This window comes from Sphaerodactylus townsendi, linkage group LG01, assembly GCF_021028975.2.
Source record: "Sphaerodactylus townsendi isolate TG3544 linkage group LG01, MPM_Stown_v2.3, whole genome shotgun sequence".
Lineage (NCBI taxonomy): Eukaryota > Metazoa > Chordata > Lepidosauria > Squamata > Sphaerodactylidae > Sphaerodactylus > Sphaerodactylus townsendi.
In genome coordinates this window covers 116,740,494-116,862,389 of record NC_059425.1, presented here as the reverse complement: position 1 = coordinate 116,862,389, position 121,896 = coordinate 116,740,494, and the positions used below count along the sequence as shown (strand labels likewise).

Sequence of the window (121,896 nt, the reverse complement as noted above, 5' to 3'; positions counted from 1 at the left end):
CATTCCAAGAGTGTCATCCCTACTGGGTTGCTTACCCTTTTCTTCCTGTTCCTTTTCAGAGGGTGAAGTGCTAGATTCAGAACCTCTCATACCCTGTCGTCAACCCAAGGCCCCGAACCATGTCAACTCCCATTAAATTATCTCAGGCAGCAGATGCTGGGAAATACATTTTACTGTTCAGCAACAAAACAACTGCTACTGAAGCCAATATGAGCTATATGTAACAATGGTCCAACTTCATATATTCACAATGATCTTGATAAGAAAAGAAACAGCCAAAATAAAGAGATATATTAAAAAGCTTTATTCACAATAGAGATATTTTTAAACAAATATAGTTCTTAAAAATTAAGCATTTTGATCTCCCATAACTCCAGAGATTTCTATAAAGGTGGAAAATACGAAGTGTGATATGCACAAATTTTAAAAAAAGCATAAAATGACTGCATGAAAAGGTTACCATATCAACCAAGTGTAATTGGGGGTGGTAGAGCTGTTATACAACACACACTGTATTTAAATTATTTTCAGGATGTATTATCTATTTAAAACAACTGAATTCTGTTATATGCTTGACAGCAATAAGAATTTAGACACTGTCTAAATCAGAACCAATACTTTAAAAAAACTATACTTCTAAGTTATACATACAGTGGCCAACAATAGCTCAGTCACCCCCTGCTTATCTCCTATTGAGCTGATAGGGAAACAGAATTATTTCCAGCTTAGTTTTGAGGATATTCTTAATAAAAAGGTCATCCTTATGAACCACTGTAAATAATGTCAGGATTGTAGACTTAAATTTGAAATGGTAATCATTCTGAAGTTATACTTTGGTGTTTTTGTGTTGGACACACAACATGAATGTTTCTGAGCATATAAAATATGTTTCTCTTATATTTTGCAGTCTACAGATTATACAATCTTCTTGTCTACTTACATCACTTTACAAAAAGGTACATTATAGTGCAGCTTGTACATACAACCTGATTACCATAGCATTTGGAGAACCATAATTTTTTGTGCTCTATCAAACTATAACACCCATGAAAAAATTACCAGGATCACAATATTCTATAAACAGAAATATGAGGACTATCCTGTTGAAATATGTGGATTATCCTGTTGAAGTAGGAATTCACAAAAACCTGCAAGTGCAATCCCTATTTATTTCTAAACTTATTTTTTCATTGATATATAAGACAAGAGCACAGTAAACATTTTTCACACTGGGCCAATTTTCTCCATAATGTCAAAAGTGAGTGTTGATGGAGCACACATTGAGGCATGGCAAAATAAAGAAGAGGTGAGAGCCATGTATCAGGCAGTACTAAATGCCAAGCATATCTCAACTATTTCACTTTGTTTTTAGGGTCAGCTCATTTTTGGGAACAAGTTTCTTTTAGGCATAGAATATCCCTGTTTGAGATTGGAAAAAAATGCATTTTGAAGTGACAGTCACCAAATATAGTAATTTCTAGTGACAGTGCTAAGTTTAAAAATAATGGACGTGATACACATCTTCATCCAGCTTGCAGTACTAGACTATTTTAAAATGTGTGGCCTTGCCCCTCAAATGGCCTTCTGCTCATAATTTGAAATAGAGAATGTTCTGATCTGATTTCACACCAGTATACTCTGCATTCCTCAAGGCAAAAGAATGCATGGTGCTGTGCTCACATTAGTTCACTGACCGCTGAAACTGACTTGAATTATTAAAATGTTTATTTTACAGAATTGTTCTTGGTATCTGCCAATTATTATTCAAGTAATCAACATGTCCAGGAATTTCACGTGCCCCCCAAACACAAGAAATGCAAAGTTCATGTAACTGTGACCTTAAAAAATTAGTAGTCAATTTGCAAAAAAGGTCTTTCCTCCTGAACAAACCAATCAATTTAACAACTGGTCTTCCATTCAAAGCAATCACCTTCCTAACCTCCTGCAGCACAAATCATAACAGCAGTGAAAAAAATGTCTCTCTGTGTGTGCGTGTGTATACACACACACACACAAGCCAGTTTACACATATATTAAAAGCCCTATAAATATTAACAGACATACCTGGCAAGCCATTTGCAACTTGAGCTGAGGATGTTTAACTGTCACAAATAATATACATACATATATTTGACAGTACTGTACACATGAACGTTCTCTGACTTGCTGGAAGTTTGGCATTTCTGCAAAGGATATTCAAGTCCAATATGAACAGTCTTTCAAAAAGACTCAAAGCCTGTTGTGAATGCAAAAATAACCTTTGGATTGTGGATTTTATGCAAAACCAGGAACATGTAGTTCTATACACTAAACACAAGCTGAAAATGTACCCACTATAGCAGGGATACACAGAATCTGCCCCCGTCCCCCAGTCACAAAAAGAGTTAAATGCTTTGGATTTATGAATAAAAATAGTTGCAAACTTTATTCAAGATACCACATAGAGCTCAGAATACTTCATGCTAATCAGTGTAGATGATGGGCGGAAGCATAAAAAGGAAAGGTTGCTGCATGGACCCATAAGATAGTCCTGGAAGGAATGTTATCATGCTTCTGGGATGGCAAGGGCTGGGAAGAGAAAACAAAATCATGATATCATGAACTCTAGCATAAATGGCAGTTCCAAGAGAATGTAAGAGCAGTACTTCAGAAATGGACATTAAGCTGTGTGTGTTTCATTCTACTAAACCTGTTATACAGATTGCATTCCTTTCTAAAAATGTTAATGTTATGGTACTTGAGGCTTCTTAGCTAATATCACTGCACAATGGTTAACTCGTGTGTAATTTTTGCCTTATGCTTACTTTTACCAACACACATTTGAGTTTCAAAACTGCACTGTCAGTTAGGAGATGATCCATTCTTCATTCTTAGTGAAAGAATGTAGGTGTAAATAAAACATTAAACAAATGCACACAACAGCCTAACAGCTGAAGGAGCTAAGAAGCTTCCCCCACCATTTGACTAAATCTGATCAGTAATGAATATTAATAGAAGTCCAAAGTCAGATGCTGTGCGTCTAACACCAATTCTAGATATAGAAAAAGATCTGAATTTTCAAAATTCTAATAGTAATTATACTGATTTTGATAATAGTAATTATAATGATAGTAACAGTAATTATACTGATTTTTGTGATCAGTATATGTAATTTATTGTTTATCAACACCATACTCTGAATATTCCTTTATTACGCATACCACTGGAGTTCTAGCCAATGGTCCAGATATATGTGGTTGACAGCTTCCTATATACTAATTATGCTTCTTGTGCTGCTCTTCCCTGTTCTCTTGAAACTGCTTTCTAGATTTCATATTTGGGGCATATATAAAGTATATAATTTGGTTAGGAGATATGCAAAAAAGGAAATGGATGAAGCCACGAGGGAAGGGAAGTTATTGCCCACGAGCGTTGTTCCAGACTGCAAAATCATGTTTTTGGCCAACTGGCTCTATCTTGTCTAAAGAGTACCAGTATAACATCATGACTAATGACCTTCACAATTGCCTCTAAGACACTGTGACATTACTGCAGTATGAGGAGTACAATATGAAAAAAACTACTGTTTTTTAAATGTAACACACTGTGAAAATGCTCATCTGCACATAAATGGATGCAAACTGTGCATGATCAATTCGTTCAGTGATAAACAATTTTATGTATGGTTCCAACAATCTTTCAATGAAGATATTGCCTATACTGAATCAAACCTAAAGGCCTCATATTTAATATTGTAAATAAGATGGCAACAAATAAGTAGCATTAATAGCTGGACCTGTTCTACTTTCTTTATAAGAGGCAAGCAACATGAACTTATGGAGGAAGTACACATGTCTTTTAGAACTAACCAGAGCTTAATTTCAGAAGTAACTAAACCACATGTTACTTCAATACATCTCCTTCCCTCAAGGCATGATTTCCCTGATGCTTCCAATATTTCTGGAAATTTTACCCTTTCGCAACAAAATCTATTTCTATTCTCCTTTGTATCTGGGAAGTTAATGCTACAAATGACTGATCACAGTAAATCACGATATATCTAACATAATTCAAGCCGCTTTGCTCCTAGAAGGCATCTTACTGGTGAATAGGAAAAAGGATCTATGCCTTCCCTCACTTTGACCTCAATTAGCCTGTCAAACAGATTTCCTATCAAAATAGTTTTAACATTACTATGATTTTGATTAGCAAAGACACAGAAAATAGATTTTTAATGCAAAGCAAAGCATTTAAAACATCAGCATCCGTCTCTCAAAAGTAAATAAAGCTGAACATGAATGTCTGAAGCATGCTACCTTTGAAATTTTATGCTCTTCCCATTTTCACAGCATTTTCTTTCTTCTGGTATCTATCAAGTGTTTCATAGTGCTAAATGGAATGTTTGAAATGGCAACAGTCTTAAGGAACTAGCCTCCTCCATTCTCTAAACAGGATAAAGGCACAAATGCACAAGGGTTTCACACATCAACCCATATCACAATATGGAATTGAAGATATAACAGGCAAGTGATTCGTGACTTCTGGTGCAAACCCATCAGAACTCCATTTGCACTGAGGCAACAGCAGGTTCATAACATTTATAGATCAAGGGCAAATTCAGGAGTCAGCTTCTAACATTTTGGCTTAGTGATTACTAGTGAAATGAAAAGTACAGGAACTAAACAAGTGGGTATCAAATCTGTCTCTTGGTAGTATACAGTTATGATCTACATTGAAATTAGAAGTAGGTTTCAAAACTCAGGCTTTGCCAAGTTCATACAAGCTGCAGTTTAATACAACAGTGACCACAGACAAGATGAAAATATTTCTTCTGTAGTTTTCCTGAACGGTACACCTTCTTAAATATCCAAATTACCAATTAACGATAGACCCGCATAAGAAGAGGCTGTCACAGTTATGAGATTTGTCTCTAGTGATTGGACAAACCATATTAAAAAAAGAATAAAAGAAAAAAGCTCTTCATACTTAATTCTTTATGGCTTTTTGCAACACAGCAAAGTATTACAGCTTAAAGCAGACATCTCCTCATAGAGGAGGAAAGAATTTTGCAGTCAAAAATAGAACTGGGAAAAAAATAACACATTAACTTCTATATTCTATTTGGTCTGATGCATACTGCAGCCTAACAAAATACAGAGATGACAAATCACTTTACCCCCCTTCCCAATCAGAACATAAATAAGATTAATTATAATCAATGTATACTTAGGTCCCCTGATAAATAGTATAGGGTAAACATTAGACTGCAAAAAACTGGATCTAAACTCAGAAAATTACCCAGATTTTAATAAATCTATAATGTGCCATCATAATCATGGTTCTTTTATCTACTTTCTTTTTCCTTTCTCCTCCTCTTCTTTGGAAAGAACTGGTAGAGGGTGTGCCTCAGTGTTAAAGACCCAGTGTTCAAATGGAAGAAGATCATCTTCAGAGAATAACAGGTATAAGTACCTAGAAAAGCAAACAAACAAACAAAAATCTTAGCTTACCAAAAATAACACCTGAACTATAAGTTTCACACAGGGATAGCGGGAGAGTTGTTTGGAGAGAAAGAGAAAGGGGGAGAATGTCTGAGGGAGGGGGAGAGAAAGAGAGAGAAGAGAGGGGAGATTGTCTGTGGGAAATGAAAGAGAGGAGCAGATTAAAAAGGAGTGGGAGAAAGACTGACAGAAGGGGTGAGGAGAAAAAAGGATGAGGAAAAACTGAAAAGGGGTGAAGGCAGAAAGATATTGTGGAAATTTTGATGGGGGATAGGGAAGGAAACTACAGCAAGAGAATGTCCCCGCCCTGCAAATTTATTGTGGGTCCTCACTTTCACATGCTAGCAGCCAAGTCAGCCAAATCTGAGGATACAAATTTAATGGCTGGAGCTGTGAACCCGTGGGACAGATCTTTCTACAAACCTGCCCCAGACTTGAAGAAAAATGTGAAAACTAAAAAATAAACAAACATTGGTGTTTTTTTTAAAAAAACTCTAAAATGATAAAAGGGGTGCCTGAAGTGTTTTGCAACTGATTCCCTCAGTGGCTACTGCTAGGCATCCATAGCATTCCAGGCTTGGTTGCCCTTTCCAGGGCCATTTTGGCCTTGAGGGAGAGCACCTTGAAGCCAGGCCTACACCTGACATCAATGGCTGGGTCACTTGATTCTACCCAACTTTCAGGACTGATCTAAGCCTGGCTGCTTGCCACTGTTCTACAGCAGCCACATAGGGCTGCCAATTTCCAAGTGAAGCCTAGAATTCTCCCAGAATTATAAGTCATCTTCAAACAAGAGACATTACTTCCCCTGGAGAAAATGACACCTTCAGGGGCCAAATTATATAGTACACCTCTAACTCTAGGCAAAATCCCTTTTAAATGCCTCCATGGGCTGACTTCAGATCTCCAGGAATTCCACGGGTTTACCAGGAGCTGGCAACCCTACAGAATGTTGTAGTGGTCAGAGATTCAGATCAGGGGTTGGAAGACAGAGATTCAAATCCTCATCTTGTTGTGGAAACTTACTTGGTGATTTGGGCCAGTCTCAGATTTTCAGCCTAACTTACCTCACAGAGGTGTTGTTAGGGTAAAAAGGGAAAAGGAGAACAATGTAAGCTGCTCTGGTCCCCACTGTGGAGAAAGTAGGGCATATACTAAATAAATAAATAAATAAAAATTATAGCTTCAGATGGGAGGCAGATGAAAGAAAAAGTTGGTAAATGACTGAGAAGGAGAGAATAAGGCAGGAAAGGGGAGAAGATATGTGCGGTTTTAGGAAAGGGAAAAAGGGGAAAGGGTGGGAGGGAGAAAAAAAGTGTCTCCCACAAGTCTTTGTTGGTTCCCACTTGTTCATCGTTAATAATGGCTATGTTAGCACAATTTTATATAGATTGCAGGTCTTAAAATTCAACTTACTTGAGTGTTTCTGAAAGGAAGAAACTCTGCTGCACATCATCATGGCTCTGATGGCTGCTGTAAACATCTCTGACACCACTATAGCCACCATCTAATCTGCAGTATTTCTCCAATGCCTGAGTTACAAAAGAAAAAAGTTTGACAAATATGCATTTCTTGTTGTTAAAACACTTAATGCATATCTTCAGTTTTGTTGAGTTTATGTATATGCTTGCCAGTCCAAAAATTAGGCCTCACTGCAGTGGATGGAACAAAAGGAATCATGACTATCTTTATCTTTATCTCTTTGAAGATGAACAGAATTTAATGTTTACAATATTCATAAATTATAAAAAGTACTAAAAAGGATACATGCGAATTCAAAATGATAGCAGTATATAGGATTAAATAAACTTTTCACAAATCATTTGAACTTCATGCAAACATCATCCAACAGTTAAATAAATTATGCCATATTTCAGCCTTCTGCTCTACAAAAAATTAAGTCAACTATAGTGATTATCATTCATTTTGCATTATTCTTTCCTTACAGGAATACTTAATTTATATTACATACATTTTGTTAAGCATACTTTTGCAGCTACAAATTAACTACAAAACATTATTCCTTTATCTTTCACATCCCTGTATTTTTATTTTGGAGGGCAAAACTACCATAAATGAAATAAATGTAGATCTACTAGATTAATCTATTCTATACATCTTGTTCAGTTTAGGTCAAGTGCTGCAGAACACAGATGGATCTTAATATATACATTTGTTCATATTTGAGCAATGTCCCTGAACAGCTTATTGCACATTAACAACTGCACATTAGTTTTACTTTTTCGGTCCATTAAGAATGCATACATTTTAGAATATTGAGCTGAGACAGGCACCTTTACTTAAGATTATACAGCCAAAAACTGTATTCATCACATAATCCAGGTAGTTTGTATCATTAGTCTCAAATATCACACTGAGCATTCATGAAGATATTATGTACACTGCCCTAATTTCAAAATAGCTTTAACATGATTGAGATGCAGAAGCTTAAAAAATCTGCCTTGAACTTCCAAGTGTAACCCATGCCATTTTCATGTTTGTATTTTAGTTCCATTGGAAGGCTTGGACTTTAGAATTTAGGAAGCAGGAGCTCACTGAGCATAGGCAGTTGGTAAGTTTGCTCAGAAGAGTGAAGGCCCAGAGCTGGACTGAAGAAACTGATTTTTTTACAGGCCCAAGCTAGAGAAAGACTAGCAGCAGCTGCAGTGGCAGCAGAAGCCACAAAAGAGCAGATGGGGAAGAAGCAGGCCTGCACTTCTAGTTTACATTTCGACGGATCCTATCTCCTTCAGTTGTGCTAAGTTCATAGCCATTATGATTTAGTTTTATGTCTACTTGTAAAGTTGTTGTGTTTATGTTAAATGTTTTTAGCTTTGAATGTTTTCCTGTTTGAAGTAATTTCACATTTGTTTACCAAGCCTCAAGGGTGGTGTTATTTTATTGATTTTGAATCCTATCCCTTAAAATTCCAATAACGATCTAAGTAGCCACAGGTCTGCTGGGATAAACAGGTAGAACAATTTTGCAATTATTTTTGAGGCAAGCAAAGCTTATATTGAAAATCTCATTTTCTTGTTTTTAATTCTGTTAAAACTTTTGAAATATCCTAAGATTTCATTAATACCAGATACATATTAGCCAATTATGCACAGTTATGTACAAATATGAAATATCCTAAGATTTCACCCATACCAGGTACATGTTAGTCAATTATGCACAAGGCATCTGTGTGTGAGGGGGGCAAATGTGTGTTGCAAGATTTCTTGTATGGATGTATTAACTCAAGCCTTGCTTTCACTATCTATTCTCCCTGCAGCAAGTAAGACCACTTCAGTCTCTGGAAGCAGCAGAGAGGAGTAGCAGTGGAGAAGAGGAGTGGGACAGAAAGGGCTAGGTGAGATCTGGTTTTCTTTTTGTAGGGCTTTTCTCAAAGCCACATCTTTTGTGTTTTTAACAGGGGTTTTGTCCCAGCCTAACGGTCACAGACCATGAAAGGGATTTGGATTTCGGCGTCTTAGTTGATAGTTCCATGGGAATGTCAACTCAATGCATAGCAGCTGTGAAAAAGGCAAACTCTATGCTGGGGATAATTAGGAAAGGAATTGATAATAAAACTGCAAAGACTGTCATGCCCTTTTATAAAGCCATGGTGCGACCGCACTTGGAGTACTGTATTCAGTTCCGGTCACCACATCTCAAAAAGGACGTTGAAGAGAAAGAAAAAGCGCAGAGAAGGACAACGAGGATGATTGAGGGATTGGAGCACCTTCCTTGCAAGAAGAGGCTGCAGTGTTTGGGACTCTTTAGTTTGGAGAGGAGGCGGCTGAGGGGGGATATGATTGAAGTCTATAAAATTATGCATGGGGTAGAAAATGTTGACAGAGAGAAATTTTTCTCTTTTTCTCACAATACTAGAACCAGGGGGCATTCATTGAAAATGCTGGGGGGAAGAATTAGGACTAATAAAAGGAAACACGTCTTCACGCAACGTGTGATTGGTGTTTGGAATATGCTGCCACAGGAGGTGGTGATGGCCACTAACCTGGATAGCTTTGAAAGGGGCTGGACAGATTTATGGAGAAGTCGATTTATGGCTACCAATCTTGATCCTCTTTGATCTGAGATTGCAAATGCCTTAACAGTCCAGGTGCTCGGGAGCAACAGCCGCAGAAGGCCATTGCTTTCACCTCCTGCATGTGAGATCCCAAAGGCACCTGGTGGGCCACTGCGAGTAGCAGAGTGCTTGACCATGGACTCTGGTCTGATCCAGCTGGCTTTTCTTATGTTCTTATGAATTTAATTTTGCTTCATAGCCAGATCAGGTAGATTTGCCAGTGAGCACAGGTTTTGTCTCCGCCCCTGCTCCCTTGTGCTGCTTTGCATGCTTCCAGCCCAGCCCTCCTCCCAGTTGCCGGCTCCTTGCCACTTCTCTAAATGCTTGTGTCGATACGTTGGCTTTTGCAAAGTAGGCTTTTGCAAAGGGGGGCAAATTTAATGGATCTGAAAAGGAGCACATCCATCTTACCATCTGACCTGCAGCAGCAAGTAGTGAAAGGCAGCATCGCCTTGCTCCATTCATGCAGCCTAAGTGGAGAGGGCTTTCCACACATTTCTGTTTACACACAAGGAGGAAGCCCAGTGCCTGCTGAAGTCTCAAATAGCCTCTCCTTTTGATGCTTCTCTTAACTCCACCCGTCAACATCCTTAAAGGCACATATCTCACTGATATTCTCTTCTCCTCCCTTTCCCTTTACACACACTCCCACTCTCTTTCTTGTCGTTGCAAGATGGAAGCTTGTTATTAAAACAGACACTTGTCTAAAATAATGTGATGGCACAATCCCACATGAGTAGCACCGCCAACTTCTGCAGCTCCCTCTTTATGCGCACACCACCCAGGCTGCCTAAGGAAAATCTCTAAAATTTTCTAAATAAATAAAATAACTCCTTCCATTTTTCCAGTGGAGGAAGCAGCACCAGATCAGCTGGAGAGGGAATCAGGGAGGTAAACAGGACTTTCTCCTCCCTGCTCACTTGTCATTGAACAATGCAGCAATCACATTTTGAATTTACATCTGCACTGATGCGAACCATTTCTGGCTGTAATTTACATCTAATCTGTATGAAACTGTCAAAGATTGCTCATCCAAAGGATCCTTCCTGCTATATTAGACCGTGAAGAATAGGTTCCAGTTTTGCAGGCAATTAAAAGGCAACATATTTATTAACAATAGACAAAAGTTCACCCAAACTGAATGCAAAATATGGACAAAAATGTGTTATTTTTCTTTTCAATATGCAAGAACTTCCTAAAATCAAAGACAGACTGTTCAAAATGCAGTGCAATGATACATGAACAACTTCTTAATTTGTTAGACTGAAGCAGATGTATGCTTATTCTTCGGTATCGTCATACTTCCTTTTATTGAAGCAGCATGCTATTTTTTGCTACTGGCTCCGCAAGATGGAAAAAAAATTCAAGTCATAAAGACAAATTTGAAATATAGCTTTGTCAAGATTAAGACTTAAAAAACCCTCCCCCAAGCCCACGTTACCTCCACAGCTTCCCAACCCCATTGCCGATATTTTGGGTCATGGGTGAATCTCCACATATACATGTAGGTTTCTATAACTTCAGGTCGCAAAATGTAGTATTTCTCATTCTGCCGTGTAGCAATTGCCTCAACTCCGCCATCAAATCTAAAGGCTTCTGGTCCAAGCTTCATGCCTAGACACAATAATCAATATCAAATAGAATCAGTTCTGGTGTGAAAGATTTCAAAGTCTTCAGAACACAGAAGAAACATGCAAAATTATTTTTGTTAGCTTATTACTACACTATAGAAACTTTTTTTTGCAATTTCTCAACTCTGTGTTTCTACTGAACAAACATCTATGTCTTAATGGAGAAAATACTACTATTTTGAAAAACACACTAAGAGGTACCCTAAATTTACTGACATTCTTGAGAAGAATTCCAAATGAGAAAAAAAGTATTCCCATAGCAAACATTAATATGGCAAATTGTGGCCAATACACATGGCAAATGGGGAATTTTAAACACTTCCAAAGAGATATCGCTGACAATATAAAATAGTTTTAGAACCTTGCCTATGCTCTCTATGGATCTATGGACCAGGGACATAAACAGGAGTACCTTCTTTCAGGTTTTCAGGAGTAAGTACTTTCAGGAGTGAGTACTTTCAGGTTCTCAAATAACTTTTAGTGTGGGACAAAGCATTACACACAATTTCTGCTGAAGCTAGAAATCTTGCTATTAATTAAAATGTTGATGCACTAGTTACGAGAACAGATTTGAGGTGGTTATACAGGAGCTCTACTAGAGAACCAGTAATACACACTTTTTAGGATACTTTGTTAAAATTATTTTCATTATTTGTATTTTCAGCTTCCTTGTTTCTAATATGGCTTTTCCACACTATTAATGCTGCAACTGATGCAAAAAAAATGATGACAATCACATACACTTAATGGGAAAAACATAGCATAAGGAAACAAAATAACTTGAAAAACAAAGACTCATGGGTTCAGAATAGCATAAGGGACTCAAAACAGTAGGACTGTGAAATTTGATATTATTGCCAGACAGAAGTTTCAGTCTGCTTCATCAGGATGGCTTACTACTGCAAAGACATGAAAATGCTGCCTGATAGTGGCTATCACATCACCACAGTATTCCTATCACTTTCATTCAACAACACAACGCTTGCTTCTGCAGGATCCTTTTTCTCCAAAGGATTTCCAAACTCTTCCCATATAAAGTTAGGAATTACACCATCTGCTTTGAATTTGTCACAAGTTCATGATATCAGGTGCCCTCAAAAAGCACGGCACTATCCACATATAAAGAAATAGAAAGTCTGAAAGAATACTCTGCACTCAAAAGTTTATATTGCTTACTTGTGCGATCATAAGACTCATGGCATGTTCGGGCAATTTCAGCACCAAGTTCAATGTGGCGTTCAGTTTTATCAGCAGGAGCTCCATCTGCACCCAGAACAAACATCCCTCCTGCAAAACAGGTCAGGTGGCCCATTTTGTGTTCAAGCAGACCACCTTTCCACTCAGCAATGTACATCAAACCACTGCTGGATTTCCTGATCAAATGGGTCTCTATGGACTGGAAAAGTTAAACGTAAGTGTGTATTAGAATGCAGTTAGTGCAAAATAGATATGTAAAATCTTTGAAACAGATCCTATATAAAATTTCCACAGGAAAAGGTTTCCATTCATGGATTTGACCTTCCCAGCCTGTCTTTTATGCTGTAGCCTGAAATGTCACTCATTATATTCTCACTCTGATGTAGCTACAGTGTTTCCCACTGGCTGCTCAGGGAGTCAGGACTAAAACTTTCAACTTTTTGTCTCCCAGGCTCAGTTTTATTCCTGCTTCACACAGGCAGAGCAAACCAGATAGTCTTTTGCAACAGCTATTCTCCTTTCTGTTCTCCTTTGCTTCTCCCGAGCCTCAGTGAAGGAAGATTACCGCTGCAGGTTCTGGAGCAGTTCTTTGGTAACAAATACAAAAATTAATGTTCATGAGAATATTTATTTACAATTCAACAGTAGGAGGAGGCTGTTAATTATGGTACAGTTACTTTCTGAACTGAAGAGGGCATAATATTCCTAAGCCCTTTTCTCATTTCATTGCTGTACGTGTGTCCTCATAAATGAGATTCATAGTGAATAACTTGTACAGTACCCTGTAGGCACAGAGACAGGACTGTGGCTTATGTGAGCTAGTAGTAGAAGAACTTGTGGATTTCATTAAGAGTACCCTTAATTCCCCATAATTCTGGCATTGAGTCCAGTCATAGTTGATCAGTTTGATTGTAACTGCTTAAAGTAATACAATATGTAATATGTTTCTTTTTTTTAGGAATAAGAGGTGAATTAGTCCAGAATTATGTACTTTTCTTGCTTAATCATAAAGATGAAATTCCAGTAAACAAGGACAACCATAAATACATATCTTAGACAACAGCTGGAGAGGGATGGATTTAAAAGACAGAGGTTATTAATATTTAGTTGTTGCTGTGCATATAGCTATAGGGGAAATAATTTTGCAAACTTATGCATAGTATTCAGAATAAAATTATTTTAATATAGATTATGTTGAAAGAGTTGTGCCTTAAGAATGTTCTTAAGAAGAATCTAAATTGACAAAGTTACACTTCCACTTATAGAAAAACTTCTTTGGCAAAAGCAATACTGAGGAGAGAGTTACACAATTTGTGATTTTTGCATTTCTCTTAGTACAGAGATTGGATTAATGTTACAGTTTGGAGAAACTACAAATTAGGTTTCTGGACACAGGTTCATGCGAGAGGGACAGGCTAAAGAAAGCTGGGAGTAAGCCATTCTTAGTGCAGCTAATGGAGAATTAACACCTGCATATAATCCTATTTTAAAAAACATTTATAGGAGAATAAATGTAGAAGATATTCTATGACTGAGAGAATATTTTCTAGTTCTTAAATCTTCTCAGCCAATCTCAATTATAATTATTCTAGCTGTAGTTAAAAACGTTCCAAATAAATCAGTTTCTTAAAACTAATTCATTATTATGGGGGAAAAAGAATAAACACATTTTTTACCAAAGTCTCTTTTGGTGGATTCATTAGGTAGTGACAATAAACAGATTTATATCTCATTTACCTGAACAGCATCATAATACATTTGCTTGCCTTCTTCATCAGTCTTATCTGACATCAGCCATGCCTTAAGCAAATATTCATAGAAACTGTCTCCAAGCCCTCCAACTGAGACATGATCTGAAAAGCAACAGAACAGGATCAATTGGAATTTCATTTTCAGTTTAACCATACACAGCTACTTGTGATGCATGGTGGATTAATTGCAATATAATTTATTGTAATAATTCTGTAGCAGAGATTGAAGCCTAAGAAAATGTTGTTAATTGTTACTTGGTTCTATCGTAAGTCACCCACTCATCTCCTCCTGGATCCCAACCTCAGACAGAGCATGAGACACCTGTGTAAGTTTTCATTGAGACTCAAACTGCAACCTATGGAAAATCCTCCTCAATTCCACTTTTTTATTTATTTTTTAATGTCTACCTGCCCTTTCTCAGTGAAGCCAGGAAAGCTGGATCAAATAGCTGCTTTTGGGCAATGGCTTCCCTTCTTGGTGGCCTGTGACAAAGACTTGTGACATGTACTTATATATCCCTCCCTGCCTAACCTTGTGACAATAAGCCACAATGGGCTTTCCATTTTTAACCTTTTCCTTGCAACTAAACAGTGTTTACTTGAGACCAACGAGAGTACTGACAGGTTGTCAGAATCCTTCCAGCTAAAACCAGTTCTGTCTAAACCCCACAAGTCTTGAATCAATTACATTTAGGACCAAGTACTAGAAACTATCCATCCTAATCCTGAAACAGCACTTCCAAATGGTTGGAGCCATTCTGGAGCATGTTTCCAGTTTCAGCCATTTGTCAAACTAAAGCTTTTGCTTTCCCCTGCCTGGAGCAACTTAAAACAGGGTTGTTGTTTATTCAGGGCATTTTTTACCCCTTTCATAACAGCTGCAAAGTGCAAACGACACTTCTAAGTACAGTGGGCTGTGGGTAAAAAAGAAATCCCAACTGAACTATTTTCCACCCCAATTTTATTGAGTCAATTTAACTTGGATCAACCCATTTCATGAACTAAACCATAAAATCAGATGCATGGTACAGTCATCTGATGAGAATCAAACAAACCTTATCTCAGGAGCACCAGCATGATTTACCTCAGGGGTACTAGCTATACATAGAGCCAAGAACTGGCAGACCAGTAACGAAATATTTATTTTGCCTCTTTCACAGCAGTGCTAGTGGTGTGATGGAGAAGTATTGTGTGGGCAAAAACAGTCCTCAGTTAATGGCAAAATCAGTACGTGCTACCTTCCTGAGAATAGTAGTATGGGACTGACTGGTGATTTACCCACCGAAAATGTTTTGGCTCCTGCTACCACAGTTCATCAAAAAAGGTACTCTATTTCCCCAACAGACACAAGATCTAGGAATGTATGATATGGCACAAGTTTATTTCATGAACACACTGAATAGCCCGTGATGTTAGCTATATTGTTTATAAATGGAGGACCTATACAGTTAATCCCTTAGAGGGGAAAAAAACCCCTTGGATTAAAAATAAGCACTTTGATTTCTTCTGCTCTCTTTAAAATTATTTTTTAAACTTCCTTTTCCAGGTTGAAACCAAGTAAACACAGAATTCCCCCTCCCCCCATCCCCACGAAAGGGATCACTCAATATGCTTTTTCAAATGCCTGTGACCTGGTATTTAGGTCTCAAATGTTAACTTTGCTGTTCCTTTTATCAAAGAAACAAACTGATGGCAAAGTAGAATTATGAAGGTCTAATAAAATAGAAGACTCAAAAAATAAAGAAATACCTCATTAATTACATGAGTGTTTGCAATACATAAAAGAAAGAAGCTTTCTCAAAAGAATGAGAGTGCTCTGTGATGGAAGGCTGATCTCTGAATAGCAGCATTTAAATGACCTTTACAGTTTCCTAAATGAATTACCTCAGAAACTCTTGACATTTGCAGACTAAATAGCACAAGCAGAGTCTCATCAATAATAAGTCCTGCTATTATATCCATTATTGCTAGAGACAAATCTAATTGACCCACTACGTCGCAAATCACTTTCAATTTACTGCAAAAGTAACAAAGACTAAAGAAACGTACAGGAACAATAATAACAGTCCAGTAGTGACTTCCAGGAAATCTGCGACTTACTGAAGGTTACAGTCCTACACATATTTACTTGGCAGTAAATGTCACTGAAGCCATAAGGATTTACTTTTGAGTAAAAATACTTAGGATTGTACTGGAGCAGTAATAAAATATATTTGCTCACTTGAAGTTTATGTCTGTACATAACTTTTCCTTTAAAATGTTTAAAGTGGTTTACATAAAACATTCAGCATAGAATAAAGTCAATTGGAGTCAGCAGTTGTGGTCCACATTGGCACCAACGACATTGGGAAATGTAGCCGGGAGGTTCTGGAAGCTAAATTTAGGCTGCTAGGAAACAGGTTGAAGTCCAGGACCTCCAAGGTGGCATTCTCAGAAATGCTACCCGTTCCACGCGCAGGGCGAGCTAGGCAAGCGGAGATACAGGGTCTCAATGCGTGGATGAGAAGGTGGTGTAAGGCAGAGGGTTTCAGATTTGTCAGGAACTGGGGAACCTTTTGGGACAAGGTAGGCCTGTACAAACGGGACGGGCTTCATCTTAACCAAAGAGGAACCAGGCTGCTGGCGCTCAACATTAAAAAGGTGGCAGAACAGCTTTTAAACTGATCACTGGGGGAAAGCCGACAGGAGCTGAGGTGACTTCGGTTCGGAATACAGTATCTATGGGGATGCAGACAGAGAGGGAGGTTTTTCTAAATCAACCACATACAAGCGAGGAACATAGCAATGTGCATGTGACTAGGGGTAGTGTCTACAAAAGACTTGAGGGTAAAGCACATAAATCCCAGGTTAAGGACAGAGACAGGGTATACAGGTGTCTCTATGCTAATAGTAGAAGCATTCGACCTAAAATGGGGGAGCTAGAGTACAGAGTTTTGAAGGAGGACTTTGATATAGTGGGCATTACAGAGACATGGTGGAATGAGGAGAACCAGTGGGATGCTGTTATACCAGGCTACAGGCTCTATAGGAAGGATAGGACAGGGCACATTGGGGGTGGAGTTGCCCTTTACATCAAAGAGAGCATAGTATCACATAAAATAGACAATGCAAGGGGAGCTGGTTCCCTACAGAATCACTGTGGATATCAATACCAGGTGTGAAGGACAGTTTAATATTAGGAATATATTATCGTCCCCCTGACCAAAGTGCACAAGAGGATTCTGAGATGGAAAAAGAAATTAGAGAGGCCAACAAAAACAAAAATGTAGTGGTAATGGGTGATTATAACTATCCCCATATAAACTGGAAAAATGCATGTTCAGGTCATAGTAAGGAGAGAGCATTCCTGGATATGCTAAATGACTGTGGCTTGGAGCAGATGGTTGTGGAACCAACCAGGGGAGAGGTGATCCTAGATCTAATTCTATGTGGGACCCAGGACCTGGTGCAGGAAGTCAGTGTTGTTGAGCCGATAGGGAACAGCGACCACAATGCTGTCAGATTCAGTATCTCAGCATGCGAACAAGTGGCAACTACTAATGTAGTTACATTAGCCTTCAGAAAGGGAAATTTCTCAAAGATGAGGGGAATAGTGAGCAGGAAGCTGAAAGGGAAAATCAAAGAGAGTCAAAACTGTCCAGGATGCTTGGAGGTTATTTAAAAACACAGTAATAAAAGCTCAGCTGGAATGTGTTCCACAGGTTAGAAAAGGCAGCACCCAGTCCAAAAGAAAGCCACCATGGTTAACAAGAGAGGTTGAGGAAATTATCAGAAAAAAGAAAATGTCTTTTAGAAAATGGAAGTCCAGTTTGGCTGATGAAGAATATGAGAGGGAACACAAACGGTGGCAAAAGAGAAGCAAGTTAGCTGTAAGGGAGGCAAAAAAGGATTATGAGTAACACATGGCCTTGACCATCAAGACCAGCAACAAACAGTTCTTCAAGTACATCAAAAGCAGGAAGCCAGCAAGGGAAGCGGTAGGCCCGTTAGATGACAAAGGAACAAAGGGTGTGCTAAAAGATGGCAGGGAGATTGCAGAGAAGCTGAATGAATTCTTTGCATCTGTCTTCACCCAAGAGGAGGTGAGGAACATTCCTGCACCTGAACCAAGCTTCTTAGGAGGCGAATCCGAGGAACTAGCGAAGATAGTGGTAGACAAGGAAGAAGTTCTGGCAGCCATTGATAAACTAAATGTTACCAAATCCCCTGGCCCAGATTGCATTCACCCAAGAGTTCTTAAAGAGCTCAAGCATGAAATTGCTGATCTTCTCACTTTAATATGCAACTTATCCCTGAAATCAGGCTCCTTCCCTGAAGACTGGAAGATGGCCAATGTCACACCAATCTTTAAGAAAGGATCTAGCGGGGACCCAGGAAATTACAGGCCAGTCAGTTTAACATCTGTTCCTGGTAAATTAGTAGAATCTATCATTAAAGATAAAATTATAAAACATGTAGAAAAGCAAGACCTGCTGAGAAAGAGTCAGCATGGCTTTTGCAGAGGCAAATCCTGTCTTACAAACTTACTAGAGTTCTTTGAGGGTGTAAACAGGCATGTGGACAGGGGTGAACCGGTGGACATTGTCTACTTGGATTTCCAAAAGGCTTTTGACAAAGTTCCTCACCAGAGACTGTTGAGAAAACTCAGCAATGAAGGAATAAGAGGGGAAGTCCTCCTATGGATTAAAAACTGGTTGAGAAACAGGAAACAAAGAGTGGGTGTAAATGGGAAGTTCTCACAATGGAGAGATGTCGGGAGTGGTGTCCCCCAAGGATCCGTTTTGGGACCAGTGCTCTTTAACCTATTCATAAATAACCTGGAAGTAGGGGTGGGTAGCGTGGTGGCCAAGTTTGCAGATGATACCAAATTATGTAGGGTGGTGAGAACCACAAAGGATTGCGAAGAGCTCCAAGCAGACGTTGATAAATTAGATGAGTGGGCCCAGAAATGGCAAATGCAGTTCAATGTAGCAAAATGTAAAGTGATGCACATAGGGGCAAAAAATCCAAACTTCACATACACGCTACAGGGGTCAGTGCTATCAGTCACAGACCAGGAAAGGGATTTAGGCGTCTTAGTTGATAGTTCCATGGGAATGTCAACTCAATGCATGGCAGCTGTGAAAAAGGCAAACTCTATGCTGGGGATCATTAGAAAAGGAATTGATAATAAAACTGCAAAGATTGTCATGCCCTTATATAAAGCAGTGGTGCGACCGCACTTGGAGTACTGTGTCCAGTTCTGGTCGCCGCATCTCAAAAAGGATATTGAGGAGATAGAAAAAGTGCAGAGAAGGGCAACAAGGATGATTGAGGGACTGGAGCACCTTCCCTATGAGGAGAGGCTGCAGCGTTTGGGACTCTTTCGTTTGGAGAGGAGGCGGCTGAGGGGGGATATGATTGAAGTCTACAAAATTATGCATGGGGTAGAAAATGTTGACAGAGAGAAATTTTTCTCTCTTTCTCACAATACTAGAACCAGGGGACATTCATTGAAAATGCTGGGGGGAAGAATTAGGACTAATAAAAGGAAACACTTCTTCACGCAACGTGTGATTGGTGTTTGGAATATGCTGCCACAGGAGGTGGTGATGGCCACTAACCTGGATAGCTTTAAAAGGGGCTTGGACAGATTTATGGAGGAGAAGTTGATTTATGGCTACCAATCTTGATCCTCTTTGATCTGAGATTGCAAATGCCTTAACAGACCAGGTGATCGGGAGCAACAGCCGCAGAAGGCCATTGCGTTCACATCCTACATGTGAGTCCCAAAGGCACCTGGTGGGCCACTGCGAGTAGCAGAGAGCTGGACTAGATGGACTTTGGTCTGATCCAGCTGGCTTGTTCTTATGTTCTTATGTTCTTAATAGTGAAATCAAATGCTCTCCTGAAAAAAAGCCTTACACCTTTTTCTAAGTGGTAAAAAGGAGGACACAGCCACCATTTCAATGGCACGGCATGTTCCATAAAGATGAGGCTGCCACAGAAAATACTCTTGATTGAGGTACAGCTGTTCCAATCTCTTTTCAAAAAGGGAATCAAAATCAGGCCAGGGGAGGGAGGGATAGTAAAGTCTGTACAGGCTAACGCAGGAAGAGGCAGATCCCAAGTCACAAGCTAGCAGTCTGAACTGAAGCTAGAGGCAAACTGGCATCCACACTGCTGTGTCTTCTCTGCCTATGGGCAACCAAAATACCATCATGATCTACATCCACCTCCCTCCCCCCGTACTAACATACAACCACGAACAGACCCCATGAGAGAGCCCCAGTTCATCCTCCTCAACCAGCAGTAGCTCGCTTGATTTATTCCTTCCAGAACTTAACACATTTTCCACCCATTAACAATGCAAGCAAAAAACAAAGAGAGCCAGAATGTCAGAGTTCCACACTAGAGGCAAAATATTCTTTGGCATTTCTTTGGTGGCTTTTCTCACAGGAATAAGGAAGCCCAATTACAATGGATGCCTCAAAGGAGGAACCCAGAACATTCAAAGTTGGTTCTGGGCTCAAGCCCATGATTTTCAGATAGTGGCAGGTGTCAGCCCAAAGCACACACAGACTGAAAGGGATGCAACAAGTCCACAAAGGGAGGGAGAAAGATAGCACCAAAGACCTTTCTCACTATTGCACAAATTACAAAACTAATTTCGGATAGTATTTACAGTGCAATCTAAAGGAGAGTTATTCCAGTCTAAATTCATTCATTTCAGTGGGCTCAGACTGGAGTAACTCTGCATAGGATTGCACTCTTAATCTACAGAATTCTAAAATCTATTAATGGGGCCCTCATACCTACGGGACCTTATGTCCCACATAGGCCACTGCGTTCGGCAGCGGCAGAACTGCTGGTGACCCCTGGCCCCGCGATGATACGGCTGGCCTTGACCCGGGCCAGAGCCTTTATGGCTCTGGCCCCAGTCTGGTGGAATGCTCTACCTCCAGCTGTCCGGGCCCTGCAGGACCTTGGTGAGTTCTGCAGGGCCTGTAAGATGGAGCTATTCCACTGGGCTTTTGGAGGGGCCGGCCGTGGTCCTACTGCCCCCCACCGAATCTGAGGCTGCCTGTCTCCATCTTCTTTATTCTGGTTGGGCCTGATCCACTGATAACATCGCGGACCCAACCTATTTCCTTCCTTCCTTGGCCTTGGTTCGGGCGCCTGTTTAAACCGTTTTGTCTTAACATACTTCTGATGTTTTAATTTATTGCTGCATAGTTTTTAAGGGATTTAAGTTTTTACGTTGTTGATTTGCTGCTCATTAGAACAGCTATGTTGTGAGCCGCCTCGAGCCCTTCGGGGATGAGGCGGCCTATAAGTTTAATAAATAAATAAATAAATAAATAAATAAAACCTATATTTAGAAAAAACACACAAGCAGGAAGCAAACATGTCTTTAGCTTACATACACTGCAGTGAAAATCAGGAAACAACGTTCTTTTTGGTGCAAAGTACACTATGGAACACTTACCTTGGGTCTTTTAGCTGCGCGATGGAGCTGGTATGTGGTCACGTTTCTGTGATCTTGTTTCCTTACACATGATGAGGCAGCCCAGTACTCCCCTTCTGCTAAGCTCAACAAGTCTCTATTTCCTGGTTCTCTTAGCTCCGCCCCTCTCAAAGGCACAGATCTCATAACACTTAGCAGTCCCAATACTATAGAGCTGATATCCCCCCCCCCCACACTAATTCCTTCCCCTCCACTCTCTGTCTCTCCACTCTCTCTGTCTCTGCTGCTATGTTTTTAAAAAGAGGCTTGTCTGGAAAAAAGTTTTTAAAAGCCCTCCCAATCATTAGGGAAAAGAGAAGCAGAGTGGAGGAGGTGGGTGGAAGTCAGAAACAGACCCTGCTTGTATTGTTCCTTCCAAAAGCCTTTGTTATATCAATATATTGAAATGATCATTAGAGAAGCAGGAACAAGAAGGCAATATGGAATGCAGCAAGGGGGAAGGCATGGACTACACTGTGAGGAATGGGAAATGTGAAGCTAGGCAGGCTGGTCATGGGCAGAGGTCTAGGGCAGGGGTAGGGAACCTTTAACACTCAAAGAGCCATTTGGACCCGTTTTCCATGGGAAAAGAAAACACTTGGAGCTGCAAATAATTTTTGACATTTAAAATAAAGATAACACTGTGTATATATATATATATATACACACCTTTTACTCCGCTCATTCTGAGAAGCGCATGGATGCGGTAAGTATGGGGCCAGCGGCTCGGCCTTGCCGGCCACCGGGAAAGAGCCCACCCTGCTCCAACAGGACAGGCGAGAGGGGAAGCCCGTGGCGCGGCCCACCTGGCCGCGGGCAGTTGGTGCACCTGCCCTGCTGCCTGCAGAGCGGGCAAGGATGGGGCCAGCGGCTAGGCTCGTGGAGCCGCAGTGCAAGGGCAGAAGAGCCACATGCGGCTCTCGAGCCGCATGTTCCCTACCCCTGGTCTAGGGCAAAGTTGTGTTTACTGGAAAATCTCTCTGCTCTGATGGTGAAGCAAAATTAAATTCATGCTAGAAATAGTCTGGCTTGCCGCAGAGAGACTACAAAGTGAAAGCAGGGCTGGAAGAAAAATGCCCATACAAGAAATATTGCTGCGACAGACACTTGCCCCTACTGCGCAGCAGATGTTTTGTGCATAATCGGTTTATTATTTAATTTTGGTATTTACTCAAAGACAAGGGTACGAAAAGTTCACAAAATAACTGAAGTTACTTTTCTTCCCTCTCCCAGTCCATGTCTGATGGCTCCATTCCAGAGAGGGAGATCATTAGGGGTCAATTCCCTCCTGGAAGGGGTTCTTCCTACTGCTTGGAGCCTTGTTGGCTCAAGGGAATTATTATACTTCCAAAGATGCAGGCCCCTGCAAACAAGGGCAGAGTGCTTTATGACGCAGACTTGTTTAGGTGTTCGGTCTTCACATGTGCCTTTTTCAGAGGCTCTGACACCTGCCTCAGTGAATCAGCGGCAGGAGAAATGGAAGGTTCAGCGGTCCCATATGGACCTTTTCCATGAAGCCTTGTGTTGGTGTGCCGTAGCACAGAGGGTTGCTTTCAGTTTAGCTGCCCTCTCTTTTCTCACCTTTGAGGAGAAATGGTCACAGTCCTTACATGATGCAGGCAAGTGACCTTTGCCAAGGCAAACCACACACTTGGTATGGCTGTCTGTCTGGGCAAGGGAGCAGCCACAACAGCGGCATGCCTTAGCAAATGCCATTTTGCCTCATGTGAGAGGGCATGGTCCATTTTCTGGAGAACTCATGATTACTGAAGGAAAATAAAACACAAAAAAAACCAAACTACACTAACTGTAATTAACTAAGGAACAGAAAAGATTTAAAACACACTAGTTCTACCTGAAAGATCAGGAGCAAATGGCAATAAGTGGCTAGGCTTAGCTAACACGTTGAAGCACAATGACTCCACATGGTGGCAGAGAGTGTGTCCCCCCTCCCTAATCACATGCCTGGGTGGAGGGAGAAAGAATAGATAGCTTGGACTGTGACTGGGAGAGGGGAGTACTCACCCTATAGCTATGATGTCTTAAAAATGTTAACTAAAATGCTCCACAGCAGGCCTGCTTGAGCTCAGTCCCATGTGTGCCTGTTGTACAGAAAGCCACCAGATGAACAGCTACGGTAAACAGTGCTATTTTTACTTTTCATTACCAATATAACAAATGAATATCCTTCTTCTTTAAAATAATTAAGCATTTCTTAACAAGGACAAAATTAATCGATGTACTTACGTTGTCCCCACTGGCCACTATTAGGATTTAAGTAGTTTGGATAAAGGCCCTCTGGTTTATCTAGCTGATTTAAAACTCTTCGAATGTTCATCACCTATAACAAAACACATCAATTCTTTGTTGAAAATATATAATTATGAAAGCAAGGCTTTTCAAACTTACAGAAAACAGAACTATTTCAAGATACTTATAACTGGAATGTAATTGCAGACACCTCTAATAAAAGGGGGGTTATTTGGATGCTTTATTGCTTTTAAATTGTTTTTTTTTTAAAAAAAAAACACAAGCCACCTCGAGCCATGAATAAAGTTAAATCATTAGTAAAACACTTTCCCCTCCACATTCTTTCTTTTTTCACATATTCATATTATTTCTGATTCAGTAAACAGCAGAATGTAAGAAGAATGTTGTAGAAGCCTCAACGGAAATGTGGCAGGGCCACTAATTGTGAAACTACTATCAGACAGATACAAAAGTTAACTAAGTTAGAAGTTAAAAAAATGTAGAGCTCTGCATTACATTTGTCATTTGGTTGTACTATAAACAAGCTAAATTCATTTAATCTTGCTGTGGTAGTGGAGTACTTAGACTGGAGGAAGGAGTAGCTGAAGAGCCATTTCTAGGCAAAGGATTGGGTCCTCAAGGCCTGATCACTGTTTCCCCACCTCCAGACATAAGGTAAGTGGCAACTAGGGAACAGTTTTAGTGGTACTTCACCCTTTTAATTCCCTCCTGTTTAGATTTATCTGGTACCATTCTGTCTTTGAGACGACAGGCCAAAATTTTTCTTTCTTTTATCTTTTTGGCTGTTTCACAGTCTGTGGTCAGTTTTGCAAATATTTTTAGGCTGTTCAATGGTCTTTTTATACTGTTTTTACTTCAGTTGCTTGTTTTATTTTTACACTAGGCCCCTGCTGGGGAGCATAGAGGGATAAAAAATATGCTAAATACATAAAAATATATGCACATATCAGTTATTTAGCTCGATTGGAAGAGACACAGCTGCTAGCTTAGAATTTAAACTGTGTACTCACTCAGCAAAAGAAAAGTAATGGCATTCAACCAAAATTAAACACACAGCGGGCAAATGATTTACAAAGTAGTTAAGCAAAGTACAGCAACAGAAAACTCCCAAACTAAAATTGAGCTTGGCCTTGGTTCACAGAAAATCCTGTAAATCTGTTCCCTGAATCCAGCTAGAAGGACACATGCTCCTTGTATAGGGGCATAAACTGCACTGGTAGCAGCCCATTACTGTTGAGCAAGTATAACATATGTATCCAGTTTCCAACACGACAGGCTTCATAGACTGCATTTACTGGGTGAATTTTGCATATTGTATTCACAGGGAGAGCTAATCATAAAGGCTTGAATTTTACATGGGAGATTGAGGCCAGAAAAATTAGGATTAACAAACATTCCAACAAATCTTTGTTAAGTACAGGGATACTGGGCTATGGTTTACACACCAGAGAGGCTGTTCTGAGTGTCCAAGAAGATCACTTCACGAGGAAAATTGGTGCAGGTGGCCAGGAGAAAAGCAGTGATAATAATCATCATAATGAATCCATGGCATCCATGCACATGGTTCATGGCAAAGTAAATAAAGTTTCTATCATACAGCCATCATTTATGCAATTATACAAATAAACAATCAGGAATAATGATAGGAAATCATTTGCAAGTTATATTTTCAGAAGATTAAAAAAAGTTGAAATTAACAAAAACTGGCAATGTTTCAGGCACTTTGCAATCACTCATAACATTTCCAGAAGTGTCATTGTAAGTGCTTCATAAAAACTCAAGTTTTTAATCTAACCTTTTCAGCAAATACTGGATTTCCAGATAAGTAGCTTAGATGCATGAACTCCAAATGCAGAGTTCCAAATTCTGCCAAAATACTGCTTCCTCCTGAAGCCCAGGGCCAGTTTCGACCTCTGCGACTGAAAGTGAAGGAAAATAAAGTGAGATTATGATGCATAAAACCATTCCAATGCCATGAACTGTGAAACAGTTTTACAGGAAAATAATAAATCTTTTAAAAGTAATCAACTTATAGTAGGAGAAAGACCTAGTGCTGTCTCATTATACTAGTCCAGTGGTCAATGGCTTCCATTCCCTAACAATGCTGTTAAATAATCAGATATGATGGCACTAGGTTAAGAGTAGGCCTCGTTCAAAATTGCATCACCAAACTGTTTTCCAGCGATCAGTGATACAGATATTAGTGAAATACAGTAACATAAATGCTAAATTGTCACTGACAATTTTCATATTTATTGTTGAAATAAAGCAAGACAACAAGTAGAATGCAACAAAATCAAATAATGAAGTTTCAGACACACAATCGAATTTTTTTCAATTCTGCTGATGTAATGTATTAACCTGAAAATACCTAATTTTTTCTTTACATTATTTTGATCAATTGTCTACATATGTGTTTTCTGACAATATCCTCTGTAAACTATTGTTAGAGTAAATTTCAGCTGGACTGCCTTCTAGTTGTGGAAGATAACCCTGGTTCTTCAACCACAGAACCATCACACTATCTACTTCAAATTGTAAAGATCACTTTTTACAGAAATCACTTATTTGTTTATTGTTTAACCTTCACTGATTTTCACATGCTCTTTTAAGTTATCTTGTGTTTTACTCAGAAAAAAATATTGATATATACCTGAACAAAAAGACCTGGCTGCTAATTTTAGACATTTCATTAGTTAAACATTGATTGTAGCTGATCTGAGTAGAAAAAATAGCTGATTACAAAAACACAAAATTGAGATTTAGAAAGAACCTGCCATTTTATTAAAAATTATGAGCAGTATATTTTAAACACTTTGAGCTGAGAAGTGCATTCCATTTAAAATAGTATTGCTAATCTTCTGTTGGTAAATCTTATACACTCATCATCAGGGAGCGGAGGTAAACAATGAGACAATCTCTTCCTATAGTTCAATAGCATGAGCTCCAAAACTAGATGAGCAGCCCAATTGAGACCCCAATGTGTTTTCACGGGAAGGGGCATTCAGATATGATCTTCCAGCCTCTTTGATTCCCCGGTGATCTTCCATCCAAATACTAACCAGGACAATTATATCCATCATTAGTCTTGACACAGCAATGTATTTATCATTATTAAACAAGCAGCAAATCTATAGAATACAATTTCTTGACATAATTTTGTTACTAGAGTACCTTAGACAGAAATATGTTAATTTATTATAACAGATTTCTGGCTAGGTAGTGGTCAAAGCATACAATATGTTCAATCATACATTCAGTATCTACAATCATCCTAGGAAATGTTTTTCATACTCATTACCCATGTTCTCTTAACATTAGAAAAAGTGATAATATTAAAAAGCCTGAAGATGCATCCAAAGCACAAGAAAGAGTATCAGCACTGGCAAGGAAAACTTAATGTAACTGTTTGTGCTTCACTGTGAACTTTGTGCTTCACTGTGAACTTTGTGAGGGAATTCCAAGGTCAACAGTATATTACATTAGAACAGTTGCCCTGCCAACAGCATGACAGTGTACACATTTTGAAAACCTGACCAAGGATTCACTTCTGAGTTTTGAGGAACAGTCAGCTGTAAAGAAAATCCAAATATTTAAAGAATATTTAGTATAACTAGCATCTTTGTCCATTTCCAAAATAGACTTTTATTCAGTTTTACTCTCTATCAGCAGAGAAGTAAAATATTATTCATACGAAATGAAAACAAACCCCACAATATGTTATAAGCAACTGTGCAGCAATGCTGCAGTGCAATACTAAGTATTGTTATGCCCATCAGGCAGCCCAATCCAGATTGGGGTGGGGCGCAAATGGGCATTGGGAGTGGCATAGAGAGCAAAGACGCCAGTGCTTAGTTGCCCCACAGCAGGCAAACTGTGGAGTTACACTGGCTTTCAAACAGATGTTAGTGTGGGGGTAGGGGCAGGCTGGGACATACCCAGGGGTGAAGCTGACTTTAGTTGGCTTCCACCTGCGTTCCAGCCCAGGGACACTGCCAAACTTACACTACAAAAGTGCAGCTTAAGCCTGTTTTGACTATGGGGCAATTCAGGCAGCAGGAGGGTTTTTAAATTACTCTTCTTTCCACGTTGTCCGAAGCCCCTTTGAGGGCAGTCCAGTACTGCCTTTGCAGCACCGTTCATGGCTGCTGCAGTATTCCCCCCCATCTCCAGATGTGGATTGCACAGTAAGTCTACTGATGTCAAAACAGGTACTGCTGGTCCACTACACATGAATCTTGTATCTTAAAAACTAATAATTTTATTTATTTTTAGTCTTTACAATGCAGCAAGATTTGTTATATATAAGCAATATATTCTATTATCTTTTGATTTTAACCTTGGAAAACAAACATGGATGCATATTTTATGCATATAATTCTTATAAGTTGGTTTACTGCTCGCCAGGGAGGTATGCAACTGGAATAGAAAGTCAAATTCTAGAAAATCAGAATTTCAGAAATATTGACCCAACCTAGAGAATTGTTATGGCCAGTTTTTCTTATGTGCAAGTAAATTTTGAAAACAGCAGATTTGAAATGAGTGAAATTCCATCATAAAGAAAAAAAATAATTTCAGTTTGCAAAAATGTCAACAGCTGTGGTAAAAAATACATGAAAAGGGGAAAATTACTATTGCATCGCCTATTTTATACCAATAATTTATTCTAAGGAACCTAGAATATAACTGGTAAGACAACAGATCAATACACAAAGCATATTTCACTGAAACATTTCACAGTTAGCATATTTATATGCCACTTTTCTTTTAGAACACAGGACTTATTCAAGGGATAGAACATAAAAAAAATAAAAAACTAATAAATAATAATAGTTCGTTCTTACCTTTTGATATTCAACAATGCCCAAGGAATTCCTGTAGGAGTATTGAAGGCTGGAAGCAACTTCTTTCCTAATTCTACTGCTTTCTTTCGAAATACCTGTAAAAGTAAAATAAATGAAAATCATGAAGGGTCAAGCTGCTTAGGATGTCACAATGAACTATGGTACCACACACCACGAGAGGGAGAAAGTACTCTAGGTGCAAGATGGGATAATGAGAAAGAATGCATAATATTGCAGCATGTTCCTGATTCTTCAAACTGTGTGTTAGATGACTGCTATATTATGTGTGGATTGAGCCACAGCCCTTAACTTATTGTTCAATTTTTAAACAGAACAGGAAGAATTGATTTAATGCTTGAACAATGCTTATTTAAGTCACTGGCTTGGGTTCACTGAAACATTTTTGTGGGCAGAAGGAGGTGGTCTGTAGACAATAATCCTTGCGTCTCCCTTCCAGTGCAGCTCATGGCAACTATTTTGGGGCTGCTGCAGGAGGGGGAAGGTGAGAAATGCACACTCCCATTGACATAAATCCTTCCTCCCGCATAAGCCCTCTAATGGATTTAAGCTAATGATTGGTTGTTGTGGGTTTTCCAGGCTGTGTGGCCATGGTCTGGTAGATCTTGTTCCTAATGTTTCACCTGCATCTGTGACTGACATCTTCAGAGGTATATCACAGATAAAAGTCTGACAGGTTGAAAATGAGCCAGTTTACCAGGGAATGCAAGCCTCTGGCTGCAAGCACAAGCCAAGCTGTTGAGATATCTTTCAGACTGCAAGCCTAGGCTGTAGGTGGAGGAACAGGGGACATAATTATAGAGTTGGAAGAGACCACAAGAGACATTCAGTCCAACCCTCCACGATGAGGGAACACACAATCAAATCACTCCTGACAGATGGCTCCCAAGTGTAAGGCAGGGGGTTGAAGTGTGTTTCTGTTCAGGCATCCTGGCCTTGGTACATTCCAGGATCTGGGCTATGTGCCCAGAGTGGCTGAGGAAAGTAACCTTGCTTTTGCGCTTATCATGTGTGTGTGTGTGTGTGTGAAGCTTGCTTTCTTGCATCGTGGGAATAGGTTTGGGGAGGCCTGGGAGGGGCTCTATGTTCTGTAAAAGAGGCCGCCTATTCCCGGGAAGGTCAGAATCTGCATTCCGTGTAGTGTGATCGTTGAAGTTTATGAAATAAAGAGCTTTTCTAAGTTACTGTATTTCGGGTCCTTCGAGGTTCCTTACACCAAGCCTGTTTAAAAATTTCTGAGGAAGGAGATTCCATTACCCTCCGAGGCACCATATTCCACTGTCAAACAGCTCTTACTGGCAGGAAGTTCTTCCTGTTGTTTAGATGGAATCTCTTTTCTTATAGTTTAAATCAGTGGTTCTCAACCTGGGGGTCGGGACCACTTTGGGGGTCGAACGACCCTTTCACAGGGGTTGCCTAAGACTCTCTGCATCAGTGTTCTCCATCTGTAAAATGGATAAATGTTAGGGTTGGGGATCACCACAACATGAGGAACTGCATTAAAGGGTCTTGGAATTAGGAAGGTTGAGAACCACTGGTTTAAATCCATTACTCCATGTTCTAGTATCTGGAGCAGCAGAAAACAAGTTTGCTCCTTCTTTGACATGACATCCCTAAACATGGCTATTGTGTTATCCCTTAACCTTCTCCTCTCCAGACTAAACATATCCAGATCCCTAAGCCTCTCCTCACAAAGTATGGATTCTAGACCTTTTACCATAATGGTTGCTCTCCTCTGGACACACTCCAGCTTATCAATATCCTTCTTGAACTGTGATGCCCAGAACTGGACACAGTATTCCAGGTGAGGTCTGACCAACACAGAATAGAGTGGTAATGCTGCTTCCCTTGATCTGGACAGTATATTTCTATTGATGCAGTTCAGAACTACATTGGCTTTCTTGGCTGCCATATCACTGTTGTCTCATGTTCAGTTTGTAGTTTACTAACACTCCCATATCTCTTTCACCTGTTCTGTGTCAAGCCAGGTTTTACCTATCTTATACTTGTGTATTTAATTTTTTTCTCTGTAAGTGCAGTACTTTATATTTCTCCCTGTTGAAATTCATTTTGTTTGTTTTGGTCCAGCTCCCTGATCTGACAAGGTCATTTGAATTCTGACCCTCTCCTTTGGGGTGCTGGATAGCCCTCCTAATCTGGTGTTATCTACAAATTTGATCAGCATGCCCTCTATTCCATCATCCAAGTCATTTATAAAAATACTGAACAGTACAGGGTTCGGGACAGAACCCTGTGGCATCCCACTAATCACTTCTCTCCAGGTTGAAAATGAGCCATTGACACAGGAAAATAATTGGTTGTTGGATGTTATTAAGGCACTGCCACTGGCTGATAGATGCCTGAATGTGGGTATGGTTAGAAATAGCACTACAACTGGTGAACTGTAATGAAATTACTGTTAGGAATTGCATAAGTATGGCAGTCTTTGCTGTACAAGTTCTTTACCACAACAGTTGTTCTTTGATTTGCTACTAGACGAGCATGGGATCCAAAGACATTTCAGTGTAAATTCAGATTTAGCATTGACCATTTTAGGCAAGACCACTGAACTGCTCTGCATGCTATAAGAATAGCTTCTTAACTGTGTAATAAAGTAAAATGTTTAGATATGGTGGCCTGTATCCAACTTTGGAGACCCAAATAACACTTGTCTGTGAAAGAGTGAACAGCAATTCCTTTCAATTCAGCGGTCCTACTGCAGATCCCCAATGCTGTTCTAAGGGTTGGCTGATCTTCAGAAACAAAATATCAGAGTACTGCAATGAGAAGGAGAAGTAGGAGACTCCTGCTCTGCAAAGTGAGCAGATGGTTGGATATATCTCACAGGACTTGGGTAGTTCCAAGTCTGCCAGAAAGATATGGAACACAGCTCACATACGCATCATAAAATACATACTTCAGTTGCTTACTTTTATGCCTTAGAACCCACTATGTATTTATAAATTATCATTTCACATATTTGAAAAACTGGAATCCAAAAATTATTTAAAATAACTTATTTCAAAACAGGAGTTAACATTAATTGAGGTGACAAACATTGTTGAATACTTAAGTTTTATAAGTTATTTTACAACATTTGCAGCTCATGGAGTTAAGAGTTTTGAATTACAAAGGGCAAATTTCTCCTTCATGATAGTTTGCTGCTTAACCATGTATATAATATGCATACATGCATATGAAGGTAGGTAAGATTTAACACAAATTCAGAGACCTAGGTGAGAATTGCTGCAAACATAATAGGCACAATAGAAAAACATAAAGAAGCAAATAGGAATGAAACTTCTTCAGATATCTGAGGAGCAAACACAAGACAGAAGAGGCAATCAGCCCACTGTTGGGTGAAAACTGAGAAACTCAGAGAGGCAGCAGAAAGGCTTGATGCCTATTTTGCCTCAGTTTTTTTCACTGAAGGAGAGAAGAGGCTGATCCAGAGATGGTAGTAGGCAAGGCACAGCACCCAGGCTGCCACCTGACAGGGACAAAGAGGGAGTTGAGAAATACCCGATTGCATCAGATGAGCACAAATCCCCTGGGTCAGATGGCATCCACCCAAGAGGGTTCAATTAATTTTCTTTCAAAATATATTTTTCAATTTTTTAAAAAATACTACAAAACTACAAAGATAGCGAATCAGCTACCCTACGATAAGAAAGATTCAGTTTGAATACACAGATGTCAAGCTTATTCCCCCATAACTTTCCAATATCTCATGTAGTGAAAACTAGAATTTAAAAGGTCAGAAGAAAGAAAAAAAGAGAAATGAAATGGCTCTCATCTTGCCTTCTCTTCATACACGATATTACTGGAACACATTAGGTCCTTCCGCACACACAAAATAATGCGTTTTCAAACCTCTTTCGCAACTGTTTGCAAGTGGATTTTGCTATTCCGCACAGCTTCAAAGAACACTGGAAGCAGTTTGAAAGTGCATTATTCTGCATATGTGGAAGGAGCCATTGATTCTTATAACAGCTCTTCTCATTTTTCCTTCCTTTTAAAACTAATTAAATCATATCATTTATATCACTATCTAGAAAAATATAAATGCTAACAAAATCATTTCTGTATTGTCGAAGGCTTTCACGGCCGGAATCACTGGGATGCTGTGTTGTTTCCGGGCTGTATGGTCATGTCCTAGCAGGATCCTCTGAAGATGCCAGTCACAAATGCAGGTGAAACGGCAGGAGAGAATGCTGCTAGGACACGGCCATACAGCCCGGAAACCACACAGCACCCCAAAATCATTTCTGATTGACTTCAAACTGCCTCAGACTATTACTTAACCTCTTGTATACCCCAAGACTTTACCTTTTGCATACATAGCCTTTGCTTATTATTTTGTACTAATAGCATTAGTTTTACCCATCTATAAAGTGATATACCTATCATTAAAGTGATATACCTATAAAGTGATATACCTATCATTAGTTTTTACCTATCTGTCTTTTTCCTGTGTTTTCTTTCCACCCATCCTATATCTATCTCTCCATCAGCTTAAATTTAAATCCTTGCTGCTACATTCTCTCTATCTAATATAGTAAGAACAAGCAAAAAAAGTAGCACGTCTAAAAGTCCTTTTTGTTCTTATTTTCAATATGATTTTCCTCGGCAGTTCTCTCATCATAATTAAATCTTGACCTTGATACTGCATCCTCTTTTTGAAACGCTAATATCTTCTTTTAATGGTCTTAAAGTCAAATACAACACACAGCCTTGGGGAAGATTCTTGTTTTTAGATATGGTAAATTCTGTTAACCTTAGAGTTCATTTCTGCAACAGTAAAGGACATGAATGGTGCCAATTCTGAAATGAATTCTGTTCTAACATGTTCATCATTCCTTTCCAGAAGTGCCCTTATCACACAACACTCTCTATATAAAGTCCAGCCAAAGTAATTTCGCTGCCTGACAATGAATTTCTTTGGAATTTACATCAATTTTGGTTTCTAATGTTTTCATATCTTCAGATACTTTTTGAGTCCTATACCCATTCCTGTAATTTCTTTTTTCATTACGGCAATCTCCCATATAAGTTTAACAAGATGTTCCACCTTCTGTTTCATTTCAGACACATCTTTTTGCATAGAATAAGAACTTCCATTTTTTGTACAGCACCTGAACTAGATGTGCCTGATGCAACACATCCTCTGCTCTTTAATTCTGCCATTTCACATTAGATGCAATTACCAAACATCACCACTAGATGTCATTCGTAGTTCATTCAGTTCAGAGTTTACAATTCTTTTAGTACACACGTGGCCCCCTCTCACTCCAACACCAAATATCAGCCTTCACCAAGCTATTTTTAGTCTTTTAAAAAGATACATTGTAAGTCCTTTGTAGCACCTCTAAACAAAATGAGAACTCTCCATTATACTCTTCTGTTTCATCCCAAGTAGCACTTTACATTTCAAAATGGAGATCTCCACACTACTGAATGATGACGCAGTCCAAAAATTAGGAATACAGATAAAAAAAATACTCATCTTTTCAGGCAGACTCAAAATTCTTGCTGGCTGAAGTATGAAGTGCCTGGCAAGAAATACCCTTTCCTTCCTTTAACTTCATGTTTTTAAAGGAGGTATGCCATCAGTAAAGCTGCCTCTTTCCCGAGTGCCAAGTGCTGTTAAGTGAACTCAGGTGAGAAGTACAGACAGGGCTGGTGGTGTTCCCAGTGCTCCACACACCTTTTCTCACCTCTTGATGGAGGTGAGCACTTCCAGAGCTATTCTCACTCTGGAGATGCATTCCGGGTGGAAAAGCAGCAGGGTTGGCTTTTCTCTTGGGGGAACAGCAACCCTCAACGATGACCAGAAATGGAAACAAAAAAAACCACTCTCTAGAGAGCACGCAGAGTCTTTTCCCGTGATTGTTGAGACCTCTTGGAGGACAAGAGACATGGGGAAAAATGGAGGAGGGCAAATGTTATCCCGATTTTCAAAAAAAGGGAAGGGGAATGACCCAGGAAACTACAGGGCAGTCAATCTGATCAACAGACCAGTCAGAATGCAGATAACAAGATGTTTGAATGTTTGGCATGGTCAAAAAATTATAGGACAAGGAAAATCAGCATGTCAGAGATCTGTTTTAAATTGATCTTGGAAACTGTACCACACATTTTCTTAACTGTCTTTAGTGTGACTGGATTAATTATTCTATACCCACTGAATCTGTCATTGTGCTGACTTTTGATTCCTGGTGGTTTAAGTGTAGGATTTCAGATTTCTGTTTAAGCATTTCCAAGGAGATGACACATTCAGAGATATACATGAATCACAGACATCTTACTTTCAGCTCCCAGATGCTAAGTTATAGGTGACCTTTTTAGAAAGAGACATATACCAACTATAACTAATCCCAGGGGATCATATATTCCTCAGATTGGACAATATGATGTTACTAAACTATATCTTGTCACTTGAGCAGAACTTTGAACTTTCACTTGTAACTCTATAATTCAAATGACAATCCTACCTCTTCTCCAGAAAGATAGTACGCTGAAAGTAGCCCACCAACAAAACGAATGTTTACTTCAAAAACAGAGACTTCTGCATCCTGAAAATACAAATAAAATATTTTAAACCTCAAATTTAATTGCTGGCATGAAAATATAACATGATTTGAACATTATTGGATTGGTTCTAGAACCGGAGGTTCTTTAGCTTATACAAGATCCCAATATTAAGATACTAGGTTTCCCTTCTATGACTTTGTCAGCTTGGTTCAATATCGGAATAAACAAGCTAGTTGTCAAGTCTTCTTTACCCCAAGATGCCAGATCATACAATAATTATTTGGCAAAATGTAAAAATGTAAAAAAACAAAACAAAATCTGGATAATAGCTTCCAGAATTACATCACTCTATGAATCAGGCTGACAGACCAAAACCTGCTATTTACCAGATTTAAATACTTCCTTTAATAGCTATTTAAATTTCTCATTGCTCCCTTAAATGCAGGTTACAACATTTCACAAAACCACTCTTTTCTGCATTGTTTCGAAGATTTTTGAATTGTGTCTGATGACACCCCTAACCCAAAACCCTAACCCTTCTTCAGTCACCTCTTCAGTCACCTCACCTTATTTTAATATGTCTATTAAAATAAACTTTTTCTACATCAAGCATTATGAAGCTACAACATAATGGATTCTTTTTGACACATAAAAATGACTTTAATATATCAAAGTTGCGAGCCTATAAATGGAAAGGAGGTTATTAGGACCCCCCCCCCTCCACATTAGCAAAACATTACTGAGTTCCAAGACTATTTGAGCACCTTCTTTAAATTTGTTGTTGTTGTTACCTTCCTTACCCAAACTGTATGGAAGGCACATCTACCTCCTATGCAGCTGACTGGATACATTGGGAATGTGCAAATCATGTTTCATTTCAATCAATTACCCTAGTTCAGTGATGGCAAACCTTTTTGAGACCGAGTGCCTAAACTGCAACCCAAAACCCACTTATTTATCACAAAGTGCCAACACGGCATTTTAACCTGAATACTGAGATTTTAGTTTAGAAAAAATGGTTGGCTCTGAGGTGTGCGTTACTTGGGAGTAAGCTAGGTGGTAGTCAGTGGCTTTGCTTTGAAGCAACCATGCAACTTTTCCAATGGGTGAATCACGATCCTAGGTGGGTTTACTCAGAAGCAAGCCCCATTGCCAGCAACCGAACTTACTCCCAGGTAAAGGATTGCACTTTAGTTCTTCGCATGAAAATCAGTGGGGTTTAACAGCGTTTAACAGGGTTACCTACACTGCTTCCCCAAAACTAGGTCGTAGGTTTAATGCTAGTAATTGGGCCCAGTGGCCCAGGCCAGCCTAGGGGTGTGTGTGTGTGTGTGGGGGGGTGCACATGCCCACAGAGAGGGCTCTGAGTGCCGCCTCTGGCACCCATGCCATAGGTTCGCCACCACTGCCCTAGTTGGAACTGCTTAGAAGAATCATCAGTTTTTAAAGTTAATATCATCCTGGACTTGGAGAAAAGGAGGAAATAATGTAAGATCCCCAAACTTCAGTTTTTCTTACCACAATACAATAAACATCAGTGACCCAAGCAGACCTATTTCTACTGACCCAGTTTATCACCCTCTTCTTTAAACTGATTCACAACTCACCTCAACATTGCATTCAGCATCACTTCTGTACAGCAGAGCTTGTTGAGGCTACTTTGGAATATGAAAGGGCTTTATACTTTCTATCCTGTGTACTCCAAATTCTTCTAGTTATGAAACCCCTATCTTGTTACCTCTTGCTAGACAGCAACTTAAATAATTCTACGTGGAGGCATTTCAACAAAGTTGTCCTTAACTGCCCAACACTAATCTGAGCACCACTGTTACTTTATGTTTGAGCTTTTTTTAAAAAACAAGATAACTACAAGTTGCAGTGAAAAACAAACATAGGATGGGGTGATCAAGTTAATGAAAAAAGTGTTTCCTGTAACAAACAATGGAATCTCTGAATCACAGTTATGGTTTGTGCTATTCCCTACAAATGTACTGAAGAACACAAACCCTAATTTGTGATTAAAACATTATGTGTTAATATAAATAAAGTTTTTCATTAAAAAAAGACAGCTCAAGAAAACCCCAAGTTAATTCCTGAAGTAACTCAAACATGGTTTGGCCATTGTGCTTGTGGCTTGCTACTATTTATTTGTAATCAGAAATCTATCAATTTCCTGCTGACTGTATTTACAGAGAGAAAAGGTCTTTTTATTTAAGATAAACAGCTAGAAAAGATATCAGGAAGAAACAGAAAACTACACCCACAGCTTTAAGATAATATTCTGCATCCAAGGCCCTTAGAATGTAAAGTATGGAGATCAAAGAACTGAACCAAAGAACTGAACTAGTCTTAAGCAGGAACACTACCAAGTGCATTTGTTATACACAGAAATGTTTCCCGAAACATGCAGACATCAATTTCTTTTCATACTTCAGCTAAATTTTCACAAAATCTGGGACAGCTGTTCTTTGGTGTTTATCAATTTTAGGATTTAATTAAAGGGGCAATACTTCTGGAGTGGTTGGGGGAGGAGGGATGGAAAAGAAGAAGAATCAGAAAAATCAGAAGATTCCTTGAAAGAGTTGTGCTCATAGAAGTCAGTTACCAACTGGGAGATCATGTTTCATAAGTAGCTACTGCTTCTTTTTATACAACACTGGAACAAAAACACTATTTCTATCCATTTTCATTTGTAGTTTACAGAACCTTCAAGTTCCCTGGCAAGCAGTGTGCCAAAATTAACACTATTCAATTCCGCAGATGTTATATGTTAAGTAAAAAAGTAAATACTAGTTTTAAAAAAACTTGCTTCTTCAGAAGCACATATTTTGCATGAATGTATTTAAGACTCAATTACGAACACTGAATAAAAATCTCTGGAGATTAGTCTACAGATCAAATCAACTGAAATTTCAACCCCTACTACCACTGCTCAATGGTAGCAATTATCTAATAGTAGACAGCTAGGTAACAGAGAATATGACTCAACAGTTGAAAAAAATTATTTCACCATCACTTTGCAGGAAAGAAAGTGCCTGCTTTCATCATGCTGTGTCTAAAATGCAGCAGCCAGTCAATCATTTTAGAGACAGCACAATAAAATGCAGCAAGCAACATGATTTGTTAGCCTTTAGTAAGTTAGGATTAATCACATTACTGTTAAATTAATGACTGATCGATGGAGCTCAGCTTCAGGTACAAAAACAAAACCCTATATACAGTTAGTTGTCTTTGCTAGACAAAATGTAAACTCCCTGAGATTTTTTTAAAAAAACTATCAGAATTGGAAGAGGTGCAGCAAGAAGGTATAATTTCTTATACAAGTTAACTAAATTATCTTACTATTGAGCCATCTGAGGAATCTATTTTAATTTTCAACTGATAATTTCCCAGCAGATTTTAAAGATTAAAGACCTGTAAAAGCTACTGCGACAAGACTTTTTTTCCTACTGAGGAGACACACCCAACCTTCTATGATTTGGGGGATCTAGGTCCTTTTGAACTTCCCTCTCACTTTCCAGGTGTTCTACAGACAGCAAGTGTATAGGCTTTGAGTTTGCTGCTGTCATGCACAAAGATATTACTGAGGCTGGATAAATATATAAACAACCCAGAAGATTTATATATGTATAGGTTGGTTTAAAAGGAACAAACCAGAAATACAGGTCTTCAGATAAACAATGGAAATACCTGGTTGGGGCACAAAAATTTAAACTGGTTATAATTTTGAAAAATACTTTTCTACAATACTTTTATTGACTAGACACAAGTTTGGATCCATTCTCTCACACAAGATTCCACCCACAGCAACCTGCCCTTTCCCCAAAGTCAGACTAGACCGTACAAGGTCTGCTCATCACCAGAGTCAGGCCTAACTAGTTAAGAGTTATATCACCTGCCATACTACCAGGCAGAGCTACCCTCCACTCTGTCCAGTTTTTTTCCTGAGCCAGACCAGAGTTGTCACTGCTCTCTCCCTGGGGCAGAACTCAACTCCTCCTCCTGTGTCCCCTCCAACATCTCATCCCCCTCCTCAAAGGTGGACTGGATGCTAGAGCAGGACTCCTATGGACTCATATGAAAACATGATTTTCCCCCCAGGGGCAGGATAGCATAACTTTGAGGGTGGTATGTATGATGGATAGGTATGATGGAGGGTGGTATGAACGATGGTCCATCATACATACCACAGTCAAAGTTATGCTGTTATATTCAGTGAGGCCTTTGAAAGCTTTCTTTAAAGTGATAGTTATCCATGATATTATTACGACAAGCTAGCACCAACCGAATTTACTGAAGGCTATATCTGATTATTACTGAAGGCTATATCTGATTATTACTGAAGGCTATATCTGATTATCCCTCCACCCCATTTAACTTTTTCCCTCAAAGCAGAGGGAAAATGTTTTACCTCATGGCTTAAAAACCTCTGGAAGTTTTGTGTCCTTATGCAGTACTGCATTTCCTTTTATATGATGCAGTATAGTCTACTGGTAAAGCATAGAGGTTATAATGGAATAGCTCATTCAAAATTTTTGAAAGAGTTTGGAATGAGCTCTTCCATTACAAATGAGAAGTATTTCTAGCTGGTTATGTTTTGGTGACTGATAAGCAACATTCTCCAGACAGTTTATTAAACACTCCATATATATCCTAGGCACATATGGACATCTTTTTTCTACCTATTTATAGCTACCTGCTCCTTGCTATTTATTATGCAGTTACTGAAATTGTTTTTTTCAATTCACTATTAGTTTAACAATTGGCATTAATTTATTTCTTACTTGCTTTTACTTTAAGCTGAAACAAATGCTGATAATGCAACCTTATATCCAAATCAGTCCTACCTAACTCATGGGATTTATTTCTGTGCAAGTATTGTAGCTATATCCTTTTTTGGAGGGGGGTCGGTAACATCATGAAATTAAGACATTTTGCCAAACAGACTTCTGGACATTTATTACAGCCCAAATTTCAGAATAATACAAACAATATCTTGATATACATGCTTTCTCACAGGCCACTGATTAAGGAAACAAATGAAGGGTGAAACAAAATATAATTCTGTGTCAGAAAGGTATTTCCTGCTGCTTGAATGGCTACAAGTTGGAAATAATGTAGTACAGCTTCCTTAAACTTTAGAATTGAACAGACTGATTTAATTGCTGCAGTGGCCTAATAAAACACTCTGTACAACAGCTTTAAAAGTCAGATTTTTTTAAACAGAGGAATCGCATAAAAATCAGTACAGCTAAAGTATGGCATTTTGGGAATATTGCCCCAAGGACCATGATAATTCTGATGTTCGTGTGACTTGTAGGATGTCCTCTAACCAATGGAAATTAAAGTCAGTATCTGAGATGCGTTTTCATACAATCACCTATATTTTCTTCCAAATCCAATGAAAATACCTACTGACATTATAAAACAGATACTTCAACATCTCAAAATATAATTAAGGATATTATGTTTAAAGAACTGACTTATGAAAAGTGCAGGCAAAATATGAAGGCCAATAACTTACTAGAAATCTTGTTTATGTTTCCCCCCTACCCACAAGATTGGATAAATCAAAAATATTTCTCCACTCACAAGTATCTTTCTTGTCTAAATTAGCAGAATAGACTAATACTCACCACATCAAAATCTAGATTTTTCTCCACCCATTCTTTGGCTTCTTTAAATTCATCTTTCATTTCCATGATATACAGTGTATCCAAGGCATCTACAATTGTTGCTCCTTGAATATTACCTGAAAAGACACAGAAACTTAAATAGTGATGCTTTCTAGATACAGCAACCAGACATCTAATTAAACAACTGTGAATACTGATTTGTAGGTTTCTCAGACTACCATTTTTAAGTAATTATAATTATGAAGAGTTTCAGATTAAATTTTGGGGATTTTTCTTGTTTGTCAGCATGCTAGAAACATGTTCATCAAGCAGCACTGAAAATTTTGATATTCTTTTTAGATTTTCAATCAAAGGCTGATTCCGTGTAAAGGCTGATGGTGTAAAAGGGTTTAAAACAGGCTGCACGGGCCATTTACAGTGGCCCAGGGATGGCAAAAACGCCATCCTGTGCGGTCCCGAGTGGCGTGAAGGCGCCGCTTTCCACCTTCCTTCCTGAGGGAGGTTTTTGGAAAGTGCTGCCTTCCCATCGGCACGGTGCAAACCACACCGCGCCGAAGGTGCCGCTTTCCCATCCTCCCCCCTCACCTCGTCCTCCAGCGTCGGTCTGGAGGGCTGCTGAGACCTGCCCATGCTGCCCTCCGACTCCTGGAGGTCGGAGGGCAGCATGGGCGGGTCCCTGCAGCCCTCCAGACCGACACTGGAGGGGCCGAAGGTGAGTATGAAGAAGGCAGCAGAAAAGGCTCTTCTGTGCCACAGTTCAGTCTCTTCTCGGGGACCGCTTCATGCCACGCTCCCGTGCAAACAGCCCCCTCCCCTCCACCAGCATAATTTCTGCTGGTGGAGAGGTGCCCTTTCCACTGTGCAGAAAGGGCCAGTGTAAAAGGGTTTATACTGTTTTCACACCGCTGTTTTGGGCCCATGCGGAATCAGCCAAAGTTACATTCTCTAGAAACACATTCTTATTTTGTATGCAGATATATTGCATGCCATCCTAACAGGACAATCCAGATTGCTGCAGCGGGTGGAGACAGTGCAGAAAAGGCGGCAATGCACAATCTCCAATGGGCTTTCAAGAGGTTCAGGTGGGGGGGAAGCAAAAAGCCTCCCTGCCACCAGAAAGTCCTCCATGGGGCCCAATGAGTGGCAAAAGTCCAGGTCTGCAGTGCAACTGGTCACAAACCCAGGGTGGAAGCCAACTAACATCAGCTCCATCTCAGGAAATGCCCTGGTCCCCCACATCAGCATCCGCGCTAGACATTAGCACAGCTCCATGGTGGTCTGGGCTTCCAAGTTCACCTGCTGTAGAGTTGAGGGAAGGCCAGCTGTCAGCGCATTTTCTCCCTGCTTTGTGGAGCTGTCCCTTATGTGACATGGGGGGGGGCTAATACACTACATGGCCCTGCGCTGCTGTCTGTGCGTGTTCAGCCTCCCCCATCTGGATGGGGCTGTAAAGTTGGCTGTAAGTTAAAAAAATTAAAAATAAATAGACAGCATTCCATGCCTGGAGATTCTCAAAATTACAACTCACTCCAGAAGATAGAGATCAGTCTCCCTGGAGAACATGGCTCCTTTAGAGAGTGGATTCCATTGCACCTCATTCCTACTAAGCATCTTCCCCTCCCAAAATTTCCAGACATTTCCCAACCCAGGATTGGTGACCTTATCCCAGTTCTTAAAATGTCTCTCTAAGTATCCATACAGTAATTCAAATATAAATAGCCAAGCAGTGCCTGTTATTTATTCATCATTGAGTTGACCTAGACATCAACAATCCTGAATAGTACTAAAATTTACGCAAACATATGAATCTAGAAATGCATAAATAGATATAACAAAAAGAATGTTTATGCAGAATATTTCTAATTTGGTATCACTTAAATTGTTCTTATGTCTTGAAGTAAAGTCACAGTAATCAATATAATTGACCTTTTTCTTCCTTTTTTGCAGTTCTACAACAAATAATGGATGTGCTTGACATACCATGCTCAAACACACCATTCCATGTGTGTTGCATGAATAAGTGATACAGCTTGCATTATGAGAGATTTCAGCACAGCGAATTTAGGTAAGCAAAAAAATGGAAGGACCTCAAGTGCTCAGTTTTTAGCTAGGAAGCAACTAAAATATCAGTTGACATCTCTAAATCCTTGGCAACTCTTAAGTTCTTAAAATAAAGGAAAAAAGCATCACTGTAGATTAGTGCACACTGAGAATGTGTTCTCTTTTTAAAGCATGCTATTTTGCTAGAAAAAAACTGATACAGTTTGCTGTAGCAGAAATGTCAGGCTCCAGAAATGAATGTTATGCAATTGTTATGCAATACTCCATTTTCCTGACTATCACCAAAAGATACAAATCATTAAAAATATAAGCTAACAACATATTTTTATAATCTTCCAATATTAATGGATGAGCTTTGACAAACCAACTAGAGCAGCCTCATAGTAGGGGGAAAAATGTTAGACTACAGGCATAGACTTGTGCTCAAGAAATGAACACTATTACAAAAGGCAAACCAGAAATGCATGTGCAGTTTATAAAGGTAGAAAGCAGGAAATTTCTAAAGGCTAAGGTAATGAAAAGGAAGATAACCAAGCATTCCAATAGTTACTAGTGTCAGACATAAATCCAGGCAAGGATTTGTTTTGCAAAATGGCTAAGAATGGAGTTCAGGGAGACACCTTTCAGAGAACTGCAGAACATGTTTAAGGAGTTCCAAGAGCCTCAGAGGATAATTTTAGGATTTCAGCAACTAATTGTGAACTTTTCCAATGAAAGAGCCAAATCTATTTAACCTTTCTAGTGGATTGATGTCTTACACATAATACTGGCTATCAAGTATCCCCCTTTAGAGGACTAGTTAGGACAACCAAACAGAAACAGCAATGCAGCAAAGCCAACCAGGTAGTACCTGCAAATAATTATTTGATTGTTACTGACAATTCCCACTAAGGGACTGGCCAGTGGAAAACAAAGATATTATTTTAAAAAATCCGAACACTTCTATAGTAAGATCTGAATAAACAGCACCAGTCTCTCCGAATGTAAACTAGTGCACAACCAAGCTCAAAGACCTTACATTTGTGTGCAAGTGTAATCAGAGTGAAATAAGTAAGTGTGGTACAGTGGTTAACTGTGCAGGACTAGTATCTGAAAGTTACTGGGTGATCTTGGGCCAGTTGTACACTCTCAGCCTAACCTACCTCCAGGGTTTGTTGTGGAGATAAAATGGAAGAGAGGAGAATAATGTAAACTGCTTTAGGTCTCCACTGGGGAGTAAAGTGGGGTATAAATGAATTAAATAAATACATAAACTAGAAAAAACTAGATTATCAAATAGTACTATGTGCAAGTTAATGGAAACAATTAACCCCAAAGGAAGACAAGCCTGTATGTAAGATACATTTGATAAAATGGACATAACTAACTTGTAATCAAATGACAACCCCTTCTTTATGGCATAACTGGAAAAACCCTGGCCTCACTTTTGAATAAATAGTTCTTGTCCTGTAGATCTCTTGAATAATCTTATACTACACTGTTCTGCAAAACATACCCAATGACTTCCAAGGGAAACATGCAAGTTGGCATCATTTAGAGGACAAATCAAGGTAATCTAATTTTAAATGAACAGAACACTAATTGGATGAAGTTATTTCATTCAATAATAAATCTTGGAGCAGGTTAAGTTGCCAGAAGAAACTGTTATTGGATTTCAAAGAGTTTATCATATTAAATCAGTAGAAGCTATAAATACAAACTACAGTTTATGGATCTGCAAGGACAACTCCGCTATTAAAGTGGCCTATTTCCTAATATTTCTGCAACAGACAAGAGGCTGTCCTGCCCCTTAAAGGAGAAACATCCACTCAGCTGTTTCAGCTGTCAACCTATAAGAGGGCTGCTCCAGCATCCTGTCTACCTTTCAGAGTGGGGATGGAATGTTGGAGGTAGTTAAGGACTGGGTCAGGGAAACTGAATGGATAGATTTTGGGTCTCCCTCAGCAAGAAAGCAGGTTGAAGGGTACCTTCACCTGCTAGTGTGGCAGAGTCGTTTTAACCCTACCTCTGACTTGATTGTTAGGCCTGTCTCTGGTGAGGAGCCAGATTTAAACCATTTAGTTTGACTCCTGGGAAAGGAAAAACTGGTGGGTACATGAAAGATCCAACCCAGTGGCTAATCAGTGAAAGCCTGTTGGTAAACACAAGCATTAAAGAGAATTCACACCCCACTCTGATGACACAGCTAGTTTAAATTATGTGCCTAAGCCAGGCTTCTCCCTTGACTACCTGGAGACCTGCACTACTTATCTGTCCTTCAAAAATAAATAAATTTTTGTTATTTACATACTAAAAATCTGGTTACAAATAGAATAAAATAAAATAACAATTTCTGCCTCAGTGATTTCCATGTTCTTCTTGCTTACCAGAAAAGGTGCTACCCTAAGAAAAGTTTGTAATTGAGGGGAAGGTATATATCCCAAAAAAACTGGTTACCCAAAAACATAAGAGGTTGCATGGGTTCCCTTGGTTTAAAGGAGGGGACTGTCTCAATCTCCAAGAAGGATACACAAAATAGTGATGCTTAGCTCCTTCAGAACACCCAGAGCCTCTGAATCGTAAGTACATAATGCTGTCCAGAGTCCATGAACCTGTGAACTTAACTCAACCTGGCAAACAGGAATTCAACATCCATCCCTGCTACTACCGGAACTTTTGCCCACTTTCTGAAGGGGAAAATGTACAGCAGCAAGCTTCACACATTTGGCACTGACCTCCTCGGCTCGCAACCTGGGGTCCACCTGGATGCATTTCTTTCTATGGAGACCCAGGTTGCCCATGTTGCTTTTTCACATCTTCACCAGGCTCGGTGGCTGGCCCCCTACCTTTCCCAGGCTGACCTGGCCACGGTGATCCACGCAACAGTCACCTCCAGGTTAGACTATTGTAACTCGCTCTACATGAGCCTTCCCTTGATCCAGAAGCGGAAGCTGGTCCAGTATGCGATGGCTCGCTTTCTCACAGGTGGTTCTGTTAGGGACCACATCTCCCCTGGGTTGCGCTGCCTGCACTGGCTCCCAGAGGAATTCTGGATCATCTTCAAGGTGTTGCTGCTGACCTTTAAAGCTCTTTGCGGCCTGGGGCCCTCATACCTTTGAGACGTCCTTACTCCACATATCCCAGTTTGGCCTTTGCATTCTGCAGAGGCAAACTTACTGGTGGCCCCTCGCCCCGCAATGATGCGGCTAGCCTCTACTCCGGCCAGGGCTTTTTTGGCCCTGGCCCCCGCCTGGTGGGACACTCTTCCTTCAGCTGTTAGGGCCCTGTGGGACCTTGGTGAGTTCTGCAGGGCCTATAAAACTGAGTTGTTCTACCGGGCCTTTGGGAAGGCAGGCAGCGGATTGTCTGCCTCCTCTTGATGCCCCCAAGAACCATCTGTGCATATTATCCTCGGTGATCTGCTGATCTCCTCCTGGGAGTATGAGAGCAGGGAGTTGGGGTTCGGACGCCATTTAATAAAATGGGCTTTAATGCGAGTTTTAATGATGCTACTGATTTTAATAGATTTTAATACACTTTTTTGATTTATATTGTTTTATGTTATCTTCTATCACAGTTTGTTGTTGGCTTTATTGTACACTGCCCTGAGCCCTCCGGGAGCAGGGTGGTCTACTAAATCTACTAAATAAATAATAATAATTTGCCTATGTGGAAAATAAATACAGGAAAGAGATGTGTTAGGATTTACAAGTGACTGCTTCATTCAGTCAAGCAAGAGTTAACTGCTGAAGTCACAAGCCTGGAATCATATGAGCTTCTGGAAAGATCTCTCTGCTTCTTCTTCCAGTAAAAGAGAAAAGGCACAGGCACAGTGTTTGCTGTTTCTTTATTTAGTGTAACTTCATTTTGTTATCCAGTAAAGTACTACAAATCAACACACTTGGATCTTTGCTGTATTATTTACTCTGTCAATTCACTGCAATGCAACAAGTAGTAATAGTCAGCAACCAAGACACTCAGTATATAGCAAAGGGGATATTGGCAGGAATGAGGCAAATAGGCAGACCTACAGAAGCTGCAGCACTGTGGCCTATACAGCAGGGTTGAGCTAAGTACAACAAAATCCTCACATCCTAACTTCAGAGTAGCTACTTATTTGCCAGTGATAATTATGAAATCAAAACACTTAGTCATCAGTTTGTGCATACTGCCAGAATAAGAGCACGGAAAGGAAAACAGCTTTGAAACATTGTAATAGCTTAAACTAATCCAGTTCCTGTTGCCGAAGGTTAATCATGTTCAGCTGCTACTACAACCCACAGATGGCACAGTTAACCAGTGTTCACATAGCAAATCTGCGCTCACAAATAAAACAAGGAGGTGGAAAGCAGAATCTTCTAGAGACCTAAGGGGAAACTTTGAGCCAGTTGAAACATGGCATGGCACCTAATGTTCCACTCTCAGATTTCGATGATCAAATGTATGTTTAGTTTACAATTTCTGTTGCCAAAATGAGTATTTACTGACATGGGTTAAAGTCAAAGAGTGCAAGGCTAGCCTGAAAAATTGAAATTTATTTTCCAGCCTTGGCATTTCAGACTCTAGGTGTTTTGGTTTTTTTTTTAAAGCCTGAGCTGTTAATGAGAAAGTCAACAATCAAGACTTCTCTTTGAGTAGTTAAATGTAACAGTTCAACCAAAAAGCTAACCAAAGAGAGATTTGGGGGGATGAAAAGGTTCTACAAAAGTTTCATGACTTCTGTCTTCATACACAGAAAGAGAAACTGTATATTTTGATCATGCTATTCAGCACCCTGCAAGACATTCAAGTGAAGTTTTTTTCAACAGAATTTTCAGAAGGCTTTTTACGTTATCTAGCTCTGTGTCAGAGTTGTCTCATAGGCATAGCTTAAGACTGAGAACAAGCACCTTAAGAGAAATGTGACACTTTGTACATGATCATTCAAATCACCACTCATGTGCCAAAGAAATGCTGTGCAGAGCAGACAATTGCCATTTGAAGATTTGTAATTTGTGAGCTGCTTATTCACAGTCTGACCACATAAAACTTTATTTCTACCGTGTCCATCATTGCATTTTGCAGAAATTTGGTTGTTTTGCCTCCTATTGGGAACTCTACCATCTAAAGTTTATAGATTTTGTCATTTAAGGTTATCCCAGGAGAAATCTCCTGTGAATGTCAAGAATTGTATACAATTCAACACAGAGCCATTGGGAAGAAAAAACAAGTATGAATCAGTGAGACAAAAACATGGTTTAGAATTAAGAGCAATGGTCTACCTAGAACTCAATGGGAATAAAACAATGTCAAAGAAAACAGAGAACTGCCACTGACAACAGCCCCATATAATCTTTGTGCCTCTCAAGTCTACAGATGTTGAACAGCGGTATCACATTTAAGTGTTTGTGTATTTGATTAATAGATTATTAGACTACTCCCACCTCAGAGCAATTTATATCATAATTCCTGACAATAAATTAAAATAATTTGTGCAATAGCCTGCATACAATAATCAATCAGGGTGCCTTTAAATTATACAAAATCAACAAGGATTTTACATTTTTGTTGGTCCTGCCCCCTGAACCAAGGAAATGCAGCGAGGGCTGGGAAATTCAGCATGGTAACATGGATTGAGTATGCACAGTTGATATTGGGGAGTACAAGGCACAGATATTCTGTTCTTCTTCTGAAATAAGAATTCTAAACTTGGAGGTTGCCAAAATTTCACATGCATCCTCCCAACCTAAAATACACTCTCTTTTTCTTTTAAGAAATTTAACATTCTGAGTGGCTGGAAAAAAAGTAGATGGCAGAGTCTACCATAAATATGAAAAGGAAGAGCCTGAAGGAGAAGACAAGTTACTATTTCATTTATAGTCTACTTGTCTCCATGGATCCAAGGCAGATTACAAGTATGTTGAAGTCAATCAGTATGTGGATCACAAAATATGATAACGTATCTTGCCAACAAGACAAAAGAAACAGATGGGCTAAAACTCTAGACCCAAAGAAAGAAACAGGCAAAAAGACAGAATGCATGTAAACATCTTTGTTTAAGGCAGCATGACAAATGGCACAGGGAAGTATTCATCTCTCGTGGAAGTAAGCTCCCGAACTGATCCATGTAACAAGGAAAAGTTTGGGTTGCAATGATGCAAAATTGGTCTATCATTTTTTTCAATTCAAGCCTTTATTGGCATTCCATGTTACAATAAAACAGTTGTCCATAAAAAACAGATAAATACGTCAAACATATACACATAGTGATAGTCCCATGTGTAATATTTGTAGTTCAGACTCTTATCAATAGTGTAGTCCAAACGGACTCATCAAAACTGCCATTCCTACATACTTCTTTGTAGACCAGACTGAAGACTTATTGGCAGAGCCTAGATATCATAATAACATACAATATTAAATTTTTTACTGTAAGACACAGGGTTTGTTGGGGTGGCATCAGGTAAAAGGTAAAGGAAAGGGGACGGGGAGATGAATGGATAATTGGTCTGACTCTAGTAGGTTGCCACTGCATTCAATTGTTATACCATCTGGCAAACGATAGTAGAACTACGACATCTTTCTATAAGTCACACACAAGTTTGTTTGACTTTGGATGATTGTGAACCTATAGGTTACTGGCAGAGGTAGGCACTGTATCAGTAGCAAAAGGTTAGTGTAACATTATTGTTGTTATGGTCTATTATTTATGGTCCACCAGATACGAAGGACACTCCCTATCTTTCATTTGGAAACAATATGAACACTGAAAGTCAAAAATAACAGAGTTGAAGAATTTATAACAGTCAAAGCTAGAGGGCACTAGAATCTATACTTACCTTAGCTATATAGAATTAGCATGCCAATCATAATAATGCATTTTAGAGTTTATCAATTTTTCACTGAATTCTATACTCATAACAATAATATTTTTTAAAAGATGAAGTAGCATATTTACTTTATGCTGCCCTGAAGGTCTCATAGATCTATACCAGTGGGATAAAATCAATAATATAATATAATAGCACCTCTGGTATTACAGGCATGGTAGCCTCTGTAACTGGGGAACAGAACCAGAAGGTGGCAATTGTGCAGTTTTCTTTACATTCAACAATCAACAATTTAAAGATAGCACATGTAAAAGCAGCCGTTTAAGAACACACATGCGTCTAATGTGATCTCTAGTTTCAAAGCAGTAAATCAGCTCATGTCATTAAGTACAAAAGCACATACTACTTACCAAATAAATTGCTTGAATGTCCTTGTTTTGATATGGGTTTCAGTTCATTTAATCCCCATGCGTAATGTTTATAATTATCCCAGGCATGTTTCATCATCTGGAGGGAAATGAAAGCAGGATTATAATGTTGATTTAACAAGAAACTACTGTAGTAAATAGTACCAAAAATGAACTGAACGCTAAAGAATAATGTGCTTAATTCAATGGGTAATTAAATTCCTATCACATTATAGCCACAGTACTTTAACATTAAACATTATAACATCATCATATTGCTGGAATTGTCTTTTAGCTATAGTACTGAATCTGTCTTACTTGATTTCACTCCATATTGTTAATTGGGAATTTGTAATGCACATCCATTAATTCTCATTAAAAAATTTACCATACAGGGTGTTAGTCCAGTTTAAAACTTTCTTCTAAGACAACCAGATTCTGAAGCAAAGATACTGTAGCAAAGGTATTTTATTAATGTGCTATATATTTACAAAGTTCTCTGTGTGTGCGTGTGTGTGTGTGTGAACAGTTATCAAATTGCTCCAACTCATGGTGATCCTATTAATCAATGTTCTCCAAAACATCCTATTGTTAATAGCCTTGTCTAAATCTTGCAAATGGAGAGCTGAGACTTCCTTTACACAATCAATCCATCTCATATCGAATCTTCCTTTCTTCCTGCTGCTTTTCCAACTTTTCATAACATTATTGTCTTCACCAATGAATCTTATTTTCTCATAATGTAACCAAAGAACAATAGCTTCAGTTTAGTCATTTTAGCTTCTGGAGTTTAGTCTTGATTTGATCTAGAACTCACTTATTTTATCTTTTTGATGGTCCATGGTATCCATAAAAACTCTCCTCCTATACCACATTTTAAAGGAATATGCTTCCTTCCAGTCAACTTACACACCCATATGTAGTGATAGGGAATACTATGGCATGGATTAACTTGATATGGTTGACAGTATTGCAACCTTATACTAAGAGAAAGCAGCTTAAAAAATAAAACCTTATTCATTTGATAGAGGTGGTCTATGGTGCCTTAATGAAGGATCTTGCCCAGCAGTAATATTCACCTGACATAAGGAGCACAACTTTCTTTGCTGCTTCATCCAGCTCTTGAACAAAATGCCTCCAAAAACTGCACTTCATGGGGATGTGTGACACTCCCCCCCGCCCCAGAACAGCACTAAGGGATTCAGAAGCCTGTAATGAGGGGTGAATTGATTGCTAATCTTCCACTGCATCTGACCCCAAGTAAAAATTTGAGAGCAATACCCACATACAGCATGGCACTTCTAACCTTCACCATAACTATATATTTAATAACCACACATGGAACCCATCTGTGACATCCATATTGAGGCCAAAGTGAAAGAATGATGACTTTTCTCCAAACTTAGGGTAACCCACAGGATTTCAGAAAAAATCCTAAAGCTGCTAAAGAGGGGATGGGATAAAAAAGCCCCCAAAAGAAAACAGTTGACTGAGCAAATACAGAAGATTGCTGTCCGAATGCAGGCAGGTACACAAGGAAGAGGGTGGGAGGGAAACAGAGACAATCACATGATGCCAGGTTGCTGCAGATAATGAGTAGCCAGCAGCTACTGTTGCTGCTAACCCCCTCAGCCAAATTTCAAACGGACAGAGATGAAGAGTCTCACTTGTCCCCACCTGGGAAGGTAGAGGGAAAGAGCAGACATGGTGATTCACCTCTCCTCAGGCAACAATGACACAGAACTCACCACAGTTGCAGTCCCTCATCGCAAAGCCTAGGCAAGTAGAAGAGGAAGAGGAACTACTGTCACTTCCAATCACTTCCTTCCATTGATACAACAAAGAATTCCCCTGCCACTCACAACTTCCCACAAACAACACTCATCCACTGGCAGGAGACAAGCAGGGGAAGGGGAAAGTCAGGAGACAAATGATTGGTCCAAGTCTGGGTTAGGAGGAGGAAGGAGGGGGGATAGCAAGATGGCAGTTGGGTGAGACATAAGGGGGCATGAATGACAGGGAAGAAGGGGTGGGAAAGAGAAAGAAGCGGGGATGACTGAATGAAGAGGGGGAGAGGGAGAGGAAGGAAAGGTCCCCCACTTGTTCTTCCTTAAAGGTCCCCCACTTGTCCTTTCCTAATTACAGAATAAATAATTTTGTTATTACCTTAGAAAGACACTATATTTGACAGTGTTTTGTACATTCTTATTTGTTTCTAAATGTTTCTAGTCTCATCATGTTCTTTGAAAGCTTTTTGACTCCTTCCTTATGATTGCCATGTCAGAGCCACACTGCGCATTTTTTTGGGATCCCTGATCACCTAAATCATTATTTAGTCTTTTAAATTGGGGCTATAACCCAATTTGCAGAGCTCCTGCAAAAAAACTTAGCACTCCTGAGGAGGTAGGCAGGAAACTGGAGGAGAGTGGGAGAAGGCGGTGCATCGTGGAAAGAGTGGGAAAAGTTTGTTCCTGCCTCCTGAGGAAAGAGGAGGGGAAGACTCACATGAGATGTCTTCTGCCTCCAGGAGAATTATGACAGCACATTATACAAAAGTTATCTTAAATCAGGATGGTAAGCTGTATATGAATTCTATCTGAAATAACTATTCTCTGTCATGTTCATCCAGTTGTGGAAATGAGATCTAGACAGAGGTTTACAATATCCATTGGGGTTTTTTATGCTGGACAGAAATACTAGTTTAGTGAATCTTTAGCACGCTCCCATTTTAAAATTTAGCAAAACATATTTTTCTGAAAAACTTGACTGCAGAGCTGTTAACCAGGCAAGTTCTGGTTTGTGAATGCCAATCTTTCATCATAATTCATAAAAACATACCAAAAATTGGAACTGGACCACATATGGGTTGAACATCCCCACGGTAATAGAATTCCTGGCCTGTTTAGAATGCCAGCTGTTAGCAGTCAAATGCCAAGTTCACACCTGTCACAGGAAGCAGATTGAGACCAGCTCTTCACATATGCTAACGGACAAGTATCCGAAGGATCTAAATTAACCAATTTTGAGGGGTGACAGATTATAGCTGCAGTCTAAAGATTAAACAAAAATATTTGCTTAAATGGTCTGAGAAGCAACATGAAACAAGTGTTCTTACTACATATTTTAACATACCCTATGGTACCTGGGATCTAGTTCTATCTGAGAACTCCCTCCTCCTAGTTACTAATTACTACTCAGAGGCTACAGGGAGATGAGGAAGCAGGTAAGCAACTTTGTCTAGTATACTTGGATCTGAACACAACTCCAGCTAAAATAGTTCTCTTCTCAGTTGAAGATGAACAAAGACAGAGGGAAAAACAACAGTAGCTAGAGACCCTTCTACAGTGCCTGAACTGAGGACTGTTGCAAGCATGGTGTAAGATGTTCTGTGGGTTGGTTGGGGGGAGCGACGTGTGACCTTCGGTCAACCTAAGCTAGACAGAAAGGCTTTACATCTGGCCTCGTCTGTCAAGAGCCTGGGGTCACTTTAGACTAGGCCCTTTAGTTCAAGTCTCATGTCACCAGGACTGCCTGGGTAGCGTTCTATCATCTGTGACAGGCATGGCAGTTGGCTCCGTATCTCTCCCATTCTGATCTAGCCACAGTAATCCATGCAACGATCACCTCCAGATTAAACTATTGTAACTTGCTTTATGTTAGCTTACCTTTGACTGTGACTCAAAAATTGAAACTTGTACAGCACGCAGCAGCCAGGCTCCTTACTGGGGCATCGTATAGGGACCAGATCATTCCTGTCCTGTATCATCTCCATTGGCTGCCAACTGCATACCAGATCATGTTCAAAGTTCTGGTAATGACTTTAAGGCGGTGAATGGTCTTGGACCTGCCTCCCCCCATATTGCCCCCTAAGATCACTCTGCTCATCGGAAGAAAATTTGCTGGTGGTCCCTGGCCCAAAACATATCCGGCTGGCCACTACAAGGGCCAGGACCTTTACGGTCTTGCCCCCTACCTGGTAGAACAGACTCCCCAGGGAGATCAGGGCCCTGTAGGACTTGAACTGTTTCCGCAGGGCCTGTAAAATGAAGCTGTTCCACCAGGCTTTTACATCTGGTCAGCCGGATCTGAACTGAAGTTATCTCATTGCCAGTGGCCTCCCAGGGCCATACAAGGAATTGGGTCGTCGCCATCTATTGAAATTGTGATTTTATTTTTATGCTGATTTTTTTTATTATATGTTGTACTGTTTTACATTATTCTGGTTCACCACCCTGAGTCCTGCAGGGAATGGCAGGTTACAAATCTAAAAATAAATAAATAAAATAATGTTTAAAGCTGTCAGACTAGGATTTGGTAGTCCCACATTTGAATCTCCACTCTGCAGTGGAGGATTGCTGGGCAACTTTGTGTCACTTATATACATGCAGTCTAAACTATCTCACAAGGTTGTTGCAAGGATAGAACGAAGTACAACAGTACAATGTAAGATGATTTGGGTCCCCGTTGGAGAGAGAGGCAGAATATAAGTGAATACATGTTAAAGTCCTTTTGACTGCCACAAACATTTTGGATTAAACACGCACTAAAAGTATTATGATTCCCCAGTGCACACGTGCCTGATTTGAATGGGGACCCCTCCCTTGAATGCCACCCCTCCCTCCCTCCCCCTCCCTCCCCTTGCATGCCACTCCTCCCCTCCCTCACCCTCTGTTAGGGTGGGTGGCCCATGTCCAGATGCCGGACCCCTCCCTCCCCCTCCCTTGCATGCCAACCTCCCTCCCCTCCCTTCACTAGGGTAGGTGGGCCATCTCCAGATGCTGGGGGCCCTCCCCTTCCTCCCTTGCATGCCACCCCTCACTCCCTCCCTCCCCTTCCCTGCCACCCTTCCCCCTCCTTTTGCTAGGGTGGCTGGGTCATATCCAGATGCCAGGCACCCTTCCCCTCCCTTGCATGCCACCTTTTGCATGCCACTCCTTGCACCCCTTGCATTACTCCCTCCACTTTTCACAATGAGGCAATTGGATCACTGAACAAATTGACTGGGCAGTCGAGGAGACAAAAATGATTGAGTTCTGCAGAGACCCTGCTCTTTATCTCCAGAAGCTCGGCAGCCAAATGCTCCTGCCATATGCATTAAGGGTGTACTGGCAGCAGAGATGTTTGTGGGGAAATTAAAGCCAGGGAAAATGTTTATCTTGTAGACAGGCAGGGGAAGGAGGAGAACTAAGACTGGAGAAGTGGCAAAAGCCACTTCTTATGCACCTCAGCCCAGATCCTGACTATGCCCATGAAAGCCTGGGGAGCATGCAAATCCCAGAGCACAGCTGTTTAAAGTTCTCAAACTCTGACATGTGAATCAACCCTCACTATTTTACCAATTTCTTTAAACTGCTATAAGTGTCTTTGGGAACTACTTAAGTGTAAAACTTGGGGGAAGGGGGTAGAAAGAGACCAATAATAAATATAGTTTTTATTAATACTATAGCTTTAATATAATATTAAATATATAACTAATTAATTTAGATACAGAAAGTTATGTTATTCATCTCCCCCCTCACACACAGAATAGGAAGTCTTTCACTGAGGTCTTACAGACTATAAAATCAATTTCCAATTTATCACCTGTTTCAGTGATGGGCATTGTTGGAGGAAGTCATATAAAAATGCATCTGTTTCAAGCAGGGATCAGAGTTTGCTGCTTTCTCAACAGTTAAAATGCAAACTAGCTCCTCAATAGACAGGAAAGGCAGATCTATGACTCGATACAAGCAATACAACTGCAATTTATATAAAATTCCCGAATGCTTGGGAAAGCATGCAAGATTAGGGGGTATTGTGTCAAACTGACTATTGGTTAGAGATGGAGATTAAACAATTAGTTCCCATTATGAATAACTGCAATCCTAAATAGATTTACTCCGTGTAAGGACCCTGAAATCAATAGACATAGACTGGAGTAACTTTGCTCAAGATTGCACTGCAGAACATGTTTCATATGACATATAAATTTCAGAAAGTAGTATGAAATCTTATTTGAAACCGTTTCACAAAGATTGTACAGGCTGTTGTTCAACAAAGAATGATTAACACTGTAAGCATTCCCAGCAATTTACCCAGGAACACAGCAAAAAGTCTGAGTCTCATTTGTGAAGTAAAGTGTAAGAACTAAGGATCTCCAAATGTTACCTGATAAATATGGCTGTGTTACTCATTCACTGCCTTTGCCTCTTAGAGATGTTAGAATAATGAAACTCAGTCCACTAAAATATATATATTTATATATTTATATATATATATTTATATATATATTTATATATATATATTTTACACTCTGTTACTGGGCTCTCTTTACCAGCCTTACTTGAGAGTACTGAAAAAGACACCAGATGTTAGTGCCAGAATGTCATGGCCCAGTTTTTCAGATGTGACAATTGATAAAGACAGGTCTGGAAACAGATGACAGTACTGCTAAAAACTAATCTTGCTGACTACCTTGGAACTGGGCAACAGACAAACTATGTTTTGAGAAAGAAAATTATCGTTGGAATAATTTAGCAAAAGCAGTATGCACAATGATCAAGATGAAATATTATGCTTGCTATCAATTTATAGCTTGTATGCTATTATGCTTTACAGTTGATAGTTCCCAAAGTTGATATCTATATACAAGTTATAGGCACTGGGGGTGGGGAACATACCCAGCACAGGTATTCTAGTTCTGTTTTTCAGCCAATTCAAACTTCTAATATCAACATGATTGAACATTGAGAACATCTGTTGATAATACATAGCAAAAGTTTACAAAAAATCAACACTTCCAGAAACAGTTATTCAGTTAGCCATTTGGGAAGAGGTCAGCACTAACGTTTGCCAGACAACTGGGTAGAAAATTGTCTTTCTGTATAAAGATGCAATGAGTGTCAGTACCACTATATTAATTCCCTTCACATTCATTATACATTCAACTACATCTTGGGGTTCTATAACAAGAGCCTTCCTATCATTTCAACATTTTAATTTAGTAGAAACTGTGTACTTGGTCAAGAAAAAATGCTTCAGCAACATCAGCATTTTAAAGATCTGTATTTTTTATAGGTCTATAGAGTTGCTCAGCACAAAAGATTAATGCACAAGGAGGATTACAGTTCACAAGTTTTCTTTAAAAATACGGATAGGAAAACTTGCTGCACAATCAAGTCCATTTGATAGGGATCCAAAGTCAGCAATAGCTCTAGGGTCATTTTTATATGTGCATGTAGGAAGGTGTACTACTTGCCTTGTTTAACTGTGATTAACCTCAGCATGCTAAAGTTATGAATGCACTGTTGCAACCATGTGGTTATTTTAATAAAAATGACCATGCTCCACTAGAACAGCTGTGCCACAAATACGACCAGAGTCTGCTCAGCAATGCTTACTATTGTGGATATAAACTGCAAGTTCAATAAACTCAGCAAAGCCTGAAGCTGAGCCAAAACCAATTCAGTAGTTTAAGATTTCATATGAATGGTTATTGCATAGGTCTGATGATACATGTTTCACATTGCAATGTGTTAACTGCAAACTCTGCTTTTAATGATAGTCATATTAACACTGAAACTACTTTGTTTTAAATCTTGAAGGGCTACATATGGAGTGCATTTCTCAGAGCTGCAGATGGGTGGTGAACAAGAACCACATAAGCAAGTCCAACTCTTCTTTTCATGCGACAGAACTAGCAAAACAATATTTTAATAATTATTCAGCAGTTATCTATGCTAAAGTGAAAAAGCTGTGTCAGAATGTTTGCATGTATGCATGTGAACTTTAGTCAGCAACACACTATTCATTAACCACATTTCACAATACAAAAATCATGCAGTCATAAGGCTGCCAGATTCAATATAAAACAGAAGCCTTTAATGTTGTAATCTGAAACCAGTGATACTGAAGCCAGATTGAGAACAATATGAATTAAGTACTGAAGCATTGGTCTCTTAAAAAAATGAGGAATCTCTCATATTGACATATTTTTACTAAACAGTTATATTCCTAGACTTTCATTAAATTAAAAGCAATAAATAGTGTATTATAATATTGTTCCTAAATGGTTTTTAACTTGAGTCATCTTTGTTGGAGCAGCCAGTAAATAGTAATTCAATTATCTTCTGTTTTAGAACCAGAAACTACAGAATCCATTTTTTCTGAATATATATACCTGGAAAAATACCCTGCACATTTCAAATCTACAGGGCTTCTTTTCCTATTACAAAGAAGCTCTTCTTATTTATATTGTATTTACTCCTATAACCTGAAATGTAATGTTCTATTTCCCAGTAGAAGGTTAGGGTATTGTGAAAAAATAAAACAAAAATCCTATCATTTAGAATACAAGATGAGTTATCATACATAATAAGGAATTTGAATTTTTAAAATTCTATGCTGCAGTGATAAGCAACATCTCTGGGGTCAGAATAACTTCATACTTGATCCTAATCGTAGGACATGTGGCTAAACTTTGAAGATCAAGTAAATCCACTGATCAATTATGTCACAAGGATACCAAACATCACTGCTGAACTGTGGACACTGCTCAGAGTTTGACATACATGTTGTTCTGGTATTCTTTGGAATACAATAAATGTCCTTTTAGCACCTTGATTTTCTTCAGGGTTTTCATGACTACCAAATATATATGTTCCAATTGTTCCATTTATTCATCAGCTTTATCATACCAGATTTGTACTATGCATCCTGTGCTACACAGTTTCGGCTGCAAGTAATTTTTTTTTTTTTACTCAGACATCCTGTTGAACTCACTTGTGACTGAGCAGACATGAACAGAATGAGGTTATCAAGGCAATTCCATTATGGCTCATGTATCAAGTTGCAGTTTGAGGTACTTAAATGATACATTTAAAAGAAAAGGCGCCCCAAAATCCCAATTCTATAGCAGTGTTGATGAGACGCAGCTCAAGGAAAAGCAGAAAGCTGCTTCAGCAGTTATCCACAGTGCAAGAAACTTTATATTTTATAAGGAAGTTGAAGCTTAAAGCCAAACAATGCTTTATAAATCAGAAGTTGCCATAAAAAGGTAGAGACGTACAATTTAGCATGCTTGCAATAGTAAAGAGATGAAGAAAAACATTAAAAATTATTGTAGTTATATAAAAAAGGAGAGAAGCCTGTTGATATTCAAGATAGTTTGAACCTTGTCTCTGTGAGTATGTTAGGCTTGAAAGCAGAAAATGAAGGGACAGTGTGTGAAGATCAACTTTCTAGAAACAGGAAACCAGAGGAAAGATCTTAAAATCATGAAAGAGCTGTAATCTATAGCAAAGCAACAACTTTACACACATGATCATATATAGCACTGGGCTGCAATCTTTGCAAATTGCAGCACAAGTAAAGTTCCACTAAAATAAAAGAAGTTATTTCCAGGTAGATACACAGAACTCTTTACTTATGCACTTTCATCCAACCAGGCCTTATCCAGTGGTGGGATTCAAAAATTTTAGTAACAGGTTCCGATGGTGGTGGGATTCAAACAGTGACGTAGCGCAATGGGGCTGGGCGGGGCATGACGGGGGCGTGACCAGGCATTCCAGGGGCGGGGCATTCCTGGGCGGGGCTGTGGCAAGAATGCAGGGCGCGCGTGCCCCAGGTGCAGTTCCCCTTCACCCCACCTCTAGATTCAAATAATGACTGTTTAACGTATTAAAAAGCAATATACCGAAAGGTAGTGTATCATTTCTTTTTTATATAATTATATTGATTGATTTTAAATAATAACGTAAGTAGAGACACCAAAACTGTTTACAATTGTTAACATATTATAAACATATCTAATTGTCTATCTCTCTCAACCCCCCCCCACTAAAACATCCTATATTGCCTCCCTCCTTCCCATATTTCCCTCCCTCCCTATTTTCTACTTCCCCTTCCGATTCCTATAACTACTTTATCTATTCCACTTGATAGAAAACTAGCAGAGGGAGAGATCCAAAATCTAAAAGAGTAGTTTAAACTCCTCTCTTTCCAATATAAATTTCAAGGGAAAAAAAGAAAATGAAAAATCTTTACCTATAATACTTTCCCAACCTTTATATCAATGAACAAAACAAAAGAATTACTATATATTGTATTATTTCATACAGTTCATACACACATGGGGGGGTGCCATGGGGGGCCCGCAGCGGGCGATTTTGCATCTCCCACTTGATGAGATTTGTTGTACTCAGGGACAGAGATTATCCCCTTGTCCCTAGTGGAGTTAATCATTAATAACCGGTTCTCCGAACTGAGAAAATTTTAGTAACCGGTTCTACTGAATAGGTGCAAATAGGCTGCATCCCACCTCTGGCCTTATCTCATACGAAGATTTTTTTTTTATTGACTCAGTGCAATCTTAAAGAGAGTCTAAGCCAGTCTAAGCAAATTCATTTCACTGTAGTAACTGCACAGGATTACAGCGTTAGTTAATCCAGCCCAGCATTTACTCAGATGAACAATAGCTTTCCAAGGTCTTTCCTCTACTTCCAAGCTTAGGAGCAGGCTGTAAGGTAGCTGTTGTACTATATTTATTTCATCATTATCTAAACTGAGTATATTAATCACACTCTCAACTGTTGAAAGGGCACCTTTCATTGACTTTAAGGCCAGCACCAGCAATACACTCAACTGCATCTTAAAAGTTTCACGCTTCTCCTGATTTCATAACTTCTAAGGTAGAAAGAAGAACCTGGATGTCATTATGGAAACTGAAACAAGTGCAAGATAATGCTTTCCTCAACATTGGACCGACTGACAGTACCACCTGCAAGACACAGAAATCTTCCAAGGAACAAAAGATTACCAAAAGAGCCATTTAGAAAGAAGCTGGCAAAAGGTGAGCTGTTGCCAGGCAGCAAACACTTGGGGGAACCTCATGTCAGATCTTTGACACTTAACTTAAGAATGTACTACTTTGGTACATAGTGAACATACTATGGATACTGTGTAATTTTATTAGTCTGCTGCTTTACCCCTCACCCCCTTTCTTCTCTTGCTACAAATATATCCAACATCAATTATTATGCTACAATGATTGCAAAGTATCTAGTTTTATATATGAGGCTGTTTCTCTGGAAGCATTTGAAGAATAAAATATTGCAGCAGCCTCTCAATACACAGGGTATAATACCAGAATACTTGGCAAAACATTCCTAAGGTAGTGCTTGTACTTGTGGACATTTGCACACAAAAATGTATGTTGATCAATGGAATAAATACTAAATACCATAAAAAGTACAACAGGTCTGATGCTTTGCACCATTGTCATCTTCGAGATGGACTGAATACTCCAGTCTTAAGTCCATTTCACACACAAAAAAACTGTGATGAGGCTGAGACACATTTGCCTCCATCACACAAGAATGAAGAACAGGTAAAACACCACAGACCCATGAAATTGATTTATTCTGGCAATTGCAATTGATTTATTCTGGCAATTGCAAGCCTGATGTGTCACCTACATAGCCAATGATAACAGTAGGTGCTTTGATCTTAAATGTAATTAGATAATTTACTGAGAGCATTATATCTGTAACAGGGGTAACCTAGTGTGGTGATCTGAATAGTTTGATCTAATCATATTTTAACAAAACAGAATGTTAAAATATGATTACAAGAGTGCCTTTCATGAAGATTCACGGTGGCCTGCAATAAAAGAACACAATTTGACTCCAGCAACACCTGAAGGAATGACAAGATTTCCAGGGTGTAAAGCTTACAAGTATCAATGCTCCCTTCCTCAGACACCTGACAAAGGGAGCTTTGACTTTTGAAAGCTTACACCCTTGGAAATCTCATTGATCTCTAAGTTGCTACTGGATTTTAATCTTGTTATGTTACTAGGGATGGGCAGAAGTTGCCCCTACTGGTGCATGTAGCTACCAAAATATTTTAATCAGAACTGCCATTACTACTATGAGATCCAGAACTCTCTTTTCTAGAATCGGAGACCAAGCACTCTGCAAAGAATCACACAAACTACACTGAGCACCAACCTTTTTCCAGCAGTCAGTTCTATATAAGGCAGACAAAGGTTTACATTCATTAACAGCACAAAAAGTAGTTTGATATATTAAGTAGTTGTATTAAATACAACTTGACAAACAAAGCAGAAGTCTTTCACCTTCATGCCACTTCACATGCCATACAAAGAAATTCACACAGCAACTAATTTGCAACAGTTTCACAGATAAGGCTCTCCCTCACTGGTTAGCCACTATGTTCTACATGCTCATTTTACACGTTTCCACACAGATGAGAATTGCATGCATGAATTATTATATGCCAACAAGTTTGTGTTCTACACTTACCCTGTTTTTAAAAGTTTGGCAAGGTTCTGGGGAACCAAATCCATTCTACCCTCAAAAAAGAACAATGTTTAAATAAACAATATAAAGGTTACTCAAACATCAAAGTCCCGTTACAGAAGTGAGTGAACTTTCTATTCTCTCCAGCATAGAGAAATACCGCTACTGTTAAAGAAAACTCCCAAGAACTCTGAGAAAGAACCATCAGATCAAATAACAAGCACCGCAAATGGATATACTTAACAGAGGACCTTGATGAAATCTAGAGTCTAGCAATAATCAAAACATTTCATGACAACAATTTATCAATACAAAAATACAATAGCTAACTTCACAAGTCTTGCTATTCAACTTGGTAAATTAGTAGTAGTATTTCACTTAGGAAATTAAATAACAGATTGCAGCATGCTATGGTTCCAGAATACTAAACAACGTCAGATACTAAACAACAACACTTTCAACATCAGATGCAACATCAGAACCTTGCTCTGGGGAGAAAAGCACACGAATAGTTTATGGAAGAAAATACTACAATATTTTGCTGACAAACATTTCAAAAAACAGTTTTTCCATGCTTACAGTGCTTAGTTCCGTAAGCATTTCAAGTGAGCATGGCACCATCCTTTCCTTTATTTTTTCCGGTAATTGTGGCTCTCCAAAATTATGATTAGGGAGGTAGAACTCCCGTCATTTGTCACCGCACTTCAGTTCTGCGGAAATCTCTGGGATAGGGATGGCTCAGTCCACATTCTGGAAACTGCCAACTGCTGCCGAGACCACGGCGTGAGAAGCGCAAAGCCATGTGTAGTGACACGTGTCCTTTTCTCTTCCTTTGCAAGAAGTTGCAGCTTCCTACCCAAGGCGACCCTCACCACCTTTACAGAGCCGTTCCCGAAAAAGGCAGCGGCGAAAGACTGCAGAAAGGGATCATGAAGGTGACTGCTAAGCAGGTGCGGCTGGGCAGGTGATACAAGGGAAGAGGCAAAGCGCGGAGGAAGGGGGGAATTAAAGCGGCCAGGTGGCGGAGGGGAGGGAGAGTCACCAACCTCTTTGATCTTGGCTCGTTTCTGGCGGGCGAGCGGGTCAGCCGGCTCCTTCCCCGCGACTCCGACGGGCTTGCGGAAGGGCAGGTCCGGCAGCTCAGCCCGCTGGCGAAAGTTGCTCTTGTCCTGGTCGATGTCACTGCGGATCTTGCCCGGCGGCTTCTGGAGGGTCTCCTTGGCCTCCCGCAGAGCTCGCTCGTGGTCCTCGCGGATGCGGGCCAAGTTCTCCGCCGCGGAGCTGCTGCTACTCGCTCCGGGCAGCTGCGGCTCCTCTTGGGCGGGCGGCGACGGCTGTTGCTGGAGGTGGCTGGCGTGGAAGAAGACGTTGCTGAGCAGCTTGGGGGAATCCGGCAGGAAGAAGATGGCCCCGAAACACAGCGTGATGAAGGCGCTGAAGACCAGCAGCAGCACGAACTTCTCCGTCAGCCGGAAGGCTCCGCTGGGGCCAGGCGCCTTCCTGAGCCCCGCGCCGCCCAGGGCGCCCCCGCCTAGAGAGGCGCCCGAAGAGCCAGGCCCGGCGGGGCTACTGAAGAGCGGCAACAGGCTGCCCGCCGGCATGGCTCAGCGTCCCCGTGCCGGCCACGGGGCTGCAGCGGGAAGGCCCGGCCACACCTCTGCCCAGCAGCGGCCACAGCCACGCTCCCGGCTGGCGGCGGGGCCAGCCCGCGCTTCCCGACCCCGGCCAGCGGCGGACCAAACTTTCCTCCTCGTCGGCAGCGGCCAAGTTTCGCGGCTGCCTCGTCCCGCCTCGGGAGCGCTGGAGGGAGGCGGCCACGACTGGGCGAGGGCTCTGTCAGCTGCTGCTGCTGCTGCTGCCCATGGTGGCGCCTCAGCGGAGAGGAAGGGCGGGAGGCGCCGCTATGGCCAAGGACGCCGCTTCATAGGAAAGCCCGTCCCGTGGCTCGCGCCCGCACCCTCCTCCAGCTCGGGCGCCGCGCGCGCACCCACCCCGCGCGCCTCTCCAGCAGCCAACGCGGAACTGAAGCAGCCCCGACAACCCGGAGAGCAGAAAGGCGAGAGAGGAAGGCCCCCCCTGACGGCGAACTAGACCAATCAGGCAGTAGGAGGGACTGGGAGGAGAAGGGGGCTGTGCGGTGGGCGGGGCTTGCGAGGAGACGGGGGAGTCAGTGCTGCTATCGCTGGCCAGAACTGGAAGGAGTGGGAGGGCTCGGGCTTGTGATCCGGCAGGGGAAGTGGGACCTGGGCGGTGAGGCAGCAAGCCTGGGTTCCTATAGTGCGAGTAAAGTGTTTCCTCTCTGGTTTTGTTAGTATGAAATAATTATTGATCCCCATTGGGCGATGCTCCGTTACTCCAGTCTAAGCATCGCTAGCGTTGCGTTTAGCCGGTGGTATCTTTGCGTAGGATGGCATCGTTGAGAGTGTTTAATTAGAAGTAAGTCACACTGCGTGTAGCAGTCTATTCTGTATGGCAACTCAACTCGGTAACATCCCTCTCCTTGGAACTTTTTGCCGGTTTCAGGTTTACTTAGCAAAATTATTGCTGTGGACTAAAATACTTTCACAAGTAACCTACGTGGCTGCGCTGGACCTTCCCAAGGTTTTTGGAGCCTAGGAGTCTGTAACTTTACCACACCCTCTCACCCCTTTAATAGAATTTTTAAAAGGTCTAGACTCTAGAACGAACTTTTTCTTTAATTTACTCGGCCTTTGAAATGAACATAATAATAAGAATATGTGTCTTGTTGAGTTTCTCAACACTTTTGAGTTAGCAGTAGCACAACAATTTGTATAAACATGCTGAACATTGCTTTGAGAGAGAGAGCTATTTTGTGATCTGTTGAAATGGTGGCCAGTCCCAACAGTCTCTTGCAAATGACACAAAACAGTGTGTAAGCTTTTGAGTTCTTCAGAACTCTTCAACAGGCTTAGGTAATGAAGTTAAGATTAATGAAGAGTACTAGAGAATTTGGAAGTTGACACGCTATAACTGTGTCGTTATAGGGTTGGTACTAATAAAATATTTTCATTTTTAGGAGTGCTATGGCACTATATTTTGCCTGCCCTAAAAGTGACTTGTCAGCAGAAAGTTAAAAACAAAGCTACATGGAAACGCAGAAACATATACATGGGACATTTAAACATTGGACTTTAAATATAAATACAGTTTTAAATCCACTTTACATCACTCTGTCTTAGGGAAAACTGGTCAATTATGTCAGAAACCAATTGCCTCACTCAAAATTATATCAAGTATATATTCTTTTGAATTGTCACACTTTTCAACTATCATTTACATGAAATATAGATTTACAAATATATTACTGGTCATATTTCCAAAGTTTTAGCCCATATAAATTGACCTGCTCTCAGTTTCTCTTGCCTTCAGTAGATAAGATTTGCATAGCAAGGATACTGTACAAGACAACTCAAGGGTTGCATTCCTAAAAGCAGTTTCTTGAATTTAAGCCCCATTAAATAGGACTTGCTTTTGAGTGAACCTGATTAGGCTTGTTTCTATTATTGTTCGTTGCTCATCTGCCCTACCCACACCATATCAAACCAGAAGAAAAAATAAAACAAATTGACTCAGAATGACCATTTTTTTTTAAAAAGCAAAACCTTGTGTAAATCACAGGAAAGGAGAAGTTCCCCTTCTGCAGCAGTGAAGTGAAACTCACACAGAGGCAGCTATGTCCAAATACCCCTCCCCATCCGAGTCTCTTCTTACTGTTGGCCAACAGAAGGAAAGGAAATAGTCCCAAAGCAAGTCCCATGCTCGTCTTTTCTTCTTACCTCTTCCTTGTAAAAGAAAAATAGGATAGGATTAGCCTGATCAAGATGAACTGGTTCTAACAATTTAAAATATCCTGGGAAAAGTGAAGGGTCGATAGGGTTGCCAGCAGCCTGGGGGGAAATGCTGTGCCCTTTTAGTAGAGGTTTAGTGTATGAAAATGGTAATCTGAAGCTTTTCGTGGAAATAAATATAATCGTCTGGTAGAGTGCTAGGAGACATCATCAGGGAAGGGGTTGGTCTCTATGCCCTGTTACTGGCCCTCCATATAACTAGTTGGCTGCTGTGAAACAAGGTGATTGACTAAATGGACTACCCTCTGACCCACCAGGGCTCTGGTGACAAAGAAAGCACATCCTTCCATAGCCTGGTATTCTTGAAATAAACTAGGTTTTTCATGCCAAGTAAATGCTCTGCCACAATAACCAGATGTAAAGGAGAATAGGACTGTAATATCTTGATTAACAGAAAGAATTTCAGTAGAAACACTCCTCTTGTCACCCCACTGATGAAGCAAAGCCATCAAGTGACAGCCTTAGTATTTCTAGGTCTCTGGGCAAAAGTGCAGGATGGAACCCCTGAAACACTGCCCCCTACCACTACACTCTCCCCACTGGGTCCAAACAAGGAGTCACCCTCACTCTTGCAAGGTAGTCTCCTTGCCACCGCCGCTGCTGGAAGCCAGCTGCCCAAGCCCTAGATGGGGAGGTGCAAATATCAGCAGGAGCCTGCTCTTCTCCTACCCCTCCTTTGGAAGCAGGTTGGTGGTCCCCAAATGTGGGACCCATCCCTGACAACACAAACATCTTACACCTCCCTCTGGGAGATTTACAAGCTGGAACTTCCTAGTCCAGCACTCTAAGCACTAAACCACACTGGCTCTTCATGAAACTGTACTATCCCTAGTTTTGCAATGTAGTAGTTCTTTGGAACAGCTTTTGTATTGCTGTAGTACTCCAAACAATCTGATGAAATTGGTTCTTGTCCTTGAAAATCTATGCCACCTTAAATCTGACCTTTTAAGGTGCTGCAAGTCCTCATTTGGTTTATGTTTAACCAGTACAACAGATATCCTTTTAGAGAAGAGGGTCTCAAGAGCCCCAAAAGCATTGATTGGCATTTGTATTTAGCAAGAAGGCTGTAGTTTAGGATTGGTCTAGGAATGGAAGGAGTGATATTCAGTCACAGTATCTCCAAGTTCCCAAGAAAACAGAGAGGGCTGCCCAGATTATAAAAGGTCGTGAACTTTTGGAAGAAAAGGCAATAATTCTCTGTTAGGTTATCACAAAAGAAAAAAATGGGAATGAAACCATTATTTAAATTAAAAATTTGCCTTAAGCAGTGAATCAACATTTCACTCAAGTTATGATAAGTTTTTTCTTTGAAAAGTTATGTAAAGCTGTGCCTTTATTGTACATGGCTCTTTGCCCAAAGCCTATTGCAAAGTAGTAAATTATACGTTGGTGGCATAATGAACATAGAAATGAAAGGAACAGCTATAAAATGGTTTTACAATAGCCTGCAAAGTCTTTGACATTAAAACCACATTTATGGTACTGTTATTCCAAAGTAGCAACTTCATGGGGCCACTTTCAACCAGAACATTCAGGAAGCATATGGTAAGGAAGAAGAGCCAGGCAGGATCCTATAGTAATGCCAATTCTTTTTTTTAATCAAAGGAGAGGAATTTTTTAAAAGAAAGCTTTATTTTTTTGGTTTTTATTGAAGCTCAAATGTTGCCATGCATCAACCGAATAGTCACAACTCCGAATGGAATTATCTATATTAATATTTTCTCTTAGATCTATTATTAAAGCTCGTTGTAATAGATAACATTGTTCTACTGCAATTTTTCTTGATGCGAACCTTATCTCCAGTTATGGCTACCATGTAATTGAAGGCTTCTGAATTACAGTTTCTTTGAGTAAATTTTTTACATTAAACCATTCCCTTGAATGAGTAGCCTTTTATTTTAAACATTATATTTCAGCTTTGTACCATAATGACTTCAAAGTGGCTTACATCCCTCTTGAAAAATACAATGGTGATTTCCTCACTGGCAATTAATCCTGGGATAGTCATCCGAAATATCCAGGTTCCCTCAAGATCTCCCCACTGCCGAACTGTGGAACACAGATCAGACCCGTTTCTGGCACTCCCCCACCCCTTATCACAGGATTTTCCTGGATTTGCTTGTATATGAACCTTTTTGGAAAAAACACTCCAATGGGAGCTAATAGAAGATGGGGGCTACACATTTGAGGGTCCATAACTTTGGCCCCCATGAACCAAACTTCACCAAACCTGGGTGGTATCATCAGGAGAGTCTCCTATTGATACACCCAGGTTTTGTGAAGTTTGGTCCAGGGGGTCCAAAGCTATGGACTCCCAAAGGGGGTGCCCCATCCCCATTGTTTCCAATGGGAGCTAATAGGAGATGGGGCTACACATTTGAGGGTCCATAACTTTGGCCCCCATGAACCAAACTTCACCAAACCTGAGTGGTATCATCAGGAGGGTCTCCTAAAGATATTCTGAAATATTGGTGCTGCTAGTTTAACAATTGCACATCTGACAGCAGGCACCCCCCGCCCCAAGGAGCAGGGCTAGTTATCTTCACTGGAAACATGCTGCAGTGAGGATGTTGGAACCTGGATGAAAAAGTGCCAATTCTTTTGAAACTTGGTTGTACCTAGATTAAATTTTCAGTGGGAATTCGGCCAATGTAAACAAAAGCACTTTAAGTACATTTGGGCTAAAAATAAATAAATAAAGCACAACCAGCAGCTTTAGTTCATGTTTCTTTTTTGATGTTCTCCAATATAGTTTCATCCATGAAACATGACTGAAATCGATCATGAAGATTTCCAGTGATCTTCTTTTGGCCAAGTTTAAAGGTCTTTCCAGACAATCTCTTCCGTTGTTGATTGCAATATTTAGTTGCTAGAAAAATTCAGTTCTCTCAGCAGATAGTTCTATAATTTAACATGTGGCTACTGTGCAAAATGCAGCTGTGCAAGTGTTATTGAGTGTTCATTTACCTTTTCTTTTCTTTTTTTAAAAAGAGGTCTGGGGCAACTGGTAGCTGCCATTCTCCACCATGGGGTCACCATGGGGACTCTTGGCGTGAGCATGACTGCTTGAGCTGAACTGCAGTAGTTTTCCTCTCTTGGGCTGTGTGTTTCCCCTGGGCAGTGCTGAGCACAGTTCTACATCAAAAGAGGAGTAAAAGATAACAGCAAATCTATCTTCCTGCTGCTTACCCCACATCCTCTTTGTGCAATATTGGAAGCTGGTATGATTGATTATGAGGAACTGCATCCTCCATCAAAAAGGAAAATAAGATACATACTAAAACATTCGCATTTCTGGTACAAAGTTTGTAAGTGTGCAACCTAATAGTTTCCTGATCCTCTCTCTCCTGTCTCAATTAGAGCGGGTATTGTAGATAGTAGCCCCTGGGCTGTTGTTAGAAGTAGTTGTACCTAATTCTGTAGGGTGGATATGTGGGTTTCCCTCTATAATACAGAAAAGGCAGACGTCCTCCTGCAGCTGGCAAGTGTGCATATCACATGACCGCAAGACAGAATTCAGGTACTATATTCAATCAGGTGCTATTTTCTTTGCACTCATCAGGAAGCCTCAAGGCTTCAGTCACATTCAGACTGGTGAAACTTGTGTATAGATTTTCCAAAAAAGTGTTTGCACAGGCTCAGTGTCACTCTCCACAGTGAGTTTCTGTTTCTTAAAACTGTCTGTACAGACTGTTTCTCACTATGTACCAGTCCCTCTCATTTGTCACCTACTGCTTCTGTCTTCATTGCCTCCTGCCTTGCTACTGTGCTGCTTCCTACGTCTGTGAAAAAGGTCCGCCCTTTTCCTGAAGTTGCTACTCTCTCTTACACTATCTATGCAAGACCCATTCATACAGTAAAGTACTTCTAGACACTGTGTTGTCTCAACACTCCTTTTAACACTGGATGATTGTCTTTACCTCTTCATATTGCTCATCATCAGTCTGTGGCTTCTCCTCCATGCCCCCTTTTTACTGATATTTTAAGGCAAGTACCTAACGCTACTGGCAATGAATGTTTAATGGCAGGGGTACCAGATGCAGCAAGATGTTTTGAACCAGTTTTTGGAGACTGCAGTGGACTGCAAGAGGATGACATTTAAACAGGATGGAGCCAACAATGATGGGCAATTTGGTGGACCAGTCAGCCAAGGAAATAGCATGCACTATTTGAAATTCTTTGAAAGATCAGATTGGGAGTGCAAGGTGCTTCAATTTTGCTTCTCCTTTTACCAAGTTTGGCTGATTTGCAAAATACGTCCAGTACTTGAACAATGAAATCTAGCTGCTGCAATCTATAGGTTGGTTATTTCCAGATTAGACTGTTGTAATTCATCCTTTATGAGGCTGTCCTGGAAGGCCGTTTGCAAACCAAAATTGGTTTGAAATGGTGCTATTTATCTTTTAGTAGGGTCAGGAAAAAGGGAGCACATGTATCTGACCACTTGTGGCTTCCTGTTTGTTTCCAGGATTTATTGAATATGCTGATTTTAATATTTTAAAGTTTAAATAGCTTGAGTTCAGAATACCAAGGATTCTGTTCTCCCATCAACCTCTTCATACGCCAAAGATCGTCCAGTGCAACTTTGTGCAGAATACCATCACAGATTGATGCCATATTGGTCCTTACTCAAGGCAAGGCCTTTTCTGTGGATATTCCAGTGTTGTGGTATTGGCTTCTCCTGGCATCTCTATAGCTGTTTCCTTTTAGAGACAAGCAAATATGTTTCTTCTAACTAGGTTTTAAATGTAGGTTCTTCATGGTTCCTTTTAATGCTGGCATTTAGTGATGGTTCTTTCTCCTTTCATCTGATGGCTTTTTAACTATGGTGAAGCTTGAAACAATATTATTCATATTATTTGTATATATTTTAACCTTGTTTTTAAAAACTATTTTGTAAACCAACCCTAATATTTGCAATCTAAATGTGTTAAATTCAGCAAATAAAAAGTAGCATTTCAAGACTAGATTTTTAGTTGGGGCTTTAGCTTTTTTATTCTTTATTTGAATTGCAAGCAGTCATTTCCCAGCAAATCCTGCAGTGCTGATAGGTAGTGCCAAGTTAAACTCTGTACCTTACCTTGGTGACACAAAAATCTTCACACTGGATGCCTAAGATAGTTATGTAAAATTAGTTCTTTTTCACTGATAAGTACTTTAATTCCATTTATACTTGATGCTATGTTTCAGACTGAATTCTGCTTTGTAGGTAACGGAGCAATAAAAGGATTTATAAGAGGGATCAGTAGTAAACAGGGCTTGTAGATATGTTATACCTCTTTTCAATCTGATACAGAAATCAGATGTCTGGATGTATTCCCAGGCTTCAATTCAATGCTAATACCTTTAAGTGAGATATTTAAGTACTAGATTTACAGTGCAGTTGAAAGCACAGTTTCTCCAGTCTAAACTCATTGATTTAAATGGGCTTAGTGGTAGATAACCCTGCAAAGGATTGTACTGTAAGTTAAGGATCTTCTTTGCCTTTTGCTGTGTTCGTTAAAAATGGCTTTTTGGTAATCTGGCCTTTGCTGACTTGATTAAAAACATAGGGGTTATAATGGATCCAGCATTACTGCTGGAGAATAAAGTTACTGCATCTGCAAAAGATGTTTTTTTTCCCAACTTAATCTAGCCCAGATCATGGCCCCTACCTTGATTTAGCTGGTATAGTCAGCTGGTTCCATGCAGTGGTAACCAGAGTACATGGGGGTGCCCTTGAGGTCAGCTCAGAGACTCCAGCTGGTAGAGAATGCTGCAGCTTATTTATTATCGGGCACTTGATGAAACTTGCACCTTACAGCCATTCTGCCATAACACCATTGACTGCACATCAATTACGGGATTCATTTCAAGGTACTGGTTATCACAGCAAAGCATGGCCTTGGACTCACGTATCTACAGAATAACCTATTCCCCCCACCCCATGACAGCAAGGCTCATCCAAGCAGGGCTTCCTGCAGTGGCACCTTGCAAATGGGTAAGATGAAGAACCACCCAGACATTATCTGTTGTACTCCTACTTCATGAATTAGCTTGCCTGAGGAAATCAGGAAGTCAGTCAGTCTCCTATGCATCTGTCATTCTATAAGCTATGTAAAGCAGAATGGTTCATGAAGACACAGTCCATGATCAGCACAACAGTAGGAGTTTAAGTACCAAAACAGGAGGGCAAATCCAGAAAGCTCAAGTCAAATCACCATCTAAGGTCAGGGTAAATCCAAGCAAGGAAGTCCAAATCCAGTCCAAAGGGAAAGCATACAGAGTTCTAAGCAGTAGCTACACAAACCATGCCGCCTGGTTTCAGCAGGTAAACCCTGTTTTAGAGCAGGTGCAACTCCTCAACCTATTGAGTCATCCACAGACACATGCTACTCATCAATGTCTGGGCAGCCTTTATGGCTGTTAGCCCTGATCTTATGGTAACTCCAACTCACAGATTGTGGTTGACTGGTGCTGAACTGCTGACCACATGCCATGGTGGTGCTCCTGCACCTTCCTCTAGCACTGTGGTGGTGAACCTTTGGCACTCCAGATGTTATGGACTACAATTCCCATCAGCCCCTGCCAATTGGCCATGCTGGCAGGGGCTGATGGGAATTGTAGTCCATAACATCTGGAGTGCCAAAGGTTCACCACCACTGCTCTAGCATCTTCCTTCTCCAGTGTTCCAAGGGTCCTGGTAACCCCGGGGGAGAGGAGAGTGGCTGCAGTGCTTCAATTTTGCGTCCCATGCTGTAAGACTGAGGGTGTGGCATGCTGACTTTGGCCTGAAATCCTTACTCTGTGACTAATGATGATGAAGAGTTGGTTTTTATATCCTACTTTTCCTCTACCCTTAAGAAGTCTCAAAGTGACTTACAATTGCCTTCTGTTTCCCTCCCCACAACAGGCACCTTGTGAGGTAAATGGGGCTGAGAAAGTTTTGAGAGAACTCCAACTAGCCTAAGGTCATTCAGTAGGCTACATATGAAGGAGTGGGGAATCAAACTCCATTCACCAGATTACAGTCCCTCACTCTTAGCCACTACACCATGTTCTGCCTTGTCCAGTGGATCTTCCTGTGGCATCCAATTACTGGGGCCGGCGTCCTCCATCTCTTCCTCATCCAAGGAGAAATTGACAGGCAGGCCCATGATACCATGGCTCAGAGGAGTGATGGGAGAAATTGTTTTAAATGGCTTGGTTGCCATTTCCAGGGAAAACCCAAATGTGATGGCAGTCTTTGCTAGGAATCTCTGAAAATCTATTGTTTTACCATAGGTTTTACAGTGAGTCATAGAGGGGTGTGATATCACTTCTAAGTTTTTTGGAAATGATGTCACTGTCACTGACAGCCATGCCTCCCATGTTCTTATTATTATGTTCTCATAATTCTTGAGACTCCCACTGGTAGCCATGCCTGGCAGCCCTAGGTAAGAGTACAGTGGAACCTCAGTTTTCATTGGTTTTGGTTTTCATCGATTTTTTCAGTGAAAAAATTTGTCTCAATTTTCATCTATTTGCCTCGGTTTTCATCGATTTGCAGTAAGGTGCAGGGGTTTGTGGAGAAAAATCATCTGGACAAAGCTGTTGCAGGCCATGTCTGCAACTTGTTTAATGACAATATCTTGCCCCATTTCAGACAAATCTTAAAGACCTCTTTGGACAGCTTTCTGGTGCGAAATTGGTCCACTGGCTCTGAAGCTGGTCCTAGTGTTATTGTTTGTTACTGTTTTCAGCATTAAACACTATGTTTATTTACCCAAAATGTGTTTTTGGTATTCTTTTTGGAGTGCCTTGAATGGATTAATTGGATTTACATTGATTCCTATGGAAAAGTTTGCCTTGGTTTTCATCGGTTTTGGTTTTCATCGATTCTTTTTGGACGGATTACCAACGAAAACTGAGGTTCCACTGTATAGTAATTATATAGTAATAATCAAGTGTAATTGTACAAAAAGGTGCTTTATCAAGGAAATGGTATTGTGGACTTTACCACTGTGGATAATATTTATTGTATATTTGCTGTATGTATTATTCTGCTCTCACGGCATTGTTTTATAACTATGTATTGCAATTTTCTGTATTATGTCTAATATTATATATTTTTCAGATTTCTGTAATCCCTGTCTTGTTACATTGTGTATTAGATATCTCATCCTATTGTTTGAATAATCCACACTGTGTAATCCACCTTGAGTTTCAGGGAGAAAAATGTACTGCAAATAAAGTAAATAAATATGCAATATTTGCTGGTCCTTGTTATATGCCTGTATATTGATATTATTAAGCAGTTTCCTGAAAGTTGGGGGACATAAGTGGGGAAGGATCTGTGCACAATGTTGCTGAAAGCATGAGGAATTCCAATTCTTTCTCTTCCTTGTTGCCCAGTTTCTCTCCTAGGGGCTTCTGAAGCTTAGAAGCCTAGCAGCATTGAAGTCAGGATCCTGTGATGAATCAAATGTGCATGGAATAGGAGATTGTGCCCAGGAAAGTATTCTCACCATTACACTTTTGCTATTTGTATTTTTAAACTATCTTCTTTGGTCAAGCCAATAGCTCCTATGTACTCTATAGGAAAGCCCCTTGATTGGATAAGAATTGTCTTTGGAGATGCACATTCTTTTTCAGCCCATCAGTAAAGTTTACTAATCTAGCTTAATGCCTACTAATTCTTTCTCTGCATGTGTTGGGCATGCAGTTACTGTACAGATGTTTTCATGATCAATCTTTAGTAACACTTGTGTATTATTTGTAACATATAAAGCTTTAATAAAGCAGATCTTGAATTAAACATTTAGTAAGATAATAAATCAGAAAAATAAGAACTGTTAATAACAACATGATTATATGGTGGATCTACTGTAAATCACACTGATGCTATGAAGTTTCCTGTGACAGCTGTCGATGCTACTTACATAGCTTTCTTGTTCTGGAGGGTTTCTAACAAGTCATTCTGTTCTTGGCTACACTGTGTGAAACATAATTGTTTAGGAGGCCTTATTTATAAAGGGAATAGGGTTGTAGTTTCAACGTCTGAAAATAATTAGGCCTTTAAAAATATTGCAGTATTTATTGGATTTATTATACTGTTCATTGCAGTATTTATTGGATTTATTATACTGTTTGTTGCAATATTTATTGGATTTATTATACTGTTTATATGAAAGAACAATTTTACACTTCAAATAGCATTGCAAGGAGCAGAAATGTATTTGGCTCCAGGTTCTTCTTGAACAACTGGATTGCATAATAAATTGGTAATTTCTAACAAAACACCTGGATGTCCCAGACTAGCCTGGTCTTTGCAGATCACAGAAGTTAAGCGAGGTCAGCCCTGGATAGCATTTGGATGGGAGTCCAGAGTTGATATGCAGAGGAAGGCTCTACTCATCTTCTGACATGAAAATTCTGCAGGATCACCATAAGTCTTCTGTGACCTGATGTCACATTCCTTCCATCAATAATAAGAGCTTTACAATTAATAAATACATTTGGTTTGGAATATTACATACACATATGTAATATTTACATGACCTTAGAATGAAGTTTCTATTACTTTCAAGTGAAACTGGGCATTTTTTCACCATGTTTTGATGTTTGGGCCTCTGCGGGCCAGATCAAAGCCAAAGCTTGGACCACAAGTATGCCAGTAGGTTACCTTTCATTCATGTGGAGTAGGGTTGACCAGTCAGGAATTCAGTAATAAGGATCTAGCCCAAGCAATACTTCCAGAGCAGGTAGAATCTTTCAGTATGATAGCTTTGGCAGGCAGGCATAATGGTGGATTGGCTTGGCTAGAGACATTTCCAAGCAGAAGAATCCTTGTGCAAACAAAAAAAGTGGGGAAACCCCACTGCGAAGCAAATAGCCTGCACTGGGAGCAAACAAAGTAGTACATGTGTGAATGGCCTTAGGCTTTTTCTTCCCAGACCTTGACAGACTGTCTCCTCTCAGTATGGCCTAGAGAGGGAACACAGTGAAATTTTTGTTGTTGTACAAGCTAGTGGTTGGTTATAACTGTAGGGACAAGGGGAACAGAAGAATTTTGGCTCTTGGTGATAAGAAGTTCACTTGCCCTTGTAGAAAGACTGGGAAGGCGTTATTATATTTCTTACTTTTTAAAGAATTTACAAACCACATAAGCTAAGACTTTTCTACTTCAACAGTATCCCAATAAAACCTGGAGAACTAGATTTGTTTCCCACTCCTCTACATGAGTGACTGATTTTTATCTGATAAGCTGGAGTTGTTTCCCCATTCCTACACATGAAGTCTGCTGTGTGACCTCGGAGAGCCAGCATGGTGTAGTGGTTAAGAACAGTGGACTTTAATCTGGAGAATTGAGTTTGATTTCCCACTCCTCCACATGAGCACAAACTCTAATCTGGTGAACTGGGTTTGTTTCTCTACCCTTACACATGTTTTTGTGCTCAGTTCTGCCATTCATTGAACTTCCTCCCTGGTTAAAAAAGAGCTTGGGTTAATCACAGTTCTTTCAGAACTCTCTCAGCCCCGTCTACCTCTTCCCTTTCAGGCATCATCCTTCCCATTTTCTACCTATATGTAATGGCTGGTGATTTCTGTTCCAGCATATCTAAAAAAGTGTGCAGGCACACGAAAGCTTATACTGAAAATAAAACTCTGTTGGTCTTAAAGGTGCCACTGCTTCTTCAGACCAATTCGGCTACCCACTTGAATCCATCTCCAGAGAGTCCTGTTTTTATGTTATATTTCTGATACAACAGAGGGCCTTTCCATAACGTCACACTATTCATGATTCTCCTAGCATCCTTAAATTGTAATATGCTTTTGTTCCATCTATAAAGTTCAGAGGAAACTTTTCAAAGGAACAAATAAGCATAAGTTATCAGATACAATTTACAAAGATCCAAACAAAAAGATTTCCTGTCTCAAACTTTGAAAAAATGTTAATTTAACAAAAACCTCTCTTTAGATCTTTCTGGGTATATACTTTATGCAAAAAAGGGGTTTTTTGTAGCTGTTTACCTTCTAGGGAGAATATTTAGCAGGGCTCATTACTTTTTCCAGGTTGCACAGATGTTACAAGAGAGAAATGTTAACTACTGACCAGCTGCAGTCTCATGAGACTTTTACTGAGATAATGCAATAAAAATGGTGCAGTGAAAACAATTTGTTTGCAATTAAATTCTCTGCTCATATAGAAGAAACAGCAAAATGTTATGAGTTAATATGTACTATCGAGGGCTTCATTATACAAAATTATACAGCTTTTTCATTGCTATTACATTTTCCTGGGATGAAGGTTTTATCTGTTTAATAACAGGAGAATACCTCAAATCCCCCAGCATGGACATTGTCTCAGATTGCACAGCTGATTATACTAATTACTGACAGATACCCTGAAAATAAATCTTTCTAGCTGGATATTGTTCATCAATTACAGTGAGATGATAGGACTTCTGCAGAAGTTCCATTGAAATAAATGGTGAGTATGAAACACCTGTATTCAGTACATTGTTCCCTGAGGCATTAAAGGATGAAATTTAGCACTTCCCATTCATAGACACAGTTTTCATAGCTTGTGTTTCATACCCTGCCTTCCAGTCTTGAATAGTTTTTAGTATTTTTTTAAAAAATCTTCCTTTTTTAATTTATTTTGTACAGCACTGTCATCAGTGTTTAGATGGAATGTAATTTCTTTATCGCCTGCTAATATTTTCTCAATATGCCTGCACTAGTGGAAGAGGTTTTTCAAAATTCTGTTTAGCTCAAAAGGCTTTCTTATTTATTTATGAATTTTATGACCTACCTTTCTGTCCTCACTAGGGTTACCAAAATATCTAATATAGTTCTTTCATCTTATTTGGTCTGACAAAAGGGATTTTATCTGCTTTCTTTAAGCTTCTAGTTTCTGATGGGCCGAAAACTGATATCTGGATCGTGGTTCATTATATTTATTTATTTCAGTTTGTTACAAGTCAGAGAAAAGTGTACTGTGCAATTGATTACATTCTGTTTTGAAACCTATGCCTTACACAGTGCTTGCGTTATTTTCAGAGGCTTTCTAATGCATACTTTTTCACAGAATTATGACTATCTACACAGGGTTTGTAGGGTTCCTGTGGTTCTCTATAGTAACAGAGACCACCGAAACAATGGCAAATTCCATGGAAACTCATAATTTCCGCAGCAAGAATAGGGAAACATTCAAGATAGGCTAACAGTTCTGGAATGAATTTAGAATGATGGATTTATTACTCCACTTTCAAAACATACAAAACAAATATCATATGGCTGTTCACAAATAAAAGAAAACTCCACAAGAGTTGCCAAATGCAAGTCATTTTTGCATCTAGAACTTCACAATGAATTTCTTCCACTGAGGAGAATTCAGTGCACAAAACTGACAAGGTAAATCCAGGATTAAATGGATGGCCTTGTTAAGAGCAACAGTTTATTCCCTGGTTCTGCTCCAGTTAAGAATGTCATTTTGAGTCCATGTACAATTGGTGATTAACTTCTATTATACATGCTCAGCAGCACTGTTTTATGTATGCTGGAAAGATGTTTTGCCTTTCGTTCGCTAGAGAAAGGTAGTAAATATCAATAAGGAAACTTGAAACAATTAGTGGCTGGCATTAATAAATTCTCTCTGTGCATCTGTACCTCCCTCAGTGTTAACTTTTTCAATTGTCTGATTTCCACTGTTAGTTTTGTATATTCATTTACATATTCCACACATGTTGTATGATTCTTATACATAATTTGCATAGCATTCATGCATACATCAGTGTTTGTACATCAGTTATTAATAACTAATTCTCAGTGTGGCCAAATATGCTAAGGCTTAAATTCAGAGACTGGGGTCATAAACATACAAGACAGCTCTTTCAACAAACCTGCGAAAAACCCCTGGTTTGCAGAAAAATCTGAAATCTTAAAAAAAAGATGCATTGGAAAGTTTTGACACTCCAAAATGATATAAGTAGCACCTTGCCATTCAATCACATCAGCATTGCCATCTTTCAAGCCTTGGTTTCTGTCAGTAACAGGCAGGAGGAGAGGCAGGTTCCTTCCTAGAGCTGTTTTGGCCTTTAAAGGAGGACTCATCTGTGCCAGATGAAATGATACCATGTGACTAGCACGATTCACACAGGACTGGCTGCTTGCCACTCTTCAACAGCACATGTCTCACAGAAGCCAGTATGGTAGTAGATAAGAGTTTCTGAGTAGGATCTGGCAGACTCAGGTCTGAATCCCCAACTTTGTCATGGAAGCTCACAGGCTGCCCTTGTGCCAGTCACACATTCACAGAGTTTTTGTGAAAATTAAGTGGAAAAAAAAGAGAATGATATAAGCCACTTTGGGTCCCTTCTGTGAAGAACGGCAGATATAATTGAAGTAAATAATAAATATAGCTGAAGATAGAAGGCAAATAAAAAGTAGACTGGTTTCTGGGTGGGAAGGAGAGAAAGAAGTAGGCAAGATAAAGATATAGGCAATGCAATATGTCTAAGATTACAGAAACCTGAAACAAAGCATGAATTAAACACAACTGTGGAAAAAATGGAAAAAACATGTACGTATATGTGTGTGAATTGTAAATAGAAAAAATATACATTACATTGAATTTAAGGTCTGTATATGCGTCAGTAAGCTAAACAATCATGCAATGTCAGGGTTTGTAAAGCTAACCAAGTGCAGAAGGAGGAGGGAAAATAGAGTTCTCATGTTGGTTCCTTAGCCTGATGAAAGAGGAGTCAAATAAACAACAGGGAGAACGTAGCAATTCTATTGGCCTCTTAAAAAAACTTTCATAGGAGTCAAACAAAAATTAGATTCTTCAATCTCCCTTCAAAGTATAAATAGAACTAATTTAGTCAGCAAGAAGACACTGAGGAAGAATCCTGAAAGACCTTTAAAAACAGGGACAGAACTGAAATCTAGACACCTGCTGCAAAACCTCTAGGTTTCCATATAAATTTGGGGAGAGAGTGCTAGAGCAGTGATGGCGAACCTTTTTGAGACTGAGTGCCCAAACTGCAACCCAAAACCCACTTATTTATCGCAAAGTGCCAACATGGTAATTTATCCTGAATACTGAGGTTTTAGTATAGAAAAAATGGTTGGCTCCAAGGCGCACGTTACTCGGGATTAAGCTTGGTGGTAGTCGGTGGCTTTGCTTTGAAGCAACCGAGCTTACTCCCAGGTAAAGGTTCACGCTTTAGTTCTTCCCATGAAAATCAGTGGGGTTTAACAGAGCTTAACAGGGTTTACCTACACTGTTTCCCCAAAACTAGGTCTTAGGTTTGATGCTAATAATCTCCCTGAAATAATCACACTATTATCACATGCGTGCCCACAGAGAGGGCTCTGAGTGCCACCTCTGGCACCCGTGCCATAGGTTCGCCACCACTGTGCTAGAGGATCCCCAGTGTGATACAACACTTCTCGGTCATTGTAGAAGTGACATAATCTCACCTGATGCACGGATCACTCCCCTCATTTAGCTGGCCTGCTTCCATCTGCCAACTAGCTGAGGGGCTGTGGACACCCCAGTCAATTGGCAGATAATTGCTTGCCAAAACTGGGAATTTGGGAACGCTACTCTTCATCTAGCAGAAAAAGTCTCAGAAGGCTGTAAGTTTGGATTAATATAGTTCTCCTGTTCCCAGATCAGCATTTTTCTATTGTTCTTGTTAAGTTGGTGTTAAATATTAAAGAAAACAGTTTGTTTGAATCTGAGGAGAAACAAGTTGTTCTTTTACTTGGTAAGCAAGAGTCTACAGCCTAATTACACTTACCGACCCAGAGGTACCTGACAATGACATTTTGAAAAATGCAGAAAATGGTGTGGCAAAAGTAGAAATACATTACAATGAGAGCAGAATAATATATAGAGCAACAAATAATACATACTATACACAGTATAGTATGTATTCCCTTTTCTCTTTAATAAACCCTATTCCCTTTAATAAAGCATCTTCTTGAACCATTCTGTTATAATTCCCTTTAATAAAGCATTTTCTTGAACCATTCTGTTATGTTATTATATATATATATATAAAATATTTATATATTATATATATATATATAATATTTATATATATATATAATATTTATTTATATATATATATATAATATTTATATATATATATAATTTTATAGGCAAGCCGCTTTTGTGGGGTTAGTTTGCCATTGCTTTCCCTGGCTATTCTTTACCCCCTAGCTATGAGCTAGGTACTCATTTACCGACCAAGAAATGGCTGACTGGCTGAGTTGAACATGAGCCAGCTGCCAGGATATCGGACCCAAAGGGGGCTCAAACTTCTGACTGTGTGAGTGGCAGTGCAAGCACTTAACCACTACGCCATGTGGCTCCTCTGTTATAATATGGACATTTGTAAAAATGCCCTGTTGAATAATTCCATTTTATATCTGACAATCATGCATCTGATATGTAAGCTATAAGAAATATTTCAAAGTACTACAAGATTTGTTTTTGCCGCTGCAGACTAGCAATGGTGTACCACTGGAATATTATTCATCTAGGACTTTTTGGCTGGCCAAAAGGCCGTAATAATAAATATCTATCTATCTATTCATCTAGGACTTCAAATAGATTTGGGCTTGCTCAAACCGGATGGTCCCGGAGAAGAAGAGACAAACCTAGATTTTTCTTCCCTATACAAGAATAAATTCAACACAGGAAATCAATCAGGAAAACATCCTTGGGGTAGAAAAGTAGAGCTGGAACAATGAGTGAAAGTCCTTGATTTCAACTGGGAAAGAGAAAAATATGCATAATGGTATGACCTGAACACAAATATCCCAGATGGCATTCATCATTCAGTGGCAGTCTCCCCTCCCCTCCCCCAGCTGCCACTGTATGAGTGATTGCCCTAGCTAAAATTCATGCGGCTAGACTGAGAATTGCTGGACACCAATGACCTAACAAAGCATTAAAAGTAAGTTAAATTGCAAGGGCAGTTATATCTGCAAAACAGTATTCAATTTTTTGACAAATCAGAGGTTTTAAGTGTAAAATACAACCCTTTCCACAGAAATGCTACAACTGGTAGCAGACGTTCTGTTCAAAATGTAGGATTTGTTCCTGAGACACTGAAGGGAACCCTTTGTCTTCACCATAACTTTTCTCGGCTATGAAAAGGGAATGCATACACAGGTGTAACATGATTGATATGATTATAAGAAAGGAATTCTAGCAAGAGACTAAAGATATGACTGGAATTCCTGACTGAAAATTACAGGAGTGCAAAAACAGCTGTACTGATAGTAGAGCTGTGTGTCATTTTAAAAACTTGGGCCAGATTCTTTAGTATTAGAATTAAAACTAGGTATACTAAGAAATCAAATCAATAGCTGTTTCAATGGGAAACATGTTTCCAGGAATAACTCCCCACCATCCAACTGGGATAAAATTCTGTGGGATAGTCAAGGGAGTCTTTCTCCCAAAATTAAATCAGATGGAAAATTACACCTTATTTGCTATATTGGCACAGATAAACGGGCATGTGAGTGAGCTCTACTTTCCTTTCCCAAGAGTCGTAAACAGCAGATGGACCTGTCTGTCTGTCTGTCTGTCTGTCTGTCTGTCTGTCTGTCTGTCTGTCTGTCTGTCTTTATTTATTTATTTATTTATTTATTTCCAAAACACAGATGAGAACTAAACCTTACACTCCTATCCTAACATCAGCCCTCCTCTTTGTACATAGTATTTCAGCATTTTCCTCTCAGCTCAGTTTAATTTCCGTATAAAAGGAAGTTTAGCTCCCCTGACCCATTTCAGTTTTGTTTTAAAATACACACAAATTGCACGTAATACAAGATCTGTAAGTCTTTCCCCTCAACAGGGGTGTGGATCAATTTACATTGGAGAAAAGGTATGGCTATTTACCTGCAAAGTACAGACATTAAAAGATCACTGATTCTGGCAATTCTCTGTCCCGCTACACCACATTGGCTTTTATAAACAGACAAATATGAAATTATGCCAATTTTTAAAGTGAACCTCTTTCCCATCTTTCTTTATCACCGGGGATATGGCTGGTTTGAAAAACCACCATATTCAAAAACTGCCAATTGAGCAACCAAAGTTGATTCTTCATGACACAAATAAAACATCTTCAGGACAGAGATAGAAGCATTTTGAGGAGGAATTCCACACAGCTTTCCCCAAAAAACTTTTTCAAAATTGTCTATTTCAATCAAAAATGGTTTTGTTTGAAAACACTAACTAGTGAAATTTCTTTGCCAGAATGGTTTAATGACATTTCCTGCTTGCTGTATGGAGAGCAGGAAACGTTTTATTTCTCCCACCTGATTTTGAAGTTGTCACTTCTGTTTTCTCCGTCTCTCACCACATGCCATTTTCTGCTGCTTCAGTGATTTTCTGTGCTGTCTGCCATTTGCTGAAGTTTCCCAGGGATGTCTGCTTATCTGGCATCATGGCTGCCCACCATTTTCATTAATGTGCATTAATAAATTCAGTATTGCCTGAATTCAGTGTCATTTTTTGGGGGGGGTTCTGTGAGCTATCTTCAAAGCTATAGAGACATGATAGGAGAATTGGCAATATTCACAGATTTCAAGTCTCCATATCTTCGTAGCTTCGAAGATACCTCAAAGAAAATATTTTTAACCCCCCCCCCCAGAAAGAACTGTTGTTGGTGGAAATGCTTTGTTTTCCTGAGTTATGCAGACAAAAAAGGTCAAAGCAGTTATTTTTAAATTGTTTGCAAACATTTCAAATGCTCTGTGTGGAAAAGACCCATGAGTCCACTAACAATGGCATCCTTTGATCGTTTACTCAAAACCAGGATAGATGCCTACAGTGGGAAACCTCTTTTTTCCTTCTCTGGCATCTTGCTCTCTCTTCAGCACAAAGCACAGCAGGATTCCCAAAGTGCCATCCCTTTTTAAGTAGCCAAGAACACTTTTTTGTGAGGTTGTCACTTTTCAGAATGTGAGTCAAAGCCCACTTAAGCAGTATTGTAACACATTTGTCATCATTTGGGATTAAAAATGTATCTGATAAAACCATAACTGAAATGTTAATCTCCTGTTTTCTTTTGGCACCTGAGGTCATGGTGTGGTGCAGAAGTGGTTTGATATCCTATCCAATGAGATAATTAATCCAGATTATGCACTTTTTACTCAGTCAGCAGATGGTATGTTGGGGTTGCTGTTTGTTATGACAAAGTTTGGGAAATAATGTGAAACAGCTGATAAGAGTCATAAATAATCTTTCGTGGAAAAGTGTTTGTATTTGGCCCTAAGTGTAAGAACAGACCTTCTAAATCAGTTCAGCTTCTGTAGTACAGAATTCTGTATGTAGAACTTCACCTGTATGAGAATTGTGCAGTGTTTACTAAAAGTACTGGACAAAGTGAAATCCCCCCCACCCCACACACACTATGGCTAGTGAAAAGCTGACATGGTGACCCACTGGCGTAATGCCCATTGGGCGAGGTGGGCAGCTGCCCAGGGCATCACCTTGTGGGGGGCATCAAAATGCTGGGTTCGTTTTTGGGTATTTTAGTGGTTTTCCATTTTTGGCCTGCAGGGGGCGCAGTTTTTAGGCTAGTGGCACCAAACTTTCAGCGTATCATCAGAAGACTGTCCTTATGCTACCCCCCAAGTTTGGTGAGGTTTGGTTCAGGGAGTCCAAAGTTATGGACCCCCAAAGGGGGTGCCCCTATCCCCCATTGTTTCCAATGGGAGCTAATAGGAGATGGGGGCTACAGCTTTGAGGGTCCATAACTTTGGCCCTCCTGAACCAAACTGCACCAAACTTGGGGGGTATCATTAGGGCAGTCTCCTGATGAGACCCTGAACGTTTTGAGACTGTGCCTTCAGAAATGTGCCCCCCACACCCTGCAACCCCCATTGACAGCAATGCAGAAAACTCAATGCAGAACAAAGATTCTTGGGCAAATTTCTAGGATGTTCCTGCAGGGGGTGCATTTTTGGATGTATCGGCACCAAAATTTCAGAGTATCATCTGGAGATGATGGCACCAATGCAGGCACCAATGTCCTGGTGCAAAAAAAATTTGGTCGTGGTGGAGCGGCCGCCCATGGGGGGGGGCATCCAACTCAGGTTTTGCCCAGGGCTACAGTTTGCCCAGGGCTGCCTCGTTATGCCCCTGTGGTGACCCCATAGGATTTGCAAGGCAAGAGATGTTTGGAGGCAGTTTACCATTGCCTGCCTCCACATGGGCTGAGAGAGTTCTGAGAGAAATGCGACTGGTCCAAGGTCATCCAGCAGATTTCATGTGGAAGAGTGCAGTATCAGACCTAGTTCTCCAGATTAGAGATCACTGCTCTTAACCACTGCACCATACTGGCTCTCATTATGACTGGCTTGCTCTTTTCCTGGATGGCTACCATGCTGTTGGTTTTACTCTCTCTTTTTCTTCTGTGGCCAGCTTGCTTTCCTCTTGGCAGCTGACTTGGTATATGAGTATGAAGGCTATGGAGAAATGTGAATGGAGAAAAAGACCCTTTACTTCCAGGGTTGCAGCTCCCACATTCTCCAGTCACTTCAGCAGGAACAGGAGCTGTTTCAAGGTGGGAACATCTGCCAACTAGAAACCCCACAGATGGTTCCCACCTTGTCAACTTTTCTGGAACACAAAACAAGTGCCTCATTGGGGAACAGTGATTTGATGAGCCACAGGTAGCATCTCAAACAGCCACACATGACTCTCAAACCAGTGAAAGAGTGTCACTATATTTGCAGGTGCTGACCTAAAGGGAATATCTTTCTTTTGCTCAGTGTCTCAGGTCTGGCTGTACCTGTCCAGAACTTCTTATGCCTTAATTTGCAGCACAGCCTGATCTTGAGGATCATAATGGGCACACTCCTGGTTTGTGTAGAAAGAGATATGGGCGTATAGTTTTTGGGATGAGAGCCAGCAAAGTTTGGTGGTTAAGAGTGGTAGACTCTAATCTGTAGAACTGGGTTCAATTCTCCACTTTTCCACATGAAACCTGCTGGGTGATTTTGGACCAATCCCAGTTCAGCCCACACAGAGGTAGACAATGGCAAACTATCTCTGAACGTCTCTTGCCTTCAAAACCTCATGGGGTTGTAATAAGTCATCTTTGACTTGACAGTGCACTCATGCACACACACACACACATACAGAATCCTTGGGACTTGGTTGATACATGTTCTACTGTTACTTAAATGTTTACTTTTAAAAAAGAACACTAAGTATTTAAAACTAAAGTGTGGATTTATTTCTATAAAAGCAGAAGGGAATACGCTTGTTTTCTTCAGTTGAAAAATATAATCTACTGGTAGCCACACAATTTTGCTTTCCACTACTGTGCCCTCAGAGGTGAAAATGACAGCACAGTACATTTTCCTAATGTGTTTTGTCAAGGTAACAATTTTGTAATGGTGTCAAATAAATAGAAGAAAATGACACAAAATGTTTGTGTTTCCTATTGATCTCTAAAATGACCCCAGTCTTTTTCAGTGTAAGTGACTGACAATTACTTGGCAGATCACATGCAGACGCTGACCAGGAAGAATTAGAAGTAATCTGTTCCATGGATGAAGTGTTTTTGGACAATTTCTCTGAAGAACTGCACACTAAAGTGATTTCCTCTGGTATCATTCATATATGCCATCTTGTTCCACTTTCTGGTTATGGGACAAATATGTTGCTGTAGTAAATACTGGAGAAAGATAGTTTTATATCTCTTTTTTGCCATCAAAACATAGCTGACTTATGGCAACCCCATGTTTTTTTCAAGGCAAGCGACATTCAGAGTAGGTTTACCATTGTCTGTCCCTATGTCGTGCCCCTAATGATTCCTTGGAGGTTTCCCATCCAAATATTTGCCAAGGCTGAGCCTGAGTAGGTGTGACTGGCCCAAGGTCATACAGCAAGTTTCCATGACACGAGGGGGGGGGGGGTTGAACCTGGGTTTCCCAGATCCTAGTCCAACACCTTAACCACTACACCACACTACATTCATATAAATGTGATTACTTTTTATTTCTGTTTTCGGGTTAGAGATAATCACAATCAAATAACCACCTCACACTGAACATACAGTCCATACCAGCCATGTATTGTGGTCTTTAAAATTCCAGTCATAAAAAACCCCAACAGTTTTACTGATACCAGATTCAACTGGGTGGATAACAATGTACCCCTAGCCTCCATTTTGGTACTGAGGCAAGTCTCTCCCACCCTTACCCACAAAATACCCCAATCTGAACCAAGCTAATGCAAGGGGAAGAAAGGAAGGATGCTGAATTTAATGCTATGAGTGTAGAAGAAAATAAAATTATGAAACAATACATTACTCAAAGAGCACACAGAGGGGATCAGCCTACAGTTAGAAATCTCTAGTAACTCAATCAGCATTTGCTATAAAAAGACTACCTGTGCTGTCTTTAACATGACCTCTTGTTTACAATTTTGTCTAAATTTATCATCAGGATGCTCGTTACCTCACCCAGAAATATTGGAGATATTTGTCATCAGCTAATTCCAAAGGTAAGTTGGTCCAGTTTAAATTTACTCTTGAGCCTGAAGAGCCATCTCCCTCTTTTACATACCTTGCCCCTTGTGGTAAACTAGCATTTCACTTTGCATGGCAAATGGGAAGGCTAAAATGGTCTTTCCAGATAGCTGGAAGATTACAGACCAAGTTTTTCTATCTAGCCCTCAGAAGGCCACACTAAGAAGATGCCAATTCAAACACTGATTGATAGCTGACAGAAGTACTTCACCTGTGCCACCAGGATTTTGAGAATTGCCATGTCTTGAGAACTGCTCAGTGTATGTTACTTTCTTCTGAGTTACTAGCTGTGCACCTGCCTGGACCCAGGGGTGGAGCAAGGGGGAACTGTGCCCGGGGCATGCGCACGCCCTGTGCCCCTGTTGCGGCACTGCCCACCCCAGAACACCCCTGCCATGCCCCTGCCACGACACCACTATGGCACCGCCTAGGACGTCATGCCCCTCTGTCCCATTGGTGCTACACCACTGCCTGGACCTCCTTTATTCGTGCTGAACCTTCTGTTGAACCCAGGATCAGTAGCATTCTCTTTTTCTGCCTCTTTCTTTCCATCCCACTTTTTTCTTGTCACATTCTTTTTCTCTAGGCTAGTTGGCAAGCCTATTCCTTCCTGCTGCTCTGAGTGAGTAATTTGCCCCAAGCTTTAGGTATTTGGAATCGCTCTGTCATCTAGATTTGCTCATCCCAAGTCTTGACGCTATGCATGATTCTTCTATAATAAATGTTATATTTGATTTTATTATCTTTTTGCCTCCTTATGAGTTTCTTGAAAATGAGCTAGCACTTCATCTCTCAGACATGGATCTTTTTGCCGGCATGTGGATCATTGTTTTGAGCTAGTGTTTTCAAGTAATACTATCTGCAGAAGCAGATAAGAGTGTTGATCTCCTGGAGTTTCTGCTTCACCCTGTGGTACAATCTGCACCATCAGGTCTATAGCTAGGGTTTCCAATAGGGCTGGAGAAAAAAAATGTCCTAGGCCTTAACAGAGATGTTATTTTATTATTTTATTATTTATTATTATATATTAACAACAGATTTTATTTACCTCAATGCCATGAAGAGCTTCAACTGCCCATTTCCACACATCAAGTCTCTATTAAAGAAAGGTGATATTTTTTCACAGGCCTGGTGGAAGCCCCATATAGCTAGTGAGTAATGTGAGAAATTGCTAAAAAGAGGTAGTTTTTCCACAATAGGGTTTTGGGGATCATTTTTGTGAATATCAGGATCAATAAATCAATCAACATTTTACATACCTAAAACCATGGTTCCAAAAAACAGTTTCTTCCTTTTTTTTAAAAAAATGAAGTATACATACTTTGTAGCAAGGCATCATCTTAAAAAAGATATCCCCTCCCATGTGTGAAAGGAAAAACATCTCTTCAGATAAGATACTTGTTGCCTGTTGTTTCAGGGAAAGGATCAGACCACCTGCTCACCTTTATTTTGAACAGAGATCCCATGAAAGTGAGGGAAAACACATTGCTAATACATATTAACAACCTTCATGACTGATATATGTGCATAATTTTGTACTAGATTGTAAAGCCTCTGATGCATTTAGACAATGTTATGAACTTTTACATCGACTGCTAATCATTAAAAAAATGTAGTGTCCTTCAGGGAATAAACTAAAGCTATGCTATTTATCACTCAATCATCATTTATTAAATTGTTGGAACTGATTTGAAATTTTCTATTTTGATGTTTCCCATTTCTTTATTGTCATACTGCCTAGAATTGCCATTGGTTAATTTAACACAGAAATGAGTGAGTTACAAGAGAGGGCAAAAGGGGACATGGAAAGTGGTTCTGCGAGAATATCCCTTACAAGACTTGCTACTTGAATGGAAGCGTAAAGACCTGGGATGTCTTCTTGAAACCCCACATTTTATAAATTAGGCTAAGACTGAATTAATTTGTAACTTTTAATCAGTTCATCAAGTAGAGGAAATTGGGTCAGGTACAAGCATTTTAGCAATATGCACTAATTGATGATATTTCTTCTGGTTTGTTTTTAATTTGTGCATAAAATATGTTTTCATCAGTTTTGACCTGTTTTTGTTGCATTTTATCTCTTGTTTTCTGGAGTCCTTGGCTAGCATTTGGATGACCTTCAAACAATACCAGGGTAGTGACATGCAAGCAGGCAATGACAAACTACCTCTGAACGTCTCTTGCTTTGAAACCCTGTGGGGTCACCAGATTTGACTTGATGGCAAAAAAAAGATACTAGGACTTTCTGTATGTTTTACGCTATCTTTTTCCAGGTTTGTCCCAGCCCCAGTCTCTCTCTAACTGGAAAATTGTCAGTACTGGTTTGTTGTAAGGATTTGTTTTAAGGCTAATACCAGAAGATATATGTGATATTAATTAAACAATTGAAAACCCTTTTCAAAATGGTAGGTAGTATTAGTGATTCTTTGATTTTGTATTCATTATAGCTGTGTGGGTCATTATAGCTGTGTGGGTGAATGGACCAGGCTAGCCTGATCTCATTACATCTAAGAAGCTAAACAGGATTAGCTGTTGGATGAAATACCAGGATAGCTGTTCAGAGGAAGGCGATGGCAAACCACCTCTGATAGTCACTTGCTTTGACTGGGTTGTCAAATGTTGGTTGCAACTTGATGGCTCTTTACATGCAGTGTGATGGTGATATGCTAATTTTGATCACACATATTCAAATGTTCATGAAATAGTGAGGTTTGAGAGTATACACATCTCAATGGCCATTTCCAAAGGAATTTGGCTGGTCACTATTTGATAAAGAATAATATGTTTGATAGGCATGGTCTGAGCCAGTGGTACAACTTGTACATTGTTGTGAAAGTGTGAGTGCTCTGTTTCTCTGTGGCAAAAATAGCAAATGCCATTGAATAATACAAACATTTATATGAGTTCACATTTATATGTGATTACACAACTAATATTCTGAATTCACCAGATATCCAAAGGTAATAGTGACATTTCTAGGGACCATCACAAAATTTAAAAAGAGCTATTTTGTGAGTTATATGCAATATAAACAATATTCAGAAATTTGAAGCATTTCTCAATCCCATGTCAGATGCAAACAAATGAACAAGACACTTTGCTCCCCTGCAAAATAGCCTCAAGGAGATACGTGAATGGCAACGCAATCCTCAACAGAATTAACACTGTAAGTTTAGAAAGGTGTGACTCTTTTTAAATTTGTGCTTTGGATCTCCTTCTGTCACATATAGTTTGACCCTAAGTATTTGTTGTATATTGAATGATAATAACTGTCCAAGTGGTTTCAGACTTATGGCTATAATGCTCTTGTAGACATGATAGGCCCAAGTGATTTGATTTTAAACAGAAGAATGAAAATTGATGAAAAACCATTATATATGTTTTTATGTTCATACCTACTCACAGAGGCTACTCAAATGATGGACTGATGTATGTCTTTCATTTGTATGTCTTCTTCAGACAGTAACATAGAAAGTTAATATTCTTGTTATTTATGATAACAGAGGTGTGAAGTTTTTGATGGTACCTTATATTCCCTGTTGACCCAAGCCAATTGATTCATACAGTTTAATAAAAGTTATGAATTTAAAATAACTTTCTAGTTGGAATATGTCTCAGCTGTGAGAAAATCTAAGCAAAATAAAATGCAAAAACAAAATACAAAAGCTTTTTGTATTATATTTTAAAACAGTTTTGCAGAAGCATATGAACTCAAAGCATTTAATTATATCTCTCTTTTTGCATTCAGAAAGTTTATTCTTTTAGTTGGGTGCTGTGTGGTTTCCGGGCTGTATGGCTGTGTTCTAGCAGCATTCTCTCCTGACGTTTTGCCTGCATCTGTGGCTGGCATCTTGATCTCTGAAGATGCCAGCCACAGATGCAGGCGAAATGTCAGGAGAGAATGCTGCTAGAACACGGCCATACAGCCCGGAAACCACACAGCACCCAAGTGATTCCGGCCGTGAAAGCCTTCGACAATACATTTATTCTTTTATTTTGAAACATCAGCTGGATTAGCTATGTGCTGAAGCAAAATGTAAAGTTGTTACTACCCAAGCTGTTAATACATTTTGACTGTGAATCCATTTGTAAAAACATAAAAATATTTTCAGGAAAAGGAACGATGTTATAGTTATAGCTTCAATAAAGCCCATCCAGTGTTATAGCAGTAGTCTGCTAATGGTAATGGAATATCTGCCTTTTTGGACAATGTACCATGCAATTTTTGTGAGTCCTACCATGAAACTATTAATTACTTACAGGGGGGAAAATGAGAACCTTCATTATGAAATGCTTTAGGCTGTGCCCCTAATAGAAATGCTTACTGGAAACAAAGATTAAGTTCTTAATCCCTCTCATGGTCCTCTGATTCTAGAATGATTTGTTTCCAAGTCCACTCCAGAGATACAAAGTAGAGCTGGAGCCTGTAAGCTATGGAATTAATTGGGTTTTTAGATTTCAGTTATTTTATGTACCCTGTTTAGTAAACTGTTTGCTTCATTTTAAGGTCCTTGATACTTTTGTACATATCTATTTCAGACAAAGGTACACTGAAGACTGCATAGTTTTTGGTTCTTGTGCACAAGGTGGATTGGAGTGAAATGGATAACACAGGATAAAAGCCAGTGGCATATATGCTGAGGAACAAGGGGTACACCCTGTCCCAAAGCGCCACTAATCTGGTCATGTGGACGGTGCAAAATTGCCCCGCTCACATGACCAGGACTACCTGCTGCCTCGTTGTCTTCGGGTGCCCTCATGTCATCATCGACATGAGCAGGGTCAAGGGTGCCTGGCTGTCGCCCCCCCTTGCTCCCAGCTCCCAACTGGCAGTCCCTCCTACCCTCCCCTCCAGGAAGGGCAGAAGCGACTGCTGTCCCCTCCCCTGGCCTCTGAGACTTGCTTTTATAAGCACTGTGGCTGGGGGCAGGGCTTGGGGAAGCATGGCCATGCCTCCAAGGAGAGGGTGGGGGCATGGCCACACCCCCTGAGCCCCACCTCTGGCCTCAGTGCTTATAAAAGCAGCTATTGGAGGCTGTGGGATGGCAGTCTTTTTTGGCCTCCCTGGAGGGGAGGGCAGAAGGGATTGCCAGCTCCCTGTGGGGGGGCACAGTGCCCCACCCCCAGGTGCAGGAGGACCGCCCAGCTACAATTTGTCTCCAGGTGCCATTCACCTCCATACGCCTCTGATAAAAGCTATACTGAGAAGACAGAAACTTAAATGAAAATGAGCACTTCCTGTATCAGTTTTCCAAAACCAATGTAGACTTTGTTATTCTTCCCTGCTTTAAGAGAATCCCAGAGTTCAGCATAAATTCCGATAGTTGTAGAATTCTAAATGAACTATTGGTTTTATTTGAATGTAAATGAGCAGATCACATGAGGAAATGATTGTATCAGATGCAACATTTTCTTTTCCTTAGGAAATATGCAGGATAGCTTAACAAACAAGTTTGATGATACAATTAATCAAACTAGCCAAGTTATCACAATATGAACCAATTTGTATCCTGCTGTGACTGTGATGTGTCAGGCACATTGCAAACAAAACTGATATTCCAAATTTAGTTCTAAACAGCTTAGAATTGGCATTGTTCATTTCTACTCACTGGGCTGTAGAAAAGTGATTATATACCTGTTTTCAGTTGTTTCTAAAAAATTGAGTCATTTGTAATAGTAATTTGTGACTCCAGAGCACCAAGGTATTTTTTCATACCAAATATCTTCATTCCCTCTACCCTTCTTTCAAACATGTGTTTTAATGCTGCTTAACAAATCATACAGATAAAATGTGAAAAGTAAATTGGAAAGTGAGATATTTCTGAATTAGAAAAAAAAATCAATATTTCTGCATTACTGTCTCAAACCAGTTGCTTAGGTTTGCTATAAAAGATTAAGACCTGTTATGTTCTACTGATGGGCACATCTCACCAGTGAAAGCAACAAGGGATTCATCAGTCCCTACTTTTTATATCTTAAAAATATTTGTTTATATTTATATATTTTAAAGAAGAAAAATATAGAAAAAACACAACACCCATCTCAATTTTCAGGAGCACATCTCAAGCATAACTTTAAGTAAATAGCTATTCAGAAACTCTCAATCAGCAAATTATAAATTAAATTTAAATTATATCCTCACTAAGTTATCCATTTACAACTTATCCTATCTCTGTACTCCTACAAGTAAAATCAAAGAACTATGAAACATAAATTGCTTCCATAGTTCCAAAAATATACACAATACATGTTAATCATGAAACTACAACTACCTATTATAAAATACTATAAACTTACTAACGATCTAATAGCAACTGTATCTCTTAAGACCTGTTACCCATATCTTGTGTATCTTTAGCAATTTGGCGAAAAAGAAATTCATGTTTTAGAAACGGAAATGTATCATAGATATAGCCAAAACATATCACTGAGTAGGGATTTCTACACAAACTCTCAATGGCCTTGTCTGTTCCCATGACCGTTGAGCCTCCACCCATCTTGAACACATAGAGTTCCTTTAAAAGAGGAAATTAGTAGGTGGTTGATTGCACAATGTTAATTATACAAATAATCTTCTGCAACTGATATTACCCTCCCACACTGCAGCGCTTGGTAAAGTCAAGAATAGTCGTCCACTAGATTTTCAGTACAACTTACTTTGAGTGTATGTTAGGGTAACCATAGTGTGAAGGAAATTACTGAGGCCCGACATCAATGTGATGTATATTTATGATGTTCTCATTCATATATAAAATGGGAACGTGGGCACATGTTTGTGTGGAGCATGAGGAGCCTTTTCAACACTAAAAAGGAATGTCAGGATGAAGGCAGTTAAAATCTAATCTCTTCCTTATTTCCCAGTGCTTCATTACTTTTCTGCACTTCACTTGTGGTATCCCCTAAATTGTGTAAAATGTTATTAAAGCACCACAGTGTAGTGAGATGGGAGGGGGGGGGGCAACAGTCACTACTGACCCAGCACTGGAAGTTGTTTATCTCATGCAAGGAAGACTACCCTAGAAGAGTGCACTAGTAATTGATGGAGTAGAGTTTTTGGTGCTTGTCAACCTTAACTGATCTCCCCACTGAATGCACGTGACAGCATGGGAGGAGGGGGAGATCAGGTAGATTTGAGGGGAAATGACTAGTTTTTCAGATGCATTATATCGGTTTGATTTCACTTTTTTCTAATTTTATAGCCAGCTTTATTGCATTTGTTATTGTAAGTATACTTATTTTTATTGCATTTTCCCTGATTCTGTAATACACCTTGAACCTCAGTGAGAAAGGACTATAAATGTAGGACCAGTTCCATCAGCTCATGATAGATGCTGATGAATATGCAGCTGCAAAAGGCAGACCAAACCCCCTGTGTGCAGGCTCAAAGATATGACAAACTGCGAATGATTCTGTGCTTGGGAAGTAGTTCACATTAATGACCTGAGCACACATCAGGAGATGTGTGTTTCTTCTCTTATAACTGAAAGAATTTAATTTCTGGACTGTGCAAACACACAGTGGTTATGAGCTGCAGCATACATTTTTTGCTTACTACCAAAGCATCATCTTGTATCTCATGTGGCGACTGCATGGAAGCAAAATGCCTTGATATAACTTTTGACAGAAAACATCAGGGAGATCAAATCAGCAGCTTCTTAGTGCATGTATGCGTGTTGAAGTTCTCAGTATCCTTGGGTGTCAGTATAGGCTTTATCACTGGTGTCACAAATCCAGAATAACATTATGTTTGTTTGGAGGATGACCCAGGCTGGCCTGATTTACTCATATCTCAGGAGCTAAGCTGGGCCAGTCCAAGTTAGTACTTGGATGGGAGACCACCAGCGAAGTCCAGGCAGGCAATGACAGACCATCTCAGTTCATCTTTTGCTTTGGAAATCCTATGAGGTTGTAACAAGGTGGCGGCAACTTGGTAGCACTTTTCAACCACACCAGGTCTCTACAAAGGAAACAACTGTATCTTCACTAAGCAGCCATAACTCAATAATCAAGTTTTTACACTCATTGGGCTTTCTCTTGAAATTCATTGATTCATATGGGATCTGCTGAGCAATTTCAGTTTAGGTGATAACTTGTTGATCATTAAGAACTTTCATAGGTATAGGGAGGGATATAATACAGCCTTGGCACAAAACCAGCTGCTGAGCACTGACCGCATTTTAGAGAGGTCTTAACTGCACAAGGTTAATAATGTACAGATGATCCCTTTCTATACAGTTGGTTGCATCCTCTGTTGATCTATGCATGTCCCCCTCTTTTCTCATTTGCCCGGGTCTGAGTTATGTACATGTTGTCACCACACGGATGACTGCCTGAAAACACAATTCCATGGAAGCTACTCCATGTTGAATTAAGTGTGGCTAGATTAAATAACAAACTTTCATTTTGGTGTGTTTGTGTTTTGTAATGACATAATAACATTCATCCCAACTACGTAGAGAAGTGTTTGTTGTTTATAGCATTTAGCACACTTTCCTTGCTGCTAGACCCACAAATCAGGATATTATTTTGATAAAAACCATAAAAAACAACACAGCCTTACAATGAAGAGGGGCTGCTGGCAAGGGATGGGTTGCACCTCATGCCTGTAGGTAGAAACATTGTTGCCAGGAGGCTCACAAACCTGATCAGAAGGGCTTTAAACTAACATGTGAGGTAGGGAGACAATATTCAAGCAGACAGGAGTTCATCAAGTGATAGTGATGATAGTCCAAAGGTTATAGAGAGAACTGAGTGTATAGGTCAAGAAGCCAACAAGGAGGGGAAAAACCTTAAAGAAGCAGCCAGAGAAAATGCAACAGGGCCTTTGCATCCACCCCCAAACAGCATCACTTTCAATGTTGTTTAAACTAGGGAGCCCAGATTCTCCTTTTAAATCCACCTTAAAGGGAGAATCTGGGGTCTCCAGTTTAAACAACATTGAAAGTGATGCTGTTTGGGGATGGATTCTACCCTACCCTGAAACAGCAACACTTTCAATGGTTAAACTGGGGTCCTCAGATTCTCCCTTTAAATTCATGCTGAGGGGTGTGGATTTAAAAGGAGAATCTGGGGAAATTTTTGGGGTGCCTGCTATCAGAGTTGCAATTGTTAAGCTAGCTGCACCAAAATTTCAGGGTTAAATTAGGAGACTCTCCTGATGAGACTGCCCAGGTTTGGTGAAGTTTGGTACAGAGGGTTCAACGTTATGGACCCTAAAACTTGTAGCCCAATCTCCTACTAGTTCCCATTGGAAACAATGAAGGCACCCCCTTTGGGAGCCCATAACTTTGGACCCCCTGAACCAAACCTCACCAAACCTGGGCAGTATCATCAGGAGAGTCTTCCAAAAAATCCCTGAAATTTCGGTGCTGCTAGCCTAAAAACTGCTTCCCTGCAGGTTAAAAACTGAAAAAACTTCAAAAATACAAAAAACCACAGACTAACCTGAAATTTTTGCACACCCCCCCACGTGACCAAGTGGGGAGCGCCTGGGGACATTTGACTCCCTATGTCCCCAGGGAAGATATGCCCCTGGAGCTATAAAAGATATGTAACCTGGGGGCCTGGGAGAAGTCAGCTGAAAGAATGAGCAAAGGAAAGTGAGCCTAAGCAAACTTGCAAGGAAAGGCTGAAAAAAGTGGAACAGCAAGTGGTAACCCAGGGAGGAGGCAGTCCCTGGCAGCAACCAAGCCTAGGCCCCTTCCGCACACGCAAAATAATGCATTTTCAAACCACTTTCACAACTGTTTGCAAGTGGATTTTGCTATTCCGCACAGCTTCAAAGAGCACTGAAAGCAGTTTGAAAGTGCATTATTCTGCATGTGCGGAATGAGCGTCTGTCTGGGTGGGGATTGCCTGCACAGAGTCACTATGGATATAACAGAGGGACCTAATGAAGGGCGTGATCCCAGGCTGGTGAAGAGAGCACTTGACATGTACATAGCAGTTGCTAGCCATCAAGATAAAATCTTCTATTAGCCCAAAGAAAATGATAAACAGTATGAAAACAGTGCCTTTTGCAGTAAAACCAACAGGCACATTCAGTTATCAGCAACAATTACCATAAATGGGGAATGGGAAGTCTCCAGTACCATTTAACAAACACCAAATAAGCTGTAAAAACTTCATGATCCTAATAGTGCTCCCTTACATAACCACAAATGATTTTTTTCAATCTAGTATAATGTACTTATAAATATGTATATAATCTCAAAGGTACCTTAATAATGATAGTCGTTTAAAATAAAGTAATGAAAAAGCCCATGACAATGATATATCAGCCTCTTATAGTCTAGAGGCAGTTGTTGCTTTGCACATTAGAGACCATAGATATCTACAACCTATCTAAAGTTCATACAACAGAAAAATAATGCAGCCATTTGTAGTGGGGGGTGGGGGGTGGGTTGGAAGAGCATTTTATGGAAATCTGACCATCTGCCTGTAGCTGCTGAAATTAAGAAACCAATTTGCAACCTGTTTCTGTTTAATTTTACCAGCTTCTATAATTCTGGGTCCCTAGGAGCTGCAGTGACATTATTACAAATGTCATTTCAGTAGGGACAAAAGCACAGAGTCTAGGACTGAGTGGACTGCAACCAACTAATGGTAAAGCTGGATGGGGCAGCAAAGAGAGTAGATTCAGCCTTGATACCTTTGCTGGTTCTTGACCTTTGTGAACTGTGACTGTTCTGATTTCTAGGGGCTACAGTCATATTAGGTTTGCAAATCAGATTTGGTCTAAATGTTTGCAAATCTCACTGAAGGAAGTGGTACCTCGACACTTGTTTTCTTCTTGCATGCAAAGAGCACAGTTAAGTTAGCACTCCCCACCCCATGTCTTTAAGAGCTGTGGAATTAATTTTTTATACCCCAGCAGGAGATAGGAGCCTGAAAACCATTTGCAAAACACCAAGAACTGCTTTGAGCTTGTGCTGAGCAGGTGGAATGTCCCCTTTTAACGTTATGTGGTGCATTCGGGTGTGTATTCTGGTGAAGTCATTTCTGTAATATATTTAAAAATAGTATGCCACAGCCATGCACTTGCTGTTTGTTTTGTTCATCTTTCAGTTATTTGAGGAAATAACTAGAAATAACCACCTGTGCTTATGCAGTGCACAGAATCAGATACAGATAAGTGATGGCACTGAATATGCTTAGTGCAATCTGCAGAACAACGCTCACTCTGGAACTACTTGTTTAAAAGTCTGAATGTGATAGCTGCTGGGAAAGCCATGCTTGCTTTCACTCCCAGGTGCATCAGCACATGGCAAGGGGATTGTGCAATGAGTAGACACTGCCCTGCAGAGGATGTAGGAACTGACACCCATTTGTGGTGGCATGCTAAAGCCACATCCTGTGCTTAAAATGATGCAGATGGGAATCAAGCTTTCCATCACTAGTCATGCTGCCTTGAAATGGTTGTGTGCATTGACCCTCAAGACCAACTTGCATGCTGTCTGTCTAGTACTTTTTACAATCCGCTCCACACTTAAAAGAACTCAGAGCAGTGCACACTGTTTTCTCCTCCCCATTTTATCTTCATACTTGCCCCATCAGGTAGGTTAGACTGAGAGTGTGTGACAGGGCCACAAACTTGAATGGGATTTAGAAGTCAGGCTTTCCCAGACTTATTGATGTTTCCCAGACTCTGGCACTGCAAGGGTTATAAAAAAAACAAGAAAAAACTGCCCTTACAGAATTGCATCTTGTTGCTTTGACTTTGGTTTGTTTGCCCAGTGTGATATTACATTAGGGATTATTCCATACTGGACACATATTACATTAGGGATTATTCCATACTGGACACACCTTTACAATTAATGTCCTCCCATACCTATCTTCCCGTTCCTTGAGATCAGTTGAGGAAGATCTGTTTCAAGCATTTTCCTTTATGAAGATATAATCTACAAGTACCTGGGAAAGGTTTGTTTTTTTTAACAGTGACCGAGGGTGGGGTGGGGTGGGGGGGGCTCAGTCACATCTCTGTGTAGTTACCACCCAATATTATTTTACACTTCTAAGTATTAATGCATATATTTTAAATTTCAATGTGCTGGTAAAAGTAGCAGTTTTGTGCTATTTTAGGTATATCGGTTTTCATGGGGATTTCAGTTTGCTTTATATTTTGCAAATTGATTTTTAAAAAATATATCAGACAATACATTTTACAAATAGTGAATTTTAGAGTGTAGTAGTCGGATTTTCACATGTATGGGGCTTTCTTATCTTTTCTTTTCCTTGCAGCTTCAAATCTGATTTCCAGAACTGGTACAAAGTTTCCACTAGGAAAACTTATCTCCAACATTCCTATCTTACAGGTAACCAAAAGGGGGATGAGGAGATAAAGAGAGAGAAAAAAGAACAGGAACAAGAACAGGAACAATGAACAAAGCAAAGTCTGCTGTGGAACATGAATATGATTAAAAAAAACAATTGATGTTATTGCATAAAACTCTCCTTAAAGATGTCTGAGAAAAGAGGAGAAACCAAGAAGGAACACCAGCCCCCGGTGACATCTGGGATTCCCTCAGAATTACAGCTAATTTCAAGACTACAGAAATCAGTTTCCCTAGAGACGATGGATGCTTTGGAAGGTAGACTCTGCAGCATTGTACCCCACTGAGATCCCTGTCCTCCCCAGGCCTTTTCCCCAAATCTCCAGGAGTTACCTAAGCAGGTTCTGGCAACCCTACCCTCCACCCCTGCTGCTGGCTGTGTGTGTGTGTGTGTGTGTGTGTGTGTGTGTGTGTGTGTGTGTGTGTGTGTTGCGGGCTGACAACCCTAAAACCAAGTTAAAGCTATGATTAAAGTTAGAGAAGTGTTTCCTTATCTGCCTGCTTACATGAGTCGAGTCCGTGGTCTTATGTTAAACTGCCATGTTGATATTCATTTTGAAAATCTCATGACTTTTCCTATTATTATTAGTTTGTATAATAATGGGAAATCCGAGAGGTTATTGTCAACTTCCAAGTCTCAATAGTCTAGTAGCTCTGCATAGAATAGAAGATGGCCACTCTGCAAATGTGTATTAATTTAAAGTCGTATTGAAGCACGACAGCACAAATATATAGGATCAGAGATAGTACTGGGTAGAAATGCTTTCCACTGTGCCTATTTAGTATTGCGTCCAGATGACCAAAGCTTTCATTTTGACAGTACTAAAATAGTTACATCTGCAAAGAAAAGCTTGTGCTAAATTCTCACACTCTAAATAAACTAGTTTTGGTTTTCTATCATCTGTGGTCAGGTCTTCTATAGCAATATTCAGCTACCCAATCTTAAAAGAAAGCCATCACTGGAAGTTTCTAATAACTAATATTGAAGTAAAACTAGTTGCCATGGACCAAAGAAGAAAGAATCTTCACAGGAGGAAGAGGAGGACAACCAGTTCTCAAGCTCTATCTTGGCAGACCCTTCCTGTGAGGCTGGAGTGTCAGGGCCTTGCAAAAGGGACCCTGAGCCAGCACCTGTGCCATCCCCTGAGTCAACAGGGTCCTCAGACCTGGATGCTCCAGCATGGACCAACCTCAGTCTTCCAAAGTACCCCAGGAGCGGAGGAGGTGAAGGGCTTAGGACTGAGGTATTGACCAGGGGCAAGAATGTAAGCCTGGCAGCCTGCAGCCTCCCTTCTGCTAAGGAAATTCTGGAGTAGTCCAATAAGTCACCACGGAATCTAGGTCCCAGTACTCCTCATGAGTAGATACTCTGACTCAGCTTGTAGGGAAGAGTGTAATATGGGAACCACTGGCACCTGTAGGAAAATTACCTATGTAAAGTGGCAGAGCATCAGCAGTCATTGTGGGTTCAACTTGTCTGCAGTATTATTGACCACTCTACCAGCTGCTTGCCCTGTTGTCTATCTATTCTGGTTACCTGACCCTTTGGCTCTTTTGAAATATGTAACTTGACCTTGGACAGCCTTCTGATTTTGCCTTTGATTGTGTTATTAGACCTTGGATTGTAACTTTTAGACTGTGACTTATAGACCCTATTGTCAGACCTTGTGGTTTTTGGCACTTACTTTTCCTCATGTGGCCAAGACACTAGTGCAGAGTCAAAGTGATGCCCATTTTCACAAACATTTCCACCCCTGTTGGTTGTTTTTTTTTAATGTTCACAAAGGGCCAGATGAATTGAAGTGGGTTGTGTTCTGATCATTAAGGCAATTGCACTGATGCTGTCTTGCATTTGCATGGGTATCTGAATGCATATCTGCTAAAGCTAATATTATGTGAGATTGGAGCCAACTGATGTAGTCATATGTGTGAGTAGAGCTGACTGAAAGAAGCAGTGTCACAGAATTCTGGTAAGCAATGAAAATACCAGTACAACTTTGCATGGCAAAGAATGTCAGTCTGGTAGTCTGGAGAACTGGGATGTGTTTTGTCCTGGTGACTGTGAGACTATCACACAGTCAAATCTGATTCTGTGTATAGTACCATGGTGTTCACTGCATGATCTTGGGTTGCCTGGGATCCTGGAACAAAGAAACCTTTTCATGGGAAAAAACGGTGCTGATACTATTCATAATACCTTGTTTGCTGTATCGTTAATTTCACCACAGAAATGTTCAGATGTTTCAGCAACAAAAACAATAGAACTTTTATTAAGGTAAATAAGAAGAAAATGTTCCAATTTATTTATTTCTTCCTTTGCAACACTTCAGGATTTCCTCAGTCTACCCCCAAAATGTGCCTTAACATTGACCTGAAAGTTGTTCCTGGTGCGTGAGAGGATTAGTTCATATACTTCACCCATGCAACTGTTGAATTGTGTGCTGAAACTGCATTAAGAATGCCAGGTATGCAAGAGGCTTTTTCCTTCATCTTTTTTTTAATTTAAAAGGAGTTTAGCCAGAGCACCAGCCACCCCCTTTTTAGTTTAACTGCTTTTCTCCATGGTGTTGACCCATACCAGTCAGCAGATTGCTTGCTGCATCCCAGAAAGCAGAAGGTTACTTAACTAATGCCCTGTAAACATGTGTGAAGATGACAAAATGTGTTCTTTCTAAAATGTTTATTCCTGCTACTCCATTATTGAACTGCTGCACTTCTCTGCTGGCTACAATTTGGCAGGGCGGGGCTGTCAAGCTATTTCCAAAGAGCATTTGTAGGAAGTGAATAAATACCATATTTTGTCAAAAGTGCTGGTTTAGGAGATAATTAAATGAGTTTCTTTATAGATGGGAATGTTGACAAATGAAGAAGATAGTGTGCAAATAACTTGGAGATGAGTGGGAGATATAATTTCTTGGCTGTTTTCCTGGTAATTAAAATTTAAATGCAAACTATGGATCTGGCACTCTTGAAATATTTAAAACGGTATTTTATCTAGACAGATCACAATTCCAAAATTGATGAACATCTCACATCAAACATAGCACATGCTGAAGATAGCATTCCCAGACTTTGAGTAAAAGTCACATCTGCAAGTTAAAAATACACTATACAGATTATAATATGTTTCTAACCAATATATGTTATTTAACTATCAGTGAGCTCTTGTTTATGTCTGTATAGTTGAATTTCTGCCCATAACACTTACGTTTATTAATGTTATTTTATATTTCCAGCTGAATTCTACTATCATATTTACTGCTACAGTATCAAATTATAAGCTAGAGGACTATGTTGGTCCCTAATTAAAAACCCAGGTTTTATACAGTTCCACTAACCTAAGGAAAAAGTACGGATTCCTCCTAAAAAAGTCCAAATGGGGTAAATTCAAATTATAGCAGCAGAATAAAAGTCAAGAGTCAGAATCCACTGCTGTCCTTCCATACACTATGGTCTGTGCATGCCTACAACCTTTGGGTACTTCAGCCGAAAAGTACATGGTTATAATCAGTTTGCCCTGCTGATTCTGGCAATATATAGTTTTCCCTTTAAAAAATCGATGAGCTGTCTTCAAAGACATGAACACATGATATGAAAATTAGCATGGATTCTCATATCATCTGTTTATGTTTTTGAAGATAGTTAATTGAAAATAAAAGAAGGAATATTGCCAAAATTGGAAGGATGAACTGAGTACAACCACGTACTTTGGGGTCTGAAAAGATGCCTAGCAGCAGAGCCTTTAGAGCAGGGGTCCCCAAACTACGGCCCGGGGGCCAAATCAGGCCCCCGGAAGACATTTATCTGGCCCGCTGGGCAGAAGCAGATCTCCCCCTTCTCTATCTCCTTTTCCCCAGGTTTACAAACAGCATTAAGCGCGGGCGACTCGCTGCTCATTCCAAGCGGCCGGAGGGGACCGTACCAATGCGGCAAAGGGGGGAGAGAGAAAGGCAGTGAAGCTTCAGGGCCGGATTGGAAGGGGACTGCGGGGGTGGGAGGCTCGGCCAGGGGCGGGTCGAGGGTGGATGGATGGCGCCCCCCCCGCGGGCGGCACTTGGTCCGGCCCCCGGCTGGGCTCTGGCCATGCGTGAACTGGCCCCCTGTTTAAAAAGTTTGGGGACCCCTGCTTTAGAGCAAATGTCCCAGGAAAACCTTAAGCAAAAAGTTGCAGGCATAGAGAATCCCTGCAGTACCACAAAATGTCAGGTGTGAGAGTTTTAAACTCAGGTGGGAGGAAATGGTGTGTGTGTGTGGGGGGAGCCTCTTTCTCCTCTGACACCTTTTTGTCCATGCAGTCCAAACAGAAAATGAAGAGGTGGCTTTTTAAAAACTCCCCAGAATGTCTTATTTGTGCTGTGCATAATCAGCCTTAGATTCCCAAGCATAATATTATGTTTATTATGCCAACTACTTTTTAAATCTTTTTCTATTATGGCTGATCCCTTATGCTACTCTATCCATCACATAAAACTTTTATGTTATTAATCTCATTACTCATGAGTCCCAATCAGCAAAACCCATTAATGTATTCCAGAACATTGATGAAAATATTGAATAAAATGGGACCTTATCTCTGAGTAGCATCCTTTCTCGGAATTTAATACATTTTTGTCTTACCTTCATGCAGCTGCTTGCTTATCTTCCAGTACCTACATTAATCCCCTTGTTCTCCAGCATGACTATTAATTTCCCATGTGGTGCTGTCAGATGGTTTACCAAAATCCAAATAGACTAGATCATCATCCTTGTCCAATCAGGAAACCCATTATCTTACATTAGAAACATCAGATTAAACTGTAAGGATCCATAGTGAACACTTTACCTGTAGCCCCAACAGAGTTTCTTTTATCATCCTTGACCAAGGTGAACTTAGCTCACATGCAAATTCTGTTTCTTCCTTCTTGTCAGTCCTTGATTCTCCACTATCAATCATAATGATATATAAAGCTCTTTTGTATTTTCCCCTCTGCATATTATCCTCATTAATACCTTTATTTCACTCATGATTGCTATTCCTCATATGCAAGCTATACAGTGTTTCAGTTCCACATCCTAGCACAGTCCTTTAAAAAAGTAGTCTTTACATTACTATCTTACACCAAAGTCTAAAGTCACTTTAGGGTAATTGGAAGTTGGTGCCCCTGATTACAATGATATGTATTGTATAGTGAAATATGCTTCAAATATGGATATGAAAGTGTGATTATTACACTGTGATGATTGTGCATACTTAGAAGTGCTTATATAATTGGAGGCAACCTTTGACACCCAACAGCTAATAAATCTTGGGCATGATCCTGCAAGCATTGCACAGTTTTATGCATTCATGGATTTTTTTTAAGCTCCCCCCTTTCCTGCAGTCCTTGTGCCCTTAAAGGCCTTCTGAAGAATTCTTTAAAGCAGCACTTGAGGCAGAAGAGGTTGCCCCAGAATAGGAAATCAGCAACCTTACTGAAGGATTAAATATGCACATTTGCTTTTCTGCACCCATTTTGACTATACAAAGCAGGGGTCCCCCACACTGCTGAACTTGTGTGTACTTTTAAATCTTTGAAAACATTGAGTGGGCAAAAATTCCAAATGGCTGCAATGGGGTCCAATCTTCAAATATTAAAATATTTCAGGTCCAGCGTCCCCTTGTAATGAAGATAGCTGTTTCTGAATGAGTGCTCCCAGTAAACAAAAATATTAATGCCTGTTGGATTCTTCTGATACACCTGCTTCTTTACAGTAATACTGGAAAACCAGGATTAATTCTTTGCTTTGGAGGAAATATGCTCTGAGAAAGAAGGAAGTAGACCCTTGAAAGTGCACCAACATCACCCTGGCCACCCTTTGGGGTTCACCACTATAGAGAACATTGTCTCAGATAGGATTAGGAACAAACTACTCTTTGCAGTATGTTTCTTCTCCCATTGTTTTGCTCATCCTTATTCCTTGTCTTTGTTATAGATTAAGAATGACATTTAAGAGTGAGAAGGAGCCTTGTAGAAGTGCTCTGGATTATTAGAAAGGCAGACCAGGGACTTGAGATTTCCCTTATCCTGGATGGGTTTACACACCCTTTGAAAACTCAGGTTTTCAGCTTGGGGGTGCTGCTGAACACAGCCCAGTCCAAGGTGCTGGTTTTGTTTTACAAGGCTTGAGGCCAGGGGTTCAGAAGGACTGCCTTTTCCCAAATTTTCCTGCCTGAGAACCAAGATCACAGGAAGAGATCCTCTTGACTGACCCATTTACTAAAGGAGATTGTCTGGTGAGTACATGAGAGAGGACCTTTCACTCTTGATATTTGGAAGCAGCTGAATAAAATTTTATTCATGATGACAGTTGATAAGTTCTTCTGCTTACAGTCAGTTTTAAAGTATTGATCTAAACTAGTGGTTTATGTAAGCTGTATGGAATGTAAAAATATATAAATTAATTAATAAATAATCATATGTGGTCTTTCTATTGACACAAAATGTGCACTGCAAATAAAGTAAATTAGAACATTGGTTGTATTTATTCAAGGTTGTAAAAGTCCTATTTTGGACTCAACACGGGGCAAGTATCCTGTCATTTGAGCTTTGGGTGTCCTGCACAGAGTTTATATAGTGCTTTGGAGAGCTGTGACAGGCTGTAGATGCTAGGCCAAACTGGACGTTAGTGTGTCCATGTATCAGACATGTGACTGTAAATTACTTGAATTAGGTTTTTAAATGGCAGCAGTGTTCCTGTGTCAAGCATGTAGACATCATTATGTGTGGCTTGGTTCTTAGGTGTCATCATTGCTGCAGATGGTGAGACCTTTCTTCGCTCAAATAAAGACACAACAACGACAGGCTGGAAAGGAATGGGCCGCAGCCCAGTTTATTAATATATAATAATCAATAACATAATCAAAACTTCAACTATATACAAATGAAGCTAGGCGGCAAACGGGTCGCACATCAACATCCCAATCTCCATTGGGAAATGCCCGGGAAGGGAAGCTCTTCCCAGAGATATTATCAATACCGGCTTCCACCCCTTCCCACCTTTGCTGAGGAAGACGGGCACCGGCTAAGCCCATGGTCAGCCCATCAGCCCGCCAAATTTCTCCTCTCCTTGCTTAGCTGGGGTGTCGGGCAATCCGGCTAAGTCCCGCGGCCCCCTATCGCCAGTCTCGTAACCCAACCCCACTCGCTTGGGGTTTGTCGTAAGCAGCGTACCGGCCTGCCGGCCTGCCAGCCTGCCCGCCCCACCCCTGGCCCTTCCACAGGGTACAAGCCTGGGAGAACCTGCCGGAAGGCTTGTTTTCCCCCCAGATGTGCGACTCCCGTTGCAAACCCGCCAGGGCTGCGACAGTAATAACCACAACCCCAACCCCCTAAACATATAGGGAGGGTGGGTGGGCCACGCCTTTCTGAGTCTCGCTGCCGGGAAGGGCGAGATCTGGGTGAGGCGTTCTTATATACCCTTGGCTCCTCCCGCCTTTACTGGCTGGGAGCCAATCAATGCACCCCGGTTCTGCAGCATGCCGCCAAGCCATGCTTGCAACTTATTCTTGCTCCTTGGCTCACCCCGGCAGCAATGGCTGCCCCCGGTTATTCGGTTGCAGCTTATTTGCTGCAGATGGTGAGACCCTTCTTCGCTCAAATAAAGACAATAAACAAACGTATTGCAGGCTGGAAAAGGAATGGGCGCGCGAGCCCAGTTTATTAATATATATAATAATCAATAACAACATAATCAAAACCTTCAACTATATACAAATGAAGCTGGGCGGCAAAACGTGGTCGCGACATCAACATCCCAAATCTCCTTTATTGGGAAATGCCGAGGAAGTTGGAAGCCCCAGAGATATCACCTCCGGCTTCCACCCTTCCCTTCTCGCCTTTGCTGGAGGGAGACGGGCACCGTTGCTAAGCCCATGGCTTTCTATCGGCCCGCCCTCCTCTCCTTGCTTGCTGGGGTGTCGGGCACCGGCTAAGCCCGCGGCCGCCTATCGGCCCGACCCAACCCCACTCCCTGGGGTGTCGGGCAGCGGCCCAGCCTGCCGGCCTGCCAGCCTGCCCGCCCCACCCCTGGCCCTTCCACAGGGCACAAGCCTGGGAGAACCTGCCGGAAGGCTCGTTTTCTCCCCAGATGTGTGACTCCCATTGCAAACCCGCCATGAGCTGCCCTTCTGCAGCTCCCCTCCCAAGCTTCTCAAGCCTGACCCTGTCCGGTCCTCACCAATCGGAGGAGGGTGTAGCGCACCGATTGCAGCCAAAGGTCCAGGCCCCACCGGGACAGGTGGACACCATCTGGCTGGAAGAGTTCTTTAATGTCCTGCGAGATCTCCGCATGGTCCGCCACCGCCCCCCCAAGGGAGAGCACCACTTTGGCGGCTGCCTTGTTGACCTTCCGGCGGGCCCTGTCCACAGCCGCAAGGTCCATCGCCCCCTTCCAGTGCGCCCGTTGGAGGAGATCGGACCACACTAAAGTCATGCCTGGCCGGTGCTTTGCTAAGCTCCTTAGCATGGTGGCCACCGCCCATCTCAGTTTGAGGCCCGACCTGGCAGGGAGGTCCTCCTCCCCCAGGTGGACGACTAGAATGTCCGGTGTGGCCAATTGGAAGATGTATTCGATCAGCTTGCATTCAAGCTCGTCCCATAACATGTGCCCTTGCCCCAACCAGGTGATTCTCACGTGAGCCGCAAGTCCAAGATGCCGGCCCCAATCGGATGAGCAGGCGTAGTCCCCGGCTTGATCGATGATGCTGTGCCCCACGACCCACACCTGTCGGAAAACAGTCTGCCGCGTCCTTGGAGGCACTGTGAAGAAAATAACAGGATAAATGGGGGCGGATGTAGGCCCGGAATGCGTCTGAGCGCCACCTGCCCAAGGTGCGGATTTCATCGTGGGCCCTGCCCTCCTGTGCCGCAGTTGTGGCGGCCCCTATCCTGAAGGAGTGCAGACCGAATTCAGCGGCTGGCAACCCAGCCTGGGCCAGGCAGGCTCTCAGCACTGCCAGCATCTGGAACCTGGTGAGGGGGGACCCATCCTCGTGCACCAGGAGCATCCCGCCTTGCCATGGCCTGTGGCGGAGCCAGGTGGTTAGAGAGGCAAGGGGGCAGATCACATCACCCGGCAACACCGGCATCGTGACCCAGGCATCGTGGCCCTCCTGGTCGGTTTTGGAATGGGCAAGCCAAGCATAGACCATGTCTCCGGACAAGACCAGATGCTGCTGCTGCAGCACTGTGCCTGGAAGCCGGTCCCTGGTGGGGGCCACCAGCTCCCCCGACCTGAAAGCCCCGTGATGCGCCAGGTGGAAAGCGGCTGCAAAGAGCAGGCGCTCGTAGCGTGAGGCGCACACCTGCCGCAACTCCCCCGTGACGGCCCGGAGCACCTCCCTGGTGATGGGGCGCCTTAGATCTCCATGGCTGGGGCCCGCACGCCGCCAGCCAGCCACCAGCCGGCGGACTACGAATGCTTTTGTTACATCCGGGAAAACGGAGATCCTGCAGTAAAATGCAATCCCGGCCAGCTGCACCCCCATGGATCGTGGGTGCATTCCCCGCCCATGGAGGTGGACTAAGGAATACTCGAAAGCAGGGAGGCCCGTGTCCACCCCACTGCCCGAACCAAGCACGCCCCTGTTGTCGTGTATGCGTGGTTGCAGGAAGTCGCCATCGGCTCCTGTCGTGCTGCCTACACACACATGGCCGATGCCACAATGAGTTCAAAACAACCTGTGATGACGGTTCGCTGCCAAGGTTCCACAGGGACGCTGGCACTGTCGCCGGAGAACAGTTTCCTGCCCACTGGGGGGGCCAGGCGCCTCGAAGTGATGATCACCTGCTGGCGAGATACAAGGTGTCGCAGCGATCTCTTAATTCTGCAAACCTGGAATGAAAAGCAGCTTTGCAAAGGAGATGTTATATTTCAAAGCAGGTAAGAACAAGATCGCGCAAGACCAGCCGCGAGATAACCCGTGCAGATTTGCTGGATTGCCTGTTCACCACGCGCACAACTGTAGCCTGGTTGCCCCACCGGTGAAGAGCACCCTCTTATCATGCCAACAGTCGTGCCAGATGTGCACCGCCACCAGGATGGGAAACAGTTCAAGAAAGGTGAGGTCCCTGGTGATTCCCAGCGCATGCCAGGATGCTGGCCAGAGGCCCTGTGCCCAGTGACCCTGGAAGTAAACACCAAAACCAAAGGCCCCAGATGCGTCAGAATGCACCTGTAGTTCCAGGCCAGGTTCAAGAGACGTCTGCCACAAGGAAATGCCATTAAAGCCCTGGAGAAAGGATTGCCAAACCTTGAGGTCCTCTTTGAGTCCCTTTGTAACCCTAACGTGATGGTCGGGGGACCTGTAGCCGGACAAAGACCTCGCCAACAGGGAGCAGAATGCCCTGCCTGGTGCCACCACCCTGCAGGCGAAATTGAGATGACCCAGTAAGGATTCGATTCAGGGCGCATCTCTGTATTTCCGCTAGGGGCAAGATGGACTGGATTAGGCTGGCCAGAGCAATCAGCTTGTCTCTAGGGAGTGAGGATCGCCTTGGACCGCAGGTCCATTGAATACCCAAGTAGCTGAGGGCAGGGGAGGGGTCCTCCGTCTTGTCGGGAGCCAGGGGGACCCCTATCTCGGCTGCCAGCATTTGGAAGGCCCCCAGTGCGACCTGGCACTCCCGGGTGCCCTGCCTGCCGATGAACAAGAAATCATCCAAGTAGTGCGTCACTAACCCGGAGGGCACCCTCTGCCTGAAGGCCCATTTGAGAAAGGTGCTGAAGACCTCGAATGCGGCACAAGCTATAGAGCATCCCATGGGCATTGCCTAGTCCACGTACCAGTGCCCTTGAAAGTGGATGCCCAGAAGCTCGAAATCGAGGGGAGAAATGGGCAGGAGCCGAAAGGCAGACTGGATGTCACATTTTGCCAGTAGTGCCCCCAGGCCAGCTTGCCTGATAAGGCTGATGGCCTTGTCTAGGGTGGCATACCGCACTGTGCATACCTCGGGGTCTATGTGATCGTTAACTGAGTCGCCCCGGGGATGGGAGAGGTGTTGTATCAGGCGAAACTCCCCCGGGGTCTTCTTGGGCACCACGCCTATGGGGGAGACCCTGAGGTTGGGTAGCGGAGGCTGGCTGTAGGGACCGGCGATCCGACCGGCCTGTACTTCCTTATGCAGCTTGTCTGCCGCCACGTTGGGGCGATCCAGGACCGATTTTAGGTTAGTCGCCTGGTAGGCTTTCCTGAACCTCTGGTAAGGGATTCTGAACCCCGCTGTGAAGCCATCTCCCAAAAGGCGTGCTGCACCCTTGTCAGGGTAATGCTGCAGCCAATCTAACAGCACCCCCAGCCGGATGGGTGTGGGGGCCAAGGTCTGCAGCGAGGCTGGAGTTTCAGTGCTTCTGGGAGGCGGCAGCTCCGCCCTGACCGCCGGCGTCCCTGAGGGAGGGCCCGGCGCCAGGGAACCGGGCCTGCCGAAAGGGAGGACAGCCGACTGACTTTGTGCAGCCCACCCTGCTGTGGTTTCCAGAACAGTTGGAGCAAACATGATCATACTTTCTAGATTTTGACGCTGGCAAGCTTCTCTGTTGTAATCCCAGCAAGTCCTTTTTTTCGCCACCCCTCCCCCCAGGCCCTAGCCTCTAGGGGCCTGTCGGGTGGCGGGGGGCTCCGCGTTGTTCCTCTTCATGGCAGGCTGAACTCTCACGCACCATCCATGTTTGGTCATGGGATGAGGTCCCAGCGAAGCCGCTTCCTGTGGACGCGTTTCATGCGGATAGCTCCTCGCCATAGGCTATGGCCGCTGGTTCGGGCCGGGCCAAGCGACTGGGCTCCAAAGCACGTATGCGTTTACTATATGGGCCGGCCAAGCGCCAGGCACGCAGGGGGTAGGCAGCCGCTATCAGGGCCAAGTATCTCGGGTAAAGCCCTGCAACCAGTTGTTGAAAAGTCCGGCTCCGCCACAAAGCCGGATCCTTTCCTTTCTTTCTTATCGCCTTGCCCCCAGACAAGCCCCTGCTCCTCCTCCCGCCGCAGGTGCATCTGGAATATATCCAACGCAATACCCATCGGAGAGCCCTCGGCTTCGTGAAGCTTCCGGGAGGTGGGGACCCGGGAGGGTTCCCGCTGTCGCCCGGGGCCGGGTCGGGTAGATGGTGGTGGTGCCTCCAACCCCCCTCGGCTTCTTCTGCTGCTAGCCAGGGAGGGAGAGTGGGCACCTTCTCCCCCTGAAACCAAAACTCCCTGCTAGCCTGCATTTCGTCATCCGAGGTTGACTCACCCGAGGAGGAGCTGGGCGACCGCATGGAGGACCGGGAGTGTCACGACGACCGTTTCTTCCTCTGGCCCTCCCACTCGGAGGGGCCCACGGACGCGTCCACCTACGTGGACACGCTCACAGGAGGAGACAGCTGGAGTTCTTCTGCCGGCCCGCCCGCTGGGCCCGCTCCCACTGCATCAGCGGCCGCCGGCGCAGACGGCTCCGGGTCCCCCGATCTGCCGGGGGTCCCGGGACTCCCAGACGGTCCCCCGAGGTGAAGCAGCGTGTCTGTTAAATTCCAGACCAGGGCGGGATCGGGAGTTGTGCCGCCTGTAGGCACGGAGGAGGTGGAAGCCATGCCAGGGCCCTGGTGTGCCCCGGGAATCGCTTCGGCGGATGAAGGAGGATGCACTGCCGAGCCCGCCAACCTGCCCCTGCCTGTGGGGGATAAGCCCAAGGCCGCGGCGGCTGCCGCCCGCGCGGCCGAGCCGATCCGCCCGACCACAGGGCCCTCCCCCACTGCCCGGGCCCCGTCTGGGCACGCACCCTGTTTTAAGGAGTGCCCGGGCCCTGCCTGAAGGTGGGACCTCCTGGGAGGGCTCCTTGCCCTTCGCCCGCTTTGGACCCATGGGGCAAAGCTGAGACCCAGCCGGCAGCCGAGGGAGAAAATGAAGGAGAAGTGAAGGGGAGGAAAAGAACGAAGAGAAAGTAAGCACAGGTGAAGTCAGACTAAGAAGGAGAAGCTGAGCAGAGGTAAGAGGTAGACCAAGCAGGTGGGAGAATGGCCAAGACCAGGCTCCTTCCAGGCCTTACGCTCGACTCAGATCTGCACACCACGCCTTTCTGAGTCTCGCCGCCGGGAAGGGCGAGATCTGGGTGAGGCATTCTTATATACCCTTGGCTCCTCCCGCCTTTACCGGCTGGGAGCCAATCAATGCACCCCGCTTCTGCAGCATGCCGCCAAGCCATGCTTGCAACTTATTCTTGCTCCTTGGCTCACCCCGGCAGCAATGGCTGCCCCCGGTTATTCGGTTGCAGCTTATTAATCTACATCATCATTTTGTAAGGTGTGAGAGAAGGCAGACAGGAGAGATTTATTTTTTACTCCCGTTAAGTGTGAGTGTTTATATATTATACCTATGTTTTCACAAGTGCAGATTCTGTCAATGGTGGGTTGTGGGCTTAGGAGACTTACATTATGCTACTGATACTGGCACACGTATAAGTGTCTCCATGAGTGTGCAACCCATTGGTTTAGGGTGGGGGTCCCCAGCCTTTTTGAGCCTGCAGACACATTTGGAATTCTGACATGGCATGGTAGGCACAGCAACATTTGGCTGCCACAAAATGGCTGCTGCAGGAGGCAAAACCAACCACAGAATGATTACCTCAGCTTAACTTAATGCAGATCCATGTACTGTGTGGCAGCTGCTACCAAAGCAACATTTTAAAAAAATTGAACAGCTAATCAAATCTCCAATAGTGAGTCAGTAGACTTGCTGGGCAAAAGTCCAGCCTGGGCCTACCCACTTTCTAAAAACACTCAGTGGGTGTCAGAAAAGGTATCAGCAGGTACTGTGGTGCCCATGAGCAGCACGTTGGGAATCCATAGTCAGGGGTGCAATTGTTAAACTAGCAGCACCAAACTTTCAGGGTATCTTTAGGAGACTCCCCTGATAATACCACCCAGGTTTGGTGAAGTTTGGTTCAAAGGTGTAGCCCCCATCTTCTATTAGCTTCCATTGGAAACAATGGGGTATGGGGCACCCCCTTTTGGAGTCAATAGCTTTGAACTCCCAGGACCAAACTTCACAAAACCTGGGTGGTATCATTAAGATACTCTCCTGATGATACCACTCAGGTTTGGTGAAGTTTGGTTCAGGGGGTCCAATGTTATGGACCCTCAAATGTGTAGCCCCCATCTTCTATTAACTCCCATTGGAAACAATGGGGGATGAAGCACCCCCTTTGGGAGTCCATAACTTTGGACCCCCTGAATCAAACCTCACCAAACCTGGGTAGTATCATCAAGAGAGTCTTCCAAAAGCAAGTTTTGGCCTGTGCAGAATGAGCCTCAGAATCTGATTCATCCTGCTTCTTCTCCGGCCTTTTGGCATCTGTTTTCTGTATCTAAAAATGTGTGTGTGTGTTTAGTTCCCCTTTTTTACTACAGGGGTGCTAGTCCAATGGCTACAGTGGCACAGGGCTTAGTTGCTATCCAAATCAATTTACAGACTTAGGAGTTCACATATGTCAGTGTTCTGTAAATGATTTCTTCAGGCCAAACTCTGGGCTCCTGAGCAGAAGCATTTTTCTGTTACTTTAAATCAAAAGACTGAACATTGAAAAGAGTTTTATTACACATATTGTTGAACTCTGTTACTGTCAGACCTTTTAATTTTACAACAGACTTTTAGCATCTGAAAGTTCCAGGAAAACCAGGCTTCTGTGCCAACAGGGCCAACTGGCTCATGTGATTTACTGAGATTTCCTCCTAGTGCTTTTCTGACAAGACATCAGAGTGAAGACATCTATCCTCTTTCGATGGCCATTCAGTTACTGTGCAAATTGCTTACTGGGAAAAACAAATTTGTCTGAGTGTTTTTAAAGGAGTATTGTGAAAAACTTTAGGCATCACAGTTTGAGAGTCTCAGATAGTATTTCCAAGGCAGCGAACTTTATTGTTATTAGACTGTCTGCTCTGATTTGGAAAATTCTTGTGAATTTGGGGGTAGAACCTGTGAAGAGCAGGGTCTAGGAAGAGATCTCAGCACACTACAATGCCATAGCATCCATCTTTCAGAGTAGCCATTTTCTCCAAAGGAACTGTTTTCTGTCACCTGGAAATCAGTTGTGATTCTTAAAGATCTGCAGCCCCTCCTGGAAATTAGCAATCCTAATGTGTTATAGGAAAGTAGGACTTTGTCTCAGGGTCCCCACAGAACCAAAACCACCCAGGAAAAGTACATTATACCATTCAGACAAACACCTGAATCTGCCATGGTGATGATCCATGCTTTTACCACCTCTCCAGAGGCTTATCTGGTGAACCAAATGTGTTTCTGCACTCCTACTGGGTGACCTTGGGCTAGTCACAGTTCTTTGGAACTCTCTCAGCCCCACTTACCTCACAGGGTGTCTGTTGTGGGAAGAGGAAGGGAAGGGATCTTGTAAGTCACCTTGAGTCTCCTCACAGGAGAGAAAGGGGAGGGGGGTATAAATCCAAACTCTACTTCTTCTTCTACAGTGATAATTTTGTCTTTACTGTTCAGCAGAAAAGTCAGAGAGAACACTTGGAGATCAACCTTCAATTCAATTGCAAATCTCCAAGTCCAGGTCTGCCTTTTCCAACTTCTGCTGTTTATTTCCATGGTAGCCATTTGTATTTAACTGTGCTTCTTTTTTTCCTGGCAAGTGCCTACAAATCAGCAAACCCAGCTTTGGCTATCTGCAACCCAGATTCTTCTTCTCACCTAGTGGTTCCTCAGCATGGGTCAGTATATAATGGTCTCATTGCCTAAATGGAACTGATCAAAACTTATTTGTTTATTTATATACATTTATCTCCCACCTTATACCTGGAGGACTCAGGACCAGTTTCAACACAAGACATACACTGTACACAAAGTTATAAACTGTACACAATAAACCAGTTTAAAATTCCTAAAAGCCTAATCAAATCCCCCCCCCCCCCCCGAAGTATTAAAATAATGAAATTTCCAAAGGGGAAACCATCTCTTCAGCCAAAGACCAGAGTAAACAGGTGCATATTTACCAATTTTCTAAATGCATGTAGAGAAGAAGCTTGATTTACCTTGGGGCGGCAGGTGGTGGGGTGGTGGAGATCATTCCACAATCTCAGGGTCACCACTGAAAAAACCCTATTTTGTATCTCCACCTTTTTTACCACTGAAAGTGGAGGTACCACCTGAAGGGTGTCATCTGCTGATCTGAGGGCACAGGCAGGTTGGTATGGGAGAAGGCATTCCTTTGGATACCTGGGGTCCAAGCTGTTTAGAGCTTTATAAGTTAAAGATAACACATTGAATTGTGCTATACTGCATAAGCTGGAAATGGGGGGCAAAGGTGAACAAGATTGGGTCCTCTCAACTCCTCCTACCAAGTCTCAGTAATACACACCAGGTCAGTCTCCTCATCTAGAATCAAGACATGAATGAGAGATGTTTCATTATGAACTGACCTGGTGTTCAATAATAGCACCACCAGAGCAGTAGGCTGGCTGGCAGGCATGCCCAAATACTGTTAGGTGGGAGGCAGCCCAGAAGGTGTGATAGGTTTAATATATCTAATACTCTTTCTTTTAATCAATCTCCTCTGCTTCCCAACACCATATCTCCCCCTGCCTGTCATCACAGTAATGGTAGTCCCCTGTGCCTGTCTCCTCCCCCCAGTTTAGGTGCATTATTCCCTCTTCAAAAGGGAATTAACTTCTAAATAAATCACCCCCCAAAGCTAAAAATTATACAAAAGCTAAGAACAAAACTCAAATAGAGACCTGCTCAGTCCTACCCTCCAAGAAACTGAAGAAGAGTTTGGATTTATACCTCATCTTTCTCTCCTAGAAGAGGACTGAAGGCAACTTACACATTCCTTTCCCTTCCTCTCCCCACAACAGACACCTTGTGAGGTAGGTGGGGCTCACGTAGTTCTGAACAAACTGTGATTAGCCCAAGGTCACCCTGCAGGAATGTAGGAGTGAGGAAACAAATCTGGTTCACTAGATAAGAATCTGTTGCTCCTGTGGAGCAGTGGAGAATCAAACCTGGTTTTTCAGATTAGAGTTCACTGTTCTTAACCACTACTCCACGCTGGGCTAAAGGGTGTAGCCCTCACCCTCATTTCCCCCAATGTGACTCCCCCTAAGTGGCAGCTCACCACAGGCAACCCTGGCCATATAGCCCCAGGTTCCATAATAATTGCACAATTTCTTCATTATAAATCAATCATCTGGAAAAGCCCTTAAATAAACCCACTATCTACAGGCAAACAAATACATATTTTATGCAAAGTGGCATTTTCCTCAACATTTTTATTTTGTGATGAGGAAGATACACATTTGTTAGGTGATCTAGAGCAGCTCTTCTCCACTATTCCCTGCCAGATTTTCCTTTCCTGTGGGCTAAATGGTTGTGAGTGTTTGATGGAATCTCATTCTGTCAGGATATTCTCATCCCATTATCATAAGACATATATCTCACAAGTTTATGCATTTCATGTGGAAGCTGGTTGACTGGAAGTTCCAAGATTACAATAATAACCCACAGAGTTTGGGCTAGGAAAGAAGAAACTTGATTGGCATGGTTTTAATTATCAGGCTGGATAAAACTTTGGAGCAGTTTCATCCACGGAAATGACACAGCTGTAGTAATTCCATCTTCTTTGTTATCTGTCAGAAGAAAAATAGATTTTCAAATGTTACATCATGAACGTGTAGCTCCTAAATCCTAACAAGGCCTCTTAATTGCATACACCTTTTCTTAGAAAAGATGCTGTGCCACAGTAATTGAACCACCAAACATTCTCATTATAAACCACCACAAACAACTGTGGTGAGGAAGTTGTATGTTGGAGCCGCAAGATTTAAGTCATCAACCTCTAGGTGGGCTTGGAGTACTTGTGGAATTACACTTTGACCACCAGATATGGAAATCGTTACCTCAGGAAGAAACTTTGGAGGTAGTTTTGAAGGGTAGAATGGAATATAACCAAATATAGCAGAAATGGAAGTCCTAGAGATATATCACATCACTGCTGAGTTGCCTCTACTTTCTGTTCTTCTTAGGGACCACTCCTAAATCTCTAGGAGTCTCCTATCCAAGAGCTGGCAACCTTTCCCTGTGTCTGAGGTGATATTAACTATTTTTCCCAATATACATCCTTGAAATTCCATACTATCCTGGGATTTCCAGTTTTATACAACAAAATTTGACTTCTGGAGTCTTGGGATTTGTTAAAGCAATGGGATAAGAGCAATTCTTTCCATGATTTTAACTTGCTGCCCTCTCTTTGACTTCCTTGACAGCTTAATGGTGTGTTGGTCCACACAAAAAGTTAAAAAATACCCCTATCCTGCTTTATAATCTATATGCAAGTCAATATGAGTTTAATAGAAGAGAAGAATATGCCCTGCAAATACAAACTGTGTGAGGGAGGACTTTATCTCAAAGGCCCAAGGGCACAATTTACTTTTACAGCTCCTCCCATTCTCTCAAAAATATAGATCTATTGCCAAATAGAACATAAATGAAAGCACAGCAAAACAAAGCCAAGGTTTGCCCTTTATTAATTCCACCATAAATGAAAACAAGCAGGGTTTGTCTTGGTAGGGTCTTGAGGAGGATGGAGAGTCAGAACCTATTGCTTTAAAGCATGGTATCACACTAATTTAATGACTTTTCCAGCAAATGAGGCATGGAATATTTTGCTGGAATATACACTCTGTAAAATATCCAAATTACTGCATAATGCCATTGTGTGTTTTATCATATTGAAGGAACTGGAACCAAATGTATTATCCTTAAATTTGCACACCCAGCAGAAAAAGGGGGAAGAAAGCCCCCTTATTTTATGAAGTAATTTGCTGTTTAGATAAGTTGCTATTAACAGCATATCACAACAAGATATTGAACTACCAGTGAAAACTATACTGTACCTAATTTGCAAGAACTCGTTTAAAAACAGATGTTCAATAAAAACTTTAGTTTGGAATTATATTTACAATTATTGTTTCTTTTGAGCTATAGGATTAGAGGAAGAGCTATAGTACAGAGCAAAATGTATTTGTTTTCTTATACAGACTCCATGTACGGCATTTTGGCCTGCTGGCATCCATATAATTTAATTTCTGCCTCCCTTTGCACAAAGAGTCTCATGATCTGACCTGAAGCTTTGGATGGTTTCCCCAAGAGACATGGGCCAAGCTCTGGGCATCAGGAGCAGACAAGATCTGGAGTTAGGTCTAGCAGGCAAGTGTTGTAGCCTGGCAAACCAGATGGCTCAGCAAGGCTGCCTTTTGAGGCCCCAAGTATGCTGAGAGGTAATTGAGTCCAGCTGTATTGCCAGCAGATGCCCACCAGCCAGGATCCTGCAATATCAATTCACTGGCCTACCTTGGTATTGTGTGCCATTTTGGCCTGGGCCCTCCACAGCCAGCATGCCTGCATATTAGAAGACGGTCCTGGGCTAGGCTCAAACCTTGCGAGGCTCTAGTCTCGCAAGGCAGGGGCCTGGAGACTATCTCCAAGGCTGATGGAGATGTTTCCCTTGCAAGCAGACATCCCTGGCAGAAGAGATGCTGGTGCTGAGAAGGTATCTGCAAGTAGCTTTGTAGTGCCAGGTCCTTCCTGGACTGTCTGGCCTGCCTCTGCCTCTGCCACTGCCCTTGACTCCTCCTCTAGGGATTCTGAATCACTGAGTAGGCTGGATGAAGTCATGACACCTTCCATGAAACATAACTTAGAACTGCTAAGTTAGCTTCTCAAGGAAAGCAGTGGCCAGGGGTGCTTTTGGTCATTCTGGGGATCTGAGTGATTCTGCAGTGATTCTTAGCCTTTTTTGGATTCAGGTTGGATCCAAAAGGATCCCCCAGAATCATTGTACCTCTGCTGCCCTGGAAATCCCCCCTACTGCCTTCCACTGTCGTTCCTCAGGACCAAGTAAGGGATGACTGTTGGGGCAGCTGCTGAGGGGGGTGAGTGCTCATTGCCATTGTGAAGCCAGTTGCCAAAACCCTAGAGATGGAGGGAAGACACATGGTGACAGGAGCCTTCTCTGTCCATTCTTTCCCCTTTGTTGCGGTGTGGGTGGACAAGGTTGGGAGTGATTGGGGACAAGCCCAGTCTGAGTCCCAGGGCAACTTTCTCAAGTGCCTCATGGCTAAGATTGTCCCCTGGCAATGGGTCTTACAGCAGTCTCATGTGGGTTTGATGTATGCAGCTCCCTATATCATAAGGAGGAACAAGCAGAACTCCCTGGTTTTCCTCTGTGGAGGTTTGCTTCAGAATGGAATTGTGCCATTCTCTCTGCCAAAGCTCTAGAGTGGATTGTGGAAGCTGAAATTATTTTCCAAAGAGGGCCCATTGCTATGAAGCCGTGGTAATTGACCCCTTGATGGATTAGAGAGCTGTCAAGATCTGAGACAGGGATCCAGTGATAAACCACCACCATGCATACTGATGGTGGTGTTGCTGTAATGCACTGAGAGGGCAGCATTTTAATTGGCTCTCTGTTGCATAGCTGAGCTCCTATCCAGTGATGGAGAGAACACTCCATAAGTGGGAAGGGTAAATGCTGAATGCTGTGAAAGACAGATAGAAAATCCTGGGTAGTGCTAAGTGTATCTCATCTCAGATCAAATGAAAGGGAATTTCAAATTTGTTATTTACAGGACTGATGAGTGCAAACATTGCTTCCTGTGATGGGGACATTTCTCTGTATTCCAAAAGGGGATGTCCAAGAGTGGGGTGTACATTCAGCAAAGCAGAAAGGAAAAAAAACCTGGAAAATACTGATAAGGTATTTTTTCGAGAGTTTTTTTTATTTTGAAAAAAATGATGGCAGTTTAAGAGAGCTGAAAAACGAATCCTGAATAATGCTTGGAACTGAAAAGAGAATAATGCCAGTATTATTTGAGATTTACTTTTTACACCATTAAAAAAACCTCTTCCTCCCCCATCCCTCTCCCACTCACTTATCTGCTGGCTGGGTCTCAGAAACAGTAGGCAAACCAGAGCTAAATGCTGGACTTGGTTTTGCCAGGTCAAGCATTCAGCTCTGTGCTGCCATTGAAGTCCATGCGATCTTGGAGACAGAAGAGCTGAATGATGGGCTTGACTGGGTCTAGGCCAGCATTCAGCTCTGATGCCACCTTCACATGGGCGCAGAATTGGCAGGTGACACACAGCTGAACACTGGGCTCAGGCCAAGTTGACTGTTCAGCTCTGTACCACCTGCTAGCTCCAAGCTCAAGTGACGTTTGGAAGAAGTAGAGTTTGGATTTATACCCTGCTTTTCTCAACCATAGGGAGTCTCAAAGCAGCTTACAAACTATGTATCGTCAAAAGCTTTCATGGCCGGAATCACTTGCTGTAGCTTCGAAAGCTGTGGTTTCAGGATGGTGAAAGACGCCATACATTGTGGCTGGGCATTCTCTCCTGAGAAGCCGCAGCGATGATCCTCTGAAGATGCCAGCCACAGATGCAGGTGAAATGTCAGGAGAGAATGCTGCTAGAACACAGCCATACAGCCTGGAAACCACACAGCACCCAAGCTTACAAACTCCTTCTCTTCCTGTCCTCACAGCAGACAATCTGTGAAGTAGGTGTGACTGAGAGAGTTCTGAGAGAACTGTGACTAGCTCAAGATCACCCAGCAGGCTTCATGTGTAAAAATGGGAAAATAAACCTTGTTACCATATTAGAGCCTGCCATTCATGTGG

The 121,896-nt window shown here is 41.3% G+C and overlaps 1 protein-coding gene across 1 annotated transcript; it reads right to left on the bottom strand.

Annotated features, from left to right (window-relative positions):
• Window positions 1-289: 289 nt before the first annotated feature.
• Window positions 290-64,517, bottom strand: MAN1A1 (mannosidase alpha class 1A member 1). The gene is made up of 12 exons (XM_048492106.1): window positions 63,525-64,517; window positions 50,183-50,279; window positions 40,924-41,039; window positions 35,248-35,328; window positions 28,736-28,830; window positions 25,687-25,810; window positions 23,868-23,961; window positions 14,121-14,236; window positions 12,363-12,582; window positions 10,997-11,169; window positions 6,897-7,012; window positions 290-5,451 (listed from the first exon to the last, which is right to left on the bottom strand). Exons 1-12 carry the CDS (start codon window positions 64,077-64,079, stop codon window positions 5,328-5,330), a joined length of 1,911 nt encoding a protein of 636 aa, XP_048348063.1. The 5' UTR covers window positions 64,080-64,517; the 3' UTR covers window positions 290-5,327.
• Window positions 64,518-121,896: the final 57,379 nt, after the last annotated feature.

Bases quoted from the DNA above. Each gene is read 5' to 3' on its own strand.
- MAN1A1 (XM_048492106.1), bottom strand. From the start codon at position 64,079: ATGCCGGCGGGCAGCCTGTTGCCGCTCTTCAGTAGCCCCGCCGGGCCT. The intron at 14,237-23,867 runs GTAAGTACATCG...GTTGCTTTTCAG, and splicing joins TAGTGGCCAGTGGGGACAAC to ATCATGTCTCAGTTGGAGGG. The intron at 7,013-10,996 runs GTAACGTGGGCT...TTTGTAACTCAG, and splicing joins GGGGTTGGGAAGCTGTGGAG to GCATTGGAGAAATACTGCAG.